Source organism: Terrapene carolina, unplaced genomic scaffold (assembly GCF_002925995.2).
Source record: "Terrapene carolina triunguis isolate 2854851 unplaced genomic scaffold, T_m_triunguis-2.0 Scaffold42, whole genome shotgun sequence".
Classification (NCBI taxonomy): domain Eukaryota; kingdom Metazoa; phylum Chordata; order Testudines; family Emydidae; genus Terrapene; species Terrapene triunguis.
Genome location: NW_020664393.1, coordinates 74,159,399 through 74,273,016, shown reverse-complemented (window position 1 = coordinate 74,273,016; position 113,618 = coordinate 74,159,399). Strand labels below are relative to the sequence as shown.

The 113,618-nt window shown below is 42.0% G+C and overlaps 2 protein-coding genes across 3 annotated transcripts in view; both read right to left on the bottom strand.

Moving 5' to 3' along the window:
* TFAP2B (transcription factor AP-2 beta) overlaps positions 1-1,348 on the bottom strand; it is a 27,262-nt gene extending 25,914 nt beyond the window's left edge. For both annotated transcript variants that reach the window (XM_024202317.1, XM_024202319.1), the window contains exon 1: positions 1,268-1,348. In XM_024202317.1, the coding sequence (XP_024058085.1) occupies positions 1,268-1,348 (81 nt within the window). The remainder of the gene's footprint in view (positions 1-1,267) is intronic.
* A 30,371-nt stretch (positions 1,349-31,719) lies between these two features.
* On the bottom strand, positions 31,720-89,673 carry TFAP2D (transcription factor AP-2 delta). The gene is made up of 8 exons (XM_024202321.1): positions 89,635-89,673; positions 88,323-88,820; positions 85,121-85,181; positions 73,347-73,512; positions 71,288-71,406; positions 59,639-59,780; positions 51,735-51,848; positions 31,720-31,939 (listed from the first exon to the last, which is right to left on the bottom strand). The coding sequence occupies exons 1-8, from the start codon at positions 89,671-89,673 to the stop codon at positions 31,720-31,722; spliced, it is 1,359 nt and encodes a 452-aa protein (XP_024058089.1).
* Between the last annotated feature and the right edge of the window lie 23,945 nt (positions 89,674-113,618).

Below are 113,618 nucleotides of genomic sequence, written 5' to 3'. Positions count from 1 at the left end.
TCTTTCTTTCTTTCTTTCTTTCTTTCTTTCTTTCTTTCTTTCTTTCTCCTTCAGATCTCTGGATTAAATATTAACTCACTTCCAGAATTAAGTCCTTAAAGGCTCTGACTTTTGACCAGCTAGCCCATGATATGGTATCCACTCCATAGACTGCAGGGAACAGGGTTCCTTCTTTTGGACAAACACGCTCCATACAGACTTTACTGCTAAAACAATCAATCGGCACCATATCCTGCCGTTTGGAACGAGTTCTGTTATGGCAACAAACTCCACCGTACTGAAATTGAAGGGGGACCCTTCTTAAAAATCTCCTTAGCAAAAGTGCTGCTCACATTTGCAAAGTACCCCAAAAATAAAAATAATAATAATTAAAAAAAAAAAAAAAAAAAAAAAAGCGAGACGGGACAATACAGACGCCTTTTCCTTACAAGTCTTTCTCCTCTCTGCGAAAATGCAGTCGCTGATTAACTTAAAAGAACCAAATGGACTGAGCATACTTTACAAAAAAAATATCCAGGTCATGAAGCAGTAGAAAATTAGCAAATGTTTTACATTTTTGCTTTTGAGCCTCAAAAATCAAAGCCTTCTGAATAATCCATACAACTTTCACGGTTCTCTGATTATATCTATGTAGCTATCTCTGACTATATATGTGTCTATGTGTGTATAGATACTGATGTATATATATATAAATATATTTATTTTATAAATACACTGATATATATATATATCAGTGTATTTATAAAAAAAATCATACAGATGTATCTTATAAGGAAGGCACAACAAGAAAAACAACAACCCCAGGTTGCTCTAAGATTGGGGCTGAAAATAAGAAAAAACAACAACAACCCAGAAATGTATCAAAACATAGGATTACAAGATTGTGTTTCCTTTCTTAAGCTTTTTTTCTTGACATTTGTCCTCGTTTAATCGAATTATGTTGAATTTGAGATCTAAAAATCAAACTTTTGCGTTTAAGTTGCCTTATTCCAACCCCCAGATCATTTCGTTGATGTTTTAAATCTCATCAAATAGCTTTTAAAAAAAGTTAAGGACTCGCCTTGCTGAAGAGAAGAAAAGCAAATAAATAAGCATAAGAACATTTATTCTGGGTTTCCTGAATGTATATGTGTGTTATCTATATAGCTTTCCATATGTATGTACCTATCTATATATGTATTGTATAAACGTACATATAAACATGTAGATGTATATTTATATACTGTATACATATACTCTCTCACACACATGCATATTATATACTCACCTCATAGATATCTTCATACTTGACATTTTCAACCAGTTTCCAGAGCATGATGGCAGGCTGTTCTCTAGGAGGTGAGTGCATTCATGTGAAGAGCAGATGTCTGGATTCTCAGTACTTCTCTGTCTGTAATGATCCATCTATAATTGGAAATGGGGGACAGACAGCAAATCCGACGTTCCTCTTCCATCGCAACTTATATCTGTTGTCTGAAACAATAGGCTGCAGAAGTAAACCTCAATCGGATAGTAAAAACATTATTGGTTATATATATGCACACACAGACATCATATATATAGAGAGAATCTCACAACTATACATATACAGACATATATACAGATATAGTCGGATATGTACACATAAACATACAAATACATGCCTACAAATATAGATGCATTCATATGTATAGATCACATTGTGTGTATGTATACATACACACACACACACACACACATATATATATATATACATATATACATATATATATACACTTACATGAACACACATATTCATATATTGTGATACTCAACGATACACACAAGTTTATCGTTGTGTGTATCACAATATAGAATATAAGTGTGTGTGTGTGTGTGTATACACACACATATATACACTTATTAATATCCATTATTCTCTCCGTTGTATGTGTTTATCCACAGCAGACAGAATAGTGGATATTTGTATATCCTTATTTATATTAAAATACAGACTATTTTGCCTCTATACGAAACGATTCATCATTTGCAATGAGATATTATGTTTCCCTCCACATACTATGCTTTTATATACATGTCCAGAAATTCTCTCTCCTATGCAGTAAAACACAAAAGCAGAGAGTTAGAGACAGGGACATTAAAGCGGAAGGAGCGAATCTAAAGTAAAAGCTTTCCATCTGGAATCCTTATACTCATGGCTTGAGCAAGATATTTTATAACTCGGGACATTTTCTCGGCACAGCACAGATCTTAGCAATATCCCGAACACCTCTCTAAGAGCTAGTAGCTACTTTCAAAAGACATTAACACCATGAAGTTATATTTGTGCTTTTACATTTCTCTGTTGATGTGGGGCGTTGGAACACAACTAGCCTTGATGTGTCCAGGCAAACATTCGTTTGCATTGTCCATTTTTAGTATTGCCAAGACACGAGCAGTTATTAAGGGCAAGGAGAGACCGACCACCTCTCGCTTTGAAAGAAAACAACTGCGCTTTTCAGTGAACTAATGAGTAAGACAAGGAGGTGTTTCTAATTTCAGGGTCCTATCTGTGGAACTTCAGGGCGTCCGTAATGTTCCTGCACATCTTTGTCAATCTGTATGTGACCCCTATGAGGAATATATATATATATAGTCCTTGGGACTTTTTAATCTCCTAGAAATCGGGATCGGTTTAAATCTAGGAGTGAGGAGACTTAATAAGCAGAGTCTCCGATTTTTCATCCCCGCAAATTAAACTAGAAAGTGTAAATTCGTCTTTCTTCTGTCTCCCTTCCCAGCTCCCTCCTCCCCCTCCATACACCCCATTTCCAAGCATGCATCTCCACTGGAAGTTCAACCCACAAAGGGGACGAAACAAATAGCAGATAGTTATTATAAGAGGAGCAGGGCAATTTCTGTGGGAAGTTATTAAAGCAGATAAGAGGGATTCTCGGCGAAGATTGTCTTATTATCCATTGCTGCGTGGGGCTATCAAATAGGACTTTAGTTGGTTTGAGAGAGACGTCCCTCTCAAGCAGTAGTACAAATAGGATATTGAAAAGCGAAACGTATATGTGTTGTTTGCATGTAGGCTTATACTTTATGTTACACTCACAATCACAAGAGATACGGTTCTGCCTGTAATGAGCAATAATTCCGATTCAAACAAATATCAGATAAAGGGACACTTTACTACCAGTTTTGCTGAAGTCTCTGGCTCATCTTCTAAAAGGCTGGTGCTGCAAAGTGACTCCGTTTTATGATCAATTTGTGCGTTATTACGAGTTACAATTGAGTAGTACGGGAGATTATGTAAGTGCCACGTATCAGAAAACAAAGTAATCATACAAAAAAAGATCAAATCGATGTATCGACCAATGCTGCTCCACTAGCAAAATGTTTTAGGCTGTGAATTCTGATTCACAAGTCACATATTTATTAGAACTCTCATTAACACAACGCAATAGGGCCATGTGTCTGATGAACATTTGGAAAACGATTTGATTTATCAAGGATATTTTTCCCCCTATGGAGTTTATTTCTGCTTAATGTGGTCATTTAAAATATAATTATATTATTTTATATTATATTATATTAATATATTATATTATATTATTTTAGCTAAAATGTATAATAAGCTTCATATTAAAGACGTTAGACGTATAATAATAATTGATCAATATAAATATGTAGCTTACATTTTAAAATGTTTATCATTAGTGTTTTAAAAACTATTTTAATATACATTTTGAAATTAATGCAAACAAATATTTTCATGTCAAACGACTCAGAATGGTTGGAACTGATCAAATGATGTAATTTCAATATAATATTTGTTATGTTTTATTTTTCAGGGCCATATTTGAAAGAGTGAATACATATTTTAAAAGTAGGTTATCAACATGGAATCAAAATGTCCATAGCTAAATCTCACCGTTATTACGATTAAAATCTAAGCAAATTGTTCCAAACTGACCACATCTGAAAAATCCTACATATTTTAATACGAAGCTTTAAAATCCCTTTGAAATCCATCATTGAACGGGGTAGCAGCGCCCTCTGTTGGGATTTGGCTTAACACAACAACTCTTGACTATAGAGTTTAAAAGGTTATTAGTTCTTGTGAGTCTTACCGTCTACAACTTCAACGATAACTGTGATTCTTACCGTCTACCGTCTACAACTAAGAGTAACAAATAGCTAACGCTCTTCACTTCTAGCAATCACACGGATAGCTATTTTAGGACAGACAGGTCTCTTTCTGTTGAACATTTTTACAAAATAATAAATGAAACAAGTCAAAATGCACTGTCAAATCTCAATAGTTTTAGCCTTTCACAGTCAAGTAACAATGGTTCTTTTATGCTATCTTTTAAATGTAGTGTGTATAAAAATACAAAATAAGTAATATTGTCTATTTACCCAAGTTAATAACTCTTCCCCCAATCAACCTAATCTATTGTTACTTTGTCAAAAAGTAAGGCAATACTACATTATTTCAACAAATATTCTATTTTAACTCCCATTTTATTTAATATTTGATCTATCTATCTATCTATCTATCTATCTATCTATCTATCTATCTATCTAATAAGCTTGCATCCTTTCCCTGTATTTTGAAGCCAGAATGCACGTTAATAATAACAAATCTCTCTCTCTCTCTCTCCCCCCCCCCATGTATTATTGGCTACAGTTTAAAATAAAATCAATTTAGTGCAACGCCCTCTGCTGGTAGCTGGAGGCTCTTATCCAAAGTGAATTTTATGACAACCATTTCATACTGAAAATGCCTTTTATTCAGTAGTTCCAGGCACTATCAACTCTCTCTCTCTCTCTCTCTCTCTCTCTCTCTCTCTCTCTCTCACACACACACACACACACACACACACACACAATTTCAGAATCCAGTCCTTCTTTTTCCCTCTTTAAACTTTACTCCTTCGGAAAAATGTGGAATTTTTACCCGTGGTTAAGATTTGGATGACACAATTTATATGCTTTTTTCACCTGAAACCTCTCTTGTTCTGATGCTAGGCCCTGTACCATTCAGCTCTCCTGTCGCTGAATAACACAATATACACACGTTTTTAAATAGAAGTTAAATCCAGTTTCTAATTTTATTCCTGGTAAATCCATAAACTCCATTTATACTTTTCCAGTGGGTAGTCTGCAGAAGTTATCGATGCTCCTTTCCCATGAACAGTAATCTTGAAGCTGCACCTGCTGTTAAGTGGCAGGAATGGTTTGGATCAAGCCCATAAATCCAAGTGACTACACAAAAGCATCAAACTTCCTTTGAATCTTAAAATTCGTTAAAGTTATTTGCCTATCTTAATGGGAGGATCTTTATTGATGGGACTGATCCTAATGTCAGGGCTGGCCTTACCATGAGGTGAACTGAGGTGGCCGCCTCAGGTGCCAGACTGTGTGTGTATGTGTGTGTGTGGGGGGGGGGCGCCACTAGGACCCAGAGTGTAGAAAATTGTATCTGCTGCTGGTGCATATGTATTCTCTCTGCTCTAGATGCACAGAGATGGTGGAGTGCTGTGCTGGAGGAAGGAGGGAACAAGAGACATAACAGGCAGGCAGGAGAAAAGGTGAGAGGGAATAACAGAGAGCAGCAGGAGCTGCAGGGAGAGAGAGGAGGAGGAGCCTCTTATGTACTTCTCTAGCATGCCCAGGAGCCCGGACTGATTAACACCAGCTTCTCAGGGAGCTTCCTGTTTCCTGCTGCTTCCCTGAACCCACTTGAGGAGAACAGGCAGTCAACTGAAGTAGTAGGAGCCAGTTAGGCCCTTAAGACGCTGATATCTTCCCTCACTCAGGCCCTGCTATCAGCCTGCTTATTTGTCCCCTTCAACTGAGTGTTGAGAGCCACTATAGCTGGCACAGAACAGCAGTCATGAGTGAAAGAAGAAAACGCCCCTCTGGGGCAGCATTCAGAAAAAGAAAGCAAGCAAAGGAAGCTTTTCTATCTAAGCAGGAAGGAGCTCTCCTGAGATACATAGACACAAATGTTCACAGTGAACCTTCCAGTGAGGATGTGAGTGGTGAGGAGATGCCCAGTTAGTCAGAGTGCAGGTGACCTGGCAGCTACTGCAGCATCCATATCTCCATCTCAAATGGATGTAACCATGCACATTCCTGAAGAAAAGTGTAGATTAGAGAAGAGTGCGGTGGAGGCTCAAGGAACAGCTGAAGCAGAGTTTAGTTCCTTAAGCCTGGATGATCCAGGACTGTGGACACACTTGAGCAGTAGCCTAAGGGACTTCCTTGTACTGCATGGGCCACAGCAAGTGAAAAACTTCATGCTCCCCAAAGACAATGAAAATAGAAGTTTCCATCCAACACATTACTGGCATGAAATCCCCAATGGTGACAAAGTGGAGAGGCCATGGCTTATGTACTCAAAAACCCAGAATGCTGCATACTGTTTTTGTTGCAAACTCTTCCACTCTAATGTTCCAGCCACATTGGGTTCTACAGGAACAAAGGACTGGAAAAATCTGGCTAGAAATCTGGCATGCCATGAGAAGGCAGCAAATCACCAAAGAGCATTCCATAGGTGGAAAGAGCTTGAGATGAGACTAAGGTCAAAGGCCACCATAGATGATCAGCATCAAGAGAAGATTGCATCAGAGTCTCTTTACTGGCAAAATTTTCTGAAAAGGCTCGTTGCCATTGTGAGAATGCTTGCTACCCAAAACCTAGCACTGCATGGCACTTCCGATCAGCTGTTTGTGCCAAACAATGGAAACTTCCTTAAAATTGTGGAGCTGATGGCTGAGTTTGATGCTGTACTCCAGGAGCATCTAAGAAGAGTCACCATCCAAGAAATGTACACACACCATTACATTGGAAAAACAATTCAAAATGAGATCATACAGTTACTGGCAACAAAAGTCAAACAGAAGATTGTGGCAGATCTGAAGTCAGCAAGATATTACTCTGTTATTCTGGACTGCACACCTGACATCAGCTATACGGAACAAATGACTTTAATGGTGCATTTTGTAACAACAACAGAACCTAGTGAAAATGTCTCTGCAACGGTGACTATCAGAGAGCATTTTCTAGAATTTATTGACATTGATGATACTACAAGAGCTGGTATGACAAATGTGCTTCTTAAAAAGCTGGAAGATACGGGAATTGCGACAGCTCACATGAGAGGTCAGGGCTACGATAATGGTGCCAACATGAAAGGAAAGAACAGAGGAGTGCAGACACGGAGCCGAGAGTTAAACCCTCGAGCTTTTTTTGTCCCATGCAGTTCTCATTCATTGAACTTGGTGGTCAGTGATGCATCAGCTTCTAGTGAGGCTGCTGAATTTTTTAATGTAATTCAAAGCATCTAGGTATTTTTCTCTGCATCAGCTCATCAATGGAAAATTTTGAAGCAACATCTGGGAACATCCTCTCTGACACTGAAACCACTGAGTGCCACACAATGGGAAAGTCGAGTGGAGGCGATAAAGCCTATCAAACACCAAATTGGGAAGATAGATGATGCCATAGTTGCCATTATGGAGGATAATACTATGACAGGAACTGTTTGTGGGAGAACAGTGGCAGAAGGAAGTGGAATCACCAGAAACATACATAACTTCAAATTTCTGTGTGGCTTAGTGTTGTGGCATGACCACAACATGTTTGAAATAAATGTTGTAAGCAAGAGACTCCAAGGTGTTGACCTGGAACAACTGGACAAAGCAAAGTCATACCTACAGTCTTACTGGTCAGATGAGGGATTTCAAAATGTTCTGAAGAGTGCACACAAGTTGGTAGAGGAACTTCACACTGAAGCTATTTTCCCACCCATTCAAGAATACAAGAGTCACCGAAGAAGACGACATTTTGATTACGAGGCACAGGATAATCACATAAGAGACCCCAAACAACAATTCAAAGTTGAATTCTTTAACCAGGTGCTAGATTGTGCAATACAGTCAGTCGAAGAACGTTCATGCAGCTCAAGGAACACAGCAGTATATTTGGGATGTTGTATGATATTCCAAAACTCCTCACTATACTTGAAGAAGACCTACACCAGCAATGCAGGGCACTAGAGACAGTGTTGACACATGATGACATGTGCAATATTGATGCGAGTGATTTAGGTGATCAACTGAAAGCCCTTTCAAGATACATTTCAGCAGGATCAACTCCAAAGGCTGTTCTGGAATATATGTGCACAAATAAGATGACCACCCTCTTTCCAAATGCTTTTATTGCTCTGTGCATACTTCTAACACTTCCTGTAACAGTTGCCAGTGGAGAACGCAACTTCTCCAAGCTGAAGTTAATAAAAACATATCTATGCTCCACAATGACACAGGAGAGGCTGGTTGGCTTTGCAACCATCTCAATAAAGCATGAGATGGACTTGGGGGGGAGGGATAGTTCAGTAGTTTGCACATTGGCCTCCTAAACCCATGGTTGTGAATTCAATCCTTGAGGGGGCCATTTAGGGAACTGGGGTAAAGATCTGTCTGGGGGTTGAACTAGAGGACCTCCTGAGGTCCCTTCCAACCCTGATATTCTATGACTGTGGACCTTCAAGAAGCAGTTCAAATCTTTTCAACCAAGAAGGCAGGGAAAGCACCACTTTGATCATTCAAACAGATAAAAATGCCAGTGTTTACTATGCAGACAAGAAAAGTTACATTTGCTGTTCATGCATTTGAAAGTTAAGTGTTACTTAACATTTTTGAACAAGGCATTTTAAGTTGTTAGGTCTCCTTTATTGGGGTAGGTAGCAGAGCAGTACCATGAGAGGAGTAGAACAGGAAGAAGGCAGAACTGAGACTTCCAAAGTTTTGGCCCAAGCGAGCGGGCATGGGGGTGTCATTTGAGCTTCCCGCCTCAAGTGCCAAAATGTTGTGGGCCGGCCCTGCCTAATGTGGATATAGGAATCTCCCATTATTATTGATTGCACACTTTCCATTTCCAGTAATCTCCCCACAGAGTCCCTCTCATAATATCTGTTTAAAACAGAGCAGAATCAGTACAAGTGATTAAAATATACTAAGAAAATAATAAATTCAAGTTCTCTTCGTTTGGAGGCTGCATAACAGATTCACTGCCCTGCATGTCAGACTGGCTAGAATTTGAAAGAGCAGAATATAGTGATTAAGTCAGTTCTCAATATGATCACAGTCAGGTTACCAGATTCATTTAAAAGGCCACAAAGAAAAAATGTACCAAAGAAGACAGATTGGTAAGAGGTAGATGTGGTCAACTTGGTAACCAATAGTACCTGTTTTTACCCCATCAAGAGAGAAGTGTCAGAGACTCCAGAAGTCCACTAGGAACTTCACTACTGTTAATGATTTTACAAGGAAGATGCTCAGATTTTACAGTGATTGCAGTATAAAACCCTATGACAAACAAATAGAAAAAAATGAAATTATCACTTAAATAGTCACAAAACATAAATACATCTCTCTCTCTCTCTGAGTGTGCATGATTTATAAGTGCCTGGCAAAATAAGCTAATACTTTGCCGCCTTGTTCACAATTTAGACAAGAATCCTATTAATAAATCATATGCAATGTGTTCTAAGGCATTTAGACATTTCTACAAACACTCTTTGTTTGCTGTCTTTTGCTGAAGATTTTCTTTATCCTTGTCTGCATCTGTGTGTGTTGAGGGCAGGGAAGGGGCACAGGGGGTGGTAGAAGGAAATAGCTCAGGAAAATCCAATGCAATCTCATGCAGGCTCCAACCCCTATCGCTAGGAGGCGCTGGAGGTCTCCTGGGTAAATATTTCCAACTGACGTGGAGGTGAATAGTCTATTTCATTTTAGGAAACAAATAATGTAACATCTTCAAATGTGTAATAATGGAAAATTTCAGAGAGGGAGGAGGCAAAAGGTGAAGAGACAGAGAGCTGATAGATAGATAGATAGATATCTGAACAATTAGTATGTTTTTTTTTAAATGATGCCAGTGATCTAAAATTAAGAATAGAAAGTAAATAAACTCTAAATAAAATAACTGATCACCTGGTTTGGAGAGATTTATATTAACTATCTATTCACAACCAATTAACCCCCCCAAAATTTAGAGAAGTTAAAGAATGTTTACCAGAAATGGAAACTTAACTATACGAATATCCAGATTTTCTTTTTACTGAAGGATGCAGTGTTTAAAATTAAAACGTGGTCTAAATTGGGGAGAGAAAATTATGTGAGCTGAAGCTAATATTAATTCACTCATACTTACTATCTATCTAAGATACTTCTATAGCCCTCATCACAATAGTAGCTGGATGCCTATTTTTATTGTATTTATCCTCATGCCCTCCTGTGAGGCGGAGAAGTGCTACTATCCTCCTTTTACAGATTGGGAACTGAGGCCCGGAGAGACTAAAGACTTGCCCAAAGTTAGACAGGAAGTTTGTAGGGAGCAGGTAATTGAACCCTGAGGTTCTCAAGATGTAGGCTCACATCCTAACCACTGGCTAATCCTTCCTCTCTATCCTTCCATTTTTCCACCCTTTAGAATATAGGTGGTGGAACTAGAGGTGTGGGGGGTGCTGCCACACCCCCTGGCTTGAAGTGGTTTCCATTATATACAGGGTTTACAGTTTGGTTCAATGGCTCTCAACACCCCACTATAAAAATTGTTCCAACACCCCTGCTTAAGAATATGATAGAATAATCTTTGGTTTAACAGACCCCAATTGCTGGAAGCCAAGACAAAAAAGTGCATATAGGTTTTGAAATAAAAATAATATCTCATTCAATTTTCTCCGCACTTTGCATTGGATATTGAAACCAAAACTGATCATCGGAATACTCATCAGATTAAATCATACCTTTCTTATTTATTTAAACTCCTATGTTCCCATTGAAATAACCTATCACTCGATGTACATTTGTAATCAGAAATTAATTTTAGTGGAGATATATTCATACTATGAAAACTGAAGGAAGTTTTCAGTCCGCTCAAACATTCAGATGTGAAGTCAGAAAGTCAGAAGATCTGATTTTATTTGTTTTACCTCAGTTCTGCTGTATACATTTTGATACAGCATTTGTGTATGCAATTTGCTTCATGGTGCTTTGAAATACAGATTTGCTTTCCATGTATACAAAAGCATCTATATTATAGGATACTCCCTGCCAGCCTGTTCAGTGAATAATCTATGGCCATGATACAGTACTTAAATTTCATGGCACAGGGGAGTCAACTTTAAGGAGTGAGAGGAAAAAGTAATAAACTAACCTACTGTCTGACTTTCTCTTTTTTCTCAGGGGCTTTTTTCCCCCTTCTCTTGACTCCACTCTGTAAATCAGTGAGATGGTGGCTTCCTTAATTAGGTATTTAGATACTAGGATCATTGGCATCATTATAAGAATCTGCTTAGATGAATGGATGGAATGCTCTCCAGTATAGCTGCAGTATAAGAACTAAAGCTGAATGATATTTGGAATTCCTGTCCCACAGAAAATTCTGACTTTTCAACATCTGTTTTTCTCCCAAAATGGGAGAAAATGATTATTATTATTTTTTTTTTTGGCGTGGAAATTCGGACCCATTTCAAATCAGAAATGTCAACATGTTTCGTTTCAGCGTTGTTGCCTGAAACAGAGCACAGTGATGTTCCTGAAACTGAAACGTTTTGCTTTGTTGAGCTAACTCCGAACACTTCCTTTCCAGTCAGATCAGTATCAAAATGCACTTCTCTTGCCTTCTGGGAGTTGTCCTTCAGGTTCCCATGGTGTTCTATGGGCCAGGCTCCCTGGAGGACTATATGTCCCACAGTGCAATGTGGTCCAGCCCATTAAGTTGCTTGGTGCATCAGGGGTGTCACATGACTCTGCGGACATCAAGGTGTAGTCCTGCCAGGGAGTCTGGCCCATAGGGGACAAAAGAGGCATCTTGCTGGGTTACATATCCCATCATGCACCAGCACAGCCTATTACTAACACACCCAGGGTTTCCAACTCTCGTGATATGTTGGGAGTGAGGTGAGTTTGACCTGATTCAATTTTTTTGTTTGTTTTCATTTCAGGCATTTTTAACAAAAAGCAAAGGAGGACTAGATTCCCAAAATGGCAGGAGGCGCATGAGGTGGTAGAACTGGTGTCCTCCTTATAACATTTAGCCCAGTGGTCCAGACACTCATGTGGCAGACCCAAGTTCAAACTGCCTTCTCCACATCAGGCAGAAGGGCACCTGGGTCTCCCTAACCACTGGTCTAAAAGTTATAAAAAGGTCACTACCATCCCCACCACCTTCTCCTCCTCTGGCCATTTTGTGACTCCAGCCCGAAAAATAGAAATGTGTTGGAAAAAAAACGTTTCATTTTGACATTAATGGAACATTTTGAGTTTTCAGTTCTGTCAAATGTCAAAGTTCTGGAATAAGACACCAAGGGAAGTTATGGAATCACCTCATTGGAGGTTTGTAAGAACAGGTTAGAGTCAGATAAACACCTGTCAGGGATGATCTAGGTTTACTTTGTCCTGCTTCAGCATGGGGGTTGGACTAGATGACCTCTTGAGGTCCCATCCAGCCCGACCACATTTCAGTGTTTCTATGCCTACAGTATCCACGGATATTCTTGTTAGGTAGAATAGATAGATCCACTGCCACACACTGTATTGGTAGCATTTTCAAGAAGAGGTGACAATGTGAACCTGGGGGAGTAGGGGGAGCTGATGTTCTATTAATGCAAAAAATGACCATGCTCAGTTTCAGCAATATTTTAGATGGCATGAACAGTTATGAAGGATCAGAGGGGTAGCCGTGTTAGTCTGAATCTGTAAAAAGCAATAGAGGGTCCTGTGGCACCTTAAAGACTAACAGAAGTATTGGAGCATAAGCTTTCGTGGGTGAATGCCCACTTCATCAGACGCAAGGAAACACACTGCTTGAAAAGGGGAGCATTGTGGCTGTCTCTTATTTCACACAGTTGTAGCCCTTTTAACCTGACACTCAAATATCCTGGATTTTTACATCAGACACACAGAAACATTGCTTTGGAAGACAAGGAGCTGGTTATTCAACGTATATGTGTGTAAAGGCCTGATTTAAAATTATTTTATTAAAGGGATACCGTTAAATAGTAGAGCTGGTTGGAAAAAGAAATTTCCATTCCACAGGAAAGTCTGACAGTTCGAAACAAAAAACTATTCCATATTGAAATAAGAAGTCAAAATTTCCCGTGAAATGGAAATTCTGAAAAAAATATGATGCAGAAACATTGAAATATTTCATTTTGATAAAGTTGAAACATTATTATGTACTTTAATATGACATAGAGTCTTAATTGTAATATGTAATGTAGAAATGTAATATTATAGTTAAAATTCTAATATAAATGTCAAAACGAAATGCAATGGAATGAAAAAGTCAAACTGAAACATTTCGACATTACGAAAACGAAACCTTTTGATGATTCTGAATCAAAATGAGAAAGTCAGAACAGTTTAAAATTGTTCCATAGAAAATTCTGTCAAAATCGACACGTTTCTGTGACATATTTCAGTTTCAATAAAACAACATTTTCCAATGCAAAACTGCTCCATTGAAAAAATGTCCAACAGCTCTATTGAATAGTTTAAGCTCCAGAGCGGTTAGTAAATCAGGGAGCTTCAATTTTTGAGTGCTTGAAAGGGGCTTGGTTTCCAGAAAGTGCTGAGCATCTGCTCTTTGAAAAACAGTCCCTTTACCTTGGTTTCCTAGTCCAGTACTTAACTAGCCTTATAGTTAGAACGTTTTTCTAATATCCAACCTAAATCTCCCCTGCTGTAGATTAAGTCGATTACTTCTTGTCCTACCTTCAGTGACCATGGCAAATAATTCAACACTGTCCTGTTTATAAAGGCCTTTAATGTATTTGAAGACTGTTATCAGGTCCTCCTACCAGTCTTCATTTCCCAAGACTAGACATATCTAGATTTTTTAATCTTTCCTCATAGGTCAGGTTTTCTAAACTTCTGGTCATTTTTGCTGCTCTCCTTTGGACTCTCTCCATTTTGTCCACTTATTAAACTGTGGTGACCAAAACTGGACACAGTACTCCAGCTGAGGCTTCACCAGTGCTGAATAGAGTGGAACAATTGCCTCCTATGTCTTACATACCACACTCCTGTTTGTACAACCCAGAATGATATCAGCCTTTTTTGCAATTGCATTGCATTGTTGGCTCATATACAATTTGTGATCCACTGTAATCTCCAGATTCTTTTCTGCAGTACTCGGGCTAGCCAGTTATCCCCCATTTTGTACTTGTTCATTTGATTTTTCCTTCCTAGGTGTAGTACTATGCACTCATCTTTATTGAATTTCATTATCTTGTTGACTACAGACCAATTCTCTAATTTAGCAAGATAATTTTGAATTCTAATCCTGGCCTCCAAAGTGCTTGCAACGCTTCCAGCTTGGTGTCATCTGCCAATTTTATAAGCAGACTTATAAAAGTAATTAATGAAAATATTGAATAGTACTGGACCCACAACAGACATCTGCGGGACCCCACTCAATACGTCTGCCCAGTTTGAAAGTGAATAATTGATAACTATTTGTTTAGTATTGTTTTTCAACCAGTTGTGTGCCCACTTTATAGCAATTTCATTTAGAGCACAGTTCCTTAGTTTGCAGATGAGAATGTCATGTGGGACTGGGTCAAAAGCTTCCCACCTCTGCCCCGCCCCCACCCTGTATGAATGTCCTGTCCTCACCATTATTTACCCTTCCACCAATCTTTGTGTCATCTGAAAATTTTATCAGAACTGATTTTATATTTACTTCCAGATCATTGCAGAGTTTGAGCCTACACTCCCATTGAATTCACAATTTCAATTTGAGTTTGAGTGAACATTGCTACCATTGTATTGCAATTGAATGGAAAGGTTTTGTGGTTGAGCCACTGGACTGTGTAGTCAAGGGTTCAGTTCCTAGCTCTGCTACAAATTTACTGTGTAATCTCAGGCAGGTCACTTAATTTCTCTGTTTCTCTGTTCCTCATCTATAAAATGAGAAAAATAAGATGGGTTCACACAGTCCTGCTTAGCACGTAGTATTATTAGTTAGTTGACATTTTCATAGTGGCTTGAAGATGAAAAGCACCACCTAAGTGTTTAGTATTTATTATTGCTTTCTTATACAGGTGAGCTGGTGTGACATATATACTCCAGTCAAGGGCAGTAGCTGATATATTGTTAAAGGACATATACTTGCTGTAGCCAAGTATATTATGTGGTCATGCGCATTAGTAAAACATTTTAATGGTGCTATGGGAAAATACAACACGGTGGGCCAGAACTTCAGCTGGTGTAAATCAACACAACTCCAATGAGGCTGTCTCTCTGCTGATTTACATCATCTGATGATCTAGCCCGGAGGCAGAAACTATAGCTAATTAAAATAGATGTTAAGATATCTTGCTGTCTGATTGCTCTATAGAACCAGGAATGTGGGGGGATTGGATGGACTGTTGTGTTTTTAAAGGAATATGGATCACTTTTCATCACAAGTCACCAATTCAAATGAGGCCCAAGTCGATAATGACTAAAAGTCATTCCCATTTGATGCTCACTTGGAGACCAATGGAAAATGAATTGGTGGTCCCAGTTTATATCACAAAAACCACCGTCACAACTGGCACTAACTGGCCACATTGGCTGCCTTACTCAGTGGCCAAGGACCCAGTCACAGCTTCTGTCCCTCTTCAAGCTGGTTCTTCCAGAACAAGATTGGGGCCATATAAGAGAGCTGTAGCTGACAGTACTCATAATATACTTGCTCATTATATACTTCACAAGCAACAGTTCTTTCCTACAAACTTTGGACAATATCATTTTGTATTCAAAGTTTTCCACCTGACACCTTTCACAAGTATTTCATTCCCTTTCAAAGGGGCATTAAAATCAATTTTGTTTCATCAAAACTTTTTGATGAAAAATGCATTTTTCCCAAATGATATGAAATTTTAAATGAAAAAAAAATGTTTGTTATGAGATATTTTCAGATTTTCCAACAAAATGATTTGAAACAAAAAAGAAGTTTGGAAACAGTTTGAACACATATTTTTGCTTCAACTTGTTGAACTGAAAAATCAGTACATTCCACACCCCAAAACTTCCAATGAAACAACCATTTTTTATTACACTGGAACTTTTTCATGGGACAAATCCTTATTTTTCTACCAGACCTCAATTTAGAAAATGAGTTGGTGATATTGTGACACATCATCGTGGTTGAAAGTGCCTGTATTTACTCACAAACAGGCTATCTGTATCTCCTGCCCCTCCATTTACACTGTGGCCGCTGACCATTCCTAATTCCTTGTGCAGTTTTATTACCCACTTCACAGTGTATGGTAATTGGCAAACTCTTTATGTCTTGATGACTCCTTCATTCCAGTGGTCATAATGACATTGCCTAGGGTGGTTCATTAATATTTTTATTAAATGCATATTAATAAAAACATATGGAGACTAGATGGCTCACGGGTGGGAACAGTAATGGCCGGTGGAATATTTCATCTAGGTCACTATTGCAAATCCAGCCCAGATCAGTAATAAGCAAAAGTCATTACCTTCTCATGGCTGTATAGTGGTTTCTGTAAAATGAGTTTTGTGATCGCTGTTACAGGTATCTAGGTCATACCTACACTTCTTTTGATAGTTTCAGGAGAAGCTAAAGATTTTATGGACACAAAGACTGAATTATCTTGTGCCTCCTAGAAGCCACAGATTCAGGAATGGACGCCGGCTCGGAGAACGTGCCTTGCTATCATTCTTGCTCAGCCTGCTCTGGCAATACGCTGTGGTTTTATTGCTGCCAGTCAAACTGCTTTCACATTCACGAAATCCCCTTAAAACAGTCTGAAACAATATGGGCCAGATGGCTAGGGTGGCCAGATGTCTCGTTTTTAAAGGGACAGTGTTGTATTTAAGCCCTCCTGCAGGTGTCCTGACTTTTTCTTAAAAATAGGCCAATTGTCCCATATTTTTTGCCTGTCGCACATCAGTAAGGTGGGTCCTGCTGCTGGCCAGATCCCTGTTCGCCAGCCGCCCGCCCACCAGCGGTGAGTGGGGGATTCCAGTGGCTGACAATGGGGTGGGTGTGCAAGGCTGGTGGACGGGCAAAGATGCAGCGCGCGGGGCTGGCTGCTCCCTCTGCTGGTCTGTCAGTGCAGCCCTGCTGCGTGCCGGCTCTCAGCCAGCAGGGCCCCACCCCCCGTCCCATTTCCGTGTGGCACTGCCTGAAAGCTGCAAGCTGCGGTGGCTGGTGAGTGTGGGCAGGCACCAGGCGGCTGCCAGTTATGTGTCGTCTCTGCTGCCTACCCATCAACCCTTTATATGCTCCCCCTCTCGCTGTCTTCTCCCTGCTCTGCCCATTCACCACCACTCCAGCCCCGCTGCTCCTCCATATCCCCCCCAGTGGGGCACGTCCGACTTCCAGTGCTGTGTGAAGAGCCAGGTGTCCCGTATTCAGCATAGGGAAATATGGTCACCCTACAGCTGGCCAATGACCCCGTAGTCAGGCGCAAGTGAGGAGGCATGAGCACCAGCCAGTATAGCTGAGCAGGCATGGGAGAGGAACGCTGTAAAGGGATGGCAGAACATGGGAATGCTGACATGGGATGCCATCAGTAAAGAATTAAAGGATGGTAGCATAATTAATAATGATCAACCTGCTTTTGTGGAAAGTAGGTCTTGCCAAATAAACTTGATATTGGGTAACGTTTTCCAAAGCACTGAGATTCACAGACTGTAAGGCCAGAAGGGACAACTAGGCTCATAGGGGGAGGGATAGCTCAGTGGTTTGAGCATTGGCCAGCTAAACCCAGGGTTGTGAGTTCAGTCCTTAAAGGGGCTGCCCAGGGATTGGGGGCAAAATCAGTACTTGGTCCTGCTACTGAAGGGGGCTGGACTTAATGACCTTTCAAGGTCCCTTCCAGTTCTATGAGCTAAGAATATCTCCATTTTTTTTTATCATCTAGTCTGACCTCCTGCAAAACTCAGGCTGCAGAACTTCCCTGAATTAATTCTTGATTCAAATCCTATTGCTGTGGTTGAATTAGACCAGTGGTTCTCAATCTGCTGTACCCCTTTCAGGAGTCGGATTTGTCTTGTGTTACCCCCAAGTTTCACCTCACTTAAAAACTACTTGCTTACAAAATCAGACATAAAAATACAAGTGTCACAGCCCACTGTTACTGACAAATTGTGTACTTTCTCATTTTGTCTGTATGAAATTGTAGTTTGTACTGACTTCGCTAGTGCTTTTTATGCAGACTGTTGCAAAACTAGGCAAATATTTAGATGAGTTGATGTACCCCCTGGACGACCTCCAAGTACTCCCAGGGGTACGCGTATCTATGGTTGAGAACCACTGAATTAGAGCATATCTTTTAAACAAACATCCAGTCTTGATTTTAAAACTTCCCGTGATGGAGAATCCACCACAACACTTGGTAAGTTGTTCCAACAGTTAATTATCCTTGCTGTTAAAAATGTCTACATTATTTTTTGTCTGAATTTGTGTAGCTTCAACTTCCAGCCATTGGATCTTGTTTTACCTTTGTCTGCTAGATTGAAGAGATCTCTATTATCATATTTCTGTTCCCCATGTAGGTACTTATAGAATGGGATCAAGCCACCTCTGAGCTTTCTCTTTGTTTGGTAAAATCGATTGAACTCCTCGAGTCTATCACTAAGAGGCATGTTTTCTAATCCTTTCATCATTCTCATGACTCTTCTATTAATCCTCTCTAATTTTTCAACATCCTTCTTGAACTGAACACAGTATTCCAGCAGTGATTGCACTGTTGCCAAATATAGAGGTAATGTAACCTCTTTACCCCATGCAACATTCCTGTTTATACTTCCAACGATCACATTAGCACTTTTGGCCACAGCATCACACTAAGAGTTAGGTACCTAGGTGCTTTTGAAAATCCCATTATGTATCTATTTGCATCTTTACATGCCTAAGTATCTTTAAAAATCTGAATCCTAAAATACATACATTGTTTTGATCATTTTTTAAAGAGATTACAAGTTTGGCCAATAAAGATAACTGTGTTGACATAATGGACTTCTGTAAGGTATCTTAACTTAGTACCGTACAACATTCTGATTAAAAAATTAGCACTATACAAAATCAATGAAGCATATATTAGATGGATTACAAAATAGCTAACTCATGAATCTTGAAAAAGTAATTGTAAATGCAGAATCGTTGTCCTACAGGGGCATTTCCAGTGGGGTCCCTCAGGGATACGTTCTTAACCCAATGCTTTTAAATATCTTTATCTATGATTTGGAAGAAAAAAATATATAGCCTGCAAAGTTTGCACATTACACAAAAGTTGGTGGAATGGTAAATAATAAGAACAGGTCAGTCTTACAGAATGATTTGGATCTCGTGTTAAGATGGGGTCGCTACATGCATTTTCATACAGCTAAATGCAAGGTCATACACCTAGAAACCAAGAATGTAGGTCACACACATTCAATATGGGGGACTGTATTTTGGAAAGGAGTGACTCAGAAAAGGACTTAGGGGTCATGGTGAATAAACCACTGAACAGTAACTCCTTGGTTGATGAGGAGTCTAAGAAAGCAAATGCTATTCTTGGTGTATAAGCAGGGGAATATCAAATAGAACTAAGGAGATGTTATTACCACTTTATACAGCATTAGTGGGGCCACTTCTGGAATACTTTGTCTAGTTCTGGTGTCCACACTTTAAAAAGTATGTAGACCAATTGGAAAGGGTGAAGAAAAGAGCTACAAGAGTGATTCAAGGTTTGGGTAACCTGCCTTCCAGTGAGAGACTAAAGACACTCAATCTATTTAGCTCAATAAAGGGAAGGTTACGAGGTGACTTGGCCATGGAACGTAAGCAGCTACACGGGGAAGAGATTTCTGACAGTAGAGAGCTCTTGAATCTAATAGACAAAGCCATAGCAAGATCCTAAGGCTAGAAGCTGAAGCTGGACAAATTCACACTAGAAATTATGTGCAAATATTTTACAGTGAGGGTAATTAACCATTGGAAAAAACTTACCTAGGATTGTGATGGATTCTCCAAAACTTGAAGTCTTTAAATCAAGATTGGATACCTTTCGAAAAGATATGTTCTAGCTCAACCAGAAATGATGGGCTTGAAGCAGGAACCGCTTGGTGAAATTTGTGGCATATGTTTTGCAGTAAGTCAGACTCGATGATCATAATGGTCCCTCTCGGCCTTAAAATCTAGGAGCTTCCATCTAGTGTGCACTTCCTGACATCCTCATAAAGGCATTCTGGCTGAGTCAGCCAGAATGCTGCATGGGTGTTCTCAATGAGGCCTGGACTCTCTAATTATTCCCAATGTGGCCTTTTGTTTAACAGCTCCAAATAAATATTTTCTTTTAAAAAATATTACCCGATCTTCTGATATCTGCTCTGCCCAGTCCTCCAGTTGCCTTGCTCAAATAGCACAGTTTGAAGAGAGGTTTAGTGTCTTCATTTTTCAGGGAAAGTCGTTCTGTCTTATTTCAAGAAGTCTTGTCCTGCTACATCAAAATTCCCTGCTGCCCCCTTGTGCACAGGATGACTTTCATGTTTTAATTCAAAATAGAAGTAGTATTGAAAATTGGGGGCCATTCATTTTAACACTAACTGCTAGAGTCAGTGAATATTGGTGCCAATCACATGGCACAGGTATTAAACTCTATCCCAGCCCCTGGCATTTGAGCTGTGTCAGAGTTATTGCCCCTCCTGTGTGTCTCGCCATGATTCTGCTCCCCCTTCAGTTACATCAATGTTAGAAACTGAACAAGATTATGTGCTCTTTGAGCCATTGAATTCAGTGCTGCTGATATTCATATTCTGGGAGCAGGGCCACCATTTCAGAAAAATACTGGGGATGTGGGAGCTGTCAGCATATGGGACATTATATGTGACTATATTATATCCTGCAAAGCTGAGGCAGCAGGGGAAATGGAAGACATAATGGAGCAAACAGACCTATGGAAAGTCGGCGGAGGTGGGGAGGGGACGCAAACTAAGGTCAGGAGAGGAAGGGAGATAACTGCCCCCTTTCTCCATAGCAAATGATTCCCGAGCTTGGGAGTGCTCCATGAAATGGAAAAATAGGCTGCTTTAAAAAGAGGAGGACCCTCCACTAGAACACACAATGCCAGTCATAATTTAGTTTATGCTGAACAGGAAAGCCAAGTTAAGCTCTCTCTTTTATGCAGGGGCCACCTTGTAGTGCTGATGTTGAGCACGTGGAAAGGGGATGCTGTCTGGGACATGAAAACTGTACTTTGAAACATTAAATAGAAAAGAGGAGATACTTCAATGATGAGATTGTTATATTCCAGTTAATGGGCGTTCCTTAAATGAAAGCCCTGGGACTCAATAGTGATAGGCTAATGTCTCTAATGATATTTAATGTTAATGTACTTAACTAAGAGAGTCACTGATCAGGTCTGCACAGGCTACGCATTCACACACAGCTCACTGAGCTGCCAAAGTATTGTCCCATCATGCACTGGGCAGAGGGTGTAATCTGGGATGGATGATCTTGGGCCAGTCTTTTCTTTGGTTCTTTCAAAGGCGTGTTCAGGAATCCGAAGGGGATGTCCCCACTCATGCTATATCACCAACTCAAAGATAGTTACATCACAAAACCACAGGACTCGAGCCTAGCTAGGTACCCAAACTGTGTTGATATCTCTGCACACTGTGGGTGAAATACTGGCCCCACTGAAGTCAATGGGGGTTTTGCCATTGATTTCCATGGGGGCAGGATTTTACCTTATACCTGCTGGGCTCAATCCTGCTAACTTCTGACCATCCTGAATGCCCATTAGATTGGGAGTTGACTGTGCTCACCCTTTCATAGGATCAGGTTCCCTGTTGTGTTCTATTACTTACCTGGCCTAAGGCCTCAGATGTGCTCTGCACTTTGATGCTGCTGCTGGTCCGTGACAAAACATTTTCATGTGTTATTCTGATGGCTTCCATGATGTCATATCAAAGACTCTCTTTGGCTTCGCTGGGCTTTGGATCAGGCCCCTAAAAAAACAGCAGCTAGAATTTCAAACAGTGCATGCACAAAGCAGAGTACATCCATTTGCATACACCTTGTTGCCCTGAGGCCAATTCTGATGCAGTTGGATGACCCCTCCCCTTCTACTTTGCACACACATATACAGGCACATGTGTACAAATCAGAGGTTGCTTCTATACATTGGCATTTAATGCATGTAAAAGTGAACATGCGCGTTGCAAATCTGCCTGCAAATCTCTCTTGGTGTTCTTGTTTTCCTGTGGATAGGGAGGATGACTTATACCCCAGTGTGAAATTAATGAGCTGAACTCATCCCCAGTGTCACTGCACTGAACTCACACCAGCAATGAATTTGACCCACTGATCTCCTTCTGACTCATAGACTCATAGACTTAAAGGTCAGAAGGGACCATTATGGTCATCTAGTCTGACCTCCCGCATGATGCAGGCCACAAAAGCTGACCCACCCACTTTCCCTTAACTCAGCTGTTGAAGTCTCCAGATCGTGATTTAAAGACTTCAAGTCGCAGAGAATCCTCCAGCTTGCGACCCCTGCCCAATGCTGCGGAGGAAGGCGAAAAACCTCCAGGGCCTCTGCCAATCTACCCTGGAGGAAAATTCCTTCCTGACCCCAAATATGGCGATCAGTAGAACCCCGAGCATACAGGCAAGATTCTCTAGCCAGACCCACATTTTACCAGCGATGGCACTTTATTACCTAATTGACTAAAATCACGTTATCCCATTAAACCATTCCCTCCATAAACTTATCTAGCCTAATCTTGAAGCCAGAGAGGTCTTTCGCCCCCACCGTTTCCCTCGGAAGGCTGTTCCAAAATTTCACCCCTCTGACGGTTAGAAACCTTCCTCTAATTTCAAGCCTAAACTTCCCCACGGCCAGTTTATATCCATTCGTTCTCGTGTCCACATTAGTACTGAGCTGAAATAATTCCTCTCCCTCCCTGGTATTTATCCCTTTGATGTATTTAAAGAGAGCAATCATATCCCCCCTCAGCCTTCTTTTGGTTAGGCTAAACAAACCGAGCTCCTCGAGTCTCCTTTCATAGGAAAGGTTTTCCATTCCTCGGATCATCCTAGTGGCCCTTCTCTGTACCTGTTCCAGTTTGAATTCATCCTTTTTAAACATAGGAGACCAGAACTGCACACAGTACTCCAAATGAGGTCTCACCAGCGCCTTGTATAATGGAAGCAGCACCTCCTTGTCCCTACTAGAAATACCTCGCCTAATGCATCCCAAGATCGCATTAGCTTTTTTAACAGCCGCGTCACATTGCCGGCTCATAGTCATCCTGCGATTAACCAGGACTCCGAGGTCCTTCTCCTCCTCCATCACTTCTAACCGATGCGTCCCCAGCTTATAACTAAAATTCTTGTTAGTCATCCCTAAATGCATCACCTTACACTTCTCACTATTAAATCTCATCCTATTATTATTACTCCAATTTACAAGGTCATCTAAGTCTCCCTGCAGAATATCCCGATCCTTCTCCGAATTAGCAATACCTCCCAACTTTGTGTCATCCGCAAACTTTATCAGCCCACTCCTACATTCGGTTCCGAGGTCAGTAATAAATAGATTAAATAAAATCGGACCCAAAACCGAACTTTGAGGAACCCCACTGGTGACCTCCCTCCAACCTGACAGTTCCCCTTTCAGTACTACCCGCTGCAGTCTCCCCTTTAACCAATTCTTTATCCACCTCTGGATTTTCATATCGATCCCCATCTTTTCTAGTTTAACCAATAATTCCTCATGCGGTACCGTATCAAACGCTTTACTAAAATCAAGGTATATTAGATCCACCGCATTCCCTTTATCTAGAAGGTCTGTTACTTTCTCAAAGAAGGAGATCAGGTTGGTTTGGCACGATCTACCTTTCGTAAACTCATGTTGTAATTTGTCCCAATTACCATTCAACTCAAGGCCCTTAACTACTTTCTCCTTCAAAATTTTTTCCAAGACCTTGCATACTACAGATGTTAAACTAACAGGCCTGTAATTACCCGGGTCACTTTTTTTCCCCTTCTTAAAAATAGGAACCACGTTAGTTATTTTCCAGTCCAACGGTACCACCCCCGAGTTTACAGATTCATTAAAAATTATCGCTAAGGGGCTTGCAATTTCTTGCGCCACTTCCTTCAATATTCTAGGATGAAGATCATCCGGTCCGCCCGATTTGGTCTCTCTGGTACATACCAAAGGGCAGGGACTCACAGAACTGATCCTGGACAAAAGCAGTTACAGAAGTGGTATTTCCCAGTGAATTGTGCTCTTCATCATTCATTAGCAAGGCTATGATTTTGGCATGGAAGTCATGGTGTTCATGGTCATCGTGAATTTTAATAAAGTCTGTGACCTGCACAACAGTGGCTCCTGTGAGCCTGGCTTCCCGCTCCAGTCATTGCCCACAAGGTCATAGTGCCCCCCAGGCTTGGCATGTCTGCCCCTCCACAGACGGAGATGGAGGGATAGGTGGGCCAAATTTGATTGTCGTTGCGACCTAGTTTCTGGAGTCACACCGCCACTCATGTTTGGTGTGTCCACCCTTCTGTAGATGGAGCAAATGTGCCAACCCTAAGTGGTGCTGCAACCTAGCAAACGGGATCGCAATGCTTGGAGTGGGGAGCTGGCCCTAGCCCCATGGGACAGAAGCCACAGCGGCTGGGCGAGGACTTGCTCTCCAGCTGCCTCACCCCTGGGGCCTCTCCTTCCCTGCTACACAGAAGTGTGGGAGCCAAGACTATGTGTGGGGCCTGAAAGCCTGCTTCCCTCTCCCTTACACAAGGAAGGGGGCCCAACCACTTGAGGGCTGTAGAAGTATTTCCTTTTTGTCTGGACTGCTTTATATCCCTGGAATGGGGTGGACTTGCTAAGAGGCACAGCTGGAGAGCGACCACAGGGTTGCTGTCACCCAGAGAATGACATATGAGGTAAATGAGGCACCTGCACTTACCCCAAGGGGATGAGCTCAAGACATAACTTTTGACAGTTCTGAAACTTGACATTTCCTTATTGTCTTTCATTTTTATGCACCTGCACATGGCCGCTGCTGGAAGTACTGAAACACTTTCCCAACCAAGCTAGAAGCTGTATGTCCAGGAAATGCAAAGCCTTTTCTTGTGAGATATCCAGCAAAACTTTGCAGACGTCAAGTGCTCTGAATAATTAAGATAAACATCTAAGCTAGAGTTAAGCTGAACTAAAACATCCAAGAAGTTGGGGTTTAGATTTAGAAACAAAGTTTTGTGGCTGCTCCTTATTTCTATAATGGGAAGAATCACAATGCTGGATCTGAATGCTTCCAGAACCCTGGACCTGAATCCGAACTGGAGTTTTGCAGTTTGTGCCCATTACTAATCCTTCCTTTTGATTACCACCCAAAGTAGAATTTGAATTTCACACCTTCTGAGATTCTCCCAGGGACAAAGGATAGTCATGGCCCTAAGGCACTGGCTTGGGGCTCATAAGATCTAAGTTCAGCTCTTGGTATTGTTACAGGCTTCCTACATAACCATGTGCAAATTGCTTAATCTCTCTGGGCCTCAGTTTTCCATCTGTAAAATGGGCATGTGATACTTCCATTCTCTCACCTGCACTTTGTCTGCTTCATCTATCTGGATTGTCAGCTTTTCAAGGCAAGTATTGTCTTTTATTGCATGGATCTACAGTGTCTAGCGCAATGAGATCTCATTCTTAGCTGGGGTACCCTCTAGTTACTACTACAATACAAGTACATAATATAATAAATAAATAATAAATAAATAAATAGAGATATCCTATCTCCTAGAACTGGAAGGGACCTTGAAAGGTCATCGAGTCCAGCCCCCTGCCTTCACTAGCAGGACCAAGTACTGATTTTTGCCCCAGATCCCTAAGTGGCCCCCTCAAGGATTGAACTCACAACCCTGGGTTTAGCAGGCCAATGCTCATGGCCCTACTGTTAAATCTTTAATCTTTCTTCATAGACAGAAATTATTTTCCAGCGCCAGACATCAGGTTAAATCAACATAGATTTTATTGCTGTGAAATGTTCTGTTGAATGTGGTTGCTATCTTAAGAGACTCATGTAAAACGGACAGGTCATATAGGAAATAGAAATATAAAAGATTATGTTCTTTACCACTGAATTATAAATAAAATTAAATTAAATTGAAGGAGAAAACCAAAACCTAATCCCCCAGCAATAAATAGGACATTGCTTGTTTGTGACCAAGTGCACAGTCACATTTAATACAATCACAACAGCTGCTGTACAGAATGGAGTTCATCATACAAATTAAATAAAATTTTAAAAAATAATAGCAATAAAAAAGGTCGGTTCTTTCAATGTGACCTTCACTTGGCAAAGGAAACTGAAATAATATTCTTCTCCCTCCCAATCAGCTATATTTTGAGGCTTGTAGAATCTGTAATGGGGGAAGAGGAGAGGATATGGTTATAATTACCGTCCTGCATAATTATTGTCATTGATTTTCCTTTGTGTTGCAAGGCTGGATTGTCTATTAATACTGTTTTTTTATCTTCCTTTAAAGTAAATAATTAGAGCAGCCGAGTTGCCTCTCTGAAGGATAAAAGAAAGTCAGATTCTCAGGGAATTAATCATCAGCCCTTTCGGATTGATGATTTGTAAGACCAAAAAAAGTCTAGCGTGATTAGAAAAAGTGATCCGAGACAACGAACTATCAGGAAATAAAAATGACTTTTCCTTAGTCAAGTGTCAGCTGTGCCAGTGAGTCAATTTCAAAGGGAAGAGACAAGCAGGGGCAATATTTACACAAAAGCCTATGATTTGGGAGGACTATGCATTGTCTGGTTGCCATATCTTTTAGCAAAAAATGGACGAGAAACTTCAAAGAACGGATGCCTTGTCGGGTTTGGAGATCTGACAGTCTTTTCCCAATGGCTATTTGGAGTTCACCTATGGGGGGAAGGGGGGAAAGCTAGGGGCCAAATTCATTCTTGGTGTCACTCCATCAAAATGATGGAGTGTCACCTGCAAGGAGTTAGGTACTAAAGCTGCAGCAAGCTGCTTGCTAGCATTTCAACATCAAGAACAAGTATCTCTGCAGTCTTTGAACTTTAACTGGGAGAGTCATGGCCATTCATCTGCTGGGCTCACTCACTGCAACAGGTGTGTAGGAATTCCACTAGCTCTCTCTCTACCTGCTGTGTAAAGGGCGTATGTTACTGTCTCCTTAATGTGCATTTGCAACTCTTAATAACATTATAGGGCGCTACATGAGAACACTCAGGTCTAGTGTTTGGAGCAGGGGCTGAAAGTGCGGACTACAGGATTTTATTCTCAGTCCTGCCACTGATTTACTGTCTGACCTTGGGCAAGTGACTTAAGGCCAGGTTTGGCTCCCCTTGCTCCCAATGAATAATACCCTAACTCCGTCAGTAAGGTCATCACTATTAGTCAATGGGACTACTCAGCGAGTAAGCTGCTACTGAACCAAAGTAAGAGTAGCAATAGCTGGCCCTTAATCTCTGTGTCAAAAGGAGAATTATACTCATTTACTTACCACTGCTTGGGTTTTCTGAGGCTTACTTAATAAAGCTTTTGTAGAGCACCTTGGATTGAAGATGCCATATAAGTGCAAAGCATTCGTAAGTGACAAAGGGTCCTGTGGCACTGTATAGACTAACAGATGTATTGGAGCATAAACTTTCGTGGGTGAATACCCACTTCGTCAGACGCACCCACGAAAGATTATGCTCCAATATGTCTGTTAGTCTATAAGGTGCCACTGGTCCCTTTGTCGCTTTTTACAGATCCAGACTAACACGGCTACTCCTCTGAATCTTAATAGTGTTGTCAGTGAGAGCAGGTGCTAACAGAGCTGCTGAATTGTTAAAGACTGGGTGGCCTGGTTCAATTAGAATAAGACCTGATCCAAACATTCACACAAAACTTGAGCCACACATCTATTCTGGGGGTTAAAAAAAAAAAAGTTGGTTCATTTTTTTTTTTTTTGGTCTTGGATTTCAGCCATGAGAAAGATGTTTCTAACCTGCGTAGAATGAGAAATTCATGGAAATGTGATGAGAGAGCTTGTTCCAGCCCTAATTTCTAGATCAGAAATGTGCACATATATTTGGATATACTTTGGATAAACACCCACCATTCTGGATACTTTTTTGAATCTAACTTCAAGCCACAGCCCATCATTCAGGCTGATCTAATGGATGAATGGGATTGGGATGCTTTCCATTGGTAGCAAGCTTGAAACCTAAGTAGTAACCTTCAAAAAGCTAAATTGACATAAGCAAGTTTTAAACCGGTTTCAGTGCATCTACATTAGGGGTTTGCATTGGTGTAACTAGCCTGATTTTAAACCAGTTCAATTACATTGGTGCAACTTTTCTCTATAGATAAGGCCTGAGAAAGGAAAAGATGTTTGTGTGCATGTGTAGGTAGGGTGGATAAGAATTTAGCCTGGGATTTTCAAGGAACCTAAGGGAGTTAGTTGCTTGAATCCCATTGAATTCTAAGGGTATTTTGGCATCTAATTATCTTAATTTCTTTGAAAATTCCAACCATTTAAACAGAACTTTAAAATATTTTTCCCTCCAAAGAAAGTAAATACATTCATTGGAAAGCCTGAGAACAAACAAGCAAACACAGAGAGAACATGAGCTTCAATTAGGTTCTCAAACAGCGTTTTGATGTGTTTTGCATTCAAAGGGTTTCAGGGGAGCAAAGAAGAGAAATAGGCGTATGAGCGGAGCTATAAGAAAGCCCATACATGAAAAGAATCTCATTGACTTGAACACGTTTCGGATCAGGCCTTAAGTGATTCCTTTCTAAGAACTTCTAGTGGACAATAGGGCATCAGTGTGGAAAGCCGGGGCTTACACAGCACACAATTTCTAATAATGTTAAGTGGGTAGAACAGTAACCCAAAATACAAATAATGTGCTCCATTGATAGCAGTGACTGAGCTCCAGCAGAAAATGTAAGTATTTTAAGAGTCAAGTATCAGGGGGTAGCCGTGTTAGTCTGTATCTACAAAACAACAAGGAGTCTGGGGGCACCTTAACAGATTTATTTGGGCATAAGCTTTCGTGGGTAGAAACCTCACTTCTATGCATCTGAAGAAGTGAGGTTTTTACCCACGAAAGCTTATGCCCAAATAAATCTATTAGTCTTTAAGATGCCACCAGACTCCTTGTTATTTTAAGAGTAAAGATTGTAGAGACATTAGAATGTATATTGAACACCATATTACTTTAAATAGGGGTGTGTAAGCATTTTTTGGCTCAGATATTTGATCAATATTATAATTGAATGCAGTGTCTCGGCAGAATTCATGACCACAGGTACTTTGGTGCCTTTGTAGAAAGTGTTTCAAAATTTGTAATGTAATTGGAAAATAATGGGGAAAAAATTGAGAATGTATTTGTATTCCCCTCTTCCCCCCCGCCTCACCATTTTATAGAACAAGCTACACAGCTTGTCAAAAATTTTCAGAATTCAAAACTTTGATGAAAAAATTACAAAAGTGTTCGATTTTTTTTCTTGTTTTTCCTCCCCGTACCCCCAGTAGTTCTAATGTTGATTTATTCAAGTTTTTTGGAGCTAGGGAATGTGCCTCTTTTTATTTGTCAACTGAATTTCATTACACTTTCATAATGTGGTCAATCTGGAGATATTTTTAAAAAGGAACTTGACATTAGTGGGATACTGTCATCTTAAAAACAATCCAGGGCCAAATCCTGAGACATACTGAGCGCCTGTAACTCCCAATAGTTTGAGGGAGTTGGGTTGGGCACAAGGAACTTAGCACCTTTTAAGATTTTGCTTTCTGTTTATTTTTGCTTATTTATTTCATTATTTTTTGTATTTCCCTCAGCTTGGGAATGAAAATTGATGAATGAGTTTCTGTGTTGCTTATAGTCAGTGACTAGTGAATTTCATTTTCAAGTTTCTCATGCTCTAGCACAATCCTGCAATGTCTGAGTTGCAAACATTGCATGAAAATGTTTGTCTTTCACAACTGTTTCCACAGGAATTTTTAAAAATATGTCAGGGAAACTTTTGCACAGGTCTTAGATTTTATATAAAAAGCCTTGTTTCTACAAAGACTAAATATAGGGCTAAATTTGACCCAGTAGTGACTTTTTAACAGTTGGTAGGTTTTCTGAAACTCAATCAGCTCTCAATAAATGTATGAATCCTGCTCCCAATGAAATTAATGGCATAACTCCCTCTGGCTTCAGTGGGAATAGGACTGGGCCACAATTGACTCACTTCCTTCAACACTTCAACTCTTTCTGAAGGCCAATTTTTGTAATCCCAGCTTGGTTGTCCTATCTACTTACAGCCAAGTCACTCTTGCACGAGCAACAATATTTTTCCTTCCCCAATAAAGAGACATGATGGAAACCCAAAAAAGAAGTGGTGAGCTAATGAAATAAAACTCCTCTGGCATGAATTGGCTGGATGGAACTAACCTAAGACAAGACAAAGTAGAATCAGACCGGAGACACTTTTGGCTTGAAGTGAGTTGAGCCTGGAGGATGCTAAGGTTGGCTCCATTTTAGATGATGAGTGTGGCAGGTGGTAAAGTGAGGCTTTAGAAATACTTAAGCAAGGCCTTTAAACCTCTGGCTGCTGTGGACAAGACCAATCTATCCCGAGACATCATTTATTTGAAATGGGATTTTTTTTAGAACCTCTGATCTGTGAGTGGGTGTTTTTGGAAACTCCTGAGTCCTAGCTGCATTGCTAAAGACAAACAAGCTGCAGATACAAGCCATTAAAGAAAAGAAAAGAAAAGAAAAGAAAAGAAAAGCATCGTAAAATCAAAGCAAAACAAAAGTCCTCTCCAACCACCTGCATCAATCTATTTGAATACAGACCCAGATATGATTGACTGCAGTTTCTGAATTCAACTGCCAATACTAGGGGCGGATAAGGGATAAGGGACAGAAGCCTATCATTTAATCTGACCTCCAATGATTACAGTTACTAGGGCTTTTGCTGAAACTATCAAGGCCCTTTCATTTTAGACTGTGATGTCCTTCACATGAGAGGCACCAGGGCTGCTTCTTGAACAATCAGGACAGTTCTCTGGCATAATTCCAATGCAGATTTACCATAAATTCCCACACTGGTCTGTGCAGCCCAACTATTGAGTGGTCCACTCTTCCCAGGACATAAAGGTTCTTCTCTTTCCCCTTTCCAAGTTTCCATACTGTCTCCTGATGGTCAGCTGATTGGGCCAGCTTGGTAGGGCGAAGGAGGCACTCTTTCCATTTGATCCGTCGCATGGGCAAAGTTATAATGCCAGATCTGCATATCCCATGACTCTGGTGCTTGCCCCATTCCTAACTATGCTGCCGGATAAGAAAGTGCTTCAAGTTAGCCCCGGACAAATCACTCGTGCCACCTCATCTGAGTCCAGAAGTGCTTATAAAAAACAGTGTTAGTGTATCATTGGGAACGATCAAACACTACGTGCACAAAAAAATAGTTTAGAGCAACATAAATTAAAAAAGTGACAATTTCATCACACAATTACTGTACACTTCTTTTCTCAGGGTTTTTTTTTTTTATCTTTTTCTTTTTTCCCCTCCCTTTTTTTTTTGTTTTTTGTTTTTTGGTCCACTGGAGATAAATCACCCGCAATGATATATATATTTAAAAAAGAAAAATATCAGCAGCAAGACTCTCTGGAAATAGATTCTGTTTGATGTAGCTAGTCTGTCTTTTCTGTTTTGCCCTCTTTCACAGCAGCCTCTGAAGTTTTCCGCAGGGGGGCTTTCTCCGAGTTGGCGTGTCCTTGGCCAGATTCTGCTGCTCCTCCGTTTTTGTGCGATGTGTGTTTTTCCAAGTAGTTCAGCATTTCACTGAGAACAGTTTGGAAAGTGCTTAGGGCAGCACATATTGCAGGAGTTCCAAAGCCGTGAGTGATCAAACTGTACATGGGAGAGAGACAGGGAGACAGAAAGAAAAGAAACATTGAAGAGTTTACTGTGCACTGATTGTCTTGTAGTGAAATTCAAGACTTTCCCCCTCAAATATTTATTGCCTTTGGAGGAAAGAAATAAAAGAAAACCAGACTAGATGCAACTTCAAAGGGGTATTTTTGCGATAGGAGGATCAGGTTTGAAACACCTAGAGCCAGCTTCTCAGAGGATGTAGCACCATTGACTTCAATGTGGCTATGCCGATTCACACTAGCTGAGAATCTGTCCCCTATGCTCACTGGAATTGCTGGGTTAACAACACCTTTCTGTGGTCGATTACATAAATTCTGTATCGTTTGCTGAGTCTTCCAGATGAGACCATTAAAAACCAAGGGCCTGATTGCTATGCACAGACATTACAGATCCTAAGGTAGCTTTAGTCAAGATAAAGGTTTGTCCTAGTGTTATGATAAGGCTGACAGACCCCAGTAATCAGGATCAAACCTGGGACATCTGAAGCTTATGTTATGAGCCTCTACTGCATGAGCTAAAAGCCACATACCTCTTAGCTAAGGCTGTTGCAGACTCATTAATCGCTAGATCGTATAGATGCTACTAGAGAGGGACGGCACACCCCACCAAGCAGGCATGGGTTACATCATAACACAGTCTTTTCCCTCCCCTGCTGCTCCTGCTCTGCACCCCAAAAGTGGCTATATTTTAGTGGTGCTGCACAGATATAGTTGATAAAGTGCTTTGAGATTAAAGGTGCAGCACTCGTCTATGGTTTATTTTATATCTTTTGTTATATAACAATAGGCAAAATCCTGCTGCTGGGGAAATACTGAAGAGGCAGTGTATGGGATAGCGGCTGTTTTGGACAATGAAGAGGATTGAACCAGTGACCTCGCAAGCAAAAGGTGTAAGTGCTTATAGCTTGAGCTAAAGACCCACACTTTGTAAGTATGGCTGTAACATACTCATAGCCTCTGTTGATCAGGCACAGGGGTGGACACACATGCACACTGATCAATGAATTACACTTGCAGGAAGCGAATGCCCCCTGCTGCTCAGCGGTGACTCCTCTGGCTGGCTAAGGAACTGCACTGACAAGCACCAAAACGCCACTAACCCCTGCAGCTAAAAAGCAACTGGCTATCATGGGAGATTCCCTGTGATGCAGAGATTGGTGAGAGTGGTTGATTGCACTAAAACACCTGCAGTGCTGTCAGGGAAGCACCTCCTGTATTCTGCAGAGCAAGGACAAGTCTCCTCAGCATTTTGGCTCCCCAGTCTGACCAGACATTTTAGAAATAAGTGAGAGCTTGTTGACAAGAGGTTGGAGGAGGCGAGTGGGGAGTAGGGTTGCCAGGTGTTCGGTTTTCGACCGGAAAGCCCAGTCGAAAAGGGACTCTGGCGGCTCCGGTCAGCACTGCTGACTGGACCGTTAAAAATCCAGTTGGTGGCACAGGCAGGCTCCCTACCCAGCTCCCTACCCAGCTCCCGGGAAGCTGCTGGCATCTACCTCTGGCTCCTAGGTGGAGGGACGGTCCCCAGCACCAGCTCAGCCGCTCCTGTTAGCTAGGAACTGCGGCCAATGGGACCTGGGGGGGTGGTGCCTGAAGGCGCGGGCAGCACACAGAGTCACTTGGTCGCGCCTCCACTTAGGAGCCGGAGAGATGCTGCAGCTTCCTGGGATTCTCCTGAGGTAAACGCCACCTGGAGCCCACATCCTGCACCCCCTTCTGCACCCCAACCCCCTGCCCCAGCCCAGATCCCCCTCCCACACCCTGAACCCCTCATTTCTGGCTGCACCTCAGAGCCTGCATCCCCTAGCCCAGAGCCCGTACCCTCTCCTGCACCCCAACCCCCTGCCCCAGCCAGAACCCCATCCCACATCCCAAACCCCTCATCTCTGGCCCCACCCCAGAGCCTGTACCCACAGCTGGAGCCCTCATCCCACCCCCGAACCCCAATCCTGTGACCCATCCCGGATCCCCCTCCCACATCCTGAACCCCTCATTTATGGCCCCACCCCAGAGCCCTCACCCCAGAGCCCATACTCCTTCCCACACCCGAATCCCTTGCCCCAGCCCGGTGCAAGTGGGCGAGGGTGGGAGAGAGTAAGCAACAGAGGAAGGGGGATGTAGTGAGTTGGGGCATGGCCTCGAGAAAGGGACAAGGCAGGGGGCGGGGCAAGGGTGTTCGGTTTTCTGCAAATAGAAAGTTGGCAACCCTTGTGGGGAGCAGCAGAAAAGTTCCAATGCAGAGCACTTGCGCTTAAGACAGGCTTGACTTTCTGCCTCTCCTAGAAGCAGGAAGTACCAGAAATCTTAGGGAGGGTCATGGTCTTTTGAGATATCTGACTGAAATGTGGAGAGTTTAGTTGGTCAGACACCTTGGAGAAGTCTCTAGACATTGGAATCTGAATCTCCTAGTCTTCTGAGGGTTCCCATAAATAACAACAACAATAATAGAGTAATAACTATGTAGCATTTTTCAGCCAGACATCCCAAAGTACTTTTCAAAGGTGTTAAGCATCATTATCCCCATTTTACAGATGGGAAAAACATTAACAATAACTACTTAATAATTACTGAATAATAATATCTGGAGGCCCCATTGGGCCTTCATTTTAGTTATAGTAAATGAGGAAAATCTAAATGTATTCATACTGTAGAGTCTTTTCCTCTAAGGACAGGGACAGTGCCTTTTTTATGTTTTGAAAGTGCCTGGCACACTGGACAAAAGATTAATATTTACACCAATCTTGCCATCTTATGTGATATTTGCTGTTTTTCTTAAAGTCTAAGCTTCTGGAGTCATGTGATTACGGAGGATCTCAATTTACATTCTGAGAGTGTAAGTTTCAAGCCCTCATGACTGTGGAGAAAAGCTCTAAAATACAAACCCTAAAGGCTGCTATACCAGAAGGCAAATAAAAGGAACCCAAATGTTGGGAATCAGGGGTTAATCTCATTATTTTTAAGCCACACTCCTGATCTTTCAGGGCCTGGTTTATGATTTTGGAATGGCCAGGGTTGTGTACACTGGAATACACAACGAATATTTGTTAGCTTATATTCAAGTGAAAGCCGTGAAGTTCCTTTGATAGTTGCCAGTATGCACTGTCGTTTTGTTTGTTTTCCACATGATTACAGAAAAGCCAAAGGCCCATGAATATGTAAGAATATGTGTTTGTGCAAAGGACTGTGTGGAAGTGATTTATGCAAGCCCCACCCCCCTCTGTCTTTAAACGTTCTGGTCATCAAGTCAGGGAATAGAAACAATACCATGTGACTAAGATGACCTGTCACATCGTGAAGGGCAAAGAGGGAATACTATATTGAATATTCCCAGGGAACAGCTCACCAACAGCCCATCAGTGTATACAGGTGGGCAGATCTCAAATAATGAACAAAACTGTAAAAAACCACCACCTGTCTGCAAACCATGTATAGGTTGAAAAAAGAGCTGTATACATGGTGTCAAACCAGTCAGCATCATAACTAGAGCTGATTGGAAAATGGTTTCTTTTTCTGTGGAAAAAAATCATGTTTTCAGTGAAAAACAAAAACCCAAATATTTTGATTCTGAAATGCCACCTCAATGCCTCACAGGAGTTGTAGATCAGGCGTCTCAACCTCCCATTCTTCTCTATAGGTTGGGCTCCCTCATAGGATCACATCTCCCATCATGCACTCCAGTCACACGACCGCCATAATACAGCCTCTCTTCCTCCAAAAGAAACAGTTTTGAAGACAATTTTTTGACCAGCCCCACTGTGTATAATTTATTGTCCCCGTTTTACTGATAAGGTACAGCGAGGCTGAGTGAAGATGTCCTTTATTCTTTATCACAGTCATTCACCTGGCCCCACAATTTTTTTTAACCCTTTGAAAATGCTGCAAAGCTTGGATAATTTCCCTTTACCAGTAACAGTGAGTTTATTCCAGTCAGAGGAGAAAGGATGGCCTCATGTTTAAAGCACAGGTCTGGGAGATTGAAGACTTGGGGCAAAGTATTTAACTGCAGTTCCATAGCACACACATTTAGGTACTGAAATAAAAGTGGCCTGGTTCTCAGAGGTGCTGGGCTCCTACTGAAATCAAAACAATCAGTGGGTGCTCAACATCTCTGAATCAAGTCACTTTTATGAAGGTACCTAAATACGGATTGAGGAGCCTAAAATCAAGCAGCTGAGTTTGGAAATCTTGGCCTGAGGTATTCCCAAATCTTCTGCCCTCCTCCTTGTGTGACCTCTAAGTAAGTCACTTCACCGTTCCAAAATGGGGGCAATAACATAGCACAGAAATATTGCAAGGCTAAATTAACTGGGTTTTGTACCATGCATTGAGATCTTCACATGAAAGAAGTTATTTAGGGTCAATGTGTTATAACCATTATGCTTTAGTACACCCGGCATATATTCCTGCCTACAGGCATGCCTAGTGTTATGATGCAATTATGGCTGCTCATGTATTAATGATGTCCTTACTTAAAATTAAAACATCCCAGTGTGCCTGAAGGCTTGGACTCTAGTTTGGCAGCTACCTCGAGCACTCCTGCTCACCCCAGGCGGGTGGTGTGCCATTGCATTGCAAAAAAAACATGCTCACTCTCCATGGGTGGTGCCATCTGCACCAATTTTTAATACCCTAATTAAAAAAGCAAAAACAGAAACAGGCACCCACTGCCCAAGCTTCTGGGAACATGAACATCCCAAAAAAACATAAGTGACTATCCAAATTTCACAACACGCTGCAGACGACTGGCAGCAACCACACACAGCTCCCAGATGAGATCCCAGCAACTGAAGAGAGAACTAAAACAGAGCCTGATTTCCTTACTCATGCTGAATGGCACCTAACTCCACAAGTGCTCCCATTGACATCAAGAGTCCTTTTGTATTTCATTTGCAGGATCTAAGAGCTTGATTCGGATACCTTTCCTCAGGTTAAGTGGCATAAGGAAGCCCTTGGGAACATGTGTGGAGTCTGAGTAAAGGTATCAGATACTACAGGGATAGAGAACTCTATAAAACTATACAGCTAGCCTGCAGTTTCAAAGACACTAACCCAGTCAGCTCTCTTCATAGCCAAACACATGTTAGGAAAATGCCATCATAAAAGGATGGGCTTTTCTATACCATGGAGAGCAAAGATGAGTTCTGATGGGACAGAAAAGATGGTTCTAGAATCTAGGGACCTCCACCAAAAACCTCCTGCTCCACAGAGCTCAAATCTTGTGGCTGATTTCACCTATCACGAGAGTCCATATGGAAAGCCAAGGCAGCCAAGACCCAGACCGTAAAATGTTTTGTCACAAGACTGACAACACTCAGCATTTCACTAGAGAGCAAATATAAAGCTAGTGGCCACTATACACCATAGTGCAGCGTGCCCTGCTTAGCACACGAGCTGTTATGTTCTGCACTAGCTGAAGTTCCTGGGTGTTCGTCAAGGATAGTCTCAAGAAGCGCACATGATATGGTAGCAGGCCAGGCTAGAGATTGTAAGGGGCTGGATATCCAGGTGGCGGTCTGGATCTGCAAAAAAAAAAAGTCACAACCTTCTGGCTGTGGGTGAAAAGCATTGTCCTTGACACCCGTTGCTGCCTGAGAATCCAGGTGCAAATAGAGGCCCCAAAGAACTCATAGGTTGAAGACATTGCTCAGCTTTTCTCCACAAACACAAGGGATAGAAACTTACTCTCTTAAATCAATGAGAGACTCACCTGACTCCTGGAACTGGGGCTTTAAGGAAAGCATCAAATACCACAAGACTCACAGTAAAATCATGAGAGCTGGCAACACTGGCAATACAGCCCCCACCCAAGCCTTTCACTCCCAATGATCAAGGAGAGGGTGACAGAATGATAGCTGCACAAAGCTACATGGAAGAGACCTTGGGCAAGCAGATGAGAAAAAATCCTAGCCAAAGGAACTCTATTGTCCATTGCTGCCTGGGCCAGTAGTACAGTCTATGCTTTGTGATCTATGGTGTCAAAGACAGTTAATAAGAAAAAAAGAAAGGATCGGTATGGACAGCCTTAGTGTGTCACCAGATCACTGACCAAGGAAACCAATGTAATTTCAGTAGCATAACCAGGCCTAAAGCCAGACTGAAAGAGGTCAAGGAAATTGGAAAGCTGTAGATGGCGCCAGAGCTATGTGACCACAAACTTCTTAATGCACCTGGCTTCTTCCAATTCATGCATCTACACTGAAGGCAGCAAGAGGAATGGAATCAAGACAGCAGCTGCTGCACATTCCGGTGGTGAAGTGACAAAGGGAAAGTGGTATAAATGCAGTAGGTGGCGGTGTAATGATAGCATCAGTAAGGCTCTTGAGTTTGGGTGTGATACTGGAGTTAAAAAAAAAATTGTTGAATTTCAAAACCTATTGTACTGATTTTTTTTTTAACTTTGAAAAAGTTACAGTCTTCCTGCTCCTGATTTCTGCACCTCTGGTTTCTAGCATGCCACTTTCCTTGTCATCATGTCAATATCATGCCAAACAACCACAGGAAACTGACAACCTCAATCACAGAGATTATCAAGCAATAAAAATGCCCGCTTGAAAAAATGCCAGTTGAAAGTTGCTTTGTATCATCCAGAGCAGGGGTAGGCAACCCATGGCACACATGCGGAAGGCGGCACACGAGCTGATTTTCAGTGGCATTCACACTGCCAGGGTCCTGGCCACCTGTCCGGAGGGCTCTGCATTTTAATTTAATTTTAAATGAAGCTTCTTAAACATTTTAAAAACCTTATTTACTTTATATACAACAATAGTTTAGTTATATATCATAGACTTATAGAAAGAGACCTTCTAAAAACGTTAAAATGTATTACTGGCACGCAAAACCTTAAATTAGAGTGAATAAATGAAGACTTGGCACACTACTTCTGAAAGGTTGCCGACCCCTGATCTAGAGTGTTAGGCAGAAAACAATTTCATTCACCATTATGCTGATTATTTTTACTGAATGTTTTCAACCTGTTATTTTATTTCTCCGTTTACTTAAGATTTCCAAAGATTTTCTTCTTGCTTCTTTTGCCAGTTCCCCCCACTGGCACAAGTGTCACTTGCAAGAAAATAATATTTCTCATGCCACCATGCCAATTTTCACATCACTTGGCTCCAGAAGCTGGAACTTTAAGTAAAATGTCAATTATTGTGGGACCAGCAATAAAATTGTGAGGGTTGGCAACGCTGAGATGTCATTTTTACAGTACAATTTTTCAGAATAATAATACAAGTTAAGAGTGGCATTTTAAAAGTACCTAAGTAATTTAGAAGCACAAGTCGCATTGATGGGATCTCTGCTCCTACATCACTTAGGCCTTGTCTACAAACAAAAGTTGTCCCTCTTTAACAATATCAGTTTAATTAAAGTGGTACAATACTCTTAGGCTACGTCTACACTTGCAGATGTAGAACACCGGGAGTTAAACCAGCCCTCGGAGACAGCAGCAGGGAAAGCGCTGCTGTGTGTTCACACTTGCTCCTTGTGACTGTGGAGCATGTCCACATTAGCAGCTCTTGCAACGTCACAGAGAGCAGTGCATTGTGGTAGCTATCCCAGTGTGCAAGTGGCTGCAGCGTGCTTTGGAAAGAGTTTGCAATGCCTAATGGGGCAGGCACAGCATCATATGATACAGGTTTCCCAATCCCATTGTTCCATGGGTATCCTACGAGATTGCCAGCTGCTTTTCAAATGAGGGAGTGGGGAGTGTGACAGGGAGTGTGTTGTGTGTATGTGTGGAGGAGAGACAGTGTGTTTTCGGGGGGCAGAGTGTGTCAGTATGCTATCTTGTAAGTTCAGACAGTGGCAGGGGGAAGGAGGAAACCCGACATCAGCCCTCACCCCCTGCCTCTCTCTCTCTCTCTCTCTCTCTCTCTCACACACACACACACACACACACACACCCCTGCCTCTGCAGCAGGAGCATTCCACAGTAATGGTTTGCTTTGTGTCCCGGAGCAGATAAGCATCCATGCTGTCAGAAACGGAGCTTTGAAAAGGGATATCCGCATGCCTGCAGCCGAGTTCAAAACAATCACCAGAGTGGCCACTTGACTTCAGGGGATTATGGGACATTTCTGGAGGCCAATCACAACACAGTAATGCAACACATCGTCCACATTGACACCCCGGCACTCCAGACGGGGCGCAGCAACCTCTATGCTTCTCATGGAGATGGATTACCAGGAGCGCTCCAGCCACGGAGTCCTGGCGCTCTAAGTGTCTTGCCAGTGTGGACACCTCAGGAGTCAGGGCATCCGGGGCTGATTTAATGCACTCTAACTTGCAAGTGTAGACAAGGCCATACTGGTATAAAGATGCTTATACTGTATAGATGAAAAGGAACAAGCTATATTAGTATTAACACAATGTACCTATGAGCACGGCTTCACTGGCAAGCTGCAGCGCTTTAACGGGGCTTATATAGTTCCGGCTCTAAAAAACCCACCTCCACAAGGGGCATAGCTCCCAGCGCCAGCGCTGGTGCACTGTCTACACTGGCATGTTACAGCGCTGAAACTTGCAGCGCTCAGGGGGTGTTTTTTTACTCCCCTGAGCGAGAAAGTTGCAGCGCTGTAAAGTGCCAGTGTAGACAAGCCCTATATCAGTAAAACAATCCCACCCCTAACAGACATAGGTCATGTTTACACTATGGGCACAGATACAGCGCAATAGCTATCCCACTGTAGTGCCGTAGTTTAGACACACACTAGAGCGACAGAAGGAAGTTTTCTGTCACTACTAATTCCACCTCCCTGAGCAACAGTAGCTAGGTCAACGGAAGCATTTTTCCACCAGTCTAGCTGTGTCTACACCAGGGTTTTAGGTCGGCATAGCTGCCATGCTCAGGCATTTGGATATTTCACACCCCTACCCATAGTATGTAGACCTCCATTTTAAGTGTAGAGCAGGCCATAGTTATTCTGGTCCAAAAACTGTATGTGGACCAGGCCTTAAGTGCTTTTGAAAATCTCACTGCTGTGACCTTAGTCTATGAAGAATTATCTGTATCTAAATAAAGAAAACAGACCTTTGTTTTGATTAAATATTATGTGGGGACTAAGAGATAATGAAGAAGTCATGTTGGGAGGAGTTCATCACCCAGGGATGGTCGCTGGTGAAATGTCACCATATTCAATGGCTTTGTAATGTAATTATGGTTTTAAAAGAGTTACTCTGAAAAGAATGATGTGGCCCTGGCATCTCATGTCCCCCCCTGCTCATCCTCCCCAGACAATTAGAGCTGTAACAAATGTATAACCAATCCCAACACTATGCCTAACTGTCCTGGTTATGGGAGCCATCATGAGAGTAAAACTCCAATCAAGTTCAGAGAAAAGGTTTGTAAAGGTCACATATTGCTGGAGTCTGGCTGAAGCCTTACAAGATGATGGATGGTCCAGTGGTTCGGGTGCTAATCTATGACTTGGGTGCAAATCCCTGCTCAACCACAGACATCCTGTGTGACCTTGGGCAAGTCACTTGGGCCCATATCCTGAAAGGTGAATGGGAATTAGGAACCCAAATACATTTGAGGATCTGGGCCTTAGTCTTTCTGTGCTTTGGCTCCTCATCTACAAAATGGCACTTTTCTACCTCACAGGGGTGTCGAGATGGGTAAATATATTAAATGATTGGGAGGGGCTCAGATACTACAATGATAGGTAATATATAAGTACCTTATATGCAACATTTATGATACATCCATGTGATTGTGATGCCACAGTATCACATATATCCTGCCATGTACCATTACGATGAATAAGATTTTGTCACAGTAAAATTATGCATAATCCACCGCACAGTCATGGTAAAAAATAGACATTTCACATGATAGTCGTGGTAACCATGGGGACCATGCTGCCGTGCACTAACAGTTGGTTAGTTTGCTTTGATCTAGTCCTCTTTGGTCCCTCACCAAAGGCTCTTTGGTCCTTTACCAAAGGCTTTTACGTAAATTAAGTTGTCATGGGATAAAAGGGAAGGTCCTTTCATGGACTGAGAACTGGTTAAAAGACAGGGAACAAAGGGTGGGAATTAATGGTAAATTCTCAGAATGGAGAGGGGTAACTAGTGGTGTTCCCCAAGGGTCAGTCCTAGGACCAATCCTATTCAACTTATTCATAAATGATCTGGAGAAAGGGGTAAAAAGGGAGGTGGCAAAGTTTGCAGATGATACTAAACTGCTCAAAATAGTTAAGACCAAAGCAGACTGTGAAGAACTTCAAAAAGATCTCACAAAACTAAGTGATTGGGCAACAAAATGGCAAATGAAATTTAATGTGGATAAATGTAAAGTAATGCACATTGGAAAAAATAACCCCAACTATACATACAATTTGATGGGGGCTAATTTAGCTACAACGAATCAGGAAAAAGATCTTGGAGTCATCATGGATAGTTCTCTGAAGATGTCCACGCAGTGTGCAGCGGCAATCAAAAACGCAAACAGGATGTTAGGAATCATTAAAAAGGGTATAGAGAATAAGACGGAGAATATCTTATTGCCCTTATATAAATCAATGGTACGCCCACATCTTGAATACTGCGTACAGAAGTGGTCTCCTCATCTCAAAAAAGATATACTGGCATTAGAAAAGGTTCAGAGAAGGGCAACTAAAATGATTAGGGGTTTGGAGAGGGTCCCATATGAGGAGAGATTAAAGAGGCTAGGACTTTTCAGCTTGGAAAAGAGGAGACTAAGGGGGGATATGATAGAGGTATATAAAATCATGAGTGATGTGGAGAAAGTAGATAAGGAAAAGTTATTTACTTATACCCATAATACAAGAACTAGGGGTCACCCAATGAAATTAATAGGCAGCAGGTTTAAAACAAATAAAAGGAAGTTCTTCTTCACACAGCGCACAGTCAACTTGTGGAACTCCTTAACTGAGGAGGTTGTGAAGGCTAGGACTATAACAGCGTTTAAAAGATTACTGGATAAATTCATGGAGGTTAAGTCCATTAATGGCTATTAGCCACAATGGGTAAGGAATGGTGTCCCTAGCCTCTGTTTGTCAGAGGGTGGAGATGGATGGCAGGAGAGAGATCACTTGATCATTACCTGTTAGGTTCACTCCCTCTGGGGCACCTGGCATTGGCCACTGTCGATAGACAGGATACTGGGCTAGATGGACCTTTGGTCTGACCCAGTACGGCCGTTCTTATGTTCTTATGTTGAAATGGGACTGGACCAAAGCAAACTAATGAATTGTTCACGTGGAGTGAACTGCAGCGCATTAACCGGTTGTTTGGTTGCTTTGCTCTAGTCTTCTTTGAAATGGGACTACATTAAAATGAATTAACCAACTGTTAATATACGGCAGCTGGTCTGTATAAAGGGAAAAATTCACGGGTCTGTGACAGTGGTGACCACTCTGACAGAACTGAATCTGTAACCATTTGTTTCACTTGGCCTTTGAAGACAGTTAGAGGGATTGAGGTATAGGCTGATAAATGGTGGTTGGGGGTGGGGACTTCTAGCAGTGATTATGAGCTGTGCTTGGCATAAGGAATGGTTTGAGTGAAATTTGTATTTGGTTTTGTAATTTTAAATAATTGGCGAGGGGCCCAGAGCCTGTATATGGGCGCTTTTTACAGTTACAAATCCAAAGATAGTAGCTAAGTAATGTAATGGGGAAATATTTATATCCTTGATGTACTGAAAAGTGAATTAGAGTTGAAATCTTGGCTCCACTAAAGTCAATGGGAGTTTCACCGTTGACTTCAATGGGGCAGGATTTCACCATACATTTTAAAAAATTATTTCACTTTCAATAAGTTAAAGGGCCCGTCCTATGTTCCTTGCACACACACACACACACACACAGCTTCCACCAAATCCAATGGGAATTTTGGGTCAGAAACAAATGTAAGGTTAGCCCTACACCAAGATTTGCACAAGTGACTAGTGATTTGGGGGACCTCAGGTTTTGGGTGCTTCACTTGGGACACCTTGAAAGGGCTTGATATTAAAGAAATACTGAGCACACACCCTCTGAATATCAAGCCTCTCTAAAGTATCTCAAACTGGGCACCTAAAACCTGAGGTTCCCTAAGTCATTAGTCACTTTTGGCATAAATTGTTATTAGTAAAAGCCATTTAAAAATGTAGTGTACAGTACTTTTCTTGGCAATTTTTCTTTCTTTCTTTCTTTCTTTCTTTCCACATGCCAACATTATTTTGAAAGCAGCTACCATTATGATATCTAGGGCCTAAATTTAAAATCTGAAGCATGTAAAATTTTCTATGCTGATGTTAGCCTGGAGTTTCCTTAAATCCCCTAATAAAACATTTCATTTTACTTTGCTTCCATGACTTATTAGTGTTTTGGGAATAGCCAGAATGCGAAAGGCGGTGTGGGATGATGGACGCTGCCCTTTCAGGCTACAGAAGCCCGTTGGGTACTTTCTTTGCTAATATCATTTTGTGCTTGGAGAGATTTTTCTTTTCTATTGAAAATTCATAGAGTCATGTTTGACCACTAGAGAGCGCCTGTGGCAGATTTGATGACAAAACCCTGTGCAAGGGTAATTAGGACCCCATAACTGTGTTTTCGCTACTGCAGGTCTTGAACTTGGGCTCATGATGCATGAGCCCCCACTACTTGAACTTAAAAAACAAAGGTAGTAGCAGACTCATACAATTCTATATGTGGGCTGGTCACTAGAAGCAAACAAAAAGCCGCTGAGAGGCAGGCATCAATGTGGTTTCACAAATGCTCCCAGCCTTTGGATGGCCCTGAGTTTTCCCAGGATTCGCGTGCTCGCTTCCTGAACTAAGTGATGCATTCTGCCAGGAGCTGTGCAAAAGCTCTCCCATAAGTCCTGTCTGTACTAAAGTCTTTCAGAATGTTTGTAGCCAGGTTATAGAATGATTAACTCCAAACCTAGTTCATATCCATACATGACACAGAAACACATTTCCTAACTCATGGCTCTGCAACATATACCAGCGTTTGCTGCCTGTCGGGTAACTCATGTTATTGTCATCCTTTAACTCAGACCTAGCATGATCCTTTTGTCGTGTAGATAGGAAAACCTAACTATGCTTTTGTAACCAGGTTTAGCACTTTCCTGCGTCCCAATCCTCTTTGCAGGAAGCCATCTCAGAGGGCATTAGCGAGGGAATTTTGAAAAACACCCCAAATCCTCTATCCAGATCACGCAGTATAGGTTAATTGCTCAGATTTTCCCAGAGTGCACCAATATAAACATGGCTGCATGGTATCAGTGGATGGTCGAACATAGTTAACACACTGTACACCTGCAGTGTAGAGCTGCTGAAACTGTGTTTTCTGTATTCAGGCCAGATAGGCATGTCAGAAGCTAACTGCACAAACATGGTTGTATCAGTCGTGTAGATGAGCCTATGGTTTATGCCTGTCTATTACAGTTGTGTGAAACTCAGCAGTTTTCAGGCTCACAGGGGGGTTCTTTGAAGCTTTTCCTTGCTTTCAGCTTGCGTGAGCCTTAAGTTTTGCATTTGAGCAAACCTAGAAACTCTTATTCCTTCAGTGGGACTATTCCTGTCCTTAAACACATGCTTGAGTATCTTGATGAACGAGGGGGTCTCAACAAGAGATGCCACTGCCTGATTTGAGGTGAAGAATTAAAACATTGGAACATAGGAATTACAATACTGTGTCAGATCTGTCTGTGCTCCATCTGGTCACTGATGCTAGCTAGTACCAGATGCAAGAAACTCTGCAGTTGGCAGTTATGGGATAAGCTTGTTCCTAGATAAAAATTCCTCATCGTACCCAATAAAAAAAGGCTAGATTCTGCTCTGTGCATGGGAGTTTATATCCCTTCCAAAGCTCTTGTTTATGTCCTAATATTTACTATTCATTTATGTTGTCCATGTAAATGTGCAGTCTTTTTTTCTGTTAAACTCTTTTCTCACACTGCTTTTCTTCTTATCTGTTTTGAATTTGCCACCTTCCAATTTCATTCCACATTCCCTTGTTCTTGTCTTATGAAAGAGAGTACAGGTCTGTCTCATCTTATGCGGGGGTTCCGTTCCGCGGTTAGCGCGTAAAGCGAAAACCGTGTATAGCCAAAATTCCATTGAGTTCAATGGCGGGCGAAATTGCCCGCACTACAGGTATAGTATTAAAATTGTTATTTTTCTCTTCTTTTTTGTTTTTTTTTTGTTTTTTTGTTTTTGCCGACCGCGTAAAGTTGAAATCGCGCATGTTAAATGCGCGTAAGATGCGACAGACCTGTAAACAGAATTTTCCAGTCCACTATCTCTATACTAAACCTGAGTGAAACTACATCAGTTTTTTATTTTTTCCACCTAAAGTCATAATCAGCTCAGATTAGAGTGAGAGAGAGAGAGATTCCAGGCAAAAGCCTGATATTCTTTCTATGTTTGCCAAAAAGTTTGTGAGCTTTCAGAACAACTAGTGCAAGTCTGAAGTTTGTAACCTCCAATAACTATCTAGTGGTTTTGTCACAGGACAGAGAGCTATGCAACATTATAAACTTCCTCATAGTACAGGAGGTAAAATGTATTCCGAGAAAGATTATTATATTGGAATATAGCTGGGACAGCAGGTTTGTACACTTGTTAAAAAATGTCACGGAATTGTTGATGACCGCCAGTGGTCATTACCTCAGTTTTATTGTCTCATCTGGGAAATATTATGTTTGGAGAGCACTGAGCACACGATTGGCGCTCAGATTACAAATAATGCCACTAATGATTACCTTTGCAATCAAAAAGGGCTACCAGTTTATTTTAAAAAACAATTTTGCAATGTTGATGTATATAATAAGAATGAATAATTAATTTATTTCATGAGCATCAAAGCCCTGGACATTATGACAGTGTATAGGCCAATTTAATCCCTGCCATAAATTATTGCAATATCTTTGACTTTACTAGAGTCATACCTACTTACATCAGTGGATAACTTGCTTGAATGAATAGGGCGATCACTTCATCAAGCATCAAAAGGTGGTCCTCTGAGATGGACCAAGGCAAAGCCGTGTGCCTTCAACAACGCACAATTTTTTTTGTAAGGAAGAAAAGAATAATACCTTATCCAATGAAAGCAGTGGAAGCATAGAGTAGGGCAAATGTACGGTAGCTACCTATATCATCATTTGGCTGGGACATTTGAACAGACTCCCCTGTTTTGGTAGACATTGCTCTGGGATCTTTAGTAACCAGTAAAAACCAGAAGCTTGGTTTTGTTTCTGTTCCAATCAGTGGCCTCCGTAGCAGCCCAGGGCTCTATAGTAGTAAACTGGGGACATGAGCTGACTCAGGAGGAAGAGTATCACCTACCGTGGAGAGTACACTATCAGCACAAAGAGCAACACTAAATCCCCAGCACCACTTCCTGCAACATCAGAGCTTTTCCCCGAAGGACTCCCATTCAAGAAATGAACAGGCTTAACTGTGCTCAGTTTGTGAACTGCACAAAAGCTTACAGCCTAAGTTTGTGTCAGTGTACACCACATAATGAAGGAGTGATTAATAGTGTCAAAGGTAATAAGGATATATTCTTTTTTAACAATATGTTGAACAAATAGGACCAGATTTTCAAAAGGGCTCATCATCTAACATGCTCTTTTGTAAATCTGTCCTATAGAGTCTATAATTAGGGAGTGAGTCTCCCACTGGGATAGATGGTTTATTCTCTTATCAGTGTAGTGGATGTTGACCAGCTGATCTACCTGTGTTGGGAGTCAAGCACACACAGGTCTTTCTGCTTATTGTGATCAAGTCCCTTCCTATCGCGAGGAAGGTGATGAACAGCTACTTCTCTGTGTGACCACTAGAGGGCATAACAGCACCCTGGAATGTTAGCAACCATGTCTCAGGCTCAGATTTTGTCACAGATATTTTTAATAAAAGTCATGGACAGGTCACGGGCAATAAATAAAAATTCACGGCAGCTGTGACCTGTCCCTAACTTTCAATAAAAAAAATCCATGACAAAATGGGGAGGCAGGTTCAGCTCAGCATCCACTGCTGCTGTGGCTCCAGGGTCCCTCGCCACTGTGGTGAGTGGGAGCTCCAGGGTCCCCCCGACGTTGCAGCAGAGCGGCTCTGGAGGGTTCCCGCCACCTACGGCGAGTGAGAGCTCCAGGGAGTCCCACCACCATGGCTGGGAGCTGCAGGGTCCCCCCACCAGGGCAGGGGCTGGGAGCTGTGGGGGCAGGAGGGATGGCTGGGAGCTCCAGCTGTGGGGCAGAAAATGTCATGGAGGTCAATGTAAGTCTCAGATTCCATGACATAATCATAGCCTTAACCATGTCTGAAATGTCTGGGATCAAAGTCTGGACAACATTTAATTTAAAGATGGGTCCAAGCCCATCCCAACGTTTCAGGGTGTTTGGATCCAGGAATTGGTTTGCCAAATTACATCTCCTAGAGCTGGAAGGGACCTTGAAAGGTCATTGAGTCCAGCCCCCTGCCTTCACTAGCAGGACCAAGTACTGATTTTGCCCCAGATCCCTAAGTGGCTCCCTCAAGGATTGAACTCACAACCCTGGGTTTAGCAGGCCAATGCTTAAACCACTGAGCTATCCCTCCCCCCTATAGAGTTAGAGGACAGATCTGAAATTCTGACTCAGGTTCAGATTACAACCGCCACTTCTCTAACCTGGGGAATGTCTGGCTGAAGCCCGTTTCTTATTTTATTGTCCTAGATTTTTTACCCTCTTGACCTCGCCTATTGACTGATGTAAACCACATCGAGGCCAAAGCCAATCAAATGACCGGTGAAGGAAGTTCTGCCTTTAGGCTCCAATTCAGCAAGGTACTCAACCACGTGCCCAAATTTAAGCACCTGAGTAGTCCCGTTGAAGATAAAGTTAAGCATCCTCAAGGATGTTAGCAGTTGGGATTGAAGTCCCAGTGTAGCAGGTGTGACAAGATGGCCAATGTTAGTATGGTGGGTCCCACACTTTTCTTGGCAGGGTGCTAAGACGCCACCCCTTGCCCCTGCTCTTGGGCACCCGCTAGTGGCCCTGGTAGGTGGGAGAGGAGGGAAGCGGGGGAGGGGTCTGGCTTTGCTCCTCACTCTGAGTCCCAACCCCTCTCAACCCCTGCAGGTTTCTTACCCTCTGCCCCCGTGGGTGGGGTTACTCTCAGTCCTTAGACACTGGGGAAGGGAGTCTCCCTGCCCTGCTGGGACAAGTCTCCCTTACTTCGGTTCTCTGGTCTTTCCAATCTCACAACACATCTCCAAGCTTCAGTTCTCTCTCCTTCCTCCTCTTCTGACTGCCTGAAGCAGGGGATTTTATTAGGTTCTTGACAGGGCCTTAATTGACTGCGGGTGCTCCAATTAACCTGTAGCAACCCTCCCTAGTCTACAGGGAACCATGCCTTAATTAGCTTAGGGCTTATATATTTCCCCTCTCCCATTCTCCCACTGCTCCCTGGCCCTCCTGTATCACACAGGGCAGCAAAGGGGAGGATGGGAATCTTGACTTCAGTATTAGGTCCGTTCCCTCTGTGTCCCTTTTAAATCCCATTTAATGTAATGTGCAAAACATACCGTGATTAGCTGCATTGTGTCACATTTGCTTTGTGTGCATATAATGTGACTTATCCATTCCCTCAACAGGATGGTCCCATTTATATCAGCTTATGATTGATGGGAGCTCTATGTGTGTGTGCATCTGTGTGTGAGTAAAGGGGAAACAAGACCCAGGAGACACTGAGTACTGCATGGCTCAGAGGACTATTAGTGGGAACTCAGTCCAGGATGGTAAGGACTGAAAGCCATTACTCTTACAGGACTGTGCCGTAAAAGAGAGTGGTATGTGTAGTTAGTTAATAGATAAGGTGCCAGTAGATGGTGCTAGAGAGCACGCAACATTGTTCCTGGGTTTTGTAGCACCAAATACAATTTGTTGGCATGATACACTCCAAATGGCTACTTGTGGGAGCAGTTTACATGCAGCTCTTGCGGTGTCCCTAGCCTCTGTTTGCCAGAAGCTGGGAATGAGCGACAGGGGATAGATCACTTGATGATTACCTGTTCTGTTCATTCCCTCTGGGGCACCTGGCGTTGGCCACTGTAGGAAGACCGGATACTGGGCTAGATGGACCTTTGGTCTGACCCAGTATGGCCACTCTTATGGTCTTATGTTCTCTTCTGTTAGCTCTTAGCAGGTACCATTTGATGTCTCTTCAGTGGCTTACGTGAAATAAATTGATCGTTTCAATCAAGTTATTTAGTGGTTAATAAATAACTTGCACAGCCCAGTGCACCGCACTGAAACCATTTCCTCCACTGGCAGTAACCAGAAGCTTTGTTGGCAGTCTCAGCAGAAAGGCCAGGGACTGCTGAACCACGAAGACTTAACTTTCCTCTCCCCATCTCCGGGTCAGGGCTGAGGTGTAGCAGCAGGATGATGTAAAGCTTCTACTGCTACTATCCCTGTCTTGTGCAAAAATACTTAAGGGCCGTCTGGCTGACATAGACCCTACCTGAAGCTCATGGTAGTTTATGTGCGAAGAGAGGAAGGATGATTTTGTAATCAAGATATTAGACTAGGAATTGGGAGCTCTGTGTTCCGTCCCCAGCTCTGCCAAGTCACTTAGGGCCCGATTTTCAAAGGTGCCTAAAGATGCAGATAGGTACTTAGTGAGATTTTCAAAAGTGCCTAACTAACTCCTGTTTCAGTCAGAAGGAATTTGGCACCTCAGTGCTTTGGAAATCTCCACCAGATGTCTATCTGCATCTTTAGGTGACTAAATACCTTTGAAAATCTGGCCTTGAATCTCACTGCACCTCAAGTGGTATGGGCAGGATAATACTTCCTTTCTTCCAGCCAAGGGGGCAAGAACCTTTGTAGAAGTGAGGGGGCCACCACTCTGATGCCGTTGCTTCCACCTTTGATCTATTTATACCATAGGCAATTTGGGGCAGGGACTTTCTCGCACTATGTGTATGTACAGTGCGGCTGTAATCTCAGTTAAGGCCGCTTAGTGCTCTGTATGTTTCCCCTCTTGTAGCTCTTAGGGAATGTGTCCATTGCCCCACAGTTTGAAAGCCAGGGGTGCGAATAGCGGTGTGCACCAACGTGCTGCACTGTAACTCCCCCATGTGGACACTGAGGGTGCAAAGTGAAAGGTTCCTACTTCTCATTAAAGTAGCCCTGTTTGAAGGGGACTCTGTTAATGCAAACTAGGAGCCTTTTAGTTCACACCTGCAGCATCCACATGGAGGAGTTACAGCTCATCTTCCTGCTGTTCACACCCTTGTAGTCCGAACTGTGGGAAGATAAGAGAGCAGGTGCCACTGTATTTGAATGCAGAGTCTTTATGGCCTGGTTTACAGAAGGGGGGGGGTCGACCTAAGATACACAACTTCAGCTACAAGAATAGCGTAGCTGAAGTCGACATATCTTAGTTCAACTTACCTCCCGTCCTCACGGCGCGGGATCGATGGCTGCCGCGCCCCCGTCGACTCCGCTTCCGCCTCTCGCCACGGTGGAGTTCCGGAGTCGATGGCAGAGCGATCGGGGATCGATTTATCGTGTCTACACTAGACACGATAAATCGATCCCCAATAGATCGATCACTACCCGCCGATCCGGCGGGTAGTGAAGGAGTACTCTATGAGATCCAGCTTTGGAATTTTGTCCTTCTAATCAGAAACAAAATATCTATCAGTTCCTGTAGAAGAAATCCAGTTTAAAAGACTTCCCATTCACCTCTCCAAGATCTCTCCTATTCAGTTAACCTAAGCCTTTGTCTTTCTTTGGGAAGTTGCACCACAAAATGACTTCAAAGGTCATACCTGAAGTGTGTTAAATGTCTCTGGATGTCGAGGTCTAATATTGGAGTTGGTCTTGAGGATCCGAGGGGCGATCTGTCTTGACTCAATAGGTCCTGGAATTCTTTACATATTTGTCTAAAAGAAAAGGGGAATCATTTAAAAGGGATCCATGCAATCTCCGTTGTGAGGCTGATACCCACACCAGACATCATAACAATTCAACTGTATTGGTGTAGCGTCTGTCAGTCCAGCCCTAGCACAAAAATGGTTTGGAGTGCAATGATATACGACAGCAAAAAATGACCAAAAGCATCAGTAGACAGACACTGTCAGCAGAATCTTCACAAGCCTCTCTGTAGGACCCTGTCTAGATTAAAGAAACAGGTTGTGTTGGAAAACAGGTTTCCTGACCTGTTTTTACACCTGCTTTTTGCACCTAGAATGGAACAGTTTTAACACCTTTAAAGATGTGTTAGCTGAGTGTCAGCTAACACACTTTTAAAGGGTTACATTTTGTCTACACTAGTGGCAAGGTATGTTTGAAAGCCTATTAACATGATAGGCATACCCTAAACTTGTCTGCAAAATTTGTACAGACACTGTATAGGCAGGCAAGATGATATTTGCATGTGCAAACTGGCCAAATGTGCATAAAGTGCCTCGCCTAGCCCCCGTCCTGGGTCCTGCTAACACCAGCTCTACAACCAAATGCAGCAGTGGGAACTGTGGAGCAAAATGTTCCCAGAGCTATTTGCCCCTGCTGCTGTTCATTATGTCCATGTTATAACTACCTGTGGGTCATCTACAGTGTCTGAACCCAGGACCTATTACAACTCAACACAGACCTCTCTCCTAGGGCTGACCGGAGGACAGTAATTCCATTTTGCAGCAACTTTTGAAATCTGGTTTTGTTCTGCATCAAAAACTTTTGAATGTTTTCCCTGAAATGAAAGTGTGTCAAAATGTTCCCTTCAGGCAGAAATCTGAGCTCTGTGCCCATCCACTGTAATTAGGACTCATTCAGAGGAGAGTTTTTCATCCCACATCACTCTGACTTAGGCAGAGCAGGTATTTGAAGCAGCATCTCCCATATCCCACCCAAAGGCCTGCACCGTCAGGCTATAAAGTATAAGGAAGTTGCCCCTTTCTTTCTCTGTTGCCTCCCAGGCCTGATAAAAACTTATTCAAAACCAATAGGTCTCCACAAGCATTTAGACAAAAATGTTCACACCAGCTCCACCATCTCTATTCTTGGGCTAAAGGAGTAACTCCATTGACTGGCAGCAATAGTGGGCTGCTATCCTCTTGCAGAACAGCCAGTGGAGGGAAGCGTGCAAATGTACATTACACAACTCTGCTGTTAAAATCATCTCATCCTGCGTATCTGAGGCCTGTTAAAGTTTGAGTCCTTTTGGGTGCCACTTTTGTAACTAATTCCCTCAGGGGTCATCTATTGGGGTTGATCTTCAATACCACAACCCCCTTACGCTAAAGGTGGAACCCCATAAGCGATAACAGACTAGCAACCTCTGAGCTAGTCTGGGTTTACCCAGCCTGCCTCTTGTAAATGGGGGCAGTGAATATGGCTCTGCGAGCTGACTTGTTGAAAGGTTTGCATCCGTGCAGACTTTTATCCAAAGAGAGGGATTCAGCACTTTTTCTGGTAAAATTACAGCGAAGTGTATGCATATGGAGTATACCGTTTTAATGAATCAGGCCCTTAGAGGGGGAAAAAAGACTCTTTTAACAACAGAAATCAGTCAAGCGCTTTGGCTTATAAATGATCTAACACACCTAGGATGCCTGTCAGTTCTACCTCCAGGTTCTACCTGTTGGAAACGTTCAGCTTAAAAGTTGTTAGGATTTGACTACGGGAAGTGTCAGAACTGAGCCAAGTGCTCGGTTCCTATCTCTTCCCTCCTGACATGTCAGAAGTCGTTAAATAGGGCTGTGGATTGAAGGGGGAGAAAAGCAGCTTTGCATTATACATGAAAACTGACAGAGAGCAGTAACCTACTTTAAAGTGGCTTCCCAGGCAGAGAAGTGTCTCTGGAAAAGCGACTCCATGGGGTTCCATAGTTACTCGCTCTGGGACAGCCTGTGATTCTGCAGGCAGCCCTGATGAAGGGATGGCACATGGGCACGCGGTCCCAAGAGCAGACCAGAGAGTGAATTGTGACTCCAAGAGGCACAGTACTTCTCATGCTCTAAGGGAAAACAAGTTACTACTCCTTTCCGTGGAGCAGCGTACTCCTCGCTCTGCATCCAGTCATCTACTCAGGCCAAGGTGCGAGTGGGTGGGGTCAGGGTCCTCCCACTGCTTACCCCTTCACCACCCACTGGCTACGTTCCTTGCCGATGCTCTACCCACTGCCTCCCTGCTCCCTTGCTTGCCGCCAGCTGTATCAGGCAAGTTGCCCCAGCTCGCCTCATCATGGTCACAGTCACAGTCTGAGCAGCACGGAGCAGGGATGTGAGGGATGCTTTACTCCAATCAGGGCCAAATGAGGACTGTTAATGACTTAGGGGGATACATTCCCAGAAGGGTTATTTCCTGTGCTGGGTGCAAGTTGCAGCCACAAACTTTGCTCCTTTTTTCCATTGCACCCACAAAATACACATCCTCCCTTTTACGCCTGCAGCTGAATTTTGAGTGCAAATCAGATGGGGCAAGTGCTCAGATGTCCAACTCGCTATTCAATTTTGCAAATGCAATGAAGGTCTGCAAACGGGAGACTGGGTGTCTACCCAGCTGAATGTACACTCCTCGGTGGCTCTACTACAAATCTACTCAATTCACATATGAAAACATTATTTCCTTGGCTGCCAGGGATGGGCAAACCAATCTGTGTGATATTAGAACCAACCAGAACTCACACCCAAATTTCAGACCTGGCTGACCTGAAGTTCAAAAAAGTTTGACTCGATTTATGTGTATGTTAATGTGCATTAGAGCTGAGTCAAGAATTCACAGGAAACCATTTCATTAGATGAATGTAGCCTCTTTTGCTACACCTGGAATATCTGCAACTGTGAGCAGATCACTGTTTTCTCAAATTTTCTCTCAATACAGGGCCTAAATTCAGGTGATGAACAACATACCCTTTGTAATCTATAATTACTTTCACTGATGCTTAAACAAATACTGGAGAAAGCAAGCAAGCAAGCAACCATTGCTGGCTTAGAATAACTCACTCAAATGATAACTACTTATCGATCTGTGTGTCAATGAAAGTAACGCTAATGTATTGATCACCATAGGACCTTAGCTCCATAGCTGTATTTTGTGTCCTTAGCTGAATGATGGTCATGCAATGGAGTGGAAGATATAGAGCTGATGGCATAGGAGGACATCACCTGTTTTGTGCCAGAGGTTTGACAGGTTCCCACTCTCCTTATGCAGTGGGTTATGTTGGGGCAACTAGGTTTTCGACAAGATGTGTTTAACAGCTGAAGATCTCCCAATCTTTAATGTATTCATCCACAGAAACCCTGTGAGGTAGGGAAGTACTATTACCCTTGTGTTACAGATGGGGAACTGAAGCACAGAGAGACTAAATGACTTGCCCAAGGTCATTCAAGAAGCCTGTGACAAAGCAGGAAACTGAACCTAGGTCTCTCTAGTCATAGCCTAGCACCCTAACCACTACACCATCTTTCCTCTCACTCACACGTCTCATAAGTTTTTGACTTGGAAAATCATTCTTCTGGTCCTACATCATCATGCATCAGCTGATTAACAGTCAAAGTCGTCAAGACATTTCCCCTATGTTATAGCATTGCAGAGTTAGATGTTTTGTAAGGGTTTTACACCTTCCTCTGAAGCATCTGCCATTTGTCATTCTTGGCGACAGGATGCTGGACTATAGAGGTCACAGCAGTCGTTCTATTCTGGGATGTAACCATAAAATGAGCCTGTGGTGGGCTCCAGACCAGGTCTAAGAGGTGAGATGGGAAGCACTTCATGCAGTCTTGTACAGGTAGATATGCCTGTGGTGCATCTGGCTTGTCAATGGCTCTTTCGAGAATGAGGACACTTTGAAACAGTGCATGCATGTGAAGTGGATCTGTGCTAGACTTGTGTAAGTAATTGAAGTTGCCATGTGGGCTTTTTGGCCGTGACAGAGTAATTGTTTTTTAATGGCTCCTTGGGGAATTGAAAGAGTTTATCAAGGACTATCTGCCTCTGGTGTGGTTATGGATTTTCAACATTTGGTTATGTCTACAGTGAATGCCAATCAAAGTGGTATCCTGTTTCTCTCCACTTTAAGTCAGTGGTATGAGTTTTGGACTATTGCATGCAGGTGTTCTACAGCCTTTGATCCTGTAACACATCTGTGGTCACTACAACTTCATAATTTTCCCTGGACAGTGCATCACAGTTTATTAGATTATAAACTCCTTGGTTCATGGACTATTTTTGTTCTGTTTGTACAGTGCCTAGTACAATGGGGTTCTGGTCCATAATTGATCATCCCGGGCATTACTGGAATATAAATAATAAATAATAACAATTTTAAAGTTCAGAGTCAGTAAGTCTAGAACTCAAACCTTACTGCTCTATATGTAAAGTCCCCTACCGCTTGAGCTGAAGCGTAACATTCAGCAGAATGTTAATAACTAGTGCTAGTAAAATAAACAATCAAACAAGTAGAAAAAAATCATTTTTGCTGATTTTTCAAATTTTCAAAAAATGTTGACATTTCCATGACATTTTTTGGTTGTTAAGAAATTTCCACAAGCTGATTGAAAAACCTGAACATTTTCATTGGGGAACTTTTGTCAACATTTTTCATATTTTATCAAGAACTCGAAATTCAGAAAAGCTCATCAGCTCTATCAATGACACACAGTTAAGCAGTTCTGATTCTATCCAGTAGAGGGCAGTGCCCAGCAACCTACCCACCAGTTCATTTACTTCCTTAGTTAAACAACTACATATTTAATGGAGAGATAAAATAACAAAGCGAGAGTAAGGCAGCTGATAGCTTTGGGTTTGTTAGAAAATATAATCAAAGAAAGAAGGCTTAGGTGGCTGAGACATGTACACCATATGGAAGATGGGAGGCATGCTGAGTGCGCATTGAATTGGGTACACCCCAGGAGAAAATGAGGAAGGCCGAGGAAGAGCTGGCAGAAGACAGTGATAGAGGCTATTGAATGCACTGGCATGATGTAGGAAGATGTACCACAACTAGCCAGCAACTGTAATCAGTGGAGGAACTGAGCTGTCAGTGGCAGAGAATGGATTCAGGTAAGACACAGCATATCCTTGAGTGTCTATGGTGCCCAAGCATTTCAGTTTAATTTCGGAGAGTGTAACTATCCAGAGCTTCATAGTTGTCACTATAGTGTACACCATGGCAGCTATGAACTTCTTGTCAACTGCTAAGCTAAAGCTCAGATCCTCCTTCTCCATGAGTATCAGCCCTGACACTGGAACTAATGGAGAATGTTAATTAGTAGCATAATTATGGATGTATTATTTAGTATAGACATTTGTATGATGCCCATTTTTGTAGTATCTGGGATCACAATACCTTAGGGCCTATGATACTGTGTGGTGTAGTTCAAATTCCATCCAGTAGAGGGCATTTGTAACATACACACCAGCCAGCCCATTACACTACGTCAATCACCCTACATACAGTCAAGTATCAGGAGTTAGCCGTGTTAGTCTGTATCCACAAAAACAACAAGGAGTCCGGTGGCACCTTAAAGACTAACAGCTTTATTTGAGCATAAGCTTTCATGGGTAAAAAACCTCACTTCTTCAGAGGTTTTTTACCCATGAAAGCTTATGCCCAAATAAAACTGTTATTCTTTAACGTGCCACCGGACTCCTTGTTGTTTTTTCCTACATACAGTATGATAAATTATATCTTTACTTTTAAAGGTATGGTTAACTGACCAACTAGCGAGTATTTTTAGCTGGTGGAGGGGAAATATGGCATTTCTATGACTCAGAAAATATGATAGCGTCATGGCGTCAATGGTTGCATTAAGGATCAGGGAGCATTTCCAGATTAAACTGCCGTTTACTTCCCTCTTTATTTATTTTGGTCCATATCAATGTATCATGTATACAGAATGGGGGCTAGGTTATGACATGGACTATGCATCTGCGCTGGGGTGTGCGGTGGAGAAGATAACCTCTTTACGAGGCCCCCGGATGGACTGGCTGGATTGTGGGTCCGGAGATGCAGAGCTAAATGGACTCTGTGTGCCCGGTACTCCTCACCCTCTCTGCGAGCAGGTGGCTGGTAAATGTAGAAAGTGGCAGGGGAATGGGCCGACTTGTCCCCTGATGGGCCAGCCAGTAGAGCTGAACCAGCCTGGGGAAGATGGTAATTTGTTGGTGGTATATGCCAGAGGCAATTTACTATCTCCCGAGGGGAAGGAGAGAGAATAGAAGAATTTGTGCCTCGGAGGGGTGTTGCTGACTCACCATGCCTCTGGGGTAGTTGTGGGGTGGTGCAGCTTACATATACCACCCCCTTGCTCAGGGCTATGCCTGGAGGCACAATCAAGCCCTAAATACTCAACGGTTTAACCAGAAGCGTAGCTACGCAACTCCCAATGAGCCAAGTGGTGTTTTAGCAACTTCTGGGTTATTTACTTATTCCTACATTTGTGAAATGCATCAGACAGCTGATATACGTGAGGGAAGAACATAAGTATAATAATAACAATACTTTGCACTCACATCTTCCCTTGTACCCAATGTTCTCAAAGGGCTGCAGTACCAGGAATGAATAAAGCTTGACATCAAGCCAGTGATGCACATGCATATCCTGAGTCACGCATTGTTCTTAGTCCGTGAATGGAACTCTCATTTGCCCCAATAGGAATTGAGCACTAGATTGCATAGTCCTTGATGTGCTTTGCCACTTAGAACTCGAAGAAGTCTTGGCTCTGACTCACGTATAGCGTTGGACATATAAACGACGTGATGACAGCAAAAGTCTGCTCTGAATAGACAAAGATACTTGTGGTCCAACAGTACATGAAAAATTGTAACCGTTGGTGTGTATTGACCATAAGGGCCAACTGGTCTGCATACCTTCTTCCCAGCAGATTATCTCTATTTCATGAGTTATATTCTGGCATGGTTTGTTCCCATTATTGCAGACACTGATGAGGCAGGGTCATCTTGTGAATTGGGGATTCAGGAGGGCTGGCTTCAGTTCCTGGCTCTGCCATAGACTTCCAGTGTGATGTTGGGCAAGTCACCTAGGCCCCGATCTTTATAGGCATTGCTGTGCTCGGCATCACAATGCCTAATGCATTTAGGAGCCTAAATCTCATCTGCAAAAGGGATTTAGGGACTTAGGAGTGTAAATCCCATCAACAGTCGAGATCTAGACTCCTCAGCGCCTAAATCCCTTTTGAAAATCAGTTAGGCTCACAGCTCAGTTAGGCGTTGCGAAGCTGAGCGCAGCAAGATCTGGGCCTTAATCTCTCTGGTGGAGATCCTCAGTTGGTGTAAACTGTGACCCCCCCATCCAGTGCCTCAGTTCCCCCTCTGTACATTGGGAATAATTATTAGTTATTAGTTGTATTGTGGTAGCAGATTGGAGCCCTAGTCATGGAGCAGGATTGTGCTGGACACTGTACAAACACAGAACACAGAGCTGGCCTCTGTCCCAAAGAGACTACATTTTAACAATGCTCCCTCCCTATCTATGCCCCAGTCCTGCAAAGACGTATGAACATGCTTAACTTCCTGCACTGTGAGCAGTCCCAATGTAAGATCTTCAGGTTAAATGCTGTCTCTTACTGTGTTTTGACAGCACTTAGCACAAAGGGGCCTTGATCTCGCTTGCGGCCTCTGGGGGCTATTGTAATACAAATAATAATAAACCTCCTATGATCCAAATGAAAAGCGTCTGGACACATTGTGTTTAATGATTTGTCTTGCTTACTTTGTCGCTAGGATCATCTTTTTCCTCGCTGTCTGTTCTTTCTGTTCCATATGCTGTCTGGCAAGATGTTCTCCTACTGCCTTGGCTGGGAACTCTGTTTCGCAGGTGTAGCCAAAATCCCTGGCCAAATGTAAGGCTTCCCCTGGAGGCAGACAAAATGGGTCAATCGGTTTATACGAAACTTTTTTTTAAAGAATTTTTTTCAGCTATATATTTTAAAAAAAAAGTAAGCACAATAGGTCACTGCAGTGTGAATACGTCCTTGAGCTCCATTACTCCAGCGTAACTGAGACCAGATTCTGGCCTCTTGGCCCTGCTATTATATGTGGCCCAGATATGGGGCACTGTGTAAGGAATGGAGGGGCACGGTGGCCACTCTTCCAGCCTTTCAGTTGGAATAACAGCTCTGAAAAGGCTGCAGTGAAGTCCTGCTGGTGAGAAGATGGAGTCCATCCATCTCACCCCCCCTGCTGGGTCCTTCCCCCATTCCCTGGAGTCTGATTACTGAGGCTTTGTGCGGGTGGGTAGAGGATTTCACTTCAGCTGCGTATCTTTGAATTTTCCTTTGTATGTTTATTGATTGGATGGGTTTCCCCAGTTTAATTTCCAGTGAAACCCATCTTAAGTGAGCAGCCAAGGGATTAGCAAATACCAAGAGGTGGGGCCAGATTCCCTGAACCTGCTGGAGGGAGGTGTCAATTAGACTAATACCTCTTTCCATTTAGAGGGTGATGCTACTGTCATCTCCCATAAGAATTTTTCTGACACAGGAACATCTTCAATTTCCACATGCAACCCCCCCACTGTCTACATAAATCAGGCTGTCATGCACCTAACGGCATGTATAAACCAATTCAATGCATGCACTGATCACATGACACTCATTACGTGACATAAGTGGACATCGACTTTTGCAAGCACAATCTGTTTGTGGGTGCTCAAAACCAGTGGTTCTCAGCCTTTCCAGACTACTGTACCCCTTTCGGGAGTCTGATTTATCTTGCATACCTCACTTACAAAATCAGACATAAAAATACAAAAGTGTCACAGCACACTATTACTGAAAAATCGCTTACTTTCTCAGTTTGTCTGTATGAAATTTTAGTTTGTACTGACTTCGCTAGTGCTTTTTATGTAGCCTCTTGTAAAACTAAGCCAATATCTAGATGAGTTGATGTACCCCCTGGAAGAACTCTGCATACCCTTAAGGGTACGCGTACCCCTGGTGGAGAACCACTGCTCAAAACCATATATATGTTAAAAAGTCTTGTATGTTAAAATCATTTATTCTGGATCTGGAATGCGAGGGTATACTCCTGAACTGAACAAAGGAAATGTCCCTGCAAGCTAAACATACTGCTGAGTTGGAAAAAGGAAACTGGTTTCTACTATTTGTACAGCACCTAGCGTAACAGAACCCTGATCTAGAGCTGGTTGGAACATTTTCCATGAAATCTGATCTCATCAATATATGATATTTTGTCAAAGCTGAAATGTTTTGAGGAGATGTCATCCAGAGATTTTTGGTCATGTCTGACCAGAGAGAGAGACAGAGACTGAATTGAAAAACTCAGGTTTTTGATCTGAAAACACCTATTTCAACACAAATTCCATTTTCTGAAACATTCACTTGGTTTAGTTTTGGTTCCACGTTGGAACAAAAAAACCTTTGAAACCTCAAAAGTTGTCGCTAATCAGAATTGCCATCCTCCCGACAACTCTGTCTTGATCCTGACTGGGGCCTCTGGACACTAATGCAAGACACATAACAGTCCTGATTCAGCAACGTATTTAAGCCCATGTCTAACTTTAGGCATGTGATCAGTGCTCCTGACTCCAGCAGAACTACCTATGATGTGGTTAAAGTTAGGCACATGCTTAGTGGGTCCTGTAACAGGGTGGCTTGCCCCTTTAAAGCTGAAGGGCTGATTACATAATGAGCCACATCCAGGAGAGATCAGGGTGACTGCTCTATAAAGAGCAGCAGGAGGCTGCAGTGAAGGGGGGAATGCTCAGGGATTAGAGACTTCTAGGGATAAGCTGGCTGTAGCAGAGAGTCCTGTGGGTAGGTCTACACAGCAATGTAAGCCCATGCTTGAGCCGGGGTTCCAGGCTAATCCTCCCTTGCATCTACACTACAGTTGCACTAACCCAGGGCTTGGACCCAGTATCCCAGGACCATGGAGGGTCCAAACCTGAGTCAAGCCAGGCCCCAAAGTCTGAGCCATATTGCTTTGAAGTGTAGCTGCAGCCCTGCTTGATTCAGGTCCCAGAAGTATCCCACAATTCCATGGCACAACTTCCTTAGTCCTCTCTGTTGCACCCTGAAACCCCAACAGTCACCACTGTCATGCAATTAGGATATGTTTTATACAAAGTGTGCCTTGTGAGGTGTCATTCTAAAAGTCTTGATCCGCTCAACAGTAATATCTTGTTGGATTGTATGTGCTACCGTCGTATGTGAAGTTATGAAGTTTGGTTATGTATGTGTTGCTAAATCATGTCCTAAGGTTGAAAACACCCACAAGCAGTCTTTCAGGTACGACAGTAAAAATGTTAATGGCTTACTGAGGAAATGCACACAAGCACATGGATTATCCAGGAACTGCGTACAATGGAAACCTCTCAGAGATAGCACTACACAATGGGAACTGTTTGACCCAGGTCACAGCAAAAGAGCTTTCCAGCAAGTGGGGAGAAGATATAAAAGAGGGGAAATGACATTATGGGGGTTCCTCACTCACCCTAGAACAACACACCTGGAAACATCTGAGAAATAAAGACTGAACTGTGGGAAGGGGAAGTGATGGGCCCTGGCTAGAAAGATCTTTAGCCTGTCTATGAAAACCTGGAAAAGCCAAGGCAACTTTTACCTTAAGAATCTGCCAGACTGTTTATCACTCAGGGTGAGAATTTGCTAATTTATATCCTACCTATCTAGTGTGTTAAGATCAGTTTGCAGGTTGTTTTATTTACTAAGGTAATCTGCTTTATTCTGTTTGCTATCCCTTATAATCACTTAAAATCTACCTTTTGTAGTTAATAAACCTGCTCTTTGTTTATTCCAAAACCTAGTTTGTGCAATTCATAACTGGGGTGGGGGGCAAAAAGCTGTGCATATCTCTCTCCACATTGAGGGAGGGGGCAAATTTCAATTAGCTTACGCTGTGCCGTTCTCTGTGCAGCACTTGACAATACAATTTTGGGTTTACTCTCCAGAGGGAGAGTGCACTTGAGTGCTGGGCAGTTCCTTAGCTGAGCCTTCCCATGCAGAGCTGATCTCAGCCATCTGTGTGAAAATAGCTGCAGCTGGGTGTGTCCCTACCTGTGTGTGTGCTGGAAAAGGGCTTGAGAGCCTGTCACAGCAGTACAGAGTAAGCGGAACCCAGGCTGGTGGGACAGGCGGGCTCAGTGGTATCCCAGTTCCAAGTGGCACCCCGCGGGGAACCCATCACACTCTCTATCCCAACAATCTGCAATCCACTCTATTGAAAACAGAAGCTGCCCTGCTCCCCACTTGGCAAACAGCAGCAGCTGAGGTCAGCGCTAACCCATTCCGTTCTGATCACCAATTTGCAAGCACACTATCAGTCAGCGAGCCTCCTGGGTTTGCAATGGAGAGCGAACCGATCAAGCCTTTTGCAAAGTGAGCTGCTTCCTGGTAATGTGCAGAATGGGCATGTGACGTTGTGCAGTCTATATGGTTTTATAAAAATATAAGTGAATATAATGTACTGGGATATGCTTCATGCAAAAGGTCTCTTGTAAGGTATCATTACAAAGCTCATAATCTACTGAGTGTGATCATCCTATTTGTAGAAATGTACCACTCTTGTATCTAAAACTAGAAATATAAAACATAACTCTGAGGGCCTATTGTAATTATGTAAAGTGTGGGCCATTAAGGATGGTTTGGAATCTTGACAACTCCCATTGTATGCAGATGGCTGTATTTACCTGTGAGTCTTCCTGTATATGTGTGTGCTGGCAAGTGAGTAATGAAGTCTTGCAGTGACATGTGATCATGTCACCTGAACTGGAATCCATCTTTAACCTGGTGCTTTTCCAGTGAGGGGGGGTGGAAACCCAGAGGGACAAAGGGTTCCCGCCTTATGCAAAAGATATATAAAGGGGTGGAACAGAAGAGAGAGGAGAGGAGCCATCATGGAGAATCCCCTAGATAACACCTGAGCTGGAACAAGAGCTGTACCAGGGGAAAGAATTGTGCCCAGGCCTGGAAGGTGTCCAGTCTGAGAAAAATTTACTGAAGCATCTCTGAGGGTGAGATTATCTGTATTTAGTTTGATTAGGCATAGATTTGCGCATTTTATTTTATTTTGCTTGTGACTTACTTTGTTCTGTCTGTCACTACTTTGAACCACTTAAATCCTACTGTCTGTATTTAATAAAATCACTTTTTATTTAGTAATTTACTCAGAGTATGTTGTGACAGTGTACCTCATAAGGCTTTATGGGGAGGGGGTGCTTATAAATGTATGTATGACATAACTGGAATATGTTTGGTGCTGCCTGTGCCAGGTAACATATCTCCGTAAAGGTTATGGTCTACTATATCTATTCATCGTATTTGTACATATATATATCATTTTCTACTTGAGGTTAAGAATATGGTCTGTATGCTGGCTTGGTTTCTAAGTAAGCTTTGGGAGGCATTTGGTCAGCTTCTTTAGGAAGGAATTCGCCAGGTTAAGTACCTGATCAGGAAACACCTGGGGAACAATGCATCTTGGAATGCTCCAATCCACATAAGAAGTCTTCCTAGAGACATGCAAGATTCCATGTGGACAATGGCTTCAGCCTGTAAAGACTGAGTCATGCAGGGACATGTGACTTGCCCAGGTGACTCCAGAACTCCATCTTGGAGCTGCACTTTGCATAGGAGGGAGGAGGGGGGTCTCCTCCCACAAGAGAGAGTCTATTTAACCCTGGGGGAGACCCCTCCATTTTGTCTTCAGCTGGCTAAAGAAGGAGCCTTTCCACCCCCCCAGGATGCTTGAAGGAAACTGAAACAAACGACAGTAACTACAGGGGTTGTGAGAGATTGCTGGACCCAGGCTAAAGGGAGATTAGCCTGTAAAAGGGAGCATTCTGGAACTGGTGAGGAACTTATCTGTATTTAGTTTGATTAGGCATAGATTTGCGCATTTTATTTTATTTTGCTTGTGACTTACTTTGTTCTGTCTGTTACTACTTTGAACCACTTAAATCCTACTGTCTGTATTTAATAAAATCACTTTTTATTTAGTAATTTACTCAGAGTATGTATTAATACCTGGGGGAGCAAACAGCTGTGCATATCTCTCTATCTGTGTTATAGAGGGCGAACAATTCATGAGTTTGCCCTGCATAAGCTTTATGCAGGGTAAAACGGATTTATCTGGGTTTAGACCCCATTGGGAGTTGGGCATCTGAGTGCTAAAGACAAGCACACTCCTGTGAGCTGTTTTTGGGTAAACTTGCAGTTTTGGGACAAGTGATTCAGACCCTGGGTCTGTGTTGAAGTGGACTGGAGTGTCTAATTCAGCAAGACGGGGTGCTGGAGTCCTGAGCTGGCAGGGAAAACAGAAGCAGGAGTAGTCTTGGCACATCGGGTGGCAGCTCCCAAGGGGGTTTCTGTGATCCAACCCGTCACAGGGCAGTACAGTTTTTCCACAATGCACCACAGTCCTAGGGCTAGAGCAGCCATATTTTAGGGTGGGCACTCAAGGGACTCTGGGATATGGTTACTTTGACTCGGGTCTTCACACTGCAGTGAGGACGCCGGAACCCTAGAGCATGGCTCAGAAAATTTTGAACCTAGGGTTAAAATACAATGTAGATGCTCAAGCCCAGGGTTCCCTAGAACAGATCAGCTGACTCAAGTCCCACTAACCCTGGGCTTACATTGCAATGTAGACATACTCTGAGACTCCAGCCAGGAAGGTCCTGGGAGTGGCCTCCCAAAGTAAGAAAGGCTCCAGGCAGCAAGGCCTGGGAGAAGGAAGAGAAACCTTTGTGTGGAGTACCTGCCACATACGGAGGGTACATAGGAAGCAGCCAGCCATGTTACATGGCCCAGAATAATAATGTTAGCATTTGGATAACATTTTCAAATACATGCAGGCAAATGGAAAGCAAATGTGATTACAATTGTAAATCCTGTTCACCAATTGATTGCATGTATATTGGACCACTGCTGAGTACATAGCTGTGTTGACACTTATGCCAAGGGGATTATAATTTGAATTTTATATCTTGAGTTGGGACTCTGGTTCTGTTTGGGTGCTACTTCTGTACAAATTAGGTGTAATAACATCTATCTATCTATCTATCTATCAAAATGCACATATGTCTGCATGTGTTGTGTGCATATATATGTATATATTCACACATACACATAACTTTAAAATTATGTATTTACTGGAAAGAGAAAACTGATGTAGATTTTATATAGTGCTTTACTGAGACGTGCCATGTGAAAAGAGCTTTCTATGTTAAAATGTCAGGTTCTAAATATTGTAGCCTGTAGGGTATGATTCTTCACACACCCTCATTGTTGAACAAACCTGAGGTTTTGTCCCAATACCAGCATGCTGTTTATTTAGATGCAGCTCTTATTATGTCTTTATATACATGCCGGTGTTGCACATTATTTTGATTATTGCTTGAGGGAGTTCTTAACTGTACATAGCGTCGAAAAATAAGAAACACGTTGCATGAAATTTCACTTAAAATGTTTCCCTTTTTTCCCATCAAAATTCTCACAAAAAATATTGATTGGAAAATAAATGGAAGTTTGGAAAATGTTGATGAGCTGTATCGGGTCTCTTTTTACATCTGCATATGATCTTGATGATGTCACCTTGGTTTCTTCCTTTCCTAGCTTGCTATTGCTTCTTTCAGTGGAGTACTAGTCCCTCCACGGTAAAGATGGATGTTAGCTTCCCATTAAAAGCCCTGCGTTTTCCAATCAATTGCCCTGTTTAAACACAAAAAAAATGACTTTGTTGCTAATAGCCGGAGCATTTTCCTGAGTCAGAGACAAAAGACGGCATCAGAGACCATTCGTTATTTCCCGTTAAATCTGGGGCGCTGCCTTGTTTACAGCTATAGCCGGCGCTGAACGGCAACATGTTCCTATAATGCTTGACAATTGACCGGGAAGATTTGCATAATTGAAAGGGACAGTTGCTGAGGTTGAGCTGACACAAACAGCTCTGGAAAGCCCCACTGGAGGGACCAGGCTGTATACCTTGACAGGCTTCTGACGGCAGGTGCAAGGAGCAGCGTGAAGCTCTCCTGGGCCTAGCCAAGACTGAGGGATGCTCCTATCTGGAGTGAAGGCAGAGGCAGTGTCCCAGGAGAAAGCTCTGGATCTGAGTCTCCTCACCTCCTTGGCTTTACCTCCATCTGATGCTACTATCCAGCAGAACTCCTATACAAGGAACAGAGGTGAGGGTGGATGTTGTCTTTCCACTCACCGGATGCGAAGGGAGGAGGGAGGAATGTGAAAACAAAGGCTAAAGGAAGGGATAAGAGAGAATATGATGTTTTATATCAGTGCAGACAAAAGAGCCATTTTCCCTGCTGACCTATTTACCAGGAAGTACAGCGCTTGGGAAGGGATACCGAAGAGATGATCCTTGAAAAGATACGTATAGGGTACAATAAAACTGGTGTCTTCATGGGGTTTGGCAGAAAAAATCCTGGATTGTCTTTTTTTAAGCCTTGGATTTTAAAGTCTTATTTTGCTTTATTTAAAGTTCCAATTGCTTGACTGGATTTTTCCACTCTTGGATTTTTCACCTTGGGAAATCATAGTGTGGCTGGCTTTTTCCCTTCCATGGGGGAGCCTCTACAAGCAAATGTGATCTCTGCACTCCTGCATGCTTCCTTCAGCCCACCCCAGGGCTCGACCCCAGGAACTTTGGCTGTAAGAGGATAACCCGCTACTCTGTGAGCTAAAGGACTAGCTTGGTACTGTTGCAGACTCATAAACCACTTATCTAAACCAGGCCCTGGAAGGAACGAAGAGCTGCATTATGGCGCAGGCTGCAGTATAATGATGTCCTAAGTCGGTGGGAGATTGTGCCTTTGCTGCGGTAGACCTAGGTGTGGATTTCACTCCCTCCTGAAATCCATCACATTCAACCAACTTGGTTTATTTGTTTCAATTTCATCAAGGCCACATGAAAAGAACTCCTAGCCCTGGCTCTAAGTGCCCTTGACAGAGAAGCGGAAATACAATCCGATGAAAACGCAACCAGCCGGAGCAAACCAGCCACCCTCCTCCACACAAAAGAAGCCGCAAAAAACAACATTTCCCTACTTCAGCTTCCACAAAAACCACATCCCCACCCGTGAAATGCACAGAACTGCCGCAATTAGATGAGCTGTGTGATGGGCCCCAAAGATCCACAGATTCTGGCAATTTCAGACCCAGGGAAGGGGAAGAGTGAATTCCTAAGGACTTCATGGACAATTCCCTGCTGGTGGCTCCTTCTGTTATGTACCCAGAGAGCTCTTCCTCAAGCACTTCTTCTCTCCTCTTGTAGGCCTGGTTTGACATAAGTAACTTGCCTCATTTCTTAGTGGGCGTAATTGGGAAGGCAAATGGATGGTTAAGTTGTAAATAGGGGCTTGACAAACAGTATACTGGAGTCAGGGAGTCTGTGCTAGCTAAGATAAGCAGCAACACCCTGATGTCAGGGACTACGGACAAGAGAAACTTGGAATGTAAAGATCAGGTTCCACGTGAACAGCACACAGACAGAGCATGCTGTACAGGGATTGGTTCCTGCAGAGTGACCAAGCCATTCCAAAAATGTGTGATTTAATGTACAGTAAATGCAATATGATGTGTAAATGTATATAAAGGAAGAGATTGTTTGTGTTACTTTGGATGTGCAGTACACCTTGTACCCACCCCCCTACGATTGAGTCTGATCAACTCAGTGTCGTTTTGCTCTATGCCAAATAAAGGTACCCGAGTGACGAAATCCAGAGTTGAACTGAGTGTTTTGGATCCCAGAGAACTGGATGAAGTGTTCTCTCAGAACTGGACAAGATGTTCTGGATAAGCTGAATGGAAAAGGTTTTGGAGGGAATCCCAACTCCTCCATATCAGGATGAGAAGGCAGCCTCTCAAGTAAGCTGATCTCAAGCTATTTAGGACTTTATAGGTCACAATCAGCATCTTAAACTCCACCTGGAAACTAACTGGCACCCAATGCAGATCCTGGAGCATTGGTGTAGAGTGCTCATTATCTGATGCATGGCTTACCAAGCAGGCTGCCACCTTCTGTACCAGCTTCCAAGTTGATTTAAGTTGTGGCCCCATATAATGCACATCGTAATAACTTGATACTAAAGAGAGGAAGGATGGCCCAGGGGTAAGAGGGGTAGCTGGAGATCCAGGTTTATTTCCTTGCTTTCCTACAGATTTCCTGTGTGACTTCGGGAAAGTCTCTATCGTTTGGTTCCCCATCTGTAAATTAGGGGTAATAGCACTTCCCTACTTCTCAGAGGTGTTGAGAAGGCAAATGCATTAAAGCTTCTGAGATGCTACAGAAATGGGTGCCGGATAAGTACAATAGATGTGACCAGGGCATGGGTGATGGCTGTGTAATCTATATGATCATGTGGGAGTTAAAAAAGACACACAGATTTTTAACTTGTCTGTCAAATGGTGGCCAGTATAATCCTTCCCAGTTCCTGGTGTAATCGTGTTCTATTTCCGTGGAGGTCTTGGGGACAGCTTCACCAGCCACATAAACAGGTTTCACTTTGATTGTAAAAGGCAAAGAAGTGCAATTTGTGCTAATGTGGCATTCAGGGGGTGTGCAAGGTGAGTGTGACTTATGTGCCAACAGAGCCAGGTGAATACCTCAACATATTTGGCTGGAACATTTGTTCAGACAGAAACTTGAATTCACTTTGGCTTTGTTCCCACCCCTTTGGCGTTCACTTTCTATCCGTATTCCAGCAAACCAGTTGAATAGCAGGAATGCTCAGGCAAACAGCTAATTTTAAGCAGGCATTGGCCGACAGTGAAGTTTGCATCACAAACATGAGTGTTCATGCTCGAAACCTGACTCTGAGAGGCTCCCACCCTTCCAGCAGTCAGAGAACAGAAACAACACCCCGGGCTTGATAGTGGCTTTGTCACTAGCCCTGAGTAAGGGGCAGTGGGGAACTCACACTGACTCTTGTAAGTTGCAACCCCTTCCCTGTTTTCCCCCCTACTGCAGGAGAGAAGTAATTTGCTACTGACTTAGCCCAGAAGTAAATTACTACTTCCCGCCATCGCATGACCAGCTGTGCTGGCAAGCAAATTGGGTAGGAGTAGGATGTAACCAAGGCTCTGCCAACACCCCACACCTCTTTCCCCAGCCCCTGCCCACCTACCGAGTAAGTGGTCACATAGCTCTGCTTCCTTCTGTGTGCCAGCACCTATGGGCTGGGTAGCCCATAAAGGAGTGTAAGGGGCGGGATGGTTCTTACTCCCCCGTGCAGGTTTATATTCTAAGACATTGTCTACAGTAGGGCTCTATCCTGATTACAACCAGCTGTGATCTGGGCAAATCCACAATGCAGACCAGGCCTAAATCGCAATGTAGTCATATGTGCTGAGTGGGCTTGATCAAACGAGAATCTAGGTCCCTCCTGCCAGGTGCTGCGTGTTCTCCACTCCCACACTCGTGCTGACCATTCCATTTTCCCATTTTCAAACCTGAGCCGCCCTGTTTACTTCTGAATGGACGTGTAGGGTATTATCCCGTCAGGTGCTGAGCTCCCACTGCGTCAATGGGGGAGCTCAGAGCTCTCAGCACCTAGGAGGAGCTGTTCCTCGCCTCTCCGGGGCACAGAGCTGCTCACGACCAAGCTACAGGCCAGCAATTATCAGCAGGGAGTGCTTGTTGAATGTCTTTCAAACTGCAGATAAATCCTGGGAAATCTTAAGCTGCTCTAGGTTTGAAAAAGGAATTTTTCTCACAAAAATTCTTTGTTGAAAAATGTGTCCCCTTTTTGGGGGGAAATGTTCAATATTTTGAACTAGCTCTAGGCAATTCACTAAGAGACACACACAAAAAGGACACATTTGCCAGAGAAATAGTCCCATCTGTAGAATGGGTATAGAATCCTCATCTACCTCACAACAGCAAGGTGATGCTTCTTTGGTTAATGTGTGAGATTCCCTGGTCAGAAAGCATCATATAAATGTGAAGGGAAGCATGGTTTAATGAATAAGCTACTGGACTGGGGGACAGGAGACCTGAGTTTTAACTCCTGTCTCTGCCAGTGATTCCCTCATGAACTTAGGCAAGTCACTGTGCCTCTTTGTACAAAATAGGATGATGATGTTTAAATCTAGGGATGGAAGGTGTCATATCGATGCAAATTATTACATAGACAAAGATGGGTGAGGTAATATATTTTGTTGGACCAACTTCTGTTGGTGAAAGAGAGAAGATTTCGAGCTCACTCAGAGTTCAGAACTTGTCTCTTTCAGCAACAGAAGCTGGTCCAATAAAAAGATATTACCTCATCCACCTTGTCTTCTTAATATGCTGGGGCCAACGTGGCTACAACACTGCAAACACATTATTACATGACAGTATTATTATATTATGGTATTACAAAGCCTACCTTCAACCAAGGAAGTCAGAAGGGTGACATTTGCTGCTTTCCTTCTTCCTGCAGGCAAATTCAGTCCCAGTCTGTCCAATTTTTCTCGCAAACAGCGCCCCCCATTCTTGGATTTTGCTCTGTCGTGATAAATGGGATTAAAAAAATCCCACACTGATTTTATTCATAGATTCATAGACTAAAATGCCCAAAAATCCCATTGTGATCATCCATTCTAACCTCCTGTATAACACAAGCCATACAACTTCTCCAAAATAGTTCCTGAAGAATATCTGTGTATTCATTTTACTTGTTTGTTCATTACATTCCAATCTAAAATTTCCATTCACCCCTTTTGCTAATCTTGGGTCTATCCCACCACTGCTGATGTCAATGAAAAATCTGTCAGGGACAGATCCTTATTCCCTTACTCACACCGAGTAGTGATTTACTCTAGTAGTGGACCCATTGAAGTACCACTTGGGTAAGGTGATATTGAGCATGGGTACGGTGATCAGCATCTAGCTTTAAATTACTTCAGGCTGTGACTTTCAGCACAGTCCTGAGCAAAGGGTTTCACATAAGCAGCTCCACCCTAAAAGTAGCCTCGTGAACAGAGCTGGACAAAATTTGTCAGCTGAAAATTTTTCTGGTGCAAAATGCACATTGGGCAACACTGAAACGTTTTGCGAATTCATGTTGATTCCAAGACATTGTTCTTTTTGAAACATCCTCACCTCCGAAAAAAATCCAGACAAATAGACACAGTGGTTTTTGATATTTCCGATATGAAATGCTTCATTTTTTCTGTTTGAAATAATGTTTTTGTTTTTAAATGTTATTGAATGCTATTTTGAAACAATTCCGAAATCTTTTTAAATAGTCGACATTGAAACAAAACATTTTGTCAAAATTAAACATTTTGGTTGGCCTGAAACTAAAATTCTTTCTGACTATTTGCTTCTCTCAAAATTTAAAAAAAAATTGGTTTTGGTCTAACCCAAAATGATATATATTTTTTTACTTTTTAAAATCTCCAATGAGTCAAAATACCTGTTAGTCACCCAGCTCTGCTCAAGAGACTTTGGGTATGTCTACACTGCATCGTACACCTGGATCTGTGGGCCCCAGGACTTGGCGTTTCCAAGCCTGCACTTGAGCATCCATGCTGCATTGTAAACGTGGGCTTACACCTGCTGGACCCAGGTCTCACAGCTGTAGTAACGTGTCCATGCCTCAGTATAGAAACTTTCTTGCTTGTGTCTGTGCCTTGACCTGTGGCCACACTGCAAAAGGACAGGGCTTGGGCTTATCCCCCCAGCAGAGACCTAGAAGCCAGGTGCAGAATCAGACAGATTTGTGTGTGAGCAGAAGGGTGGTTGGTCTCAAACCTGAGTCACCCCCCAGGCTCGCTATGGAGTATTGACATACCCCTTACACACACCCCTCTGAGTCACAATCCACTCCCATTTTCCCCTGGCTGTGTGAGGTGTAATAAGTTACTTCACTCTTTTTAGTAGATCAGCTTCCTGCTTGTTGCAAACCTAGGCAGCTCTTCTGGCTGGTGAGTGGGGCAGAGGGGAGACAAAACCCTGCCCACTGCTCCCTTCTCACTGCCCCTTTGTCCCAGAGTGGGGAGAATCGAGCAAGTAGCACCTGCTCACTCCATCCTGACTGGAGTCAAAATCTGAGGGGGGTTGAACAGGGGGCCTCACTCCCTCATATTCCCTTATGCGGCTAAGCTGTGACTAGGGCTTGCTGAAAATTTTCCATCAAAATTCTTTTTCAACAGGAAATTAGTTTTTGGACTAAATGAATTTTTCCACACAAAGGGTCTGCTTTCCATGGAACATTTGGTCTTGCCAATGAAAAGCTGATTTTTTATGAAAAGTCCATCTTTTTCTGCAGAAAATGTTGATGAAAAGAATATTTTTCTTTGTTTTCACTGAAATTTTCCTTGGAACCTGCCCCTCTCCCCCGCATTTTCTGATCTACTCTACCTATGATGATCTAGACAAAAGTGTATGAGGAAAAGAATGACAGTGCTACCTTGACTCTGCTACACCTGACCTCAACTTACCTTCTCAAAATGCCTCCCAAGAGCGAAGCATTGAGGCATTCGGGTGGAGAGAGGCGCCTCTTCACCTCCGCAATGGTCACTTTGTATTTAGAAGTGGAGCTGAGTAGAGATAAGCGCCCGGGTACAGAGCAAAAAAGATCTGTGGGGTTAACAACACAGGTACCACCTACAAAACAAAAAACACATGCCTTAGGTTAGAAGACGGAATCAAAGTATGGTCTCTAAGATGTTTTTCTTTGCTTTGACAAATATAGGCACAATTGTGCACTTTTCTTTCTTTCTTTCTTTCTTCTCACTCTACAGTTTTCAGAAGACCTACTAGATTGAAATCTAATAGTTGGAGGAAATGAACCAATTTTTTTTTTAAATCATAAATTTTAAAGCTAGAAGACACCATTATGATTATCCAGTCTGATCTGCACAAGACTGGCCGTGTAATGTCAGCCAGAGGTGCTGGAACAATTTTTATAGTGGGGGTGCTGAGAGCCATTGAACCAAACTGTAAATCCTGTATATAATGGAAACCACTTCAAGTCAGGGGGTGCTACAGCACCCCCTGCACTCCTAGTTCCAGCACCTCTGATGTCAGCCAGTGATTCCTGCATGTAGCATGACAACAACTTATGGCTGAACTAAAGCATCTGCTTTAGACAGCTAGTCATGATTTAGAAACTCCTCAAGTGATAGGGAATTTACCACATCCCTTGGTGATCTGCTCCAATGGTAAATTACCCTCACTGCTAAAAAACTGCATCTTAACGTTCACAAGACAATGTATAACATCAATCGGGAACATTGGTATCCTATTCAGTCTAGGAGAAATGGTCATGTTACAATTACTTTTTTTTATCAGAATGGTTCCAGAGGTCTCAGAACTTTCAAACACTCTGCCTTCCATTAGACCAGCTCTTCAGCTGGTGTATCACCATAGCTTGACTGGAGACAATGAAGCTACACTGGTTTATCCCCAGATGAGTTCTAGATCTATTTATTCCTTGCAATTAACATCTGTTTGGCCTGGGCCCAGGTTATCTACAAGACCACCAAAAGCTCGGGGATGAAGAATGTGGTCAACAATTCTGCTTCTCGGGCACAATGGAACTTTCAACCATAAGGATAAAGCTCGGCTGTGCAGAAGACAGAGCTTTCTCCAGGGCTGGCCTGAGAGTGTGGAATGAACTCTCCCCAGGGATCTCAAGACTAATGATCCCCTTCTGCTCCAAATGGAAGGTGCATTTCTTCGATCTGCCCTCTCTAATGTGCAACCTCTGATGCACATGTGAACCCTGATTTGAGTAAGCATCTAGGTGTTAGAACAGATAAGTCAAGTGCCACATGCATGCAGTGGAGTTTATGTATGTACAAGTCAGAGTTGTACAAAAGTCCCTGCATATTTTCGCACAAACATTTTAAAATTTCTGGTCTATAATGTACAGCTGAAAATGGCAATACAAATTTGGTGATGGCTTCAGATGTTTATCTGATCTTTCTTTCCACCCTGATTAATTTCAATATAGCCTCATTGCATGTTTGTATATATATATATATATTCACACGCCTACATGTGTATATGTATAGAGGGAGCTATAGATATAGATCTACTTATTTCAAAATAAGAGGCATGTCCTTTGTATATTTTACAAACAATCAGACTGTACTAAAATTAATGAAATGTTAATATTTCTCTTTCTCTCTTAAATTAAACCCATATGTGCATAAGCAATTGACACTGAATAAATCATTATTCATTTAATATGAAAATATTTTGGTCCCACCTTGGCTTTCCTTCCCTAACCTGAGCTTATTGAAAACCTTGTCATTAATCTGTAGTTGTAAATACCTTACAACTTAAATATTTAAAAACACAGTTACCGTGCCAAACAATCCCATTAATAACAATACGGAGGGGGAACATGTATGGGAGAAAGAAAAAGTGTTCTTTTCTTCAAAACAAAAATCAAAAAAGCTAAATTCATTTTTTTTTTTTAGAAATGCTGAAAACCAGATGCAAATTAGAACATGGTAAAATCTGTTGCATATAATTATTGCACTATATTAATTATTCATTGCTACTGCACCACGGAGAAGAGGGGAGTTTTGCGGACAAAGATGGCTCCAAAAATAGGCCTCAAGGAGCAGGCAATCTTCTTTGAAGTCCTTACTCACAAGAATACTCCCACTGGGGACTAATGGGTATGAGGACCATGGGACTGGACCCTACACCCAACAGAAGAGACCAAGGAGTGGCAATAAACAAAGGGAGAGGCGGTAGGAATAGAAAGGGAAGGACAAGTACAAACAACAGTGAAAGATCACAGGTTATGCTTTGCACATATTTTTAGCTTCCAATTCTTTTTTAGTTAGTATATTAAAATGTAGAGATAAAGTTGAGAAGAAGCTGAGGTCAGCAGTGAGAGGCCTGTTTGTGCATTATTTCCTATGAAATAGCAATGACAGCAACTAAGGCCAATCATTGCTCACCTTTAGAAACACAGTTCTTGGTACAGAACATCAAAGGAATTGTCCTAGCTGATAGCCAACCACAGGCAGTGGGCAACAGCTGAAATAACAGAGGACAGGGCAAAAAATTCGAAGCCTCTCAGGAGTTTGATGTCTGATCCTGGAAACCCTTGCTCTCATGAGTAGTTATCACTCCCTTCAGTAGTTGTTAGGGACCAGATGCTGCCACTAGTACTCATGCTGAGTAGTACCTTACCCATGAAAAGTCAGTACTCAACATGAGTAAAGTGGCAGATTGTGAGCCACTTACACACACTGGTGAGCAATTATTCACATGAGTAGTCCCAGTGAGCTCTACTAGGATACTTACAGAGTAAAGGTTTCCGAACATAGTCCTTTGTGAGTGGTGCCGTTGAAAGGATGCCAACAGGACTACCCCTGCTAGCAAGGCACTGACATAAATAAGTTTTCATAGGACTGGGCCCATTCGCTATAAAACTGATCCTGCAAACCATTCCTTACTTATGCAAAGAGACCTGTTGACTGGAATGGGGCCACTCTCAGGACAAAGCATTATCGAGATGGGGAAGCGTTTGTAGTATCATGTATGGTGCATAAGCTACGACTGTGGAACGCATGGATAAATGTGATTATTAAGTTACCATCTTTCTTTATCACATGACTTTGTCTTCTTATTTGTCATCCTCATTACTATTTCAACAAATATAACAGTACCGAGGAAAAGGGGGAAAAAGATCTCTATAATTTGGGGAACAGAAAACCCAACTGAGGGACAGAAGATTCTGGGCCCGATCCTTCAAGGTATAGAGTGCCCTAAGCTACCATGAACTTCACTGGGAGATGAGGATGCTGTTGATAAACTCCTTGAAGGATTGGGTGCTTTAATAGGGAAAGGGTATTTTTAATTTTTGCTGTAATATTTTGAGGTCCAATCCTATTCCCACTGAAGGTAAAGGGGAAAAATCTCCTTCCCATTTACTTAAATAGGAGTAAAACTGGGTCCTTTGTGCTGGACTCTGCTTTGACTTTGTTCTCTCATCCCTAATCTGACCATCACCTCTTGAAATAGAACTATCAAGAGTTGTGCTAAATAGCTGACAAATTAGCATTAAGAGGAAGTAAGTGCCAGTTTTGGGAGAGTATTTGTACTTTATTCCCCTCTTTGCACCAAATGAACTATTTCAGTGCAAAACACTAGCCACCAATAATGATAAATGCATCAAATAATAATAGTAGGAACACCAGTGGACTTCACTAACTTACTAGAAACACATCAGTCCTGTCAACACAATGAAAATGTCAGTAAATTAAGGTGCAAAGACAGGTTTGTGGATTTTGGTTTTAATTTTTCCCTTTCATATAAATAGAAGATATACATGATAATGTAGTGTGGTGGAAAATCATTTAGATCCTGATTCATTTAAGCACATGCTTAACTTTAAATCTCACTGGCATACTTAAAGTTAGGCATGTGGTTATGTTGAATAGGGCACATGTGTGCCCATTTATCAGTAGATCTCTGTTCTGAGATGCCTCCCACCCCCCATTAGTTAAAATGCTGTGCATTAATTATTTGTGTTTTAATAGAAAACAATGCTATTGCTTTGTCAGAAATGTGAGACATATATTTCTACTGCTGTCACTGCATTGTGAGTTCATATTTTTTCTGGCCTGTAGCAAATAGCATGTGTATATAGTGCTTTTCTATAAGAATCAGCATAATTCACTAGAGTCATCATTGAAGAAATGGGTTTTTAAGGAGATATATGTGGGATTTATTTTATATAAACAATTAACATTAGGTTCTGTTCTTTTATTATTCTATTATTTATGTCTACAGGTGCCTTTAAAATGAATTTCTGTGTTACAATTCATGACACCTTTCAGATTTTTTTTTTTACCGTGTTCTGAAAATCTGGCAAATTTGCAGTTTATTACAAAATGGAGAAATGGTAATCCTTATGTTTTGTTAAGTAATAGAAGAGCTGTCAAAATAGCTACTGATGAGTGGTTTATTTGACACATTTCACCTCTTTTTCTGTTCATGAGTCATATGGGCAATTTAGAATTTTCTCAGAATTATTCATCAAATTATTCAGATTCAAATTAATGTCTGTGAAGAACTGCTGCTCTGTAGTTTATTTGTGAGCAGTTCATTATAAATGTTCCAAATTCCAGCTGTGTTGGTTATTTGTGACTGGACAGGCTGAATACATATAACCTTTGTAATCAGGTTTCTTACATTTGAGTTCAAACTGTGTGACTATCTCTCATAGTCACTTAAAACGTACTGTTTCCATGTACATTTTTGCAATAAACTCATTTACAGAATATTCATGTTAACTAAACACAAAAGGGGTGTGAATGCAGCAGAAGTGATTTTATTTTATATATATATATATACCAGTAAATAATCAGGGGATTTTTTTTTGAGGTTTTTGCCCAGCTTTAGGTCCTGACCCAGCAAAGAATGTAAGCACCTGTGTAACTGTAAAATCATGAGTAATATGGTTGAGTTCAGTGGGAGCTGCTGAGTTGTCAATATTTTTGAAAATCAAACCACTTAAGTATAGGCCTAAATAGGCAATTAAGAGCCTCACTTTGGGCACCTATGTTTGAAAATCTTGACCTAAGAAGTTAATTCAGATGAAGTAGGAATGCGACTATAATGGATGCAAAACAAAATAAACAAAAGGACAAGTGTGCTTTTGTTTGTTTTGTTCTTGTTTGTCCTCATCTTACTGGCTTCCAGGAACACAACTGTAAAGATTTCTACAGACATGCACAAAAGGAAGACATTCAATGGAAGGAGGATGGGTGCTTGATCAATCATAATGCCAACATCATGCAATTATACTGAAGGGATTTGTGCTTTATAATGAGAACATAAATCTTATTTTAATGGTATGGGCTCAAATGCAAAATGTTCAGAGATAAAAGGAAAAAAATCAGTCCATTTCTCTTTCACATCAATAACTCCTAAGCATTGTTAGAGTTTGATTTGTTAATTTCACCTGTCTCCCTAACTGTCAAATGTGTCATAAAGGAGCAGAACTGTCTAAAAGAACTCCTAAAACATTAAGGTTTTTTTTAAGCAGAAATTCCCAGTTAATCTTTTAGCAGATGTTCCAACTCTTCATCCTGCCAGAGGTTTGGGGAAATGTAGGCAGGTTTCTTTTTGTTTTTTGTTTTTTTAATTTGGCTTGCTGTGTTCTGTGTATATGCTGAATGATGAGATTTTGGCACACTATATTGTGTTTTGTGTTGTGCTATGTGTGTTCTCCCGGTGTGTGTGTGGTGATGAGACTTTGGTACGCTGTGTGGTGTGTTTTGTGTTCCCTATGTTGTATTATGTACTTTTGTCTTCCCTTGTGTTGCCTTTTGCACTCTGTGAGTCTCGTTTGCATTGCGTGCTGCTGGGCGTTGTGCTAGTCGGTGTGCTCTCTCTGGGGGGAGGGGTGCGCGGGCGCGTGCGGTTGGGGGGTGTTGTATTTGACATATTGTATCATGTCTGGGTGCTGTCCTCGCTGTGTGTGCGTGGCGCGAGATGTTCGACCCTCTTCTACTGAGGTTGTGCGTGGGTTGCTTGCTTTGTGTGCTGCTGGTGTGTTGTACCGATGTGTGCGTCCTGTCCTGGTGCGCATATCTGCTTGTGGTGGTGTTCAGGTGCGTGTGGTGTTCTGTGCGCTGGGCGACGTGTGCGTTGTGGTTTGCGCCCTGTCCCAGTCTATGCTATGGAAGTTCTGTTTGTGTGGCTTGGACTGTGCGCCGGTGTGTGTGTGTGTGTGTGTGTGTGTGTGTGTGGCTACCGCGTGTTTCAGCCATTCACAGACAGGCCGAGCTGAAGCTGTTGTCTCGCGTTAGGAAGCACAAAAGCTCCCAACCTTGCAATGGAGCAGAAGGTGAAATGTAGCAGAAGGTGAAGAAAATAGCAGAAGGTTAGCACAGAGCGGACTCCCCTGCCCACTAGTAACTCCTTCACTGCCCCATGCTACAGCTGAAGCCACATTTCCATGCAGCTCTGATGGAAACGGGGCGTTTGTTCCCTTCCCCAAGTTTCGCAGGAAGCCTGATCTTGCAAACATTAGCGACCAGTTGTGGCATTGGTTTGACACCACAAGGGACGATTTTTGCAGGCAAACAAAATCGAATCCCTCTCCCAACCTAATCACGTGCTTGCCGTTCCCGTGTAGGGCAAAGCAAGCTGCAGGAATGGGTTTTTATTTTATTTTATTTTATTTTATTTGGCGTCTAATAAACACAAACGCCTAACGCTGCGCGGATTACAGACCCTGCCTTCTAGCGTAACTCCTCGACCAATTTTTGTTGTTGTCGATTGGAGATTATCTCGGCTGGAACCGCGAAACCTATTAATTAAACAAGTTATTAGGATTTAGTGCAATTCAAATTGGCTCCTGAAAAGAGACAGCCGTGTTAATTACAGTGCATTAGGACTCGGGACACAATTATAGGTATTACAGGATTATCAAGACTATTGTACGGTTCTTCAACAGATAAGAGCTGGTGGGGGAAAGGAGGTGGGGCCTGAGAACAACAAAAGGAGGAAAATACAATTAATTGAAAGATTAAATTGCCTTTATGTACAGTACTATATTAGCCTACAGTACAGGGTACGCCTATAGATCCAGATCTTATCCTTTGCCCTAAATTACCTGGAGAAAATAAATTCCCTTTTAGTGGAAAGTTTCACAACATCATTGTAGAACGATACATTATCCTTTGTTATGTAAAACCGAATTCTGCTTTTTCGATTTCCTATGTGTAGATTTTATTTTGGATATAGAATAGTACTTCTTAGTATTGGAGAAATGTAGGAATAGGTATATCCTAGCTTGGGAGGGGGGGGGAGTGAGTGAGAGAGAGAGGGAGAGAGAGAGAGAGAGTAGGATAATCTGTCTGGACATAGAGAATATTTAGCAAGCAAGCAAAATAAATTCCCTGTTAACTTTCCTGCCAAACGGGTGTTTACAATTTACATGAAATAAAAACAATAAAAGGTATTACCATTCCTGTATCTCCCCAGTTTTCAGTACCACTAGTGCATAGATTACAGAGGTAGTATACGGAAAACACCTTTTACAGCAAGATCTAGTCTACCGCTCCTTCCATGTATTACCCGAGGTATCATAAAGGGAAAAATGTATTGGGAAGCTTTATTTTGTTGTTCTGTGTTAACATTGCCTCGAAGAGTCCCCCGCTTAAACGCTCGGCCCTTAATGAGTGAGACATTAGGCTGTAGTTTCGTCATTAAGTGTCTCAAATTAAAATTGAAGATCAGAGGAAATGATCAAGCCACATCGAATCCCTTTCAAATTGTAGGCAGCGCCATAAGTAAATACATAAAAGGCAGAAGAGAGAAGGGGACGCGTCTTTCCCGTGATTTTATTGGCAGACTTTTGGGTGACTGATGCTTGAGCTTTTAAGAATTTGTGTTTTTAATCAAATAAGATCTGACAGTGTTCCTAGCTAGGCATTAATGCTTCCGCATTCGCATGTCAGTCACCTCTAAGCGATCTGACAAACTCAAGATCTCTAAAAACGTGCAGAGTTCAGATCATATTAATTCCCCAAAAATGTTTTGATTCAAAGTAGTTTGTATTTTATGTTGCCAAGGGCAATCGAAAAAGAGCTATTGCCGATAGCCTGGCCTCTCTCTCGTCATGGCCCAGAGGCGATAGCAGTATTTAAGCTTCTTGAAATTAGCCTGGGGCAGGAACGAAGGATGATCACAAAGCGAAACAAGAGCTTTTTTTTTTTTTTTTTTTTTGGAGTTTGCCATCTCGATTTCATAAAACGACTGGGGCCAAATGTCACCGTGTTGTCTTTTTAAATCCAAATATTTGGAGGTGAGGACACCCAAGCGGTGTATGTTTCATATGCAGGGGGGCTTGGGAGTGGGGTGGTTAGCAAACAAGCCCCCCCCCGCTCCCCAAATCAAACGGAAAGCAGGCTCTTTGGCTTTAAAATGGCAACCTAAAAGGGAAGGAGTCCATCATAATAAAAGCCTGAGACATTTACTGGGAAAGTGTCAGAGGAGAGGGTGGGGGTTTGTTGGTGTTTTGTTTTGTTTTAATGATCCAAAACCACAGACGACTCCTGTAAATAGAAGCTTCGTTTCTTCAAGTGATTTCTTTTGAAACAGGCGATCTGAATATTCAACTTTAAGGCAAAGCTCCACTCTGTATGTACAACATTAATATGATCTCTGCAGAATTTGGTACTCAGAAATATTAACATATCAAAGCAGCTGCCTGAGGCTAGAGAAGCTATCGATACACGAGCAGTAGGTAAAGTAAAGATTATTGGTTCTGATGGTTGGAGTAGTGGAGCTCCGGGCTATATCCTACACACCAGTAAATGAAAGTGATAGCATGGGGATCTCTGCATCAGAATTGGTGGCAAATATTTTATCTAGCTGGTAATTATCTCGCCACCACCTAAGTCCTGCAAAAATCTTGTACTTTCCGAGCCTCATTGAAGGAAAACACAAAATCATGGCACTAAACAATATCGCAGCCAGCCAGGATGTGTAATGTCAGATCTGTGTTCGGAGACGGATACAGGGGTTTGTTGAGGCTGTTTTTGACTTTTTTGGATTTATTATAATTATTATTCAGGTTGATAAAGAAAACCACGTGGCCTTTAAGACCCCCGCCCCCTCCCCGAACAATAGAATGACTTCTGTTCAAGGGGAAATTACATGAAGAGTTCTGTTTTAAAATCTTTCTTTCTTTCTTTCTTTCTTTTTTTCTATTTTTATTTCTTTCTTTATTTCTTCCAGTAAATGAGGAAAGAGCCAACCGACATGCTTAATGGATATGTGTATGTATTAACGAGAAAAAAAATCTGACACGAGACGTTTAAAATATTAGGGAAACCCAGAATTAATATATTCTTGTTGATGTATCGCTAGAAAAGAAGTCTGGTGTATTTATAAGGGATACTGTACCGAGCTTAGGCGTAGGATGTTTTGATTATTACTAACACCTATCGCTTTTTTTTAAGTCGGACAAAATATTTATTATGCATTTTTAATATACATTTGAAACTTATAGACTCGTCTTTGGTATCTACCCCTGACTTCACCAAGAGATAGCTCTTGTGCAGCTGCAGTTCGGCATCAGATCAGTGGAGGGAAAACCTTACATTTCCATGCTGGATTTCCTTTACTATCAATCTTTAAATCCTTGAGCACCTTGATCGCTTTAAAAAAAAAAAGAAAGTCTTGACTACAATCAGCCACACAGGTAATTGGAAGCTCCTTAGCTGAGCTGGAGAAATTGAATAAACTGGATGTGAGCAAAACGGATATATGAACCCTCTTTCACAAAGGAGAGTAGAGTCCAGTCAAGTAGTACAGACATAAACCCCAATTTATGGGAATTCATTCACTCCCCGTCTCTCTTTGATAAGGATTCAGCTTCCTAGAGGTCAGATTTTGGTTCAGAAACGAAAACACTTTCTAAGATATAATTAATATCAACTCAATTGCAAGGAGAAAGAACCAAGGGGAATCACACAGGCGGGGGTACACCCCTTTTATGGACAGATTGCAACAGATAGGAACGGCTAACACACATCCATGTACAAACAATCCCTTCAACGTCCTGAAGTTTCAACCCGCCATGATTCTCCAGTACTACTGCAAACAGAACTGTCGGAGGAATGTTACTCTCAACTTCCCTGTTTTCTCCCACTTTACAGACTTCTGCAGGGTTGTTTCCCCACCCCCGGTTCATTCCTTTGTGAAATAAGAATTAAATCTAACTTTGCCTCCGAGCCGTTTGGCGGGGACTACATTTTAAACCAGGGGAAATGTAGTGTTATACAGGACAGACTCCAAAGACAACCCCAGGTTGGAAAGACGAGGCAGCCGTCACGCGCGCCGGGAAAGATTCCAATTAGTGGAGCTGTTCTTTCAGCACCAGATGTAGTGTCACCAGCCTCCTCAATGACCGCCCTACCTTTCATCTACCGTCCAGATTGCTTTGGATAATAGCCTCTCACCTGGCTTTTTGTTCTTCCAACTACCACGTTTACACTACCAGGCCCCGGCGTGTTTGTGTTGTCGGGTTTCATTGCTGAACGTTATACTAGTGCTAAAATCTTTTGTAAGCAAATCACTCTTGTTTAAAGTATAAGTGGATTCAATTGTTATCCACCCCACCCACCTCCCGTCTTTTGTTTTGGGCTAATTCTCCCCTCCCACAATCGCTGGGTCAAGATTCACAATGTTCCTTGCCACGGAACTGGGGATTTCAATCGGTACATCGGATTCTAAAACCAGTCGAAAAAATTCGGAGTGGCTCACCTTCTGTGTCGGATCTCAATCTATGTTTAATACTAGAGATTTTTTTTCAATGCAATTTCAATGGCAATTCGTTCCCGGGTGTATTTTATTTTTTATTTAAATCTATAGTTTGTCCCGGGATCTGAATAATAACATCGGTTTTATTCTACTTCAATAACACTGTAGCTAATAGTGTAATGAATAAGAACGGACTTTATTAAACGGAAAGTGAATAATTACGGGAAAGAATATTATTTCCGAAGACGTCGGTTGGATCTTTGACAAAACCCTTATATTCGTTTTATTCTGAATACATATATTTATGATAAACATTATTTTGGGATACAGTATGTCTCTATATTGGGGTTGAATATATGGGCCTCTAGACAATACGGCCTACTTTTGCATCTCTTAGTCATAACAGACTCCCCCACCCTCCCCCCCCAAGAATAGTCATGAGCAAGGTATTCCGGAAAGAGAACAGAATAGATTTAGACGACTTCAGATATTTTCAGTAGCAGATGGAATCAAGGGCGGCTTTACCCAGGCAACTACTTAGTCAATCAGCGATTTATCAACCAGTCTGTAACACTGAGTTATTTATTACACTCATATTTCCAAAACTCTCGCCCTTTGCATAAGAGATCAGACTGCAAATTTAACCGCCAGGCGCTAGAGAGCACAAATATTTTAAAATCGAAACGAGAAATCTACCCGAGAAACGGGGAAATAATGAAACAAACAGAAACCTCGATTCGCTTTTTAATTTCGGATAGCTGCCATGAAGTGGGGTATTTGTAAATTACTGATGCACTATAGAGCCATCAAGACACTACATTAGTTTTAATGTGCTTCTCTTTACATTGAAATCATCAATAGTTTTTTGATATATCTGTAATATGCGTACACAACAACAGATAGAGACATAGGTGGGTTTTTTTTAAAGTCAAATATAAGAAAATATTTTTTTTAACCTGCTTACCTCTCCTTATCACCCCACCTTGGCTGTTCAGTACTAGCCCACATTGGGCCTCCACCGACCCCTTAAATTATGAAAAATAAAAAAAAAATCAGTCAGATACCAAAACGCTTAAAATTAAGCAGCGTTTGTTTTTAATACGGAGCTCGGTCAATAACGACAGTGAAGACAATATTTCAGCAACACATTTCTAAAATGGGATTCAAATTACCTGACAACTCCATACAAATCTCAGTCTAATTCCTTAATTTTCCACTATCCTAGGCAATCGTATTTTTTCACAGAATAAGTTTCAGGTTCCTTGCTATTTGGATATAATTTTTTGCCTAGATAGATAGATAGATAGATAGATAGATAGATTTGAGAAGTTTATGTGTATGTATATAAATAGTCTCTCTCTGTGTGTACATGCATACAGTGTGTGTGTGTATAGTGTATACACGAAGAAATTCTCCCAAATATCTGTTGATCTAAACAAATAAAATCTAAGCAACAATGCAGCTGTCAATAATTCTACGAGATATCGATCTCTCTCTCGTTCTCTCTATATGTGTGTGTGTGTGAGTGTACACACATACACACACCGTGTATATATAACATAGCCACTCATGCACTATGTTCAAGAGAATATATGTGTATGTGTGGCTTGGCATATATACGAAGAAGTTTGTATTTCTACACATCGCTTCCTTATATTTACTCTAACTCTTACTCTTCTATTTTTAGATCCAATTCCTCTTTTATACATATTTTTAACAGGGATCATGAACGTTTTTTTTATATACTGGGGGGAAAAATACAATGGAAATGTGGTAAAGACGCATTTTCCTTTACAAACAAACGAGATATTTGACATGAAAGACTCCTTTAAGGGTGTTAACCTACTCAACAGCCCGTGAACAGTTAAGTAAATGCGGAGGGAGAGTCGGTGCATAATAAAACCCCCACTTTACAAAACAACCTTTACAGTCCTGGCGCTCTCCCCCACTTTCACCATATTGACGCTGGCCTGTAAGACCCTCCTTTTCAAGGCTCTTTCTTATTTTAAGTGTTCTGCTTTAAAGTGATTATGAAATCAATATGAAAAAAAACGTGGCGACTGAGCATAAATTAAAGCGGTGACGGGAAAAGGTGTGACAGTTTCCTTTGTTGCCCATGGAAAATCTTTTTAGGGGACTGAAAGATGCCACTCCAGCCCCAAGACTGTTTGCATCTGTTAGGCAGACTTAAACCGCCCTCTAAACTATTGGACTTTCACTTAACATTCTGGGCAGGGAAAAGTATATTTACATTTGTTGCATTGGAAATGAGGCATATGCTGATGAACGTTTTAAAAAGAAAGACGGAGGAGAAGGGGAGACTGGTTAGACCACCGTTTTGGTTTATAGTATGCCTGTCCGCTCTATTTCAGCTTACCACCAAAACACCTCCCACTAAACACACGGTGAAATTAACAAGCCCGAAAGTGTGTTTTGAAGCAACTAAATACATGCATTCAATTTCTCCCCGATGAGTCTTTTCTATACCTCAATATATTTCCCTCATCTGTCTGGAAAGAGAGGGGGTGAAAAATAAGTGTAAGGGAGGGTGCCAAGATGAGGGGGGGGGGGGGGGGAATCAGGTTTTTTTTTTAAATGAATTTTGATCAAATGATGAACCTTTTCCCCTATTTTTTTCAAAGCTGTTTATTTCTATTTTTTAATAAAAACGAATCTGGAGCTGGCAGCTTAACCAAGTTTAATTATTTCTATATTATTATGATTTGTAAGGGAAACATGTTGTTTGGTCGGATGACATTGCATAAATGACCAGTTGAATGGCACTAAGTCGAAAATTGGATAAAGTATGGTGCTCTTTTGCACAGGATTTAGGCATTGTCCACTGCCTTGCAAACGTTCTTAATCCCCTCTTTTGAAAGATACAAGGCTTTGTGCCTGGCAAAGAAAAAAAATTTGTACAGATACAAAAAAATCAGCAGCAGACGTGGTTATAAAAAGGAGTAAATAGGTTTTAGTTGGGCTAAGAAGTGAATGGCAGATTTTTTTGAGGGGGGGTTGGACATAAGGGGAGCCTTATGGAAAATATAAAAAAAAATGCCCAGAGAATATACAATTATTTAGTGAATTTAAATGTGGAAAAATCAAGATTTATAGAGTTTCTCCTCCAAAGGGATCGAACAGAAAATATGATTTGGTTGGTACTATTTCCCCCCCGCCCCCCAATAATCCCTTGCTCCGAGGTAAATAGGGAGGAAAATCTTTCTAATGGGGCTCTTCTTAGTTCTCCGAACTTCTGGGTTTTTTAGAGCAGCTGACCCCTATGTATGGGGGAAAGGACAACATAGCGTGCATTGTGGGAATGGAGGCAAAGACTGAGGGGAAGTAAGTACAGTAAATACGGTTAAATCCGTTTTAGCCTGGCTACCTCTGGAGTGAACCCGGCTCCTTAGCTTGTTTTAAGGGAAAGTATTTGTATTTGACTTTTTAAAAAATATGTATTGTTCTAAATGATAGTTTTAAAAATACATTTTAGCTTGGGACAGAGAGACGACTGGATATGAATTCTTAGCTGATGGTAACGGATTCATAATTGACTATAAACTAGGTTATCTAGATAGATAGATAGATAGATAGATCTGCATCCATATCTATATGTCTCAAGACCTTCGTTATTTTACTGTCAAACATTCATTTTATGCTTTACTTTTTGCTTTAACATTTCATCTATCGCAGTTAAACTAAGGGATATGTGCAGAACACCATGAGATTTTTTTTTTTTAAATCTCATAGCAGAGATATTTTTCCTGACGTTTCTCCTTCCTCCTCCCTCGATCTATTTGGATTTGTATATGTGTCCGCGTGTTAATTAAATATACACATTACCGCACGTTAGGAAAGGGAGAAAAACGGATTTAGATGGATTATTTTGTAGCCATTGGTTTGGAGGAGATACACACAAACACACACACAAACACACGGATCTCTTGATTAACTGGCCAAACCGCACCTGTTTCAACTCAGCCACCACCTACAACGTTAATCCAGGTGTGAGGTTATTTGTCCGGCAAGAGAACTACATGTTTTCAGTTTTGGACCCAGGTAATGTTCTTATGCCTCCACCCTATATATGTGATCGGTGTGAGAGCGATCCTGAAGCAAAGAGGCTATGAGGATGCATCATCGAAAGTATATTGCATGCTATTTACCTGCAAATCGTCTGTCCCCGAGGCTGCAAGCCCGAGGCTTGGTCCTGGCAGGAGTCTTTGATCGGGATGCATCCCATATTGGGACCCATGGCTCATAAGAGACAGGTCGTGGCGCCGGTAAGCATCTAAACACCCCAGCTCTCTCCTCTGCTCGTCCAAGCAAGAGGATTTGAGAGCCCGGGCGTTGTGCAGGTTAATAAAATCGGTGGGTTCCCCATGGTGGATCTGCTGATAGTATTGCTGCGAGTGGTGGAGAGAATTCAAGGAGTAAGCGTCAGGGTTGACTGCCGGGTGGCCGTGTTGGAACTCGTAGTGGAAGGACTGGTGGTGAAGTGGTGTGTACTGGTGATTAGTGGAGAAATACGGGGAAGCAAACTCAGTGCCGGTGGTGGAGTAAGTTAGAGGCGAAGAGGAGGAATAGGCGACAGTTGAGTTGGCCACAGACTCCAGACATCCAAGCTGCATCAAACGATAGCTGTTTGATCCGTCATGACGTATCTGAAAGGAAGAAGGGAAAAGGAGACCCAAAAAACTGGAGGTTTGTCATTTAAAACACCGTGTGCGACTCCGCCAAGCACCCTACCCTGCATAGCTTCCCCCCAGTCAAGGTGCCTAGCTCCAAGCCGCCCCAAGGTCGCTTCCCCAACACCTTGGGAGGGTGTCATGCAGGTCTGTTAAAAATAATAAATAAACACCCGAACCTGCCTTAGTACAGTCGAGCGAAAACGAATCCACCGCACAGAAATACAAAAAAAGGGACCACAACCAAAAATACTGATCGCAGCCTCTGCTATCTGGGAGTGAAACAAAAAGTCATCACACAGAAGGGCTTTAACTCCACGGGAACACCCAGAAGGGGGGAAAAATCTCGCCCTTGTGTTATAGAGCATTACATATCTAGATAGATAGCTGCCGCCTTCTTGTGTTTGGATCCCCGGTTTCTAAGGAATCCCGTCACATTGTCCCCCTCAAATGTTCCTAGAGGAAGGCGATGCTCCATCCTTGCCACATCTTCCCGTTTCTGGCGATTTGATTATTTCCCCCCAACTTCATTATATTATTAGGGGTCTTATTCTGTTTTCGTGCTGGGACTGTTTCAACGTGGTAATGAGTTGCTCTGGCTGGTGACAGATGTCATAACGAATTCTCTCCCTATACTTCTTTAAATTATCTCTGAAGCCGGATTATCATTAAATGTAACGGTCCAATATGGATTAAAAAAAATGGAAACAACCACAGAGGCACACACTCTCACACCCATGCACACACACACACATGAACACACACACATGAACACACACACACAAAATACCTCTGCTTCGTGGACTAGTCCTGGAAATGTAGTTGACATTTTGGGTTCTCCGAAAAAAGGCTCAGGATAAAATTCCCTCTCCAAAAAATCAAATCAAATCAAAATAAATTTAAAACATCCAAACTCCTTGTATCCCCACCCGATTTTTAAAAAATCTATATCTACGAGAGAATTTGCAATGTATCTGCATAGATCAGATCTCTTTCCTTTTCCATGCACCACCTTAAAAACCTGTAGGAACAAAATTTTCCCTCTGCACAAAAGCAGCTCCCTGGATCAGATTTTGTACTTGCTGGGTATTTCTTTGGCTGATGTCGTAGGTCCCTTGGTAATATAGAAGTTTTGAAAATTAAGCATCAGCACTGAGAACTGGGAGGACAATAGATAGAGGAGCTTCATCCCAGGAGACAAGGAATAAATATTGTATCTTCGCCTAATAAGGAACTGTAGGTTCTTTCAACATTTTTATACAGTTTTTCCTCCACTCTTTAGAATGCTTTTTTCTCACACAGGCTAATATGGGAGCTAATCTGATCGAAGGGGGCATTTTGAACACATTTTATCGGGAGGCTATAGAGCTAATAGATATAGTAATCTATATTAATTAAATCGTCATTTTAAATAGGTAAGTGTGAGCCTTCCTGTTGGTTCTACTGCTTTAAAATATAGACCCAAAGAAAAGATTGCACATTTTTGGTGTGTGTCTTTAGCTGTATTTTTCTAAATTAAAACAATGTTGCTGGGCTTGTTTTTTCTTCTTCTTACGTTTAAATCGAATTCAAGTCCACCCCACATCCCAATCTTCTTCTTCTTCTTTTTTTTTTTAATAAAGGCTGTCTAGCAGACAATCTTAGTTTTTTTAAATAGCTTTTCAAATAAATAGCTAGTCTGAGACCATAAAGTATAATTGCAGTGAATTTTTACACACACACACACACACACACACCCTTACATATAGTGTATATATATAAACACATACACTAAATATACACACATATGAAATATTAGGAAAAAGACGGGACTGTGTGAGAAAAAGATGGACCTTTTTCCATTTAAATTATTTTTTATTTTTAGTTTTTTAAAGAAGTGCTGATACATTTTATTCGTGGAAAATTAATTGAGGTTGGATAGCACTGTATTGCACATATGAAGATTTTACAAATATATTTATATATTTATTTATTGACAGTGGTAGGTTGGGTCTGAAACACACTTGGAGGAAGAAAGAAGAGGACGACGAAGAAGAAGACGAAGACGAAGAAGACGAAGAAGAAGAAACGTTCTATTTAGAACGGGAAGTATCAAAATATAAACGAACGTTCTAAATCGAGCACAATACTGGGAAGTTGTAAATGTTCTGAGAAAGGTTCTTGGCCGAATGGCATTTCCTGCCGATGTGTGTCTGCTGATGGCTAGTTTCCACAAATTACAAGCCTGGAGTTAAAAGAGGGTATAACTCGCTTTTAATTGCCATTTAATTTGGTTTGCTTTTAAGTGTTTAGCTGCAAAGGTGTCTTAATAATAAGCCGCAGGCAAATAGGCATGTGGCTTTTTTTTTAAGGTCTAGTTTTGGGGAGGGTTTACTGGTATCTGTTCATGCAGGCTAACAGGACCTGTCATTCAGCCCTCTTTTCTTTATACAAATGGACAAAGGCACACGACTAGAATTGAAATGCATTGTCTGAGATGGAAAAGTGCGATTATCCAGGCGTGCACAGGGGTCAGCAGCAAACACTTTTTAGCACGCCAACATTTTATTAGCGGGTTCATCTTGGCAGAGTTGCCCCCCCTCCCTCTCCTTAATGGAGAAGGAGGAGGATAAGAGGAAGGAAGGGCATTTTATTAACTTTTTTCTTTTAATAGGGAATTTCGACACTGATTATGCTAACGTAATTACTGAGATATCAAAGATCCCTTTTCTTTCCCCATGTTTGATATTCCAGGAACGATTCCAAATGCTAGCAATAGCTGGACTTCTCAAGAGTCTGGTAGACAAGATGATGAAATAATGTGGAGTAAATAAACAAGCTAGACTCCTTTAAATTATTGGCCCACTCCCAATGAATGAAATATGTGTGTACTGTAAACACACAAACAATAGGGCATATACCTAAAAAAGTTAAGACACCTTGAATAAATGCTTCTGACATATAAATGACTTTGTTTCTTCTTCTTCTTCTTCTTCTTCTTCTTCTTCTTCTATAGCATTCAGATGGAAAACAATCTCAATACTCTTTAAAGGTAAAGATTTTCCTGAAAACGATGGTTTATATCATCATTAATGCCTAAGGATGTTATTTTTGTCGCATACGTTTGTTTTGATTATTGTTTCTCCTTCGTCGTAATTTATATGAAAAGGGTTGAACTACAAACAAATACAACAAATAAAAAAAAAACCGTAACGGAAAACGCGACAGACTAGGCTGTGCATGGGGACAATGAGTTATGAAAAGCGTGGATGTGAGTCAATTTTCTGATAGGATCATACAATATTTTCTCTCTTATTATCATATGTATGTAAATTCATTCCTCAGATCAATGCTTTTAATGAGCTATTTCTCCACAGAACACATTCGCCTTCTATTTTATTTTATCTGGAAAACTTCCATATGGGAAGAGGGAGTTATTTTAGTTTGAGTTTTGCTAGTCTCACTGGCTGCAATTACTTTCTGCACCCAAACAAGAGGTAACTCTTACATTTTAGGAACACATACATAATTAGTTAAGTGGGACGCAAGTTTACTAAACAAGGACTGATTCCTTCAATACCCACTTAACAAAGAGAGTAACTTCTCCCCTCCCCCACCACACACAAATATGCACAGTCGCAAATAAACCGAAAGATGACCCTAACTTCGCTTGTGTGGGGAGTTTTGATCAGTGAACCAAACAACAACAAAATGTTCCTGTATCGAGGAAAAGTTTAAGAAATCTACATGCCATATGCACGTACTGGTCAATTCCATCTGTTATGTTTGGTTATGTCCCCTATGCTTTTCTAAGGCACATCATATAGACAGTTTGTTTCTAACCTCCCCCCAAACCCAATTAATAGGCTCAGGCAAGCTGCAGATCACTTATTAATTACTCCAAAAGAAGTTCTTTCAGGAAAGTTAATTGGTATCTTTCTGTTTTCCTATCATCGCCATAAGCTAATGGCTACAACAGACTTTAGCGTGAGGCTTAATTGAATTAACTGGGTAAATTATTTAATAGAGCGTGCTCTCCCATTGACGAGCGTGCAAAGGTTTCTTCTTTGAGGAGAACCTAGCCTGACATTAGGGATGGTGAATCTCGGAAGGAACTCTGGGCAAGACAGACTGGACTTCTGGAAAAGTGCTCCTTGTCTGTGCTCATCTTAATTCATCTGGTAGCTCACTGAACTGTATAAAGCCGCGGCTGCTGTTGTGACAGAAAGCTTGGTCTGGATGTCTGGCTGTTGTGCCGTGTCAACTGTCGAGCAGAGTGACTTGGTGTTTGACCTAAAAATGTTCTCAAGTATTTAGAGACCAGCCTGGAGTTAAATTTCCTTTCCCTTCCCCGTGTTCTTGTCTACAGTCCCTGGTTGCAAGGCAGGCTGACTGCACAAACGAGGGTTTCTTTAAAGACTTTTTATGACAAATCACGAGCCTGCTCTTAACAGTCTTTACTGGCGCAAACCTCCCAGCGACTTTAAGGGGAGTTTTGCCAAAGTCCTAGGACCAATTCTCTTTTCAAAGGGAGTTTGAATGAACAATGTGATGAAAGACTCAACAGCGGGGATTCACTTTAAGACCTTTTGTGAGAGTTGTAGCCACACGCCTACAGAAGAATTGTCTCTATCCTTCATTGGCCGACAAAGGCTGTTTACGAAAGTGTATGTTTGCCTTTCCCTGTGGCTTTTTGTGCGCTTCTAAATTGTGAAGGGCGTGAGCTTCGAGGAACCTCCTCTTGCCTTAAAAGAAAAGGCATCCCTTCGAATAAGATCCCGGGGACATTTCTTTGTCCACCCGTCTTTCTAGCCTCGTAACCCATTGCTTTCGGGAGTCCGATTGGTTGTGATGCTTTGTCTTATCGGCCGCAAGCTCTTGCCAATAATTTTGACTCCTTACAGAGTGAAAACTGGACGCAGAAGGGTAAATCCAGATTATGAGCTCCACTCTGCAGGCCGCACCCCGGCAAAACTTCCACTAATTAGACTTCTTGAAGAAGGGACTTCAGGATTGGTCCCTGCATGCATATGGCTCCGCTTATCAAAAGACATCCAGGTGGTCAATATCAGAAGGCTAGATACTGCTGTATTCCATTACAGGTCTTTTGTGTTAAATTCAGAAGACCTTACGTTAGGTAAAACGCTGCAGGATTTGATCTATCTATCTCTAGATGATGAGATCTATCTATCCATCCACACAAGACGATAGATTAGATTAGATCTTGTAAATATGCTGAAAATGGTATTACACTTGGTGCCTTTTGAATATTCGATTTTTTCCTATTGAAGATTGTTATTTTAAGACCCTAATTCATATGACATCCTTGTTTCTTCTTCTTCTTTGTGTGTGTGTGTGTCAGAGACAGAGGGGGGGGCAATAAACATTGACCCCCGATTTCACCTAACATTGCTAGAGGAAACAAGTTAAATATCCTTTTGTGGAGTTTTGGGTTGCTGTGGCCAAGTTAGCATTTCTGGAAGAATTCCTCCCCCCCCCCCAGTAGAGTAAAATTTGGTCATTGGTACCCTCCCCCTCTTGCCTTTTTAACACCAACTAACAATTTTTCCCGCCAAAACACTCCATCATCTTTGTACATCTGTATTCTGCTTCAACACAGCAGCCGAGAGGCGACATAAGGGGACAGAGAAAAATGCATCTGCAAGCAATTAAAACTCTGTGAATATATTAGTCTAAAATTAAAGGGCATAACTAGTGTCTCCGAGTAGTCTCTTTGATAACAGCGAAAATTCTTCTAGTCGAGATTTCGACTGAGACTCAAGGGCAACTATTCAAAGACGGGTGCCTGCCATCATTAAACATCTAGCAGAGTATGGTTTAAACGTGGACTTGATCAATATTTTCGTGCAAAAAGAAGGATGGGACTGAATTCAGCCTGGACCATCCAATGCAATATTTTAGAATGGACTCCTTAGCCTGGACAGCTTGGCGGCTCAATCTACTATCCAATCATCAGCGTTTTCAAGCATTCCTTGCATACACCGAGCTCTTAAACTGCCCAGAACAGGTGGAAAACCACTCCCCTGGGTTTGAAATCAAGACCCTACCCTCAGAACAGATTCTGTTTGAAAGCACAAAGAACAGAATCTCTCTCTTTCATTATGCCCGGTGTCACCCACTGGATAACCTCTTAGTTCCAGCTTTCCCTTTCTGTTCTTTATTGACTATTGTGACCGTAATGTTTGCACAGACTCTCGTGTTGTTCTCCTTCCCCCTGGCTGTCATCCCTTTGACTTGTGTCATTAGCTAATTTCCTCTTCTTAATTGGTGTCGCTTATTCCACATCATGAACTAGACCAGGCTGGCCCTAATTTGCTTCTTCTAGGCGCCTTGCTGTTCGATTCCCATGATCTTTGTCTCTCCAAACCAGCTTCCTAGTCTTGCAAATATCTTGCTCTCTTCAGTACTTAAGTACCGTCTGTCAAATCCCTTCTGTCCTGGCTCAAGTGAACTTCCCAATATCTTCAATAGGAGCTTTGCCTGAGGGCTGAGGAGAGACTGCAGAACCTAGTGTGAAGGGTTGCATAGGAATCTTTCCTAAAGGATGATCAAGAATGGCCATGGCCCCATTGACTCATCAATACCATTTTGCTACTTTCTCGGTGTCACAAGTCTGTAGTTTCCTAGGTCTCTCATAGATTCCTTCTTAGAGGTGTAACTGGACTTCTCTCAAATCTATGCATTGGTTTTACCTTTCCGAAGACATTTTAAATAGTTCTCCCAGCTCTTTCTCTATTCTTTAGCTAGCTCCTTCCATCAGGCGATCTAGGCTGACTCTACTATCCCCCTTGTGACATTTGTAGTTCCACCCTTTTCTTTTCCTGAACGATCTTAATTCCCTTCAGTATTTCTACTGCATCCCTTAGAAGGAACATGATCACTTGTGGTGGCATCTGGCCTCCATCCACGTGTGTGAAGGATTCCCCCTACCTAAACAGCCAAAGCTCTTCTGTCAATTACTTTTGCAATCTCTTAGAGACCATTTTTATTTTCCATGAGTCACTACAAAAAGTAATTCTCCCTCTGCTGATACTCACATCTTCTTGTCAACTGTTGGAAATGGGCGACATCCACCTTGATTTCATTGGCCTAGTTAGCACCACAAAGGTAATTTCCCCTCTCTTGATATTCCCCCCTTCTTGTCAACTCTTGAGAATAGGCCACTTCCACCTTAATTGAATTGGCCTCCTTAGCACTGACCCCCACTTGGTAAGGCAACTCCTATCTTTTCATGTGCTGTATATATATACTGCTTACTGTATTTTTTACTCCATGCATCCGATGAAGTGGGTTTTAGCCCAGGAAAGCTTATGTCCAAATAAATTTGTTAGTCTCTAAGGTGCAACAAGGACTCCTCGTTGTTTTTTCTGTACTTGAAGAAAGTCTTTTTACTTTATTTATCGTAATCTCCTGTGCAATCCTCCTTTCATTCCTCAGCTTGGCTGTTCTCACATTTCTTACACTCTCTTCCCTTCATTAGGTAATCTTCCCAGACCTCTTCTTTCTTTACCTGGTTTCTTTCCTTCATGTATTTCACCTTTCTTACCCTTGAATACTTTTGGAACTTTTGTCCATCCAAATCAACTTTTCTTTACTCACAGCTGCTGAGTGTAACAGAGGGCTCATAAAACCACGCTAATTTCTTTTGGATATTTTTAATCCTACTCCTGTTTAGCTATTGCTTTGTCACCTTAAATTTCACCCCCGTTCCTGGCTATCTAATTTGCACTGCTGAAAAGTAAAGTTATGTTCTAATTACAAACCCAACTAGCTTATAATTATGCATGTGTGCAGGATCAGTGTCTATCTTCATATCACTAGATCTCCAGACGTATCCCTTTTTGCTAATTAACCATTGATGTCTTTCAAGTTATTTTAAGTTTGAGGAAGGGTGATAGTCACAGATATCTCATGTTTATGTCCAATTAGCAAACTAAACTTTCTCCAGGTGTGTCCTTTGTATTTGTATCTGTACAAATGGTGTTTGCATTTCTCCTCCTCCCCAAACCCTATTGCTCCTACTGACAGGATGTTCTGTATATAATTTCTACTGCCAGTCCTTTCCCCTGTAATTAATAAGGGAGTACATTAGTAGTAGGAATTAGGACTGGGTGGAGAACAACAATTTTGTTTCTGAAAAAATTTGAGGTTTCCAGTTTTATTTTCATTCTGATGTGGAACAAACAAATTAGACCTTTCCAATGGGTTTGTGGGATAAACACACCCACCCACCATGAAAACGAGTCCCCAGATTAACCAATGGTTAGCACCCTCAGCTAGCATAGGGACACCTGGGTTCAAATCCTTGTTCTGCATCGCTGAGTAGCAGACTTGTACCTTGGACTTACAAATTCCAGATGAGTGCTCTAACTACCCAGCTATTTTCTTTTATTCCATCCTGAACTTGAGAAGTCTTCACACTGAAACTGAAATATTTCTCTAACATTACGGTGGTGTTGGGTTTTTTTTAATAGCATTTTTTTTCAACAGAAATAAAGTCATAAATATTTTTCTCACTAGCTCTAGTATGAATGTCCCAAAGTCCACCTCTGCAGAAAATGCAATAAAAGCAAGATTAATTTTGGATGTTGACCCAAAGCCCATTAAAGTCAACGGAAAGATTCCCATTAGCATCAAGGAACTTTGGATCAGGCGCGTAGAGTTCACCATTTCTCAACGGGTATGTAAACCTCGATACCTGTGGTATCTAGAAGGAAGCAGTGATGATAAAGCACAAAGCTTGAAAATTAACCATTGAACCCAATTAAAACAACCCTCAAGCCAATCACAGTTTCAGGACAGTTTTGAACCATGCACTCTGTATATTTCACCCAATCAAGTCAAATAGGCCCTTGAAAATGCTCCTAATCAGAGAAACTGACGAGCTAATTTAAACCAAGATGACACTATCCACATTATTTTCAGGATGCATTTCAATATTTGAAGCAGAATCCTATCATTAAACTTCTCTCTGGTAGTGGAGAATGAAAACATCTGTAGACTGTGATGTATTAAAGATGTACCTTATATTAGAATCATCCATAATTAATGCAGACATTCCAATAAATAATACAGTGTCAGGTTCTTTGGATTATTGAGTATAATCTACTGTACTCATATATTTATGCGCTGGCAGTAATAGCGAGCACATTTCCTTACCTAATTAAACACAGAGCACTACAGTATGTTTAAATAACATTAAGGTTGTGACACAAACTTAAAAGAGTAAATTCAAAGGTAAGGTTGACATCCCTGTCCTCGCTCATGAGGCCTGGCTCGATGGCTTTTCTCCATGTGTATGTGTGTGTGTGCAATGCATCGATTTATGGATATTCATTTTAAATCTGTTCCCCCCCCCCCGCATCTTCATTTATAGCCTTAACACTCTTTACATTTAGATGTAATATTATTAATATTTTTAAGCCATTCTTTCCTCAGGAGCCTGGGATTGCTCTGAATAGCTTGTATAAATCAGTATTTAGGTTAAGTTATATATATATATATATAGAAAAATTGAACACATATATTTATTCATGTATTTGAAAATGGGATTTTATTGACCCAAGAATCCAGGGTAGTTGCAGGGGAGCCATTCTACATTTTTGTTCAGGTTGATTCAATATTCAGGCATTTGCTATTAAAATGCATATGCTGTATCCCCAAAACTGAAGCATGCTACTTCAGAGACAGTTGAGTCCATCAGGGAAATATATATTTATGTCTTTAAAACATATTTTAATTTCCCGATTGATCATAATGGCTCATGCATAAATTCAATTTTTTTTTCATTTCTCTTACTTTAAAATTGGCCATTAACATTTATTTGGCAAAGGGAAAAAAATGTTTCAAGCAATGGTATCTTGCCTGCAAAGTTTGAAATTTCTGGAATGATTTTTTTGGTTGGAGGAGGAGCTATTTACAACCTCCTGACAATAGCTAGGTTTCATAATGAACATGCTGATAGTGTCAAGTATCAGAGGGGTAGTTGTGTTAGTCTGTATCCACAAAAACAATGAGGAGTCCGGTGGCATGTTAAAGACTAACAGATTTATTTGGGCATAAGCTTTCATGGGTAAAAAACCCACTTCTTCAGATGCATGGAGTGAAAATTACAGATGCAGGCATAAATATATTGACACATGAAGAGAAGGGAGTTACCTTAGAAGTGGAGAACCACTGGAATGGAATGAAATGGAATGTCTTCACCTGTTTAGTGGAAGTGGGCTTGAACATACAAGTTGCTCAGCCCATCCAGACCAGAATTTAAGCACATGCTTAACTTTTATTTTCTTACATAGAACAAAAAGTTCAAGTCGTGGTTTTAATACCATACAGCAACATACAGAGTGAAAACTGGGTCTAGTTAGCAGAGTATTAAAGACAATTAAGTAATTTTACCGTGTGTTTATATGGGATGGTTATAGTTATAACATTTATAATATAGTGTATTTATGTACACAAATTATAGTGTTATAGTGATATGTGTGTCACACATACACTATACACAGAGAGATCATTAGGTTTTGGATGAAATTGAGTTAGGATTGTGTTAGGTGTGCAGTTAATTTTTATGGAGTATAATTTCTGAAGTCAATTTACACCTGCTGAGTATCTGGTCCCATATTTTGAATATAGAGAAATAGATCTTAATTTGCACTTGTAATTCCCAATAACACCAAATGGGATCTGCATATATGTAGTGATGTATATCAACTCTCTGAATTTGTGCACACGTGTAATGTATACATTGTATCTATGCATGTTGTGTGTACAGTGCAGTTCCTGTTGATATCGCTGTGCAACACAAGTGCACACAAAGAAGATATATTTCTTTATATTGGACATATCAACATTAGTTGGACATATGACCCTAACCATATATCTGACACTAAATTTGGAATCAAACCTAATCCTTAAAGATTAGATCAGTGGTTTTCAAGCTTTTTTACTGGTGACTCCTTTCACATAGCAAGCCTCTGAGTGTGACCCCTCTCCCTTATAAATTAAAAACACTTTAAAATATATTTAACACCATTATAAATGCTGGAGGCAAAGCGGGTTTTGGGATGGAGGTGGACAGCTCACGACCCCCCATGTAATAACCTCACGACCCCCTGATGGGTCCCAAACCCCAGTTTGAGAACCCCTGGGTTAGATTAAATATGAAAATTGAATATTATCCATTGCAAGCCATAAGCCTTGCTATTAAAAGAGGGGAAATATTATTCCTTGAGGTTAGAAAGATGGATAACATAAAAAGAAGCCAGATATCATCAGCCTAATACCTGCTGCCCTGCAGGATGGGTTCCTAAAACGAAAAGTTTCTCTTCTTTTGTTGTCTACAAAGAGCCCCTAAACTAGGTTGTTTGTTTGTAGTAACCCAAGGGAGGAAGAACGCCTGTCTGGCATCCCTCTCCTTCCTTGTAGCAAGATCAGGCTGCTATTGGGAGGGGTCTCCCTCACCCCCATCCCTTTCCCTTCTTGAAGGATCAGGAGGTTGATTTCTCGAGGAGCAGCGCAGGATGCTGGCTTGTAGTAGACAAGTAGAGCCTCTTGTCGAAAGGAGCTGTCCATTCAGAACCAGTCGGCCACGTGGCGTCTGCCCGCCCCAAAAAAACCAAAAACAAAAGAGGGGAAATATTAATTAATTTAAAAAAGAAAAGGAAAAGCCAATCTGCTCAATCCTCCGCCTGCAGGCAGGCTCTAACGGAAACCACATCTGCTTTCCCTCTCCCCCCAAGAAATCTACATTTGGGCATTAGAATACTTAAAAGGATTAGTCATTAAATACTTGTACATTTGGTTTAATGCGCTAGAAACTCTGTGTCACAGGGTTACATCAGAAAGCTAAGAGTTTTAATCTCATCTGCAGTATTTACCTAGACGTTTTATTTCTTCTGCTGCTTGTTCCAGGGCTCATATTAATATCCCACGTGCCCAGAGGGAGGAGGTTAAAAAAACGGAGCTGGTTGCTGTCTGATGGTATAAAAAATATATCAAAGGGCCTTTTAAGGTAAAACGAAAAAAGAAGCATGAATGGGAGTCTGGTGTTCCCTTTTGCAGCCGGTGCTTATTGATGCTTCTGATGATGATGCTGTAAGTAGCTCATTTCCCGGGAAGGCCGTGTGGCTCTGTGCATTAGGCACTGAACTGGGAGAACGGGGTTCTGTCCCCATCTCTGCTATGTGACCGGCGGTAAGTAACTTTTCTCCCGGACTCAGTTTCCCGATATAACAAATGTGCATCTCCTTTGTGAAGCACTTAAAAATCCATAGCAGAAAAGCAACATATAGGCTTGATCTGGCAAGGCACTGAGGCCCATGTATTCAGAAGTAGTCCGGTGCATAACTCTCATTGATTTCCATGTGCGTCAGGCTCCTCAATATCCTTTAGAGACACTGGTTCAACAAGGTATGTAAGCAGTCCCTTCAAATTCAATGGGACTCTTTGCATTCTAGAAGCAAGGTGTACTTTGCTGAATTGGCTGAAATGAAGGGCAATTGGGAGGCGTCACTGTGCATTATATGTACCGATCCATGGAGGATGTGAGTCTGCCACATCACACAGCTAGAGCGCCTGCCTTTTAGCTCAAGATGTTTAGACTTATGCTTTTAGCTCTGGACATCCCTGTTTGAATACCTGGTGTGTGGGCCAAGATGACAGATGTCACATGATTACCTCACAGAACTTAGGGTGACCAGATGTCCCGATTTTATAGGGACAGTCCCGATTTTTGGGTCTTTTTCTTATACAGTCTCCTATTAGCCCCCACCCCCTGTCCCGATTTTTCACACTTGCTGTCAGGCCTGGACCTTAAAAGAGCTATATTTGGCTATATGTCCCAAGTTAAAATGTATAGATGCAATATATGGAGTCACATGGGCAAGTCACATGTCGATGCATGATTTCGCTTAGTTATAGGAAGAAAGTCTATTAAGTGTAGATAGGCATCTTCCATGATCCATTGTGAGTTAAATGTTCCTTGATGAGCCACTTAATTTGAATATTTCTTTCACATTGTGCAGGCTAAACGCCTTGTTGGTGTTTCTCAGAAGCAAACACATTAGAAATACAGGTGTAGAGCCAATTTTCATATCATCAAATACAAAAATGATACATGCGTACAAATAGCATAATCAGATTCAGCGAATCATAACCTTTCCATAGACACCTTACTTGACATAATTTGTACAAGATTTGTTGCAATTATATAACAGTGGTAGCAACAATGATCTACATACTCATATTTTATCAGAGAACATCACATCCAAGTCAAGTATGCTAACCACTGGGCCATGCTTTCTCTACAGAGCTGCTGCTGCTTCGATGGGGAAGCACTGAGACTATTATTACCCTCTTTGAGAAACTGAGGCATAGAGAGATCCAGTGACTTGCCCAGAGTTAAACAGCAAATTCTGGATGATAGGAGGCAGACTTTCCTGGTTCCCGATTGCATGCTCAAGCCATTTAAGAACTCGGGATTTATAACTCTTGGAGCCAAATACATATAAGTGACTTCAGGGCTGTTGGGCAATTCAGTGGCAGTTTTAAACAGTGTAATTGATTCCATCAGCCACGTTATGCTACAAAATGAGCTCCTTGGAAAACAAATCTAAAGACAAAGCATGTTGCACTATTTAACAGTTATCATTTTTATTACAATAATGCCCAGAGGCCCTCATTGAGATCAGAGGCCCAGTGTGCCAGGCACTGCACAAATGCATAGAAACAGTTCCTGCCCTGAGGATCTCACAGTCTAAATAGACAAAATTGACCCAGCATAGGACAAAGGAAGGATTCTTGTTCTTATTTTAAACCTGGGAAACTGAGGTACAGATAAATGAAATGACTTGTCCAATGACACACAAGAAGTCTGGCAGAGCTGGGAATGGCTCACAGACACCCTGAGACCCTAGACAATGCTGTAACCACTAGACTTCCTTCCTCTGGACTGGAACTCAGGAGATTGTGGTTCTGTGCTCATCTCTGCCACAGGCCAGCTGGTTGACCTAGGCAAGTCACTTCCCCTGGCCGGCTCTCAGTTTGCCTATCTGTAACATGGGGATAATGATACTCACCTCTTTTGAGACCTACTGAGGAAAAGCACTGTGTAAGAGCTAGGTATTATTATTATTCCACAAGGAGAAAACATATGAAGAAAAATGTGTTCTAGAATATCAGTTCCATCTAATCTGGGACCACAGATACTAAAATGACTTAATCATAATCATATTGTATGGGATCATTACAAAAAAAGAGTTAAAGTTGTCTCGATATCTTAACTGTGTGATTCTATATGTTCATATATGGGGGGAGGGATTGCTCAGTGATTTGAGCATTGGCCTACTAAACCCAGGGTTGTGAGTTCAACCCTTAAGGGGGCCAGTTAAAGATCTGGGATTGGTCTTGCTTTGAGCAGGGGGTAGGACTAGATGATCTCCTCTGGTCCCTTCTAACCCTGATATTCTACCATCTGCATTTCATTTAAGTGTAACTTTCTGAATTTCCTGGGTTTCTAATGCTTGGTTTGGGGGATAATTACACAATCTCTGTTTTGTTTGTGGTTGATTTGTTTTTCAACCTTTAAGGTATTGAAACATACTCTCAACCTTCATATAATTTTTTACTGGTACTATTAACAAGCTTCATATTTCTTACAAGGAGTTTATTGTAACATCTGGAACATTAAGAGAACAGCTGTGTCTTTCTTTGCAATACTTTGTGATATTCAGACGCCCAGCACAGCATTCCTCCGTTGGAGGGGAACATCATGCTGGCGCATTTGAGCGATAGCTGGACCCTGTGGGTCAGTCCCCCATACGTGGCATCGGTGGCATGTCAAGGGAGGGTGAGATTTTTCAGGGGCAGGGAGGGGCATGTCGTAGATTCCAAGGCCGGCAGGATCCGCTGTGATCATCTAATGTGACTGTCTGTATAACACAGGCCATAGAACCACTCCCAGCTAATTCCCGTTTGAGCTGCAGTAGATCTTTTGGAAAAACCTCCAATGATCATTTAAAAGTTGCCAGCGACGCAGAATCCACCACGTCCCTTAGTAAATTGTTCCAATGATTAATTAACCTCTCTGTTAACAATGTACACCTTATTTCCAGTCTGAATTTGTCTAGCTTCAGCTTCCAGCCACTGGATCTCTCTGGATCTTTGGCTGCTAAATTAAAGATGCCATTACCAAATATTTGTTCCCCATGTAGGTACTTGTCGACTGTGATCAAGTCACCCCTTAACCGTCTCTTCGTTAAACTAAATAGACTAAGCTCCATGATTCTATCACTATAAGGTGTGTTTGACAATCCTCATGGATGTCCTGTGACCTCTCTCTAATTTATTAACATGAAAAGAGAAAGGATATAACATAGCTTCACTTCACCTGTCCTCCACTGGTGGTGGGTTCATTGGGGGCTGTGCTAGCCCTTAACATCAAGGAGCCATGCATGAGTGGCTCAGTAAAGCTCCCCCCACTGCTGATTGACAGACAGAATCTGCCCCAGGAATGCTATCTGCATATACAGAAGCTAAAATAATGAAGTGGAGGAATTGCACACAATGCAGTAGTGCCCAAGGGGGCTTTCTCTACTGAAAGGGCTATTTAAAAATGTAGAGCCTGGTTCTTCATCACCCTGCACCTAGTGTAGTCATCGTCCCTTGTGCAAAGCAGGTGTAAAAATGCTGCCGCTCTGATTAGGTGGTGCTTTACACTCACTTTGCACTGATGTAAATGACTCTATAAGGTACAGGGAGGCCCAAGGAGCCCAGGTTCTGGGGGCGGGATTGGTGGGGAAGAGACCCCATGAGTGGCTCTCAGGATGCATCTACCCAGTGAGTGGCAGCCCCCAGCAGCACGTCTCCGAGCCTTCGTCTACAGAGTAAGGCTTGTGCTACTGTGCTAAAAATAGCTGTGTAGATGTTTGGGGTCCGGATCTGAAGTCCATCCCCTCCTTAAGCTTGAGAGCCCAAGCTCCAGCCCAGCCCAGAATGTCTACACAGCCCCGAACGTCTGTAGACCCAGGCTCCAAGACTCGCTGCTGGAGGACGATGTTCACTGTGTAGATGCATTCTTAGTTGTTCCAGCTAGAACAGTTCTTTAGGGACAACTCTACTGGCCAAGGGCCACTGGAGTGCAGTGTGCTGTGACTCTGTCCTCCTACCTCTATCCACGCTCCTGAGGGAGCCATCCAGAAGTGAGGGCAGATGTTGTACAGCTGGCGGGTTATACCCCTTACATCAGGGAATCCCCTGCTGCCCGGCTAGGCTAGTTCTCTATCTTTTCTGTGCTGCTGGACCACAAAGGGGCTGGATGGTTCTGGGGGCCATGATATGGCCAGGACTGTCCTAAGCGTAGGCTCCTATTGTTTTAGACACTGCATTGATTGCCACCTTATATAAGAAAATAAACTAAACATCAGTGATCGATAAATAATAGTTGCTAAAGCCCTGATAACGTTTGGGCTTGTTTCTTACAAGTTCCACACAGGTTCTGTTGCTTTCCCCCATGCTGGCACTACTAGATAGCTATTACTTTCCATGCCCATGCTCCTTGGCCAAATATATAAACAACTCTCTGAAGAACACACTGACTTCCTGTCTGCTTTCAGGGGCAAATCCAGGTATTGACATGGATCTATAAGCACATTTGGCCCAATCATAGATTCACAGAAATGTAGGGCTGGAAGGGACTTGGATAAGTCATCAAGTCCAGCCCCATGTGCTGAGGCAAGGCCAAGTAAACCTAGGTCATCCCTGGCAGGTGTTTGTCATCCTTTCTTTCAGTAAAACCAGGGGAGGAGGCTAATGAGGAAGGTCTGCTCCTCTGGATCTGTTAGCTGCATTTCTCCCCAGCTGTTTCACTGGGGATGGGGGTCCCACAGTAAGTGAGTCACAGGACCTCCCCACAAGCTTGCTGATCCCCTGGAACTTGCATGACACAAAGGCCATTTTCACTAAGGGTCTGCAACTCTGCATTGGCTTTGGAGCTCTGTTCTCTCTTCCTGCTCCAGGCAGTGCAGTTCCATGGGTTTAAATAGTTCTATTTCAGGGCTTTTGTGAGTGTCAGGCAAGGGGGACAGGTGAACATAACACTCCTACATTGGCCTGCTTGGAGCATGGTGTGATCTGCCCCAGTCCCAACCTCAGCCCTGGCACTCACTTGTCCCCAAACCTCACTCATCCACAAGACAGCTCCCCTGTTTGATCCAGATCCCCACTGTCATACAAAGCTCCAGGTAGCCAGGTTTGTAGCAGAAGTGGGCCCATTTCCAAACTCTGCCCCAGAACTGCAGTGGAGATATTGCATCCTGGCTGATCCCAGGCCTCACTCTGGCATTCCTACCCTGCTGTATGGGGACGTGTGGAGAGTTCCCTGAGAAGTTTGTCTCTGTGGCATACCAAGACCTCCACCCATTTTGTATGCTCCACAAATTCTGCCTGCCCCACATGTGCCAACCAATACACACACCATGCAATGGAACCGCACCAGTTTTGCTGCATCTGAGACTCTCTATGGCTGCAAAACAGAGGGCAAATTTTTTCTGTGATGTAGAGCATAGAATCATAGAATCATAGGACTGGAAGGGATCTCGAGAGATCATCTAGTCCAGTCCCCTGCACTCATGGCAGGGCTATATATCCTGACAGGTGTTTGTCTAACCTGCTCTTAAAAATCTCCAATGATGGAAATTCCACAACCACCCTAGGCAATTTATTCCAGTGCTCAACCACCCTGACAGTTAGGAAGTTTTTCCTAATGTCCAACCTAAACCTCCCTTGCTGCAATTTAGGCCCATTGCTTCTTGTCCTATCCTCAGAGGTTAAGAAGAATAATGTTTCTCTCTCCTCCTTGTAACAACCTTTTATGTACTTCAAAACTGTTATCATGACCCCTCTCAGTCTTCTCTTTTCCAGACTAACAAAAACAATTTTTTCAATCTTCCCTCATAGGTCATGTTTTCTAGACCTTTTCTAATTTTAATCTTATCCTCCAAAACACTTGCAACCCCTCCCGGCTTGGTATCATACACAAACTTTATAAGTGTACTCTCTATACCATTATCTAAGTCATTGATGAAGATATTGAACAGAACCAGACCCAGAACTGATCCCTGCGAGACCCCACTCGTTATGCCCTTCCACCATGACTGTGAACCACTGATAACTACTCTCTGGGAATGGTTTTCCAACCAGTTTTGCATACACCTTTTAATAGCTCCATCTAGGTTGCATTTCCCTAGAATCATAGGACTGGAAGGGACCTTGAGAGGTCATCTAGTCCAGCCCCCTGCACTCATGGCAGGATTAAGTATTATCTAGACCATCCCTGACAGGTGTTTGTCTAACCTGCTCTTAAAAATTTCCAATGATGGAGATTCCACAACCTCCATAGGCAATTTATTCCAGTGCTTAACCAGGCTGACAGTTAGGAAATTTTTCCTAATGTTCAACCAGTGTGGTTCTATTGTAACTAATTTTCTAAGTAGCTACCCCTTCATTAACTTATTCAGGTATGTTGATTTTTGAATGTAGTTCTTATGCAGGATACAAGACACCATCGGTACCACTGCAAGCACAGGGCTGGGGTATTTCATGCATACAAGCAAAAGGTAGAAATTGGACACGCAGGACAGGGAGCATGTGGGAACTTGAGCCTTAATCAGGGCCTGATCTCAAACTGACTGAAGTCAATGGAAAGAGTCCGACTGGCCTCAATGAGAGGTGGATCAAATCTGATCAAGATTTCTGCTGCCTGACTCCAGAAAGGCTGCTGCCTAATCAAGGGAGCAGTTTTCAATTATACCAAAGATGTGGGGCCACTGGGGAGTGTTAGGTGTCATCTGCAAAATATGGAGTTTTTTTCCCTTCATTTTCTGTCACCCTTCTAAGAAAATAAATATCCCCATGACTCTTTAGCATCCCACAGGACACTTGGTCTATTTAGTGAATCAGCCCTGGTAAATTTCATCACATAATGGTAAGTATGCAACAAGGCCTTCATTCCTGAACGCTGGACACAGTTCCCCTTTTTGTGCAGGTGAACTCACAGGGGAGCCTCTTCTTTTGTTTCTTCTGCATTTTGCTACCTTTTGCAATCAAACATTTTTGGCTTATTTTTTGCATGGAACATCTCATGCTAAATGGGGAGAGGGCTCTTTCTTTTAGATGGGCTAATTCCTTCATTTTTCTATGCGCATGCAAGGATATCACCTTGTACCTCATGTGAAGCTTTCCCACCAAAATGCTGTGCTTCCCGCCCCCAAAAGCAGGTAACTTTCTCATATTCAAAGCATAAACCCTGCTGCCTATGGGACTGCTTAGATGAGGACTAGATAAGAGAGTTACATTAGGGCAGAAATTCGGGTCACATCCTATCAAACACAAAGCATCCGGCCAAAGGCAGGCTTGGTGAATAGGATTTGCACACGATCATTTTAAATGATAAGCCTCTTCCTGGAGTTTGCAAAATGTAAAGCCATGTAGGTATTTTCTATATCATTGCGCTACAACCTACCAAAATACAACAGACTTGCATCTAATTTGTGTTATTTACAATTATGCTACAAGAGTGGCAGCTACGCTGAATAAAAGTCACATCACTGTGCTATGTCAGCTACCTTTGGAATATATTTGCAAGTGGCACAAACGGAATTTAAGAAGAGGTACACTCAGTACAGTCACAATCATCATTATACAGCTCAGTTCTATGTTACTTAGTCACAAAGTCACACCAGACAGTGCCTATCCTTCAACATCAGATCGCAGGGTTGTGACCTTAATGCATTTTTAACAGTCACGTTTTCTCAAGGCATTTAGAATCATTTTACAAACAAACCTGCTAAGGTTTATACTTGACAGGCTGAAGGGAACGCAGTGAGAATTTTTCCAGGCTCTGCAATATGTGATGACATATGTAGCACTGTAATGCAATACGGGCACACAGTTTGAGGCGGACTGTGCTCAAGAGAACTAAGGTGAGTTTCTGTCTCTGCCACTGACTTCCTGTGTGACTTTGGCCCAGTTGCTTACTGTCAGTATGTTCCCAATCTTCTATTTGGTTCATTTTTTCCCACTCTTTGTCCATCTTTTAAGAACATAAGAGTGGGCATACTGGGTCAGACCAAAGGTCCATCTAGCCTGGGATCCTGGCTTCCAACAATGGCCAATGCCAGGTGCTTCAGAGGGAATGAACAGAACAGGTAATCATCAAATGATCCATCCCCTGTTGCTCATTCCCAACTTCTAGCAAAAAGAGGCTAGGGACACCATCCTTGCCCGTCCTGGCTAATAGCCATTGATAGACCTATCCTCCATGAACTTATCTAGTTCTTTTTTGAACCCTGTTAAAGTCTATTTTCTATTTACATTTTAAGTTCTCTAGGTTCTTCAGAGCAGGGACTGTCTCTTATTATGTACCTGTATGTACCCAGCAGGATGGGAGCTCTGAGCTCAGTTGGGGCCTCTAGGGTATGTCTACACTGCCCAGTGAGCTCAGGTCTGTGAGATCAGGGCTTTTATAAATAAATTAATGGAGATATCCTATCTCCTAGAACTGGAAGGGACCTTGAAGGTCATCAAGTCCAGCCCCCTGCCTTCACTAGCAGGACCAAGCACTGATTTTGCCCCAGATCCCTAAGTGGCCCCCTCAAGGATTGAACTCATAATCCTGGGTTTAGGGGGCCAATGCTCAAATCACTGAGCTATCCCTCCTCCCTCCACACTGGACTCACTGCTTCCAAGCATTACATACCTGGGTTTACAATTGCTGGACCCAGGTTTCACAGCCATGCTAACACATCCAAACTGCACTGTGCAGACTTGGGTCTGTGGCTTGACATGCATCCACACTGCAAAAGGTCAGGGCTTGGATTCAAGTCACAGCAGGACCTGGGCTCTGACCCACTCTCCCAGTGGAGTCGTAGGAGCTGGGTCCTGAGTTCTTGCTGATCTAAGTCAGATTGATTTGCATGTGGATGGAAGGGGGGTCTTGGGCTCAAACCTCAGTCAGAGCTTGGGCCTAGTGTACAGTGTTGATATAACCATTTTATCAATAAGGGCCGTGCGCTGTATTTTGCTACCAAAAGCAGGTGTCACAAGCTGATTAAGACTCTCATTCAGCTAAGCATGTGATTAACTTTAAACATGTGCTCAAGGGTATTGCCGACTCAGGGCCTGTGCATGTTATGAAAGCTCCACCCACAGGATAAGAGCCTACTAGCTAATAGAGTTTAGTGCATAGATTTATGAGTCATAGACCCTAGGACTGGAAGGGACCTCAAGAGGTCATTGAGTCCAGTCCCCTGCCCTCATGGCAGGACCAAATACTGTCTAGACCATCCCTGATAGACATTTATCTAACCTACTCTTAAATATCTCCAGAGATGGAGATTCCACAACCTCCCTAGGCAATTTATTCCAATGTTTAACCACCCTGACAGGAACTTTTTCCTAATGTCCAACCTAGACCTCCCTTGGTGCAGTTTAAGCCCATTGCTTCTTGTTCTATCCTTAGAGGCTAAGATGAACAAGTTTTCTCCCACCTCCTTATGACACCCTTTTAGATACCTGAAAACTGCTATCATGTCCCCTCTCAGTCTTCTCTTTTCCAAACTAAACAAACACAATTCTTTCAGCCTTCCTTCATAGTTTATGTAATAGAAAATGGTGCTGAAGGTCTTAGGTTCCATCCCCCTGAACATTAACTGAGAGGTTCATAGACAAGCAACAGACATGTGATCACAGTACTAAATGTAGCATGACTTCCCTGCTTCAAGTAGATGTGGTGTTTTCAAAAAAGGCCAGTTGCTTTAAGAAGGAGTGAAATTCATTATAGGCACTGTGATGAATAGTAACTACAACAGAGGGGCTCAGAAAGGGGAGAACGAGGAGTCCTAAATAAATTCATTTTCTCAAATGACTCCCTCTCTTAAATCACCCAAACTACACCACAGAAGATCAACTTGCTTCTGAGGATCCCTCACAGATGACCTCCTCTTACCTGGATTGTTTCAAATCCAGATACAGCTTTGAATTTTGCAGCAAGGACTTGAGTATCAACAGGGAAAATTCTCTGCTGGTGTAAATGGGCAAAACTTTATTGAAGTCTGGAATGGTTTACAGCATCAGAGACTTCGGCCCTCTGGATAAGTCTATACTACAATAAAAGACCAGCGGCATGGCCAGGTCATCTGACTTGGGCTTGTGGGGCTCAGGCTCTGGGGCTAAAAATTGCAGTGTAGATATTCAGGATCGTGCTGGAGCCCAGGTGCTGAAACCCTGCAAGCAGGGTGGGTCTCAGCGCTCAGACTCCAGCCTGAACATTTACACTGCAGTTTTTAGTCCTGCAGTCCGAGCTCCGCCAACTTGAGTCAATTGACTCAGGCTCTGAGATTTGGTGCCACGGGTTTTTTAGTGCAATGTAGACATACCCCAAGTCAAATGACCTCTCTCTAATATCAAATGGAGCTATGTGGATTTACACATGCTGAGGAGCTGGCCCAAGATGTCTGTAATTTTTAGCACCCAGGATTCTTTGTTATTAATTGGGATTAGGGTAAAACTGAGGCCCACTCTGCAGCCATAGAACAAAAAGACAGTCCCTGACCTAAAGAACTCTCAACATAAGATAGGAGACAACAGGTGGGTAAAATAGACAGGGGAGGACAGATAACAATGAGAGAATGCTTAGTGTTATATTTCATATGAATACACGCCTTATCTCATTTTGGAATATGTTATTGTCTGAACTTTTCCTGGATCTACTTTAATCTCCAATTAAAGATGATGCTTTTATTTTCTTGAATATAAACTTGGCAGCAAATCCTACCAGTGAACCTAGTTTTCATCTCATTGAAAATCAAGCTCAAGTCCAATGGCGTAAAGCTAATATAAAACTGGTGTAAGTAAGATCTGAATCATGACTAGTCTTCTTTAACATGTGTAACAAAGGATAGTTATCATTTTGATCGCCCGGTCTTAAATTATTTCTATGACTGTCCTGTGGAAGGAAAATGAATTAGAAAAGATATTGTAATGGAAAATTCGTTTGCATCTTTTGTGCAGAAAGAACTTGTTGAATGACATTTAAAAGAGGATTAAAGCTGATTTCTTACAAGTTGTAGAATAATCAGATTTCTAAACTAAAGTGGAATTAAGGTCCTTCAATTCATCTGCAAAGCTGACTGAAGTTGAATCATCGTTCGGTAATTTACATGTCATTTACAGGGGCATTCATTGTGCTTTTACTACTGTAAATATGATCTGAACAGCTTTTGATCTTTTGCAGCATTTGCAGGAACACATTATTGTTTCAGAGGGGAAAAAAGGCAGAGTTTTTATACAAAAAAGTCTGGAAAGCTCTTTTACAATGTCAAAACAAATGTGTCAACCAAATGGTAATATCTGTACTAGTTTCATTTATCTGAGCTCAGTGGTTGAGAGGCTTAATGATTGTTTGTCAGGAAAATACATTTTAAGAGAAGCAAGCAGATTGCTGAGTAGTGAACATGTTTTATGGAATATGTAACATTGTAAATGTCTTTTTTGTTTCAGTAGAATTTACAGAGGATTGTAAGACTAAGTGCATTAATATAAAAACAAGAAGGAAGAAAACAAAGCCTATATTTTACTGGCTAAGTACTCTGCCATCCATTGGTTCTTGCAAGGAGGATTCAGTTGTTGCCATTAAAATTCATGCATTCATATTTTCCTTACTGGACTATTCTAGTTCTGAACTGACAGTCATGCCAAAGCCCATTGAAAGTTCAGTGGAAAGACTCCCAGTGGCTTTGGATCAGTTTCCTACTTCATTAGCTTCAATGGAGCTATCCCACTTTACACTAGCTGAGGATCTGGCCCTATATTTTAATACTGTGCTCATCACCACCCTGTCTGAGAACCTCCCCACTACCTCTCAGGTGGACAAACACCAGAGGGAGCATTAAACCAGAACCTTGAAAGTTGGGCAGGGCTGGGGATTGCAGGTTTTATTACATATGTATGTTCTAGAGCAGGTCCAATTTTCACTTACTAAATTTGTTGACAAACATTGCCACACTTCTTTAAGTAAAAAAATATTTTTCCAGTATTAGAATAAGTCTCTGGCTGGTCAGATATTACAGTATGGATGAACTGATGAATAATGATAATGTTCAGCCAATAAGTTATTGACAAATATTTTCCTCTGGCATCCGACTACTTCTAATACCTATCTACCTCCATGAGGGTTGACTTTTGCCCATTAAATGCCTGCCTCTCCTGGTGAACAAAGGTCCAATAGCTCCAAGATATTCATCTTCAAAGAGGGTTGTACACAACTCCCTTGGTCACCCACTTATGACAGCCCTTGATTGACAATTAGGTGTCACAAATAACATTGTCATTGGACTATAGGGCTTCCAATGCCCATGGAAGTCAATGGAAAGACTCCAGTTGACTTTGTGGCAATTGGAACATGGCCACATTACCTTCCAGGGAGCTATAGTCTCTTGAATCACAGCTTCCATCAGCCAAAGCAGTGAGATGGTGGTGACTGAGACTTAAATTTAGGTGCTCTGCTAAAACCTCAGATCACATCTCACTGGCAAAGGGTTCAAAATTCCACAACCACAGTTGTCTTAATTTGTTGAAAAATACTGGATCAGAATATGCCTGTTGTACAAAGAGACACCCTGAGGCTGGGAGTTAGATGTCCAACTCCCACTGAAATTTCTTACTCCCATAGGCTTCTTTGAAAATGCCAGCCTGAGTCTATATCCGGCTTTAAAGTGC

What these genes read in the sequence shown, in the direction of transcription:
- TFAP2D (XM_024202321.1), bottom strand. Translation starts at nt 89,673, where the DNA reads ATGTCAACTACATTTCCAGGACTAGTCCACGAAGCAGAG. An exon ending in CGGGGACAGACGATTTGCAG is followed by an intron (nt 85,182 to 88,322) that starts GTAAATAGCATG and finishes TCATAATTTAAG; the next exon opens with GGGTCGGTGGAGGCCCAATG. An exon ending in AGACATTTAACACACTTCAG is followed by an intron (nt 31,940 to 51,734) that starts GTATGACCTTTG and finishes TCCCATGTACAG; the next exon opens with TTTGATCACTCACGGCTTTG.